Below are 115,663 nucleotides of genomic sequence, written 5' to 3'. Positions count from 1 at the left end.
ACCCATAAATAAATAAATAGATACTCTGTCAGTTTTTCAGCACACTGGTAAAAGCAAGTTCATTGTTTGACACAGCACACACGACGTTGTTGTGGCCCCAAATATCAGAGAAGCTTCCAGGTCTCCCATCAATCTATAAAAGGAGAACTCCAGTCTGATCCTACAGCGGACGTTAGAGCGCCACACTGTGGACGCCTCTACACCTGCCTGGTCTTCCATTTTATTTCTCCTGGAGATGTAGATTGCCATTTTCGCCTCCCCCACGATAAAATTCAACAGCTGCCACATTGCCCTATTTTCTTTTCTATATCCCGCCCCATAAATAAACACTGCAGTTGTAAAAGTCAGGGCGGGCCCTGCAGCGTGGACCAAGCTCTGCAGGTCCACCGTCCTGGCCCGGCGCAGCGCCGCCGTCAGCCCAGGCGTAGCTGCACTGGAGATGTCCAGCCTGGCTCCATGAATCAGCGGCTCTTTCAGTAGCCAAAACAGAGAGCTGGAGCTTTCTTTTTCCCTGCTGCTCTTAAAGAAAGCCCACACCTTAAAAATACTGATAAAAAGGAGGAACCCCGTTAAAATTTAGAAATTTAAAATCAGTAAAAAACAGAGCAGCATCCAGTCCCAGACTACTCCCCCCTCTGAAGATGCCGCTGGCCACACCCCTCCACACCAAGTCTGCTGGACGAGGGGCCTCATTTATCAAAGAGGGTGTAAAACTGCTACTAAATATTTGCGTACGGCGGAAAGACGAAAATGGCGTACACCCGAAATATTTACACCTTTTTCAGATCAATCAAACTGTGCGTACGCACAACTCTCCGCAATACATGACACAGGACTCAAGAATGGTGCACACGTGAACACACCTCTTACTCCGCCCCCGGAACGCCTATATACAACTATATATGGTCAGCACGTGCATATTTAATTAGCCATGTGCGCTCTGTGGCGCAGCAACTTTTGTGACAACAAAGTGACAACGGAGACAACGGGCGGAGGGCGGGGGAAAGAAGCGGAACTTCTCCGCTTCTCCGAAAGCAGATAGGGGCAATAAATCAGTCAGAGAAATGGTCTTGCATTTTAATAAGCTACAATAAAAACAAAAACCTCCCAAATCTCAACAAAAGGAAGCAGAAAGAAGAAGAATCTTATGTAATCTGCCCGTTTATCCCAGAAAATCTTTTTTTTTTTTTTTTTAGATGTTAAAACAATGTAGGCAAGGCAAGGCAATGTAGGAAGCAGGACGATAGTTACCATTATTATTAGGGTTATTATTATTTTCACGCCTTTCCACTAAACAGTTACAGCTCTACTGGACTCGGTTTAGGTCATTTTCTATAAAGCTGAGTCCTTCACAGTTCCTCCTCAGAGCCGCGTTGTCTCGCTCTTTATTCTCTCCTCTCGTCAGCTCCAAACACACGTGCACCTCGTTAACTCAGGTGACAGAATAATAACAGTCTAGGCTGCAGATCAGTGGCGCTGCTGCCAATGTGTTTTTAAACTTGGCGAGTTTAATCCTTGTCGGAAGTCACACACACAGCCTAATCAAAAAAGCAAAATCCTCAATCCGCTCTGTTTATCAATTAACATAAAGCCTAATGTTATTATAGAGCGGGTTGGATTGCCAGCATCAACGGTCCACCACTACCACAATTACTTTAAAAAAAATCTTACTGTGCTCTTCTAAATGTAGGCTACTCCGCTCTTCTCTCCCTCTCACACTGCAGTTCTCTGACTCAGCAACGGTGTCGCCAATTCCTCCTGTTCCTCAAAAAAGGTGTAAATCATGGTACGCCAGGGTCAAAATGGGTGTAAATGTCCGCACTTTTCCCCGTCAGGTTTTGGCTTGATAGATCCCAAATTTGGCGGAGAAAAGTGCGTACGCACAAAACGAGGGGAAAATGGCGTAAAAAAAGGTGTATCCACAATGATAAATGAGGCCCCAGCTATGTACCTCTGAAGGAACAGCAGCCTAAACGCTGCCGTCCTGCTGGCCAGGTGGATGAGGCCCTGCCCCCCTCCTCTCTCGGTAAAAACAACACCCCCTGTGGCACCCAATGTAAGCCGTCCCAAAAAAAGTTTACAATTTTCTCCTGGATCTTTGTTAAACGCCCACTGGGCGGGTCCAGGCAGGACAGGCGGTGCCACAGTAGAGATGCACACAGGTTGTTTAAAACCAGGACTCTTCCTCTGTAGGACATCTGTGGCAGTAGCCACTTCCATTTCTTCATCTTGTCACAGATTTTCTCCTCTACTCCCTCCCAATTTTTTTGTTCCATGGCCTTACCTCCAAGGAAGACGCCGAGGTATTTTAAACCCTCCCTCTTCCAGACCAGGTTCTGGGGGAGTGTTGGGAGGCCATTAGGCCACTTCCCAACTGCAACTGCCTCGCTTTTAGACCAGTTTACTTGCAGCAGACAGGTTTCTGTACTTGTCCGTCAACTCGATTAAAATGTTGACATCATCTTGATTTTTAACTGCCACGATAAGGTCATCTGCGTAAGCAGATAAAACAATATTGCTGCTAAAACCTGGTAAAAACAGTCCTTCAACACTGCTGCGTATCCTTGAGAGGAGGGGTTCGAGGGAGAGTGCATAGAGCATCCCGGACAGGGAACAGCCCTGCCGGACACCTCTATGCACCCTGAACGGAGCACACAGACTGCCGTTGAACTTCAGTAGACTCTCAATGTCTGTATACAGCACACGGATCATGGCAATGAAACCAGGGCTGAACCCAAACCTCTCCATCACCCTCCAGAGGAAGTTGTGTTCAACCCGGTCAAAAGCCTTCTCCTGGTCTAGCGAAATGAGCCCAGTATTACAGTCCAATGAGCTGGAGAGCTCCAAAACGTCCCTAATCAGGTAGATGTTATCTACCATAGACCTGCCTGGTACGCAGTAGGTCTGGTCCCGGTGGATGACCTGCTCCATGGCTCCCCTTAGTCTGGAGAATCTTATAATCCACGCACAACGACACAGGGCGCCAATTTTTTATCTCCTGCAGGTTTCCCTTCTTGGGGAGAAGGGTCACCACCGCCCTGCGGCAGGAGAGGGGGAGGGAACCACAGGCCAGACTCTCGTTCAACACGTGCAGCAAATCAGAGCCCAGGATGTCCCAGTACTCTTTGTAGAACTCTACAGTGAGTCCATCAATACCTGGCGCTTTCCTACCCTGCATGCCCTGCAGGGCGGCTGCCAGCTCCTCCAGTTGGAGCGCTGCGCTCAGCTGACCATTAGTGCCCTCCGACACCTGTGGCAGCTCCGCACAAAACTCTCCTTCCAACTCCGTGTTTTCCTCGTACTCTGACGAGTAAAGCGAGGAGAAAAACTGCACGGCCCTGTTCCTGATCTGGCCTGGTTCCCTCAACTCCTGCCCTGTGTCAGAATGAAGTGCGTGGATTATCTTCCTCTGTCCTCGCTTCTTCTCCAGACCAAAAAAGAAGCCAGAGGGAGCATCCATCTCGGTGATGTTCTGAACCCGGGACCGGACCAGCGCACCCTGTACCTTAGCGTCCAGCAGGTTGGCTAAAGCCATCTTTTTGGAAAGGGAGGGAGAAGAAGGAGGAGGAGATGAAGAAGAGAAGGAGGAGAAGACAAAAAAGAGAAGGAGAAGAAAAAGAGAAAAAGAAGGAGGAGGAGAAGATAGAATAAAAACAGTCTTCAGCGCCTGCAGAGCGGTGATTTTAACTGCAGCTCTAAACACATTATCGAGGAGGAGGAGGAGGAGGAGGGGGGGGGGGGGGTCTGATGGGTGAACAATGAGCTGTCACTGAACTGTGAGAACACACACACACACACACACACACTGAAGCTGCTGTGTGTTTAATGAGCAGTTATCACCCACAGCTCAGTGTGTTCACACTCTGATCAACACACACAATGCAGCACTTTCTCTCTCTCTCAGTGTGTCGTCGGGTCAAGCGGTCACACACACACACACACACACACACACACACACACACACACACACACACACTCTCTCTCTCAGTTTGACTCAGTGAAGTTAAAAAAAACTCTTCAAAATAAAAGTCTTGTTTACTGTTTGTTTATCTGGACGTTGCTGGACAGTCGCCACCTTGGCAGCATCTGACTCCGCCCACTAACTAACTGACAAGGCCAGATTAATTAAAGCTGTACAGAAAAGAAAATTGAATTTGAGCCCACTCTGGGTCTTAACATTAGTGTAATAACCCATCTATCAGACGATGTAGGCCAAACTTTGTGCAAAATTCTATTTTTGAGTAAATCCGGGATGAAAGTGTGTTTTTTTTTTTCCCGCATTGGATAATGCAGGCGCACGGATTATACGTCAGCCTGCTCACGATTTATCAGCCACTGATATTGGATCCGTCATCCGTCATTCTAACGTCTGAGACACACACACACACACGGAGCTCGGTCTCGCTCCAAGCTTTGAATATCCCGCCCGCTCGATAACGACCAATCAAATTCGTTTTCCTTACTCGGGTAAACTCGTGTTGCAGCTCGTGACAACTCGGTGCGACAAACAGGACAAACGGCCATTTCTGTACACCTTTAAAGGCATTTTTATTAACTCAAGAGAGTGCCTTGGAGTTTTTCTTTGTTTTCCACATCCCTTGGAATTGGATCCGTCTCCAAAGAGCCCCTCTAGATTAGAGAAAGGAGTCCACTTAGCGCTCATCGCTTTGAACATTTTTAGACATTTTACCATAGTTTTGTTTTGTAATAATCATTTAGATGACATCACTCTGTGAGTTGGGTTTGTATCTTCTACTTCCTGTGTCAGTGTTTACATCACTTATAGTTGTATTTTATATCATTAGTGTGTGTGCAGAGTTACTGCCTTTGTGCTGCTTTAGATTCTAGAGACAGAGCTGCAAAGTGTGTGTGTGTGTGTGTGTGTGTGTGTGTGTGTGTGTGTGTGTGTGTGTGTGTGTGTGTGGGGCCGAGCTGCCGTTTGTCTTGGTTTGCTGACGTCGGTGTTTGTGTCTGGTGACGAGTGGAAGCAGCAAAGTGTGAAATGAAGTTTTGTTTTCACTGATCAGACTCTGTTCACCACTTTGACTTCTGTTGCTCATTTAGTTTTATTTGTTTAGTTTCATCTCAGAGCACCGGAGGATAGCTACAAATATAAACTAATGAATCAACACTTCAGGTAAAACACAGGAGATCTAAAGGGTTTTATTCCTTATGTGGAGAAACACTGAGTCTGAACTCTGTGTGTGTGATGGTTTTTATTATTGTAAATGTGTGAAGACGGCTCGACATTCTCTGTGAAGGTCACTTCATATTAATCATTTAGTGGCTCATTATCTCACATTAAGTCTGTAGGTCGTTGTTTAAAGTGAAGGTGAAGAAAAGTTTCATTAAAGGGATAGTTCAACATTTTGGCACCTTTAATTGTCGGTGCAAGCTATTTTTAGAACGGCGGAGCAGAGCCGTGAGCTGCTCAGAGCTACGCTACGGAGGTTCATTATGGGATTTCTTGGTTTCCCTCATCAAACTCATCAAATACACAATCCAACAACTCCACAACAAAACGCTCTGGTGGACAAGTTGTGACCTGCACATTCACCACGCTATGAGATAATAACACAACGTTACCAGACAGAGTTGTTTTAGAGGGAAATTCATGCAAAACCACTGATGCGCGTTGCCTTCAGGGACAGTTTTTCATCATCAGTCTCTGTATTTCCCTCTAAAACAACTCTGTCTGGTAACGTTGTGTTATTATCTCATAGCGTGGTGAATGTGCAGGTCACAACTTGTCCACCAGAGCGTTGTGGAGTTGTTGGATTGTGTATTTGATGAGTTTGATGAGGGAAACCAAGAAATCCCATAATGAGCCTCCGTAGCGTAGTTCTGAGCAGCTCACGGCTCTGCTCCGCCGTTCTAAAAATAGCTTGCACCGACAATTAAAGGTAACGAACCTACTGCTATGACTATAGGGATTATGGAAATGGGCCAGTTTGCCAAAATGTTGAACTATCCCGTTAAGTACATTTTTCATTTCCTCTGTTTTCCTGAGATAACGAGGGAACTTTCTCAAAATGAAACGGTTTTAATGACATAATTAATTGGAGATAAACAAACCAAACACCCATATATGGGCTCGTGTTCACTGAAGGAAACATATTGAGTCTAGATACTGATCAGTGCATCATCAATCAAGACCAGAAATCTATAATTAATTATGTCGTTATCTCAGGGGAAAAAAAGATTAACTTTCAAGATCTAAAGAGATGTATTCCCCTCTCTCAGGAAAATGGTGGGGAAAAAAACCCAAAACCATATGAATGTTTGGCCGCTCAGGGCTTCCATACTTGTGTCATGCACATATTAAAGGGATAGTTCACCCAAAATTGAAATTTCACTCATCATCTCCTCCCCCTCATGTGGACTAAGGGCTGGGAGAAGTTTCAGAGTCCTCCGTGGCTTCTCTGAGTTACAGGGGGTATCGGCGTAGCAGTGCATGTCCATATGACGGTTGCAAATGGATACCAACTGTCTTCGTAACAAAAAGACACACCAAAAAACATCCAAATACCTCCATGCTGCTCGTATGTAATGTCCGTCTTGTATTGAAGCCCCGAAATGCGAAATTGTCCCGAAAAAAATGAAGTACGTCTATATTTCAAGCTTGTTTTGTAGCAGAAGCTTCGAGAAACAAGCTTGAAATATAGACTTATTTAATTTTTTCTGTGTAACTCAGAGAAGCCACGGAGGACTCTGAAACTTCTCCCAGCCCTTAGTCCACATGAGGGTGAGTAGATAATGAGTGAAATTTCAATTTTGGGTGAACTATCCCTTTAATATCTCAACAATGAGTCAACGACAGGTTTTTAATTAAAAAATTGTTTAATGAAGATTTTTAAAAAAGCAGATTTTCCTCATAATGTTTCAACGACACTGAATCAGTTCCAACGTTTTCTCTTGATGTGAGTGAGTCTTTTGTCCCGATGACCCTGAACGTCACTTCCTCTCCGTTCCTGCAGCTGATTGGTCGACCCAGTCCCACAGGTGAACCGAGCCGTCCGTCGCCGCCGACAGCAGCGTCCTCGGTCGCTCCGGGTGCCACAGGTGAGAGGTGACGAGGAGAGGGAGGCGGTCGTCATCGTGGTCTCCGGCCGGTCGGGATGAGACGGCGTGACCTCGGTGCTCGAACAGCGGCCGAGCCTCCTGAAGCTCCGCCCCCCAGGACGAGACGCCGTAGATCTGGACCGCTGCACCGAAACCTGTCAGAGGTCAGAGGTCATATCAGTGAAGGTTTTTATTCTTTTATCAGATGTCAGATGTAGAACCACCTGTAGACCACTTGAAAACTACCTGTAGACCACATGTAGATCACTTTAAACTACCTATAGACCTGTAAACGACCTATAGACCACTTGTAAACTACCTGTAGACCACTTGTAAACTACCTGTAGACCTGTAAACCACCTGTAGACCACTTGTAAACCACCTGTAGACCACTTGTAAACTACCTGTAGACCACTTGTAAACTACCTGTAGACTTGTAAACTACCTGTAGACTTGTAGACCACTTGTAAACTACATGTAGACCACTTGTAGACTACCTGTAGACCACTTGTAAACTACCTGTAGACTTGTAGACCACCTGTAAACTACCTGTAGACCAGTTGTAAACTACCTGTAGACTTGTAGACCACTTGTAAACCACCTGTAGACTTGTAGACCACTTGTAAACTACCTTGTAGACCACCTGTAAACTACCTGTAGACTTGTAGACCACCTGTAAACCACTTGTAAACTACCTGTAGACTTGTAGACCACCTTTAGACCACTTGTAAACTACCTGTAGACTTGTAGACCACCTTTACCACTTGTAAACTACCTGTAGACTTGTAAACCACTTGTAAACTACCTGTAGACTTGTAGACCACCTGTAAACCACTTGTAAACGACCTATAGACCACTTGTAAACTACCTGTAGACCACTTGTAAACTACCTGTAGACTTGTAAACTACCTGTAGACTTGTAGACCACTTGTAAACTACATGTAGACCACTTGTAGACTACCTGTAGACCACTTGTAAACTATCTGTAGACCACCTGTAGACTACCTGTAGACCACTTGTTAACTACCTGTAGACTTGTAGACCACCTGTAAACTACCTGTAGACCAGTTGTAAACTACCTGTAGACTTGTAGACCACTTGTAAACCACCTGTAGACTTGTAGACCACTTGTAAACTACCTTGTAGACCACCTGTAAACTACCTGTAGACTTGTAGACCACCTGTAAACCACTTGTAAACTACCTGTAGACTTGTAGACCACCTTTAGACCACTTGTAAACTACCTGTAGACTTGTAGACCACCTTTACCACTTGTAAACTACCTGTAGACTTGTAAACCACTTGTAAACTACCTGTAGACTTGTAGACCACTTGTAAACTACCTGTAGACTACCTGTAAACCACTTGTAAACTACCTATAGACCTGTAGACTACCTTTAGACTTGTAAACCACCTGTTTCCTATCTGCACACCACCTGTAAACTACCTGTAGACCACTTGTAAACTACCTGTAGACTTGTAGACCACCTGTAGACCACTTGTAAACTACCTGTAGACCACTTGTAAACTACCTGTGGACTTGTAGACCACCTGTATCCTATCTGCACACCACCTGTAAACTACCTGTAGACTTGTAGACCACCTGTAAACCACTTGTAAACTACCTGTAGACTTGTAAACCACCTGTAGACTTGTAAACCACCTGTAGACTTGTAGACCACTTGTAAACTACCTGTAGACTTGTAGACCACCTGGAAACCACTTGTAAACTACCTGTAGACTTGTAGACCACTTGTAAACTACCTGTAGACTTGTAGACCACCTGGAAACCACTTGTAAACTACCTGTAGACTTGTAGACCACTTGTAAACTACCTGTAGACTTGTAGACCACCTGTAGACCACTTGTAAACTACCTATAGACCTGTAGACTACCTTTAGACTTGTAGACCACCTGTATCCTATCTGCACACCACCTGTAAACTACCTGTAGACCACTTGTAAACTACCTGTAGACTTGTAGACCACTTGTAGACCACCTGTAGACCACTTGTAAACCACCTGTAGACCTGTAAACTACCTGTAGACCATTTGTAAACTACCTGCAGACCACTTGTAAACCACCTGTAGACTTGTAACCCCTTGTAGACCACCTGTAAACCACTTGTAAACCACCTGTAGACCACTTGTAAACCACTTTAAACTACCTATAGACCTGAAGACTACATGTAGACCACCTCTCCAATTAAATTTTTTAGTTTTAATTGATGAAGTATTGATTGTTCTTCTCACCTGACACGGCGACACACTGGTCCAGCGCCGGAGCCCACGACACTTTGACCCGGTCCAGGTCCTGGTCCAGGTCTTGGCGGTCTTGGGTCTGCAGGTCCAGCTGAGCCCGACTCACAGCCCCTCCTCCCGGGCTCCTCAGGTCTGAGACCAGCGCCTGTCCAGAGGAGGACAGTCTGAAGACCCTGCAGCCGGACGGGTCTGGACCTGAGGAGGCGTCGGCCCACCAGAGGACGGACTCTCCTAGACCAGGACCAGGACCTGGACCAGGACCTGGAGGCGGAGCCAAGAGCTGAGGAGGAGACGACGACGGCGTCCGAGTGTCTGCGAGGAGGACGTTCCCGTTGGAGCAGCCGGCGAGGAAAACGCTGTCACTGATGAACTGTAGTGAAGTCAGAGCGTCAGAGGAGGAGGGGGCGGAGTCTGTGGAGAGAAAGGGGGCGGAGTCAGAGAGAGAAAGGGGGCGGAGTTAGAGGATGTGTCTGAAATCACTCCCTCATTCCCTCCTCCCTACTCACTATATAGTGAATTCAATATAGTGACTCACTGGTCGAATAAAAAAACCCTTTCGGACACTACTCCGCCGCACAGTTAATGACGTATTACGTCGCGTAATTAAAACGTTCCGACCGCGATCGTAACAGCCGGTGCCGGTACCATGGATACAACCATGGTAGGTACCAACATAAAAAGAGGAGTAAAGCAATATATTAAGCGGTCAAAGATGTTCAATCAAACCCACATAGTTTGAAACAACATTCAAAAAACACACAGCCAGTGTCACAACTAAGCATATAAAGTCTGCTAGCTTAATGCGAAATTAGCCTCGCTATCCAGAGTCTGTGGTCAGTTTATAACAGTTGTTAGGAAATTTGCTCCAACGTTTGTTTAGGGAGTCTGTGGAAGCTGCGACCGGACAACTCTGGCAGCCTGGACACATTTATTGAGGCTGCTGCACTAGCATTTATTTGGCAGCTACACCGGTCACTACTGCATTTATTTGGTAGCTACACCGGTCACTACTGCATTTATTTGGTAGCTACACCGGTCACTACTTCGCTACTGCATTTATTTGGTAGCTACACCGGTCACTACTGCATTTATTTGGTAGCTACACCGGTCGCTACTTGTATTTATTTGGTAGCTACACCGGTCGCTCTGGGCCGGTGTGTTAACGGCGTCGATCCGTGACCGCAATGCATGATGGGATATCTTTCTCCGGTTAGTGACCATCGGATGTTCACTACATTTCGCGGTGAATTGTGGGATAGATTCAGTCACTATATAGTGAACATTAATAATGACTAAACATTCAGACACCACTACAAAATGGCGTGGTCACTATATAGTGAGTAGGGGGGGATTTCGGACACAGCCAGAGAGAGAGAGAGAGAAAGGGGGCGGAGTCAGAGAGAGACGGGTAAAAAGGAAAGGAATGAAGCTGTGAAGTGAAGTTGTGAGTGTTGTTACCCAGGGTGAACAGCGTCTGTCCTGAGGTCAGCTCCGTCAGCTCCACGTCGTCGCTCTGAGCTCCGTGAAGAATCTGAGGCTGCGACGAGAGACGAGCGGCGAGACGACGACGACGACGAAGACTTCCTCCTCCTCCTCCTGACAAGCCCCGCCCCCTGACCGCCACACTTCCTGTTCTCTTGATCACATCTGACGGCAAAACGACACACACACACTAGAATAAAACACTCAGAGAAACTAAAAATCCTGCAAAGTTGTTGTTGGATGGTGGTGAGTCCAGGTGGTGAGGGGGCGGGGCTTAGTTGTGACATCACAAAGTGACAGGAAGTCCTGACGGCTGGTTTCAAGGCTCAGTTTCTGAATACAGGCTGTGTGCATTTCTCTGTGGACTGAGGCTTTGATACTTTCACAGTATTAATATAGAACCTAGAGCTGCTTTATAATCACACTACACATGGACATCTACCTTTATACTGTATGGAGCTTTAACACAAACATCTACCTTTATACTGTATGGAGCTTTAACACAAACATCTACCTTTATACTGTATGGAGCTTTAATACAAACATCTACCTTTATACTGTATGGAGCTTTAACACAAACATCTACCTTTATACTGTATGGAGCTTTAACACAAACATCTACCTTTATACTGTATGGAGCTTTAATACAAACATCTACCTTTATACTGTATGGAGCTTTAACACAAACATCTACCTTTATTTTGAAGGAGCTTCAACACAAACATCTACCTTTATTTTGAAGGAGCTTTAATACAAACATCTACCTTTATTTTGAAGGAGCTTTAACACAAACATCTACCTTTATTTTGAAGGAGCTTTAATATAAAACCTCCTCTATCTCTTTCTCTCTGTATAAACTCACCACTGTCGTCTCCTCCCAGGTTCCACACCTGCAGGTCAGCGCTCCGTCCTTCACTGGTCACAACAAACCTCCAGAAACAAAGATATTAAAATACGATTATTGATTGTCAACCACAAAAATATTCAGGTTTTAATGACGTAAAACTGAAAAAAAAAAAACCCCAACAACCATGAAATCAATGTTAGAACCAGAGATCAGTCGGTGTTTGAGCTTGAAAGTGAAATTGATCGTCCTTTTCATCTTTTCTTTGCACTGTCACTGTCTTTTTCAAAATAAAGAGATCGATCTAAGTATTGATCTCCTCTGGTCTCAGATGCATGAACCAGAGTCACAGCAGAAACAGCAGCAGAACAATGACAGTGAAAAAAAAGCAACAACACAAATATAATAACAACAGGAAAAAATTAATTTAATCTGATTTGTTTTGCACAAATCAAATCAACTGAAGATGAAAATAAAAGTTTATTTGAATGAAAATAATATGAAAATGTTCTGATTGAAAACTGTTTCAATGTTGCTTTGATCAGAACAAACTGAACTTTGCAAAATTATAATTTGTCACATTTTTAAAACAAAAACAAAAAAAAAGTTTAATTATCTGAGAGTTTTGTTGCAAAAATAATTAATCGCTGTGACTTTTTCATCTGTTTAAATATTCACTGAAAACTGAACCACAGTTTTTCTCCATCGTCAGCTCACCTGGTTCCCGGGACGTGTGCGAGGCTGCGGACCGGAGTGTCAGTGAACCCACCGTGGACAACTTTAAAGTCCCGCTCTGCACAGAGACCCTGAACACATCATAGTAACACACTTTTATTATTATTATAAACATAAACATAAACAACAAACTTCAGATATACTATATTTGATTTGTTTTTGTTTAATCACCTTATTTTCATCTGCGAAGAGCTTCGGAGGAAGACGAAGCTCCAGGATTTCATTTCTAGACGAAGTGTTTCCTGCAACACAGACGGCTGCAAAACACAGAGGGAAAAAAAAGATTGATTATTGACTTAAATTCAATAAAAACAGATGAAATAAAGTCAACTATCAACATTTAAAGCAAAACATACAACAGAAACTACATTTTATCTATAATAATATAATGACTCATTTATTTCTAATAAAAACATGAATGGACTCACTCTTCCCTGACGTCCACTCGATGACCTGAGTGGGATGTTCCAGCTGATACACGTGAAGATCTGTGTAGCTGAGGAACCAGACGACAGGTGTTATTACATTATCATCATCATCATCATCATCATCATCATCATTTCATTTTATAAACAGGTGAGTCTCTTTACACAAACCTTCAGACTTTCAGCCACATTAATTTATCTCCTTTGCTTTTCCACAAATAATGTAAAATCATAACATGAGGTGTTCACGTTCACATTATGTGTAGGATTTTTTAGCTTCTTTCTGTCTTTTAGACTGAAACCAGTCTCCGTAAATATAATGATGATGATGATGAGCTTTATTTCAGACACAATTAAGTCTATATAAAACAATAAAACAAATACAGACAGACTAAAAAACAAACTGGGGCTCTCACACCAAAGATTAAAAAACATATCAACTTTGGCTTATTCCCTAACCCTTTATACAGTCTATGGAAAAACCTTACATATATGTAATATAAATATGATATGATTCATTCTTTTTATTGAATATAAGTTTAATATCAGATCTTAAACTCTGTTTCATTAGGCTAATAGTTCAGTTTGTGGCGTTCAATGTTTTTCAGTGAGTTCTGTTTGATTATCGCGTCTAAAACTTATAATTTTAGTATTTTAGCGGTTGTTTGGTGTCACAAGAGAGAAGCCGAATTAAAAACAGGTTTAATCTGGTACAGAAAATTATTTACAATATTACATTTAACACATATAACCCTGTGTGTGAGTAAGAGAAGATAAAACTGCAGGTTTTTAAGCTGATTTCTCCTCACAGTGTTTAAACCGCCTCCTTCTCTGAATGAATGAATGAAACTTGTGATAAAATAAAATAAAATAAACTTTTAAACTGTTACAACAAAAAGTAGAAATAAAGTTTCCTCACGCTGTCAGAGACTCGATGAACCAGTCGTCTAAAACATCCTCCAGCTCTTCGTGCTCCATCATCTCTCCACCACCTGGCTCCGCTCTGTTGTTGATGTTTCACTTCCGCATCGTCTCACTCGCGCGCCTCTCTGTGGTTGGTTCAGAGGACGGTGACGTCACAGCGCCCCCTGCAGGACTCCACAGGAACAGGCGGTGGGAAAGTTTACTTTTTATTTATTTATTTAGCAAAAACTTTAAATTGTATTGATTTTTTTTCTTTAATATATATTTCTTTATACGTTTTTTGTTCTTTTCAAATTACAATAATTTAACTGACAGACATCTGTGTAGGAGAAAATAATAGTCTTATTTCTTGAGGTATACATAAACAGGTAGAATCTGCACTCCATTAATTATTAATTAATCATTCCTATAATTTCAATACAAAATAAATATATTCATAGAGTTAGGACATTTAGAAAACTTTGCTTCATACATTTTATTTTCTGACTATTATTTTTGAAAGTAGCCTACTCATAGCATGTGTGCATATTGATGAGACTAAGAAAGAAAGAAAGACAGACAAAAAAGGCAAATTGTGTTTTCCTCAGGTTGATTTATAGATTTATTTTTTATTTAAAATGTCTCTAAACAGTGTTCTCTGTGTGTTTCAGGCGAGAAAAGATGTGACAAAAAAAGTATTTATATTTTTATCTGCCATTATGTAAAATACAGTAACCAATCTGACTTAATTTCCATATAAATCAATCACAAAATCACTAATACTAATACTAAAACAAAAAGTTACTACTTGAGAAAAAATACAATTTATGATTTTTTTAAATTTAAATATTAATGCAGCATGAAAATGTATCAAAGAAACAAGTGAGAGGCCGTGTGTGTTGCCTTCACTGTCTAAATATTGTTGCACATACAGTTAAATTAATGAAATGAACAGATGAACGTGTTGCTTCAGTTTAACGTGTGTGTCACAGGTCAATCGTTCACAGGTGTGTTCCTGTCTCTTCCTGTGTTTTTTAAACAGCAGGTGACAACAGCCCACACACACACACACACACACTCCATCCTCTCCGTCTGTTGTTTTCTTCCTCCTCCTCCTCCTCTGTCGTTCTGCTCTGACAGCAGAGACTCTGACTCACTCGTCTGTCGTCTTCCCTCCGTCCGTCACTCCTCTCTTCTCCTCAGAGTCCCAGCTGAGTCAGTTCAGAGTCGCACAACAAAACACACACAAGTGCTGACTACTGTCCATTAAACCAACACACAACACACAGCTACAGGACACACATACTCAGTGGCGTGCACAGACTTTTTGAAGGGCAGGGGCGATTGGGAAAAAAAGGGCACATAGCGCTTTCTCGCCACTGAAGAGGACACTTTAGCACACGTTTTGGCTCCAAGAGGACACTTTAGCACACGTTTTGACTCCTAGAGGACACTTTAGCACACGTTTTGGCTTCCAAGAGGGCACTTTAGCACACGTTTTGGCTCCTAGAGGGCACTTTAGCACACGTTTTGGCTCCTAGAGGGCACTTTAGCACACGTTTTGGCTCCAAGAGGGCACTTTAGCACACGTTTTGGCTCCTAGAGGACACTTTAGCACACGTTTTGGCTCCTAGAGGGCACTTTAGCACACGTTTTGGCTCCTAGAGGGCACTTTAGCACACGTTTTGGCTCCTAGAGGACACTTTAGCACACGTTTTGGCTCCAAGAGGGCACTTTAGCACACGTTTTGGCTCCAAGAGGACACTTTAGCACACGTTTTAGCTCCTAGAGGGCACTTTAGCACACGTTTTGGCTCCTAGAGGGCACTTTAGCACACGTTTTGGCTCCTAGAGGACACTTTAGCACACGTTTTAGCTCCTTTAGCACACGTTTTGGCTTCCAAGAGGACACTTTAGCACACGTTTTGGCTCCAAGAGGGCACTTTAGCACACGTTTTGGCTCCTAGAGGACACTTTAGCACACGTTTTGGCTCCTTTAGCACACGTTTTGGCTGCTAGAGGACACTTTAGCACACGTTTTGGCTGCTAGAGGACACTTTAGCACACATTTTGGCTCCTAGAGGGCACTTTAGCACACGTTTTGGCTTCCAAGAGGACACTTTAGCACACATTTTGGCTCCAAGAGGGCACTTTAGCACACGTTTTGGCTCCTAGAGGGCACTTTAGCACACGTTTTGGCTTCCAAGAGGGCACTTTAGCACACGTTTTGGCTCCTAGAGGGCACTTTAGCACACGTTTTGGCTCCTAGAGGGCACTTTAGCACACGTTTTGGCTTCCAAGAGGGCACTTTAGCACACGTTTTGGCTCCTAGAGGGCACTTTAGCACACGTTTTGGCTCCTAGAGGGCACTTTAGCACACGTTTTGGCTTCCAAGAGGACACTTTAGCACACGTTTTGGCTCCAAGAGGGCACTTTAGCACACGTTTTGGCTCCTAGAGGACACTTTAGCACACGTTTTGGCTCCTAGAGGGCACTTTAGCACACGTTTTGGCTCCAAGAGGGCACTTTAGCACACGTTTTGGCTCCAAGAGGCCACTTTAGCACACGTTTTGGCTCCTAGAGGACACTTTAGCACACGTTTTGGCTCCAAGAGAGCACTTTAGCACACGTTTTGGCTCCTAGAGGACACTTTAGCACACGTTTTGGCTCCAAGAGGGCACTTTAGCACACGTTTTGGCTCCTAGAGGCCACTTTAGCACACGTTTTGGCTCCAAGAGGGCACTTTAGCACATCCTAGAGGGCACTTTAGCACACGTTTTGGCTCCTAGAGGGCACTTTAGCACACGTTTTGGCTCCTAGAGGGCACTTTAGCACACGTTTTGGCTCCAAGAGGACACTTTAGCACACGTTTTGGCTCCAAGAGGGCACTTTAGCACACGTTTTGGCTCCTAGAGGGCACTTTAGCACACGTTTTGGCCCCTAGAGGACACTTTAGCACACGTTTTGGCTCCTAGAGGGCACTTTAGCACACATTTTGGCTCCAAGAGGGCACTTTAGCACACGTTTTGGCTCCAAGAGGGCACTTTAGCACACATTTTGGCCCCTAGAGGACACTTTAGCACACGTTTTGGCTCCAAGAGGGCACTTTAGCACGCGTTTCGGCTCCAAGAGGGCACTTTAGCACACGTTTTGGCCCCTAGAGGACACTTTAGCACACGTTTTGGCTCCTAGAGGACACTTTAGCACACATTTTGGCCCCTAGAGGACACTTTAGCACACGTTTTGGCTCCAAGAGGGCACTTTAGCACACGTTTTGGCTCCAAGAGGGCACTTTAGCACACGTTTTGGCTCCTAGAGGACACTTTAGCACACGTTTTGGCCCCCATGAGGTCACTTTAGCACGCATTTTGGCTTCCAAGAGGGCACTTTAAGGCGTGTTTTGGCTCCCAGGGGCACTTTAGGGGGGGCGACTGCCCCCCTTGCCCCCCCCCAGTGCACGCCACTGCACATACTGTATATATAAAAGACTTTTTGCATCTGTTGGGAGCAGATTTTAGTTTAGACAGAGACAGAATCTGCAGATAATACAAAAATAAGTTGTGTAGTTCATGGTCATAAAACTGGTAAATCAACAAAACACAAGCAGCTTCTGACCAGTTAAATCATCTCTCTTAGTTAAAAACCCTCCGATTTAGGAAAGTATGGTGGCCCTGAAGGCTCAACTCACAACATAACATAGCCTAAGTGTTTGGAGGAAACAATAAAGTGACAGACGTAGGGATGTCACGATTATAGAGTTTCTTAGTACGATTTTTGATTTATTTTTAAATTACGGTATTACAAATATATCACGATTATTATGCATTAATTTCACAACACTTTGAATGTTTAAATCCAAATATAGTCAAAATATAATTACATTACTGATCTCTAAATATAGGACCAGATATTAATCCCCCGGGGGAAGTGTTTGAAATATTTAAGTCATTAATTAATCTATACCAAATGTTTAAGTTTAATTTAATCATTTTTTAAATTACAAATGACACGCTAACATTTAAACTCCTACCAATTCAGTGTTTCGTTAGATATCTTCCTTTACTTTGGCGCCACATCTGCAGATACGGTTCTGACATAATTTCTTTTGGAAAGTGACGGTATTTAGGAATCTTTACGATTAATTAATTGTGGCGTTTAATACCGCGAGTGATTGTGAAACCAAGTAATCGTGACATCCCTAACAAACATATACTGTATATATGAGTAAAAACACACAATGAAGCTGTTAGAAACTGGAACACTTCCATGTATTGACACATAAATATGTCTCATCCATACACATATATTATCACATACGTTACATAATATACTATATATCAATAGAATTGAGTTTTTATATGTTTGCTGTTTTAAAAAACTTGAAAACATTAATTAAATATATATTCAACATATTAAAAAATCATAATATATATATTTTTTGTTCAATAAATGTACATAGACACATTCTACTTCTGTTTCTTTTGTATCTGTTATGAACTTAAATCTTCATATATGCAGAGGTTTTTATTCTATATTTTCATTTCTGCCACAAAAATAAAAATTCAGTTTGTTCTCATGTTACATTTGTGTGTGTGTGGGGGCGTAATAGTAAAACAACCGAAACAATCAGTGAGGATAAATGAATCTTGTTGCCGTGGTTTCTTGGAGTCGTCACTCGGGCTCAGTCAGAGCTTTAGAAAGGAGCAGCAGGATGAAAATGAGCAGCGATGTGTGATGATGTGTGAGGGGGTTTTTCAGTCGACTGCAGCTCGTTGACCCTCAGAGTCAGAAAGCTCGTCTCTCTCCGTCTCCCTCCTCACTTAGTGAATAATCACACAGCTGCTGCTTCTTTCTTTCTCTCTCTGTCTGTGTGTTTGTGTGTGAACAGCAGGTTTTTAATCTCACTCCACTTCTCACAGCTCAGACAGATTAACATCAACCACACAACATCACAAACAACGCAGTGACGACGAGCCTGTTCAACAGAAACTCTGTCTGCTGCACCGACGACATGAACCGCTCCTCTAGTCTGAGTTTAGACAGGACAAACCTACACGTTTATGTTCATTTAAAGGTACATTGTGTAACTTCTCCTGTTGTCTATTCACGAAAATTGATTATTTGGTTCAAAAGTCTGTTTTTCATTCATCAATAATCCCCTTCATCAACAAAGTGAAGTGTTCCTTTCAGCTCTGAATGAGCCGTTCAATATCATTCATATCTACATGGAGCGGGTAAGCTCGGTGCTGCTGCCATGTGGTGTCGCCATGTTTTTACGTTCAATGGCAGCGTGACGGTAGGAAACCACGGAAACTCAGCGGAGACACGATATATTTATCAAAAGTGGCCCCATTAACAAGTGTGTAACGTACTGTAGATTCATCCACATTAATATGAGACTCTTTTAGATCCAGAAGCAAACTCATCGGGGAATCTTTAACATAGTTCCCAGGTTCTTAAAGAAAGGTCTGTGACCTGCTTCGGTCCAAACCCCCCAAGGATCAAACATCACAGCTCTCTCTGCTCAGAACGACTGGTTTGTGTGTCTGTCCCTTTAAATGTAAATGAGCCACTGCTCTCCAGGCCCCGCCCACTTCTACAGGTACCTGTACTTAAGGGGGTGGATCGGACTACATGCAGGCGTGGCTCACAGTCGGCCATATTTGAACGGGCAAATTGCAGTGCAGTAGATAGGTGATCCAGTCATCTTCACTAAAAAAAACGATTCATAACTCTGTGAAAAATAAATCAGTATGTAGCTATTACTTTAACTATTTGCATAATGTCACTGTAATGTTACTTTAAAAAAAAAAGAAGTACATGATTAAACTGATCTGTGATTTTAAGTATGCTGCATCATAACTGTATAAACGTTCATAAAAAATCAAACCGTTTTGAAATCGGACAAAAACTGAGCAAGTTGTGGCAGAACATGCACCATAGGCTTAATGCTCTGAGGGAGAGAGTTGCCCCTCCCAAGATGGCCGCCGTACTGGCTACACCGTGTCATTGGGCAGCAGCGGTGGGTGAGTCATCTAGTCTTCTTATATATATCTATGCCTGTACTCACAGGTAGGGGTGGGATTATGCAAATTTGTAAACTAACGACATTATTGTCAGACAACTGAGGGAACAGCTGGTAAAACCACATGGATTTCAACCTCAGGAGCCTGAAAAATACTGATTTATTTTGTCAATTCTCACATTTTGGGGGCTGGAAAGCAAGAAAAAACACCTAGATAAATGTTAAAGAGCCTTCAAAAAGTGATATTTCAATAATACGTCCCCTTTAAGAGTTTGTGAGTGAGCATCGTGTGATTCGTACGTTCTATACAAACTCCTCCTGTGTCTTAGATCCACTAGACGAGCTGAAGGGCAGCGATCATGGTGAGCTGCAGAGAGTCAGACTTTGCAGCAGTCGTGTTTTGGCAGCAGCAGCAGCAGTGAGGATGAGGATGAGGATGAGGGTGAAGAGTCCCCGTCAGTCCTGGTGTTTCCCACAGACCCAGTGGAGCTGCGTCCGGTCCCTGAGGTCCACGGGCTCCGAGGAGGACGAGGAGGAGGAGAACCAGCTGCACTGGCAGCCGTAGGCCCTGAAGCCGCGCCTCCTCTTCAGCCGGGCTCGCAGCTTCTGACGGTCCGGCATGTTGTTCCTGCACAGAGACACGAAAACACACATCATGACCTCATCGTTTGTCTGTTCAAAGGATAGTCCAACATTTTGTGCAAATTGGCCCATTGCCATAATCCCTATAGTCATAGCAGTAGGTTTGTTACCTTTAATTGTCGGTGTAAGCTATTTTTAGAACGGCGGAGCAGAGCCACGAGCTGCTCAGAGCTACGCTACGGAGGCTCATTATGGGATTTCTTGGTTTCCCTCATCATCAAACTCATCAAATACACAATCCAACAACTCCAAAACGCTCTGGTGGACAAGTTGTGACCTGCACATTCACCACGCTATGAGATAATAACACAACGTTACCACACAGAGTTGTTTTAGAGGGAAATTCATGCAAAACCACTGATGCGCGTTGCCTTCAGGGACAGTTTTTCATCATCAGTCTCTGTATTTCCCTCTAAAACAACTCTGTCTGGTAACGTTGTGTTATTATCTCATAGCGTGGTGAATGTGCAGGTCACAACTTGTCCACCAGAGCGTTGTGGAGTTGTTGGATTGTGTATTTGATGAGTTTGATGAGGGAAACCATCGCCGTTCTAAAAATAGCTTGCACTGACAATTAAAGGTAACGAACCTACTGCTATGACTATAGGGAGTATGGCAATGGGCCCAATTTGCCAAAAATGTTGAACAATCCCTTTAGTAACTCGTTCGACTCAATTTGATTTAAATCCAGAGTTTAATGAGGCTGATGTGAGCTGAGCAGCAGCAGCAGCAGCGTCTGGTCTCTCTGAGCTTCACCTCCTGCAGTAGAAACTCTCCGGACGTGAAGTCGATGACTCTGATGTGAGACTTTTAAAGGCCAAACTCATCAAACTGAGAGATCCTGAGTGGTTTTTTTTAGGAAAAGTGCTCGGAAAAAAACCTTGACTGGACTGAAACACCGACTGCTGTGTTAGTGCTGTCAGAACAAACTTCACTATTTGAACAGAATTCAAATTATTTTAAAGGGAAACTCTCTCCTCTGTGTCTCTAACCCTAATGTAAATATCAATCATTAGTTATTGTGAATTAAAAGATTTGATTCATTAAAATCCTTTTTCATAGAGATGGTTTTGTTTCTCTGAACCAGTGATTAGTCAACACACCGTTCTGCTCTTCATCTGTCGTCTGACACTGACACTGACACATCGTCTGTGCTGCAGCTCAACACTTTTACACTATCGAATCATTATTATTATTATTATTATTATTATAATAATATTTCCACAGACTCGCTCCAGTCTGTCAGATCTGATCTGTTACATCAACACCCAGAGATTATTTCCTGGGAACTTGTCAGAAATGTAACAGGACGCAGAGCTGAAGACTTTAAATATCATTAAATAACGACGGAGCTGCGGTTTAATGTGTCACAGACGACCCGGCCTGAAAACTCTGACTGAAGACAACACACAAATTACTTTAATGAAATCTGTAGAGGAAGATGGAAACTGGAATATTTTATAAAAACGCTTGATATTAAAAGCATCTTTCTTCTATCTTCCGTCTTTTCTTTCTGTAAATGTTTAATTTTCCTGTTTGTGCCTTTACATCATATGCACGGACTCTAGGGATGTCACGATTACTTGTTTTCACAATTAATCGCACAATTATTTAATCGTAAAGGTTCCTAAATACCGTCACTTTCCAAAAAATATTATTTCGAAACCATGATCAGCGCACCACGCACGGAACGAAAACAAAGTTATACAACAACCACGTGTGAACTGAATTGGTAGGAATTTAAATGTTAGAGCATCATTTGTAAGAATTAAAAAAAAAAACGATTAAATTTTTTTTTGAATATTTCAAACGTTTCCTCTGAAGTATTAATAATTGGTCCAGATACTTACGTATATATTATGTTATACAATTACAGTAGTAGCTAATGTGACTATACTTGATTTTACACATTCATAGTTTTGTAAAATTATTGTTATAAATTATAATTATTATGGTAATAATCGTGATAATAATGAATATTTCTCTGATAATAATCGTACCAAGAAAATCTATAATCCTGACATCCCGCATGGACTCATATGGAGTTTTATAGAAGTGATAAACTTTAAACTGCTGATGTTTCTGACTCATTATTTATTGTTTAACAGTGAAATATTAAACCTCTAGTATTTGACAGATCATGTTGATGTAAACATGAGGAATATCAGCTGATCGATCAGTTGTCAGGAAGTTTTTACTCCGAGTCAGGTCCTATTCACATCTGTGGCTGTGTGCTGTGTGATATTAATATTTAAGTGTAATCAATTTAAAGCCCCAGTGTGTAACTTATTTGGCTTTTTATCAGCAAAAATCAAACATGTCTTTCATGAATCTGTATTTCACTGAAGGTGAATCACAGCTGCATACAAAGTAAAGCTTTCTGGTTCCTTAGAATGAGTTGTTACAAGTCGTTACAAATACATAAGTGGGCGACGCACCGAACCGAGGCGGCCATGTTGCATCGTGACCGTAGGTAACCACGGAAACTGAGCGGAGCTGTGGGCTCGGCCCGTTAAAACTGTCACCACTGTGTAGTGTGAGGAAGGACGGAGGCACCGGTGTTGCATTCAGGTGCAGTCAGGCAGACGGCCGTCGGCAAACCAACCGGATGTCATTTTACTCCACCAGAGAAAGACGGTAAAACAATACCACATCACCATGACAACATATTGTCAGACCTGTATTGTTTTGCCTCGTGCTGCAGCGTCTGTTGTCTGTCTGACGTCTGCCCGATTTTACGTGAATGCAACATCAAGAATACGTTCAGATATGCAACCGCACCGCTAGATGGGAGGAATTCCTACATACTATACCTTTAAAACCCACAGACATTCACCTGAACTGCTCTACTCTTTGTTTTATTTTCTATTATTTTAAACTCTACTCCAATTTTAAATTATTTTACTTCAGTCTGTCCTTATTGTGGTTTCATGTTCTGTTTTTACTGGTTTGTCTTTTGGTTGTTTTTATCTTGTCTTTTGGTACGTTGACCTTCAGTGTCCTGAAAGACGCCTACAAATAAAATATATTATTAATATTGTTGTTATTGGGGAGTCAAAGACAATTTTCCACCTCGATGGACAATAAAGATTTATTCCATTCTCCTCTAAAAGAAATCTAAAATAAGATTTGCTGTACATGGTTCAGTCTGATCTGAGGGTCGGGACCAGTTTGGTGTTTTTTTTTTCTTGCGTGATCCTGCTAATTAATTAACAAACACAAACAGAAAAGAAACAGAAGAGTCTGGAGTCATTAACTGCAGCTGTCCAAACGCCACTGGTCCCGCCCACTCTGTTTGATTGACAGGTGGCTGATGAATGACGACGGCTGCTGAGCAACAAAGGACGGAGGAGCACGTGTCCACATCTGTCACATCTGTATGTCCACGGTGAAGGACAGACGTGAGTCAGACTGAAGCTCCAGATGTTGATGAAACAAGGTCAAATGTTGGAGAGAGAAATTACAAATTAACACCTGAAGAATGAGACTGTGAATATGTTTCTACAGGTCTGTGTTTCTCTTCTGAGGAGCTTTATTCATTTATTTATTTATTTAAGGCGTTTCATGCACTGATCAATTTTGAGATTTGGGGCTATTTTTCTTCCTGAACACGTCTTCTTTCAGAAAAGTCGAAATAAATGGTAGAAAATCCACATTAAGGTTTTTATTTGACTTCATTTTGTCTCTTTCGTCTGTAGATTTCTCCTAAATTTAATAAAAGTAAGCAGCTATTGTGGCTCTCTCTCTCCTGAACAATGATGTAGGCTCCAAAAATTGTTGTTTCCTCTGTATCTGCAACCAATCGTAAAAGTACGATTTACATTAACAATCTATGTAATTTTACAGTCCAAGTCTTTAAAGGCCGTTTTCTCAGAAAGAGTTTTTCAGACTCAGACTCTGAACTAGAAATCTCCACTTCAGCAGCACTTACAGACACCAAACCTTCCACTTTGATCCCTTTAGGGGATTGTTGATATATCATTCACAGCCTCATTTATACAACATTTTATTACTAAAAACATGGCGATATTAGATTTTTTAGGGCTGGTAACAGTAGGCTACTTTCTCATTTACAGAGTGATAAAAATAGTTGTCCAAAATCCTCCTCTGTAAAAACTTCTGACTCTAATATGTCAACAAAATAAAACAAGAATTTTGAAAGTAGCTTTATCCATTGTTCAGATTTTGGTTCTGGAAATGTATGCAAATTAGCGCATATTTCATTAGATATTGGCTCATTTACATATTTAAACATAAAATTTGACAAAACTTGTAATACAAAAAATATTTGTCTTACAGTTTTTCTCAATTGCTAAAACACTAAACCCTGTTGTCTGAACCAAATTCTCAGTTGTCTGAACCCACTGATTGAATCAGTCACTCTCTTTTGGCAAAACCATCAGCACTTTTCACCTGTTTAGACACAACTTACCAACACATTTTCATTGTGATGCACCTGTGTTGCAAAATGCTGAGCACAGGTGGCAAAAGTCAAACAACTAAAGCACAAGTTTCACCGGTTGAACACAACAACTCAAAATGGATAACAATTGTGTCCAATGATGTGAGGGAACATATACTGTAAGCCAGTTCAGGATGAAGTCCTGTGGCCTGATCCAGTACAGAGAAATTACGCTGTGGCTGAGTTGTGCACTTCTCATTTCTATATTTTTGTACTTTATTTTTACGTAGGCCTACTGCATACAAGTGCTAAATGCACAAGATTTCTGTTTGTTTTTGTACTGTACAAGTGCTACGTGTAAATGCACAAGATTTCTGGTTTTTGTACTCCTTTTTTTTTCACTATGTACAAGTGCTAAATGCACAGGTTTTTTGTTTTGCAAGAGGAGAAGATGAGAGGCGACAGGGTGAAGAAAGAAAGGATGAGGGAGGGAGGGAGGGAGGGATGAACTGGGCAGAAAAAAAGAAGGAAGGAAAAGGGGATGAAATGGATGTGGAGAGGGAGGGAGGAGGGTGAAAGAAAGGGAAGGAGAGAAGTGCTACAGTGTAAATGCACAGGTTTTTTTGTTTTGCAACATGCATTTAGCTACAGTGAACGATAAACATGTATTTCTACAGCTTCATGTGCTGAGCATTGTGTTTTCTATTTGTCTATGTAGTGTTTAGTGAAGCTCAGTAGTGTTTTTAATTTTGATTGACTCGGGGCACGATTTGGCAACAAAGTTCAGTTTTGGGCACAGATTGAACTGTTTTGAGGTGAAAGTTTGGTTTTGCAAGAAGAGTCTGAGGTTTTGTGAATGTAGCTTGAAAATTGGGGTTTGTGTTCACAGTTTAGAGAAAATGAGAGAAGCTTTCGAGAAATGTGTCTTAGCAATCGAGAAAAACTGTAATGTAAGTGATAAACTTGGGAAGTTTCATGGTGAAATCTGTTTTTTTCCCCCCTATTCACCTGTAGTGCTTTAATCTCAGCAGGTTTTATTTTAATGGTTCATAAACATCTGGACAGAAACGTTTTCTGTTGGTTGCAGCTTCTCAGACTCAGGAGGAGTTTTCTGTTCGCATGAGGAGTAAAGACGTGACCATGTGAGCAGAGCAGATAATAACAGAGATGGGGGGGTAAAAAAAACAGAAAATAAATCAAAAACCAATCACAGAGAGGTCAGAGGTCGCCGGTGTGTCAAAATCAACAGATGGGAAGTTTCTGGAAAAGCACGTGTTGATGGGAAACGAGCAGAGACGAAGGGAGGATCGGAAAAAAAACCCATTTACTGTACTGTATGGTTTCAAATGAACGGTACTTCCTGGTGTTTTCTAGAGAAGAAGACTTCAGAGGGTTCACAACCCGGTGAGATGAGAAAAGAAAAAACCCGTTGGTAAACCTCAACAACAGGAAGAGCTGGTTTCTGTTCACATCAACAGATTAAAGAGATATGGAGAAGATCTGGCCTCATGAACCAAGAACCAAAGGGGAACTCCTCATCTGGAGATCGTGGAGCGTCTTAGAGCGCCATTTTAGTCTTAAGTTCTGAGAATTTGGGGAATTTAGTAGTCCTACTCAAAAGCTATTCAAGCAGCGTGAGGCTTACCATATATAATCGTGTTCACGTTGCCTTTCTTAAAAAACAGTGTGAGTTCTATGGATTTGGGATGGATTTACTATGTGATCAGACTTGGCTTTCATTGATATGCATGCACCATTCTCCTCAATTTACCTTTAGATAATACACTGATGTTACCAGACTGTTGCTGGATAAATGTTACCAAGAGAAAAGAGGGCTGAGAAGATGTGCAAGTGCGAGTCACAACAACTTAAGTGCAAAAGTAAAAACAAATCACAGTTCACATTATTCACTTCAGCTCTTTGGCTTTTGAGAGTTTGCAGACTATAATCCCAATAAATCTCAAATGTGTTCATATCTGTGACAAACTACCACAGAAATGGCTAGACAGTAACACCTGAACCAACAAGTGTACAGATTAGTAGATTGAGGAAAGAAGGATACGCTGAAAGAGAAACGCCTGATGGTGAAGTTCACTACACCCTGAGGAGACGAGAAGAAACTGGAAGTTATGATGATAGAAAAAGGTCAGAAAAGGAAGAGGGAGGTGTACTTTGAAAAGATGCTTGAGCCTGTGTTGGATGGGAATGGTATGGATTGGACTGATCAGTCAGAAAAGTGCATCCCTCAAATCAGCTTGTTTCAAAAAAACTTGTGCAACAGATGCCTCGTACTGTTTATGCCATGCTGCTGTTAAAGCCAGAGGAAGAAAGCAAAGTCTTTAAAGGGATAGTTCACCCTAGAATGATATTTCGCTCATTATCTACTCACCCTCATGTTGACTAAGGGCTGGAAGAATTTTCGGAGTCCACCGTCCCTTCTCTGAGTTACAGGGGGTCTTGGCGTAGCAGTGCATGTCCATATAACGGTAGCAAAGGGACACCGGAGCTCTTCGTAAAAAAACACACACAAAAAAACATCCAAATACCTCCATGATGCTCGTATGTAATGTCCGTCTTGTGCTGAAGCCCCAAATTGCGTAATTGTCCCGAAAAAAATTAAATAAGTCCACATTCCAAGCATGTTTGTAGCATTAGCTCCTAGTGTTGTTGTCCGGTCTTCCGCTGCCAGCGCGCATGCGCAAGGTTCGCACTGATACTGAGACCGACTGAGACTCAAGTCGGTCTCAGTGCGAACCTTGCGCATGTGCGCTGGCAGCGGAGGAGCGACAACAGACACAGAGCTAATGCTACAAACATGCTTGGAATGTGGACTTATTTAATTTTTTTCGGGACAATTACGCAATTTGGGGCTTCAGCACAAGACGGACATTACATACGAGCATCATGGAGGTATTTGGATGTTTTTTTGTGTGTGTTTTTTTACGAAGAGCTCTGGTGTCCCTTTGCTACCGTGGCATTGAAATGCACTGCTACACCAAGACCCCCTGTAACTCAGAGAAGGGACGGTGGGCTCCGAAAATTCTTCCAGCCCTTAGTCAACATGAGGGTGAGTAGATAATGAGCGAAATATCATTCTAGGGTGAACTATCCCTTTAAGCAAGTTCACCTGATAATACTGTGTGTGTTTATCCTGAGAAGCTGCAACCAATGAAACTAGCATCTTTTTTGTACAAATCTGATCTTGCTTCCAAACATTCGGCCTGTAGTTTATATAGAAACATGATGATTTTAACTTGGTGTGTCACTTGTATCCTGGACGACGGTCTCAGTGTGAGATCTGCAGTGCACACCTCCACACTGCCACCTGCTGACCACACTGAGAACAGCACAACGTCCACAACTAAAAACAACTGAGGAAACTCAGAGACAGAAACAAAAACAAACGACAGAATATTAAAAATTGGCCTAATGAGTTTGTTTATTCATTTTGTTCTTTTGTTTCTTTTATTGTGTTTTATATATTTTGATCAGTTATCTCTTTGTGCAGTTTCCCTATGAACATTTTTCTCTTATTATCATCATTCATATATTTCTGATTATTCATTTGTGTGTTCTGCTTTCTTTTTTGTAAGACATTATATTTCATTGTCAACTAAAGGTGGAGGCGTCTAAGAAGCTCTTTGAGTTTTGGCCTCTTCCAGCTCTGCAAATTGTCCAATTCTTCCTTTTACTTGTGTATTCTTAACTGTGCAAATCAATCTAAATCTAGATCTAAGGTGTTGGAAGGAGCCTCAGGTCCCCGTGCTAGTACAGTTTTTTTTTTACCTCCATTCTGTTTGTTCTGTCTGTTAAATATGTTTTTTCTGTTTGCAGTAATGAAAATATGATTTTAAAAAAACTTTAAATTAAAAAAAATGAAGTGAAAGGAGCTTCTGTGAATGTAGAGACAGAGACTGATAGACAAAATGATAAGATAACACTGAAACTTCGTGTAAAGACTGATTTCTGGTCCTGTAATTACTTATTAATGATGAAATGAATTGTGTGATACACATCTACACTGAGTTCATGTATGTTAACATACTGTGTTATTATTTATCTATTACTATTTCTGTTTACTTTCCCCTCTGTCTGTGTCTGTGTGTGAGAACAAAAGGTCAGGATTAATAGATTAACTTGTTGTTGCCAACCTGACGTCAGACATGTTGGATTCCTTCTGTGTTTCCTGTTTCTTTTGTAAACAACAAAAGCAAAGATGTAAATGTGCAGATTTAAAAGAGCAGAGTCATAAGAGTCGGTCAATATTTAGAAAGTTTGTTCTCTGTGTCACTGATCCTTAAAATAACAAACACTCACCACAGAAATATGACTCAGGAAATTCCTCTGCACGGATTTATAAATAAGAGTTTCATAACAACAAACTACTTTACTTTGTTGTTTAAGTTTTGTTATGATAAATGTGATCCAGAGTTCACAGCAGGAAGTTATGAAGTTTCTCCAACAGGAACTAATGTTGTCAGATCAGACTCAGCTATGTGAAGCATTTTCCTTTATACGTCATTATAGCATCACATGATGTGGTCACATGTCACTGAGTGTTGAGTCGTCTGTCTGAACAATGTGGAGGCTGTGGTCGGAAAATAGATTTTGACCATCGCTATTGTTTAAGGACTTTAAGTTACTCATTTCTCTAATTCAATGGTATTTTCATTATTTTGAGGGACAACGAGGAGTTTTGTTTGGTTATAAAAGAGTCTCATATTAATGTGGATGAATCTACGTTACCACTTGTTAATGGTCCCATTTTAGATAAACATATTGTTTTGTCTTTAACGTTATTTTGATTAGGGCTGCCACAAACGATTATTTTGATAGTCGACTAGTCACCGACTATTTTTTTCGATTAGTCGACTAATCGGATCATACGTAAATTGAATGTAAAACATACAGCTTATCGCACCAGCATGCAGCTGCTCTTATAGAACCATCATTAGCTTTCAGCTTGAAGTGTTTAAGGTATATGCTAACTAAAAATAAAGACAATTAAGATGATAGTTCATTAAACTTTTAATGAAATATGCAGCTTTAACTGTAGCATAAAGTGTAAACAGCTGAGTAAAATAAAGATAAGGCACTGGCCTAAACAACACCAAAATAAATACTTAAAGGTTTTTTAGGTTTTTCTTTCCTTCATTTGTCTCTGGCATTTAACATAGCTACATTTAAATAAAATGAGGTAGACACCTGAAACTAAGGAATTATTCACAATAATAAAGTTTTGGTAGGCCTATATTCAAATATAACTTGTGCTCATTGTAAATAATATGAGTCGTTCTGTTAAAAAAAAAATAGAATAGTTTATAAGACAATCGTCTTGTCTGAAGAAATGTAAATGTGCCTTTTTACTGTCACAGAAGGAGAAACATGGAAAGACTCAACAGAAAGTTCTGTGTGAAACTGTCAAATGAAAACAAGTGAAACTGAGGTGCAGCTCAAACTCTGCAAGGTGTGGACTGTGATGAGAAGCTACCGGAAAATATTGACGTAGATTTACGCCGGGAGAGAAGACTTGCTCGTTAAGATGAGCGCTCATTACGTGACCAGGACGCTGTGACCAGACGCGGTAACGTTCTAGTTCTCCAACACCGACTCTCAAAGTCCGCGATTTTATTTTTAAATGAGGAACGGCTGTTTTTCAGTCCGTGATTTAAAACGATGGAGCGGCGGTACCGCTCCTAGTAGCGCTTCTCATTTAAAACGACAGAGAGAGAGAGAGAGAGGGAGAGGGAGAGGAGCGGTGGTGGTGGCGGCGGCGGCGGCGGCGGCGGAGCGGGGTTACACCGGTGCCGCTTGATGAGGGACAGAGAGAGAAAAGAGAGAGAACACCTGTAAACTCGCCTTGAATGAGTGAGTGCACGTGTGTGTGATGCGCGGCTGCAGCGGTGGGTGCGTGTGTGGACGGTGCTGCAGCAGTTTTGAGAGAAAAACAAAGTAAAAAAAAAAACAATAACGACGCATCGACTATTAAATTAGTTGTCGACGATTTTAATAGTCGACGTAGTCGTGACTAGTCGACTAATCGTGGCAGCCCTAATTTTGATATTATTATTTAGTGGTCGACTCGCCCAGCATTTCCTAGTTTCAGTTTCACGGACGCTGCCTGGCAGGTCATGGGAATAATGCCGCCGAATCACCGTTTATGGTCGGAACTACGACGGTATCTTATCGTCTTCCAACCTTCACTTTCATTCTCGATCAATGAAAACATTCTTGGCAAATTTTCGCTTTTGTCCATCTTGTGCCAATCCAAGAATTTCACCGTGTGCGCGGAGGCTCATGGGAAATGTAGTGTAAAAACACTTTGCTTTCCAAAACTCCTGGTTGTCCCTTTAATAATATTGAACTAGGTTTTGTCATCGTTTTTGACTGATTTTGGAAATGAAAATCAGTTACAGAAAATCTTGTTATAGAGTTCAGTTTTTCCCCTTTTTTTTCTACAACGTGCTTTAGGGGACTACAAAACAAGCTATGAAACAAGATTGAAATATAGACTTATTACATTTTTTTCGGGACAATTTCGCATTTCGGGGCTTCAATACAAGACGGACATTACATACCAGCAGCATGGAGGTATTTGGATGTTTTTTGGTGTGTCTTTTTGTTACGAAGACAGTTGGTATCCATTTGCAACCGTCATATGGACATGCACTGCTACGCCGAGACCCCCTGTAACTCAGAGAAGCCACGGAGGACTCTGAAACTTCTCCCAGCCCTTAGTCCACATGAGGGGGAGTAGATAATGAGTTTGAAATTTGAATTTTGGGTGAACTATCCCTTTCAGCACTCACCTGAGGAACAGGTAATCACAGGAAGCGTCCCACTCACAGTCGTCGAACATCAGCACCCTGAAGTCACAGGACACACACCTGAGCTGGTCGCAGCACCTGAGGACGAGACGAGACGAGTCGATCCACAGCGTCAGTGTTTCTGAGATATAATCTACACCGGTTTCCTGTCTCATCACAGACAGACAGGACACGACAGACCATCACAGCAGGCAGGACTTTCATTTTTTATTTATTTTTTTCATTTTTTCACACCTCTTGGATGTGGCTGTTCCAACGCCATTTGCGACGGAGCTGCCGCCAACGAACACGGGACAGCACCTGGAGGAAGAACACGTCCAGACAGACACACACAGGGAAACACAGGACAGATTCAGAGCAGTCAGAGGAACAAGATGGAGAAACTGTAATAAAAACAGATTTTCTTTTCATCGCAGAACTTGAGAAAAATGATTACAAACTGAACAAACCCAGCTCTTATTATCACACGTACACACCGAGGAGACGAGCCTCTTTTCCTTTTCGATGGCACTTTAAGAATTTTTACATTTCTTTTCTTGATTGTACTTTAAGATCCCCTTTATTGGTACTTCAACATCCCCTTTTTTTGATAGTACTTTAAGATGTTACTTTGATGGTACTGTATATGTCCCTTTCGATGGTACCTTAGGATTTCACTTAATATTTCCCTTTCGATGGTACTTTAAGATTTCACTTTGATGGTACTTAATATTTCCCTTTCGATGGTACTTTAAGATGTCACTTTGATGGTACTTAAAATTAAGATTTTTCTTTTTGATTTAATATTTTCTTTCTTTAATGGTACCTTAATATTTCCCCCTGTGGGTATTCAAGGATTTCCCTTTGATGGTATTTGAAATTCTCCCATTGATGGCACTTTGTAAGATTATTCATATTCATAGAATGTAATTTTATTCGTGTTCTTCTAAGATGGTCTTCTTTCCCTTTGATGGTACTTTAAGAAATTTATTAACTTTAGTGGTTGGCCAACCATAGTCTTTTAATGCACATTTTTTCCATGCAGTGTGTGTATTTCTATGTGTTTTTGTATTTACAATGGTGTAGGGTAAAGTGGTCCCTTCAAGAAAATCCACTGTCACATGATTGGTTAAATACACCCACCTGTGTACCTTGTGCTTCACACCCCTGATGAAGACAGCGTCGAAATGCGTTGGGTCCTTTTTTATTTATTATTAAAAAATCTCTGCTAAGCCACGAGTGCCTTGGGAAGCTCCTTTTTTTGACTGCATCACCATCCTTAGACAGTCTGTTTTTTCCTCAGTTTATTGTCACTTATTTTCCCTTGAAGATCACCTTGAGCTATTCTACACATTTTTTTCCACCTTTTTTCCTTTGGCCTCTGCAGCACTCACCCTCCCCCTCATTTTTCTTTTATTTGCTGCTCTAGATTCAACAATGAGACAGTGGATGTAATTTTTTTTCCCCTGAACACAAAGATCCACCAAAATAAAAGTGAATATTTAGGTCAGTAATGAATCAACCTGTAGATGCTGATTGAGGTAAAATGTGTCTGGACGTCACACTGGGTTCATTTAGAAACAAAACTTCTTCACCAAACTGTAAGAAAAGCTTTGTAAAAAAAGGACTGAAGCGCCTGTATCCCTGTAATTATGAATCACAGCTGCACGTTTAATTCAGGTGTAAACTACTTGACCTACTTCCTGCCTCCAGGCTGAGACGACGCCGGCTTCCGCTCCACTTGTTGTTGCTGTTGTTCTTTAGAGAACGGTTGAGTCTGAAGTGAAAAGAAATGACAAGAAAAAAGGTAAAGAGAGCAGATTGACAGACAGGCTGTTCAGGCACTTTAACAAACCCAGGTGTCGGCGACGGCTCTCATTATTCATCCTTTTTAATGACACAGCAGGCGCCGACGAGGAGATGAGGCAGCTGCGTGATTATAGTGTTTGGCAGAAGAAGTAGAAGACGAAGAAGATGAAGAGGTGAGAAGTAAATAGGCTGAAGTACAACTCTGAAAAGCTCGTACTTTACAGAAGGAGAGTAGGAGGAATTTACAGATCCACCAAGTGATGATAATCTCAATGCTATACTTCACATACTGCACTTGTAGCTGCAACATTTCATCGATTCTTCACTGTTTTAATGTAAATAAACTTTATAAAGGGGGCGACTGTCAGGTGCAGTTCGGGAAAACCACATTTGCACAGAAAGTTTTATCAATTATTTATGTTTGAACACACTACCGCTGGTCATAGGAGAAAGAACAACATATGTTGCATTTAGGGAACAGCTAAAAACACAGGTCACTCCGTGCACTGTAGGAACAAAACGTTATGACAGATGCTGCCTGACAACAACGCACTTTAGAGCATCCCTAATATAATAGCACTTTATGACATTTACTGTCTGATACATGCACTTTAATTCTTCACCACTTTGTGTTTCCTTCTACTGATGCAACCACTGTGTAATGTATTGTACTTAAAGCAGAAGTAAGTGATATATTTGTGTTAATATAAGTCTTAAATAGTTATATCTTCCGACAGCAATCACTTCTATAGAGTGTTTGGTCTGAAACACGGGTCTGTCAGTCACTCTGCTCTGCTCTGAGCCCAGGAGAAAACATTTATCGTATCCTACAGTTTTTATCCAATGAGGAGAGAGAACGGCATGCAGGGCTGTGTGTGCAGCCAAGGGACGCCGTGAATGTGGTGACGTAGCGACGAGGACTGTTATGGTGCGTTCAAGGAAACTCGTAACTCGTGTTTTTCTGACCCGTGAACTCGTACCAGTTCAATCTGGTACGAGTTCACGGGTCAGAAGTTACGAGTGGCCGTTATAGTGACTTTCACAGGTAAAACAGGTCGGAGAAACACAAGTGGGTTGCCTGGAACGCTACAAAGTCGTAAGTTGTGACTTGAAGCTGTAATTTACGGTTTCAAAAGCCTGCCTGGAACGCAGCATTAGCCAAAACGACCGGATCGCTTACTTCTGCTTTAATATTTGTTTTACTTTTATTTGTGGAGCATAGGACTACAGATGTAAATTAGCTCCAGAGCTAAATCTGGCACATTTACAACAAGGTTTGTTTTGTATGTTCATGAATATGCAGGGTCCCGTTACAAATAAATGAATAAATGGATATAGAAATGGATGTTTTTAGTTCAGTACTTTTCCCTGCACTCGTGTACGTATCTAACATGATGTCTCAGGTCCATGTTTACCTTTGGTTGAGGGAAATCTTCGTGGTCTTCCTCCAGCAGTTCCTCCAGAAGGTCATCGATATCCTTTGAGATGCTGCTTATTATGGGCTCCTCAGGTTTTATGGCCCTAAATAGATGATCAAGATGGGACAAAAACACAATGAACGGCTTTACAATGTGACATATATCATTAAAAAATATCAATACATTTTGGAGCATGGTTGCCTTTAACCTCTCTAAAAGTTGTTTAAAATCAAGTTGCTCTACTCACCTGCCACACTCATTTATTTTGGATGATTTATCAGACCTGGATCTGGGTGGGTTATATTTGGGATGCTTTGCTTTGATTTTATTATATCTTATCTTACGTCCGTTTTGTGAATATGCAGATGTGTGTATGTGAAATATAGCCTATCTTGTGCTCTATGTGTAATATGTGCATATACCTGCTTTTTTCTTCTCCTTCTTCTACTTTTTTAAATGTTTTTTCTTTTCTTTTCTTAAAATATTTCATCACCCACAAAAAAAAATCAATCAATGTATACTTCTAGCAGTACTTCCTCTGCCTTGTTCATTCATAAGCTGAATTCTCATACAAGTCAAGGATCATTATAAACACAAGGCGTTGACACTTTTATTTAGATAAATAAATTATACAAAGTCAAAATAATAAGAAAACACACGAAGATCTTAAATAACCAGCAGTCCTCTGCTATAACTACTGCTACAAGCCCCAACATTGTGCATTAATAAACATTTTAATGCATAGCTACAGCTTTCTACATGTCTAAATGCAGAAATATATAGAAATATAATCATGATATCTTTTAATATGACTCTGACAGATTATACTAACGCAGCTGTTGAACCATTTAAGGCTTTAAACACGTTGTAAACACAGACAGCAGCTTGGAGTTATTAGCCATGTATATCTATGGGAGTTAGCCAGTTAGCCACATTAGCTCCGTTTGTTTACCTCTGTTTTCCCGCTACGTCGCTCTCTTTTCCGTGTTTTCCGGCCTCGCGCGAGTCTCCACGAGCTGAGCACGCGACAGAAACGTTGCGACAAAACTTTTTCTCCACTTCGTCCAACAGTTCGTCCAGGTCGTCGTCTTCTTCCATCGTGTTTTCTGTCTGACCCCCGTTAGCTTAGCTCCGTTAGCTTAGCTCCAGCACCGCTCATCAGTCAGAGCGTTCGGCGTTGCCTGGTAACAAGAGCGGAAGTGATGCTGCCTTCAAAATAAACGTCGTGATGATAATTTATCGCCCCCCTCTGGGAGAATGTGTTAAGAGCATAGACTGTAAAGGTTAAGAGCACACATTTTATATGAAATTGTATTTTATTTCTTATTTGTATGGCTTGAAGACGTGATTTAATTAATGTAAAATAACTGTTTAAATTCTGTTTTCCATGCTGTTTGTAGTTGTTGCTTATTTAAAAAAAAAACTAAATGCTGGTTAGGTTACTCCCGATACCCCCAACACAACGATACAGGGATGGATCCATAGTATAGAGTAGTTAATGTCATTTATATTATGGAAAAGATTAGCTTTTCTCTCTGGTTGAAGAAATGTTATGTGTGTAGCTACTGTTATGGCAATAAACCTACTTCCACCCTGCATACAAAAGCTGTTCTCAACTAGAGAGTCCCAGTATGACCTCAGGGGGACCTGCATTTTAAACAAACCAAAAGCAAGGACAAATACTAAAGCCAAATGCATTTCTGTTATTGGAGTAAAATTATGGAATAGCCTTGACAATGAATTAAAATCATGTACAACTATTACCCAATTTAAAAGGATGTTTAAAATCAATGTAGTCCTATTGAATATACATATTTAACACTAGGATAAAGTAAGTTAATTATTATTACTAAATGGTGGTTCTGCTTGTTTTGTTTTGATACTATTCACTTTACTTACTCTACTCTTCGAGTGTAATCTTCCTACAAATTTTGTTTTGTTTTGTTATTGTAATTTTTTCTTCCTGTAAATAGGGTAGGCAGCTTTGCTTCTGCCTTCACCCTTTCATCCATATTGATCATGAAATTTTGACTTGTTTGTGTATGTTTATGTTTTGTGGAATGGACGAATAAATCAAATCAGTCAATCAAAGAATTTTAATATAATTGACAGGGAGACAGGCAGGCCACATCTTTATTTTTTATATTTTGAAAATGGGTAGTTATATGTTTATATTTTTATTTTTAATGCATTTACATATGAAATGGAGCACTACAAAGAATCTCGCAGGAGATTAATAAGGAATCTGATTCTGATACCAGTTTATAGCCTGTTGCCAGAGCCATAGAGATAGTTGGGTTTTATTTTGAAAAATAGGACAGGAAGTAGGTCCGCTGGTGTTTGGCTTTACGATAGCGCGAGGTAACGAGTAAACTGCAAAGATAAACATGTCGAGAAAAAAAAGGAACAAGCTTCAGGATTCAGTGGAGATAAAACCAAACTTTTAATTTAGTTTCAAGAAAAACGAAAACGAATCGTTGTCGGCAGGATTCGAACCTGCGCGGGGAGACCCCAATGGATTTCTAGTCCATCGCCTTAACCACTCGGCCACGACAACCGGATGGTACTGTACGGGTGTATCGTTCCAATTTAACTAAAAAAAAATGTGAATATGACTCGTTATTACGTTGTAGTTACCTGTATAAAGTGAAAAAGCCACATCTATTACATAAGTGTAAATGAAAAGTGTACTTAATATATAACATATGAAGAGTTCATTTGCAAAAGCAGATAACTCCGTTTTTATAAAAATTTTAGAATCTTAATTTTTTATTTACATAAGGTGATATCAGTCAAACCAAAGTTGAGTGACTTTGAGATGTAACAAAACAGACATATCTCAAAAAAATAAAGTTTTATTGAAAAGAATAATAAGCAAAGAATAATTACAAAGCCTCAGCTCATTTTTTTTCAAAATGGCACTTATCTGCTGAATGAATGAATGAATGAATAAATGAATGAATTTATATTTATTTACGTGTCGTGCACCAATTAAGGCGCCCATGCAGCCTATAAGGGCTTACAAGACACATACATTATCATCATACTTAGACACCAAACTAAATAATCAGAGCACAGACAAAACCAAACAAAAACAGAAACCACATGGAATTCACATAAATGATTCACTTTTTCTTTTTGACCAGGCACTTTTTTATGAAAGTAGCTATAGTAAAAACTTCTTTTCTGAAGAACCATTCCAACTTTACCTCATCATCATCAGCCCAAAACAACTCAGGTCAGGTTTCACATTTTGCATTTTCTGAAACAAAAACTGCCTGGCTTCGTCATATAACGGACAATGAAACACAAAATGCAGTTCATCCTCAATTGAATTTGCAAATGAACTCTTCATATATAACAGTACAGTGTATTATTTTTGCACCACTGCCTTTGTTTTTTCACACCTGCAGTTATGTATATGAAGTGAAACTACTAATCTACATATTTTAATCAGAAACCGAGTCCTCCTACATGTGTGTGCATTGACACATGAAGCTTGACTTCACAGGTTTTGTTAATTTTCATGGTTTCATTACTAAGAAATCTGAAACAAAGCCCTAGGGGAGAATATGACTGGAAAAAGACGCTTATTTTCCTGGAGCAAAATGAGCTGATGAAGTGAGTTAGTCATTTGTCATTTTTTCAGTCTATAAACATCCTGTGTGTTGGTTTCTCCCACACTTTGCTTTGCAGAAAAACAGGTATTCAATTATATTTTATGTTGAATTATAACGTGCTGAGCGCTGCTGCATAACCCCTGACCCCAATTTAACATAATGATTTAATTGCCAGAGTAAACCTGCAAAGATAATAATATGCAAAGTTGTTTTTATTTGGTACAAAGGTTTATTGTTACACATAAAGAGTTGTGATCAGAATAACATGATAAGTCTGAACCTCTTTTTTTACAGTCTATGGTCTGAACAGGAGAAACAAACATTAGCATTAACAAGATTAGTGTTCTCTGCTATAGTGCATCACCATAACAAGATCTGTTTTACATTTTACACACCGATTAATGAGAACATTTAAAATGTATTATGATCAAAACACAGTACAGCCTAAGAGAACATTTTAAATCACAGAAAACATCCAGATTTGTGTTTTTAATCTGAATTTACAACGTGAGATAAAACCACTTGTATGATTAAGTAGCAATAAATGAATAGATTGCTGTATTTCTTCTTTCTTTGTAAACAAAAGTGTTGCCAATAAAGTTTGTTATGATCGTTATCATCATGCTCTTTGCCTCCAAACAGTCGACAACAGGTGAACAGGTGAACTCTGAGGCTGTCATGTCATTAAACTAAAAGGTGAATACAGGTCATAACACACAACACATAACACATATCAATAAAACAGGAAATAAAAGTATCATGGGAAATCCCAGCGTGGCTTCAAAGTGGGTTATTATGGTCTGTAGGTGGGTGTCATGTTGGTGCAGGTGGAACAGGTGAAGCTCTGACTCAAACAGTCGCTGTATTGTACAATTTGAATTATTATTATTATTTTCTAATGTTTGTTCACTATGATGATGTTAAAACCTTTTCATGTTTTTAAAGCTGGAAACTAATTCACCCTCATCCTGCAAATAAAACACTATTCAATAGAGATGTTATTCATGTTTTTATTAACAATACAGTGTTCAAAATATGTTGGCACATGGTTATGGCTCTTTCTGTCTCTGTCACATACAGTAAATGCAAAAAACACACAAAAAATATCTTTCAAAAAAGACAAAACAAACAAAAAACCACACTGGTGTTAACAGTTGTCCATCTCTAACTCAAGTGCACCGAGGTAGGCTAGCTATAGTGGAAAAATACAGTATAAGCAAAACTCAATTGTGACTAAAACTCTGTCATCAAAACCTTTTTTTGAAGCCGCAGACTTTCAGAGTTAAACCTCAGACAAACAAAAGCAACTAAATACAATACAAGAACAAAATCGATTCTACCATCAAACATAGTTCATCATGTTCCAGATGTTATTCAGCCTATAGATATGTCAGGGGTTTCCCTAAAGTCTACTCTAGAAAGTCCAACAATACAATAGACCTTCACTCCAGACTTCTTCTTTCTAAAGGGAAATTCAAAAGGTCTTAAACTTCCACTCCACCTACACACACACCTACACACACACAAACACATGTGGTGTCGAACTTTACACCTACACAAACACAAACACATGCTGTTGGTCTGAACTTTACACCTACACCAACAACATCAACATCACACAGGTCAAAACACAGGCTGCAGTTCTGTTGGAGCCACTTTAACTAATGCTGCGGTTTAAATTCCTAGTACAAGATTCATTTCACATAAAACTAGATACAGATTCTCCTCTATCTCACGGTGTATACACAAAGAAAAGTATTACAATGTTTTCATCTTTTCTTCCTTTTTTACATTCATAAGATCCTGCTACATGAATGATTGGTTGCGTTGGTTGTCATGTGGTCTTTTCACAGTTGTCCGTGACGCTTGTCGAGATTTCTGGTTCGATCATCTACATTATACAACTAGTCGTCACTTTTAGTACCTTTTAAGTGTATAAAAAAACATAGTATATGGTCCGACTAACTATTTATAAGTATTAGCCCTGGAGCTAACTTACAGAGATTGGTAGTTTGTTGTTGTTATTGCTGCATACGGCCACATGGGGCAGCGCTGGTGCAAGACAGGAGTTTGTACAAAGGACTGAAATATCCTAGGCTACTTTTAAATCCCTGTTTAGTTTAGCTTAGCTTTTAAAAATGATAAGGACAGGATAAGGACTTTATCACACAGTACATCTGAGGATTGGTTCAATAATGAAAAGTTCAATCATTTGCACCACACTGTATGAAGATATAACTTCATATAGATGTAGCCTACAGTATATATTCATATCATTAGGCTAGATATATATTAATATAAAATATGTATGTCTTATAAAGAAACATACGGTACATATTTGTATGGGAAACACAAGACATTCCTGCTTTTCCAATTAGCTTCTTGTTTAGTCAATATATAATAATATAGATGGATTACATTTGTGTATGGGTATGGTTAAAAAACACACATTGATATAACCAACTGGTCATCAACTGATGTTCACCGTCAGGAGATGACACACACACACACACACACAACTGGTCCCCGTTTCAGAGAGCAGGTTTAACAAACTCAATAAATCCTCAGATGCACTGTGTGAAAATGTGTCAATTAAAAAAACTAAACTAAACTAAACAGGAATTTAATAGTAGGCCTAAGGATACCTTTGGTGCACTGAACACTGAACTGTCAAACTTAGTTCAATCAACTCTGAACTGACTTTGTGAAACCTGAAAACTCAGAGTTTCCTCTAAACCTGCTCTCTGAACCAGGGCCCGGGAGGGAGGATGGATGGATGGAAGATCTCGCTCTCTCTTTCTCTCTGTGTTGTTAACTTCCTGAGTGGTTTCCTCCAGGTGCTTCAGGATGAAAGTGAAGACTCCTCCTCTTCCTCCTGATTCTCCAATTTCTCATTTTGTAATCCTCAGTGTCCTCAAAGAGCCACAGGAGTCGGAGCTCAGGTCCGGGTTCAGGTCCGAGCTCTGGTAAATCCGTTTTAATCCGATGGAGTTTTGCAGCTTCTGCCTTCAGACACAGACATGTTTCAGAGTCTGAGGCTTCGGCCCCAGCGTGTAGATCAGCTCCAACTCCTTCTTCTCCAGAGGCTTCGCTGCTGCGTTCAGTAAAACCTCTTTATGCAGCGGCGTCTTGTTTTTTTTCCCTTTGACCACGTTCTTCAGACTCGCCTGCAGGGGGAGACACAGGAGGAACTTTATTTACTTTTATTTATTTTATTTTAATGTTTATTTACAGTAACAGGGACAATACATGCAACACTGCCACAAAAAAATGGAAAATGCGATGCATACAAGACGTCTAGCTTCAGCTAATTTGCAGTCTTTAATGTTACACTGCAAAAACTCAAAATCTTACCAAGAATATTTGTCTTATTTCTAGTTAAAATGTCATTTCTAGTCGAAACAAATCTCATTATGCTTAAAATAAGACTCATCACATTAAAAAGTAGCTTGTTTTTACTTTTTAGACACTTTTTACTTTTTTCAAGCAGATTTTCACTTGAAATAAGTAGAAAAATCTGATAGTGGAGCAAGTTTTTCTTTCTTATTACAAACACCAAAAACTTGCTTTCACTGGCAGATTTTTCTACTTATTTCAATTGAAAATGAGTTTGAAACAAGTGAAAATGATCTAAAAACAAGTTAATTTTTAGATAATGAGTCTTATTTTAAGTGGAAAGAGATTAGTTTTGACTAGAAATGAGACATTTTGACAAGAAATAAGACAAATATTCTTGGAAAGATTTTGAGTTTTTGCAGTGTAATATTAATGTTTTATATGTTTGATGTTTTAATAAACCTGCAAAACATAATAATTTGTAAACATTTTTTTTTTTTTTACCATGTATCTCTCTATTTCCAGATCAGGATGTTATATGTCATGTTCATAAAGATGACATCACTCTAGGGAAACTCTATATTTGTTATACACATTATATTTCTATGTAGGTTGAGGTTTTATCTTCTGCTTCCTGTGACAGTTTTTATTTCATTTTGTGCTTTTAACGTGATGTGTGTGTATTTTATTACCTGTGTGCGTGTGTGTTTCTGTGTCTGTGCTGCAAATGTGATGATTAAGTCAAGCTGAGTAAACCACATTAATGCTGCTTTCGTGCTTTTAAACGATGAGTCGGCTCCACTCAGCTTGTGGTCTGTGTGTGTGTGTGTGTGTGTGATTGTGTGTGTGTTACTCACGTAGCTGACGAGGAAGATCATCAGTGCCAAGGCCATCACCACTATGGCGAAGATGACCAGGTAGTGGTCTGTTGTCTCTCTGAGCGTGGGACAGTCTGAAGGAAACAGAGAGAAAAGAAAAAAAAACCTTGAGTCACAGTTTAATTTGTGTTTTGTGAGTTTTTTCCAGATTAAAGTCTAGACAACAGCCTCCTACAGTGATAAAGCAGATTATTCTCACTTGTTTAAACCAGTTACAACTTCCTGTTTCCACTCTGACAACGTCAAAAAAGAGGACGTGTATTTTTTACAGTGTCGCCTGCTGCTGTCAAACCACCGAGCGTATTGCACCGTGAAATGGAAATGTGACTGACGCACTGATGCAAATAAGTAATGCAAATAAGACATAGGCCTACATAGATAATAACACAATGTTACAAGAACTGGAACAATTCAGCTACTCCATATAAATCTGTATGTTTATGTTCATGTATGTGGATATTCTAATTTTTGAGATACTGAACTATGGGTTTTCATTATAAAATGTAAGACAGAATCATTACATGTACAATTAAAAGAAATAAGGACATGAAATATAACTGATTCTATTATAATGTGCCTATTTGGTACTTATAGTTATAGTTATAAAAGGTTGTCTTTATATAACTCTTCTTGTTTTTTTTGGTTTATCTCATGATTGAAACTGTGAAGTCAGCATTGACGCGCGTGGAACCACTTCCTTATTAAACTAATAGTTCATCTGATAAAAGGTCGAGGACCGAAACGTCACAAATAATAAATGTTTTCCTTTTCCCCACGTGGAGACAGAGTGGGAAGTTCTCACAGACACGTGGGAACTTCTGTGTGGGAAGACTAACATAAGTTTGTCCCCTGTCTGTTTTTAGAAAAGATGTGTTTTTTTCTTTCAAGTTTGATAGTATATAAGTAGAAATGATGTTTTATATGTATGATATTTTCATGTATAATAAAATATATTGTTGATATGCTTTTTTTGTATATGTTATTATACTACTACTAAATAACACTTTTCTAAACACAAAGTGCTCACAATTGAGGATTTGATAAATGTAAAACAATGAAAACATAAAACTAATACATTCAATCCTTATAAAACCAGAGGATGTTTGTTTTGTGTGTGATAATAATAAGTAACATCACTATAGGAACATATATATATATAGTTATATAGAGAACATATCATTATATATATATGTGAGCTTCCTTTCTTTTCTTCCTCCTTCCTTCTTGTGCTGAGAGTAAAAAGTCCCCTGATGTAATTTCACACCTGAGACGATGACATCACAGCATCACCAGGTGCTCTGTCTGTCTGTGTGTGTGTGTGTGTGTGTGTGTGTGTGTGTGTGTGTGTGTTACAGTGTGTGCACTGCAAAAACTCAAAATCTTACCAAGAATATTTGTCTTATTTCTTGTCAAAATGTCTCATTTCTAGTCAAAACTAATCTCTTTTCACTTTAAAGCAGATAACAGCGGCACGGCCGTTTCGGCTAATGCTGTGTTCAAGGCAGGCTTTTGAAACCGTAAGTTACAGCTTCAAGTCACAACTACGACTTGGTAGCGTTCCAGGTAACCCGTAGCTCGTGTTTTTACCGTCCTGTTGTCTGTGAAAGTTCCCTATAACGGCCACTCGTAACTTCCGACCCGTGAACTCGTACCAGATCGAACTGGTATGACTTCACAGGAAGGAAAAACACAAAGTACGAGTTTCCTTGAACGCACCATGAGTTAGCAGCCCCCGCCCTTGTCAGGCATCAATTGGTCCTCGTGCTACGTCACCACATTCACGCGCATCCCTTGGCTGCACACACAGCCCTTCATGCCGTTCTCTCCCCTCATTGGATAACACTTGTATCCCACAAGGAAAATTTTCTCCTCGGGTTACAGCAGAGCAGAGTGACGGAGAGACTCGTGTTTAGGCTGAAATACTTCATGTAAGTGATTGCTGACGGAAAATAGGACTATTTAGGACTTATATTAACAAAAACATTCCACTGATATCTGCTTTAAGATAAGAATCATCACCTAAAAATTAACTTGTTTTTAGATCATTTTCACTTGTTTCAAACACATTTTCACTTGAAATAAGTAGAAAAATCTGCCAGTGAAAGCAAGTTTTTTTTGTGCTTGTAATAAGAAAGAAAAACTTGCTCCACTATCAGATTATTTCAAGTGAAAATCTGCTTGAAAGAAGTAAAAAGTGTCTAAAAACAAGCTACTTTTCAATGTGATGAGTCTAGATTTGTTTTGACTAGAAATAAGACACATATTCTTGGTAAGATTTTGAGTTTTTGCAGCAACAATTAACTTGTTTTTAGATCATTTTCACTTGTTTCAAACACAATTTAACTTGAAATAAGTAGAAAAATCTGCCAGTGAAAGCAAGTTTTTTTTGCGCTTGTAATAAGAAAGAAAAACTTGCTCCACTATCAGATTATTTTACTGTAAGTGAAAATCTGCTTGAAAGAAGTAAAAAGTGTCTAAAAAAACCAGCTACTTTTAAATGTGATGAGTCTTATTTTAAGTAGAATGAGATCTGTTTTGACTAGAAATTACATTTTTGACTGGAAATGAGACAAATATTCTTGGTAAGATTTTGAGTTTTTGCAGTGTGTTACAGTGTGTGTTACAGTGTGTGTGTGTACCTGTGACGATGAGGACGACCGCTCCGTCCCGGTTCTGCTGGCCGACCGGAGCGTCGAGGTGACACATGTACCAGCCGTCGTCGCTGCAGGCGGCCCGGGGCAGGAAGATGCTGTTGCCCCCGCTGCCCCCCTCCCCCAGCAGCGTCACCTCACGCTCCACGCCCTCGTAGTAGCGCGTCGTCCCGTTGGGCAGATCTCTGGTCAGCAGGCCGCTCAGCTGGGACTCAGGAGGCTGCACCACCTTTAAATCAATAATAATCAATAATCAATAAACTGTCAATCAACCAACCAGAACACTCCAGACATCAATAATATCAATTATTCAGTAAAACTCACAGAAATAAACTGAATTAAGTCATTTAGAAAGTAGATTTTGTTATTTTTTGTATTAATTATCATATTATTACAGTTATGACTCATACAAATAACATGAAACACATATTTACATTTAAATATATTTAAACTTTATTGATTGTTTTTCATCTTGTCTCTTGTACGGTGGCCTTGAGTGTCCTTTAAAGGCGCCTACATATACATTTTTTTTATTTTAATCATTATATTCTATTTTATGTCATATTTTATAGTATAAAAACATATTTTCATTCATCATTCATCTTTATTTCTCATCATATTCTGTATCATGATGTTATTGATTCAATAAAACATCTGATTTGGACTCGTCACATGACAACATGGACGTCATCATGTGATGATGCCAATTTGTTGCCAGGGCAACGGCACAGCTTCCTCCCACTGATGGATGAAGATCAGCCAGATGATGTTGTTTTTACAAATATTGATTTATATCAACCATTTAAACAAACAGTGTCAGCGTGTAAAGATCAATAACCTACAATTACAGTGGTTTTAAAGACGCTGGTTCTAATATTTTCATGTTTTTCTTTGTATATAAGTTAATTTATTTTATTTTCTACGTTTAACAGATTCACTCTAACTGTTTTTTCATGTAAAATGGCATTTTGCTACAGATTTTTTATTCTTTTTTCAATAAACTTTCCTCTGATATTTTAATTATGATATTTTCTTATAATAACTTATAAAAACAGATAGGCTACATCTGAAAACTTTGTTGCTTTGTTGTTTTTCTTCAAATTAATAATTAATAACAGCTGCTAATTCAGCTCATGTTCAATAAATGGTATCGTTTATTACTCATCGAAAGTGAAAGTAAAGATTGAGGTTTTATTTAAAAGAGCCAATCAGACTGAGCCACCAGTGCAGTGTCTGAAGTAGGCTACAGTGTGTGTGTGTGTGTGTGTGTGTGTGTGTGTGTGTGTGTGTGTGTGTGTGTGTGTGTGTGTGTGTGTGTGTGTGTTTACCTGGTACCACCTCTCAGCCAGGTATTGGACCCCTGGTTCTCTGACCGCGGTGCAGGGCAGAATCACGTCCTCTCCGGACTGAACCTTCACCTCATGCACAGTCACAGTTTGCACTGCAGCACCGTGCACAGCAGAGTCACACACACCTACAGTAACAACAATCAATCAATCAGTCAATCAGGCTTTATTTGTATAGCACTTTTCATGCCCATGGCAGCTCAAAGTGCTTTACATGTTAACAACAACCACAACAACATGAATATACTGTATAAAATGCATGCACATAGAACAGGAGCGAGCTCAGATGTTGATATAAAGACGGAAGCTATAGTCTCACTTCACTAGAGCTGCACGGTTTAAAAAGAGTAAAAACACAGAGAAATTTGGTTTAAACATGTTACAATAATGTGATTTATAATATCATTTGTGTCTTAGAGGTGAAACATCGTAAAATGCGCTGCGATTTCTAACAGTGCAGAGGTTAAACAGTTTATTGTAGGCTACTTACACAGAACGAGCAGCAGGATGATAGTTGTCATCATTTTGCCAGTGATGGTTGTTCAGATAGTCTCGGTGAGTAATAACGCCCACGCCAACGGACACAGACACAGACACACAGTCAAGTACGATTTCCCCTTGAGTTGCTTTCTGCGCTGCAGATCTGGGTATATATACTGTAGCCTACTGCTGTTTCCGTTTCTCTTTTAGCTGCTCCAATGACAAGAAGTGGGCGGAGTTTGTGATGTGTTTTCCAGTGTTGTCCAGTGTTTTCTCACTTCTATATTTGAAAGAATGATAATAATAAGAATAATTAATCCCCAAAAGGTAAATTCATTTGAATAAACTTTATGTAGATTATTATAGCCTAGGCTATAATTTAATATGTTAACTTATTACAATACACTTCCAAGTTTTAGATATACTGGTCTGAACAACGTTTTTAGCTTGTGTGTGGACAGACTGTATGCTGTCTATATTGTTTGTCTATGTTTCTTTGTTTATCTGTTTATTTGTCTGTCTGCCTGTCAATTATTGGACTTGGAGTCTGTAAAATAAAGCTATATTTAATACGTAGTCTTGATGTATATGAACAACAATAATGTATGAACAAAAACACATTTTTACTGTACTTATAGCCAGAAGGATTTTTATGCTATGTAATAAAAATATAGGGTAGTATCCATAATATAGGCCTATTATAGGTATTTCAGTGGGTGGGAAGGACTGGGTGAATTTTAATGTGTCTTATATAAAATATGATATTGATGAGGTGAAATCATTCAGAACAAGAAAACACCATGAAGGCAGGTCGTTTTTTGTGTATTTGGTGTGTTGTTAGGGTTAGTGTGTGGTGTGTGAACGCCCCATGTAGCCTACAACTCTTAATTACAGACTTCTCACATTTTAATTATCAAATCATTTATGTGTATGTAATAGTTTATTATCAATAAAAAAGCACCAATAATTGTGTATGTTCTACTTTCAAAGACGTTGGAGGGGACTTCAACTAGAGCACATGGACAAATAAAATAATTATAAATGATAAGGATCATCTCTTTATTGTATGTATACAACCTGACCCATAAAATAGATAGATATAAATCATGTTTATCATAGTTTCATTTTCAAAGTATGGACAGGCCTATTATTATAGTGTTATAATTATGTAACTATGTCTTTTACATATAAGCCAATTTAATATTTCTGATATTTATGTATTTTTACGTGTGTATTGTATTTGTATTAGTGTGGCTGATGGGTGGTTCATCTCTAAGATGGGTGGGCACACGTCGGTCACGCAGGCTACGTCTCTACATCATTTCATCACGGAGGTTATGATGTGATGCCATTATTGCCATTCACACCCGCAGCTTCACCGGAGGGAAGAACAATGCCGCCTCTCATCTTCGTCGCTGTAGTAACGTATTTCGGTGAGTTTAGCAACAAGTCAATTCTCTAACCTGCTACTTTACTAACAGTTACCGCCTGCATTATTAATGTGCAATGCACGTGTTACCCGGCAAACTCCATTAAAAGAGAAAGAAAAAAAGTTGCAACTCAGCGAAAATCAGTCACGCGCGTGTCACTGTGGACGATCTGAACAAGCCGAATAGTAGATAAGGTGTCGCAGATTTATAAAATACCATCAAATGTTGACTTTGCTCTCTGAAGACAGGTGCAGCCAGGTCGACAAGATTAAATCGATCGAGATTCCAATGAGGTTTCGTTTTTCATTTTGTATATACGTATATAACCTGCGTCTTTACACTAACAGGCTTTTTAGGCGTTTGCGGTTCTGCAAGGTAATTATATATCTTATTATATGTAACTGTGTAACTTTATATAATTCGGATCTTATTATGGCCCAAAGTGAAAGTAACTTGGGAGTCCCCGATGTTTCCAGAAACTGTGTCGTAGTTAAGTTTACACTCTCACCGGGGGAGGAAGTGGTCATAAGGGAAATTCCCACATGAATAGACGACATACACACACACACACACACACACACACACACACACACACACACACACACACACACACACACACACACACTAGAGTTCAAAACCAACAATGAATTTACACAACTAAACACAGTCTATTGTCTGTGAAGTGCAAACATGACGTCGTTTATATATTTATTGTAGAAGTAAAGCTCTCAGGTCAAGGTGCTGTCCCCTCCCTCCCTCACTCATCATGGTCAAATATGATAGATATGGATCCCCTTGGGTCTGAAATAAAGAAATGAATGAATGAATGAATGAATGAAAAATACTGACCTGAGATCTGTGAGTTGACACTGATCATGAAGATAAATAAACGTATTTTTCCTTTTTCTCCTCCAGTTATTTTACAGTCCATCAGCAGCAGCTCAGAGGACACAACGTCCTCCTACTCGTGCTGTCCAACGCCACAAATCAGATTCAACCAAAGATGTGAGCACCAATGGATCATCGATGGCATGGTAATAATAATAATATCGATAATAATAACTATAATAATGATAACTGCAGTGCAAACCTGAAATGATGTCACAACTAAAGCACCAAACCAGTGTACGGTGGCCCTGAAGGCTCAACACACAGCAGCTTATAAGTCACAAACATCCTACAACACATGAGCTGCAAAACCTCCCAACACAACAGGGCCACAGGGTCACAGGGTCATTACGGCCTTCACCTAGGATGCTCAAAATCTAATTGGTTCATCCAGGTCTGTCCCTTTTTTGTCACATGGAAACACAACGGTCTATTATGACTTCTGATCTACTATGATTCTCACTGTATTACTATTGTATTCTTATTCTATCTATCTATCTATCTATCTATCTATCTATCTATCTATCTATCTATCTATCTATCTATCTATCTATCTATCTATCTATCTATCTATCTATCTATCTATCTATCTATCTATCTACCTACCTACCTCTATCTATCTATCTATCTACCTCTATCTATCTATCTATCTATCTATCTATCTATCTATCTATCTATCTATCTATCTATCTATCTATCTATCTATCTATCTATCTATCTACCTGTATCTATCTATCTATCTATCTATCTATCTATCTATCTATCTATCTATCTATCTACCTACCTACCTGTATCTATCTATCTATCTATCTATCTATCTATCTATCTATCTATCTATCTATCTATCTATCTATCTATCTACCTATCTATCTATCTATCTATCTATCTATCTATCTATCTATCTATCTATCTATCTATCTATCTATCTATCTATCTATATTCTTCATTTTCAATATCAGATTTACTTTTGGCCCTAACTCTCTGTCTTGAGACTGGAACACTTCAAAAACTATCAGAGTAGAGCTCCATTTTTTTTTTGGCTTCTTTTCTTTGTGTATGAGTGAATTAATTCTCAGTGGTGGTTTGTTTTCTTACAGACCATCGCCCGGGTCCAGGGAGAGAAGAAGGAGTTCATGCCTCCATGCAAGGATGTCAAAGACGACCTGATGCTGTTGGAGCAGTGTGTGGACGTGAACGTCACCGTCACCTGTATGAACGTATGTCGCCTGCTGTTTTACACATTTAGATAAACGTTGTCAGTTGTAGTTCATCTCTCAGTACATCTGTCAGTCATTCAGTTTCCGATAGCGTCCAGGCCCCACATGTGCTAACATGCTAACCCCATGCTAACTCCTTCTTGTTTTAGTAGGTGTTTATTAAAGGGATAGTTCACCCAAAATTGAAATTGCACCGTGCTCCATGGCTTCTCTGAGTTACAGGGGGTCTCGGCGTAGCAGTGCATGTCCACATAACGGTAATGTTGCAAATGGATACGTAACAAAAAGACACACCAAAAAACATCCAAATACCTCCATGCTGCTCGTATGTAATGTCCGTCTTGTATTGAAGCCCCGAAATGCGAAATTGTCCCGAAAAAAATTAAACAAGTCTATATTTCAAGCTTGTTTTGTAGTGGAAGCTTCTCGAAGCTCCTCTTCCCGGTTCGTCAAATTTGACGGACCAGGAAGAGGAGCTTCGAGAAGCTTCCGCTTGAAATATAGACTCATTTAATTTTTTTCGGGACAATTTCGCATTTCGGGGCTTCAATACAAGACGGACATTACATACGAGCAGCATGGAGGTATCTTGATGTTTTTTGGTGTGTCTTTCTGTTACGAAGACAGTTGGTATCCATTTGCAACCGTTATATGGACATGCACTGCTACGCCGAGACCCCCTGTAACGAGTAATGTCAGTGCAATTTCAATTTTGGGTGAACTATCCCTTTGAGCTGCAGCTTGAGCCTTCAGGGCCACCGTGCAAACCCCCTAAGTGTAATAACTTTGAGTGAGCTCACTGTATTTTGTAAATCCTGTCCATGCAGAACGGCCTGGCAGCGGAGGAGAGGATCCGTTACCGTGGTGACCCGTGTCCTAACGGGAGCACAGGCAACAACCAGGGTGAGTCCTTCAGCCTGACGCACTAACGCACCATCAGAGCATCAAGTGAAGTGAAGTTTGAAATGAATGTTAACACTTTACTTGAATAGGTATTCATAAGATTGACATAACACTGTCATAACCATCAATGAATACTTCTGACAGCTGTGGTTAAGTGTCATTCGGTAAGTTATGTCACTTTTGATGCAAAGTTGACACTAGGTGCGTTTCCATCAGCTGTTTAGATGCATCTAGATGTATCGCATCGGAAAATGATGATGGAAACGCCGTGATTCGCATTAAAATCCCCTGATTCGCACAAACTGAAATACGCTCGCTATAGGGCCGGGTTTTGGTTGATTCGAATGGGATGGAAACAGCTGTATGCAAATCAAGTGTGACGTAGCGCACTTTCACCCCATCTGCTCCCGTGTTTGCAGTTCACTCACAAGACAACATCAGGGTTTCCGCTGTCACACAACAATTAATTAATTAATTGTGGCACCGCCACGGCAAAATAAAAGCCCCCACACACCTTCATAATGATGTTACTGCACTTCTTCATAGTTCCTCCTCAGTAAAAACGAAACGCCTATCAACCAGCGCGTCAAGAGTTTATCATTAATAAAGTCTGTGGCAGCCGCGACTCTCTCTCTCTCCCACACACACACACACACACACACACACAGATCGCGTTATGAAGGTAATAAACATATGCGCTAAATCGCGCTAATGTGTTCAAATCAGACCGTCAGTCCGTCAGTCCGTCCGGGGGGGGCAAAGTCCGTAGATGGAAACACACACCATTCGAATTTCTTTTAATGCGCATTGCCCAGTAATGCGAATCACTTTGGATGGAAACATGGCTTGTGTTTGAGATGTTCCTTGTTATGAGAACTTGACATAATTTTTGAAAGTTTGTCCATTAGGTCTGCTATGACAGTTTAAATTGTCTTTATGTCAAGTTGTCAGAACAAAAACATCTCAAACAATGTCAACTTTGCATCAAAAGTGACATAACTTACCAAATGACACTTAACGACAGCTGTCAGAAGTATTCATTGATGTTTATGACAGCTGTTATGTCAATCTTATGAATACCTATTCAAGTAAAGTGTTACGAAATGAAGGTATTATGGTCCAGCAGCAGAGTGATTGTATACTTTAAAGGTCCAGTGTGTAAAATGGGGGGAAATCGTGTCATCTAGCGTTCAGATTCTAGTTTGCAGCGCTGACTCGCTCGCTTGGCGACCTCCAGCCAGTTCTCCTGCAGCTCCACAGAGGAGCTGTCTGAGGAGCCTCTGCTGCTCCTCTCTCTTCAGCCTGGTGCTTGGCTGCACTTTGTATAAAAACAGTTCAACATTGGAAGATCTAGCCGCTAATGTTGCTCAGCTGCAGAGCCATGTGTGTGTTTTATGAAGGCAAAAAAACCCCAACATCGATTGTCCTCTGATAGCGGAACGGGTTGCTGATCGGCACAAGCCTATAGTTACATACACTCAATAGAGCGTTTGAACCGAGTTTGTCCCCTTTCAGCTGCCGTATTCAAAGATGGCGATGCAGCATGGCAGCTTCAGTCGGTGCACCGTCACCTATGTATTTGTAAACAACTCGAGAAAGCTTTCATTTGTATACAATTGTGATTAGACCTATTTATGAAAGCAATATTTGATTTTTGCTAATAAAATGCCAAATTAATTACACACTATACCTTTAAAGAGCAACTAATCAGGATTTCTCCCGTGGCTATGCTACATTTTTACCTAAATTAAAAAGCTCCGGGGTAATTGTGATAGTTAACTACATGACTTGTGACTTGTTACAAGTGAGAACGGCATCTCACAGCTGAAAACCAAACTTGTAACATCTGTGTAGTACCTGGCCGTTTTTTTGTTTATGACAGATAAGACTACACAAATACACGTTGTAACACTGCATTATGTTATATACCGTTATCCACCGCTCCATGGATTTCAGATTCAAGATTCAAATATTGTATTTATGTAGGCCTACTTTTTTTTTTAACTTACTTTTATTTCTGTTTTTACTCACATTCAATTCATTCATTTTCTGCCTCTTTTAGCATTTTCTTATTTTTCCTGTCATTTTTGTTGATTTTTAAAATCCTTCCTTCTATTTATGGCTTTACTCTTCTTATTGTAATTCCTCTATTTGACCATTTTATTTATCCTTACCATTATTTTCTTATCTTTGATCTCAGAGTCCTGCATTTCCTCTTCTATTGTTTTCATTTTTCACTTGGTCATCAATTGCACTTTGTGTTGCATTGAAAAGCAAAGTTGTAGCCTACAAATAAGTTCAGATTGATTGATTGTGTGTGACCTGTAGGTGATGATGATGTTGTGATTCCTCTGCAGGATGTGTTCCTCTGCTGCTGCTGCAGGCTGCTCTGGTCCTGATGCTGGTCAGATAAACCTCCTACCTCAGAGTCTCCATCATCTGTGGACCAACTTTTTTATTCTTTCTTTTCGCTTCCTCAGCACTTTATATCATTTAGACTTTAAGTGCCTTGCTTAGGTGTAAAAATAGGCAGAAGCACAGTTTCTCTCTAGTGGGAGCCACAAGAATCGAGCTCAGTACGAGCCAAAGAGAATGTGAAGGAAAAACTGAGGAACACTCTGAGAAAAACAAAAGAAAATACACCAGCTTTAATAGAAAACTAGATCAACTATATTTTCGTAGCCTAGCTTTTAGTTTAGCTATCCCAGTACCGCCGAATGTAAGAGTTTACAGATGATTTTTTTAGTGTTTCCAGTTTTTGAATGTTTTTCATGTTTTTGTCTGTTTAGCTTTGTACTGTACTGATTTGCACTGACACTTGCTACTACCAGCACATACAGCAATATAAGCACAGAAAAAAAATACATAGCAATAGATTAGGGTTTCCATTAAATCGTATTAAGTAACAGTAAACACTGTAAAAGTAAGTATCAGTAAACCTACGTGAATGTGTTTGTGCCACATGTTGAGATTACTGAACGCACACACCTGCCAACAGAACAAAACTGTGCCAATAATAGCAAAAAACAAATGCACCTGACCAGTATTTAGTGGGGTTTTTTGTTTTGTTTTACAGTTTTATAGAAATCCCCTTTTTTTAACGAGTTAGTTACAATTTTTTTTCCTCTAGATTCTTAAAGGGATAGTTCACCCAAAATTCAAATTTCACTCATTATCTACTCCCCCTCATGTCGACTAAGAGCTGTGAGAAGTTTCAGAGTCCTCCGTGCCTTCTCTGAGTTACGGGGGGTTCCGCACAGCAGTATTTGTCCATATAATTGTTACAGACGAGCACTATGGAGGTATTTGGATGTTTTTTGGTGTGTCTTTTTGTTACGAAGAAAGTTGGTATCCATTGACAACCATTATATGGACAAATACTGCTGCAAAGACCCCCCTCTCTTAGCTCTTAGTTCTTAGTTGACATGAGGGGGTGAGTAGATAATGAGTGAAATTTGAATTTTGGGTCAACTATCCCTTTAAGGGGTGCTTGTTTTTTAGGATGTAGTTTTGTTATTACTGTAAATTGTAGCATGAAATCTTTGTTCCATGTGGATTTTAAGCAATATTTTTTTAATCAACTAACCCTTTAATAGGAATGAGAAGAAGGGATTTTTAGTGTCATAGGAACAAGTTTTACGGGTAAAAATTGTAAAAGGAACGCGTTTACAGTGTTAGCTCCAAAATTACAGACACACTCCAGTTTACATTCCCGAAGTGTGGAAGGTCTCATTTCTCAGGTTTAGGCTTTGTCCACACACTGCATCCACACATAAGCTTCTTGTTCTCCATCCACGCTTACACACCTAAAAACTTTTTTTTTTTTAAATCACACATAGCTTAATTTTTCCACTAAAAAATGTCCCAGTCACTACACACAAGGTCAAAGGTCATTTCTACTTGAAGGAAGGTCAAAGGGCTTCGCAGCAGGAAAGCGCATCGTTTATAACTCAAGATGGGAGAGTTCTCAGCTTTGGTACGACAGGAAAAAAAAAAACACATTTCAACAGTATTCAATCAGGTAGTCGCCCAAAATATTCCACAGCCCAAAGATGTTAAATTTTTTTTCATGTTTTTGTTTTGTTTTTTAACTTATTTAAAACCACTGCTAATTTATTATCTATTTATATATGTTTTGTAATCAGCAACAATTTAAAAAATAATAACAAAAAGGGAAACCGTGGCACTTCTTTAATGCTAAAACTGAACATCTCTTGCACTTTAAATCTCAAGTCAGACCATGTTACATGATTGAAATAAAAACGAATAAATGAAGGTTTCTAACCATCTAACACAAATTCTACTTGCTGCTCCATACCAACACTTGACTCACAGAAGGCCACGGCATAAATAGGCTTAAACTAGAATGTGTTCAGTTTTACATTTTAGTTTTTCTCTACTTCTTTCTACCTCCATTTGTGCTGTCTGTTTGCCAAAAATTCATCTCCCAATTTTTCTTTTTTTTTTTTGCTTTTCTGAGCTCTCCAATGTGAGTTACAATTTTATGTAAATTAATGACTGACATTAAGCTGGACTCGGAGGGTATATGAAATAACAAATGAACAATACTAACAACAAATACTGGTTCAATAGGTAAACCCTAACCCTTTACTTACGAACCAATATTTGCAATTTCATAATAATAATAATTTCAAACCCTTTCCTAGCCCCTGACCCTGAATAAGCTTTAACGATGCGCTTTCCTGCTTCTGACTAAAATCACATCTGAAGTATCATCTGACCTGTTTTTCTAATAGAATAATTTGCATTTCGTTGCCTTATTGGTTTTAACATATCACAACAGTAATATATATACTATATATATTACAAACACTCAAAGGGGCATTTAGTAAAAAAAAAAAAAAGCCAAGTAACAACACATATCCTCGGTGCTTCCATCTACTAACTTGATGACGGTGCTTATAGTTTGACCTTAAGAATTAAGCATCATTTTTCATGTCATTTCTGCTGAATAAAAACTGTGAAACACTGAAGAACAGCGCTGTATCTCTGTGCGCATCTCAAACTATAGCTTTTAGTGTGTATGTAATAATGACAAATGTGAAATGATTTGCACAATCACATACTGTAATCTGATGCAATAAACGCTTTTGCTAAGCTGCCTTTTGAATCTGTTTCTTTATTGTCTAAAGTGAAGGGTTGTTTGCAGGTGGATTTGAGTAACCATTATTATACTTTTTTAGTGAAAGTAGTAAAAAAAAAAAAAAAAAACACACAAAGAGCCAAGCAGGTGAGTTTATCCAAGAATATTCAAATGCCATTAGTTTTTTTTTAATTTTTACAATTTATTTTTTTCTTTTTACGGTGGCATATTTCCTCCTAAGGGTTTCTTTTAGGCAAAACCTTTTTAGTTTCCTCTGAGATGTTTTAAACGTATTAAAATTAAGAGTTCAGGGGCCGTATTCACAAAGAATCTTAAGGTTAAAAGTAGCTCCTAAGGGCCGAATTTAGGAGCAACTCCTAAAAAAAAGTGGGCGTGTCAGTCTTAAATTTAGGACTCCTAGTTTTTTAAAATAAGAGTAATTCACAAAGTATTTTATGCCTAAAAGTAGCTCCTAAGTCTGGGAGAGCTTAAAAGTCCTCGTGAGGACTCCTAACTCAGTAAGACCTATTCACAAAGAATCGCAAATGGCTGCAGCCAGGCAAATGTATGGAGGACTGCAAATTGCTGCAGAGGGGGGAGCTGGAGCACCTGCCCCTTTGCCCTTTGATGCCCAACGTGCCTTTTTGTCGGTGTTTTTTTTTTTTTTTTTGTCATCACCAACATTTTCGCTATAAAACGGGAGTAGTGACGGTGACCGAATGTCCAATATAGGCATCACAACGGTCGGACCGAGGTAAATGCGACCACTGCGATGCAGTCATGCTGATGTGAGCCAAAAATATTTTTAAAAAGTTTGTGGGTGCTAGACACATACATCTTTTAGTAGTAGCCTAATAGCTCACGTGATAGGGCAGCTCCTCCAATAAACTAAACTTATTGTCAGTGTGGGTTCAAATCCTGCTATAGGCCACAAATGTGGGTAATGCATTTTCTTTTCTCATCATTATTATGATCACCATATAATATTAGGGCTGTCAACGAATGTGAAAATTAATATTAAAATGTGGGAAGAAAAAAAAACCAGCGGCTGCTTTGCGAGTGGACGCACTGACCCTCATTGCATTTGCACAGCGTCACACTGCAGAAAGTGAGACGCGACAAAAACTGTAGCAGATGCAGATGGCAGAGAGAAAGACAGAAAGTTCAGAGCCCAACTCGGCAGCAGAGACAGTGGTTTGGACTCGAAGCTGTCTGAAAAGCCCCGTCGGACCTGACGGCAAAAAAAAAAAAAAAGTGGAGCGGAGCGGCCGGCGGGGAGGAGGAGGAGGAGGAGGAGGAGGAGGAGAAGGAGGAGGAGGGGAGGGGGAGGGGGGCGCCGCCGGCACTCAACAACCAATCACCGTGTTGAGCGCCTCGAATTCGTGCACGAGAATTGACGTAATCCATAGCAACGGGGCGTCACCAGGGCGTCACTCTTACTTTGCTCTTAGTGATTTATCCTTATAGTCCATGAGCCAGACCACCAATCGCAATCGAAAGGGTGGGCAAATTCTTGTTGCTATTTTATTATTCCTATATATGTCCAGATTATTAATTGGTATGATAACCTTCGCACAAGAGTAGCTTAACAATATTTATCATGCATTCACTATTTTGACCATAAAAATGCCATATACACCAATTATGGCCATTCTCCGATGTTGCACATTTCATAATTTGTGTGCCACTACTGATGATTTAGAGCGCCTTTGCAGTTGCAGAAAGGCCCTGCAGATAATATTTGTTTGCACCACTAGTTGGCGCTAATTCCACTGGGTGCATGAGGGAGCGAGGGGGAAAATCGGCTTTAATACTGCTGTTGGCAGGAAGTAGCAGAGGACTTTTGTGAAATCACATTATACAGGGAACATTTTTAATGGTTTATATATACATCCAAGGTTAAGAAGGCTAAGATGTAGTGAGTAAAGATGACATTAACATTATAGCATATTACATCCATAGGTTTAGGGTTATTTAGGGGGAACTGGGGCATTGTTCATTAGGCTGACTGCAGAGAGGAAGAAACTGTTCTTGTGGCGTGAGGTCCTGGTCCGGATGGACCGGAGCCTTTTGCCAGAGGGGAGGGGCTTGAAGAGTTTGTGTCCAGGGTAAGAGGGGTCAGCAGCTATTCTGGCTCTGGTCCTGGAGATGTACAGCTCTTGAAGAGATGGGAGGCTGCAGCCGATCACCCTCTGGGCAGAGTGAATGACACGCTGCAGTTTGGCCTTGTCTCTGGCTGTAGCTGCAGCACACCAGACTGACATGGAGGATGTGAGGATGGATTCAGTGGTGGCAGTGTAGAAGTTCACCAGCATCTTCACAGGGAGGTGAAACTTCTTCAGCTGCAGCAGGAAGTATAGCCTATCCTCTGCTGAGGCTTCTTGGTGAGGGAGCTGATGTTCTGCTCCCATTGGAGCTCCTGGGAGATGGTGGTGCCCAGGAAGAAGAAGGACTCAACCAGGGTCACTGTAGAGTCACAGAGGATGACAGGGGGGAGGGCAGCTTGGTCCTTTCTGAAGTCCACTATCATCTCCACTGTCTTCAGAGCGTTCAGCTCCAGGTTGTTCATGTTGCACCATGACACCAGAGGGTCCGTCTCGCTGCTGTAGGCCGACACGTCCCCATCAGAGATGAGGCAGATGAGGGTGGTGTCAGCAAATTTCAGGAGCTTGACAGACTGGTGTCCAGATGTGCAGCTGATGGTGTACAGGGAGAACAGCAGAGGAGAAAGGACGCAACCTTGGGGGGATCCAGTGCTGATGGTCTGGGTGTCAGAGACATGCTTCCCCAGCCTCACGAACTACCGTCTGTCAGTCAGGAAGTCCGTAATCCACCTGCACATGGAGTCAGGCACATTAAGCTGGGAGAGCTTGTCACGGAGCAGAGCTGGGATGATCGTATTGAAGGCAGAGCTGAAGTCCACAAACAGTATCCTGGCGTAGGATCCAGTCCAGGTGCTAGTGGAGGGCCATGTTTACAGCATCATCTACAGATCTGTTGGCTCTGTAGGTGAACTGTAATGTCCTTAAGGTGGGACAAGACGAGGCACTCAAAAGTCTTCATGACCACAGAAGTCAGAGCAACAGGTCTGTAGTCATTAAGGCCAGTGATCCTTGTCTTTTTGGGAACTGGAACAATGGCTGAGGCCTTGAAGCAAGCTGGCACATGACAGTTCTCCAGTGAGGTGTTAAAAATGTGTGTGAACACCGGAGACAGCTGATTGGCTCAGTGCTTCAGGGTGGAGGGGGAGACTTATACCCCTTTCCCACTGGCCAAAAAACCCTTTTAAACCCATAAACGCACCGACCCGCGTCAACCCGGCACGTCTGTCTGACTACCCATTTCTCCGACCATACATTTCTTTATTTTTGAGTCCATTAGTCCGACCTCCCATTTCTCCGACTTAAGTAGCCCTAACTCTCAACCTTACCCTAAACCTAACCTTAACACTGTAGAATGGGTAGTCGGAGAAATGAGCTGTCGGACTTTTCAATCGGACTGATGTATGCCCCCCCGTCGACCCGCGTCAAATGACTCGGCAAGCGACGCGGGTTAAAATCGCCTTCAATCGGCTCGACTCTGATCGGCTTGCAGTGGGAACACCAGACCCGGCTCAACCCGCTAATTTATGTGATGACATTGGGCGTTACGTGATGCCACATCATCGTACCAGTCGCGTCTCACGTAGGCTACCAAAACAAAGCTCTGCTTGCATTCAAGACTGGGATTTAAAGATCAAAGAACACTGACCAAAAAAGATTGAAAAAAAAGAAGCGACAGTCTGTTTAACTGACATGTTGTGCCGCGGACGTCCATCATAAGGCGGCCGCGGCAGACTCGCTGTCCTCCGTGGCGGGCGGCTGGGGCATGACACGGTGTTTCTCGCACTGCGAATGAAAGCGGGGCGACTGTTTTATGCGGGGGTTAGACAGACAGACCCGGCTCATTTTGGTCAATGGGAAAGAAGCCAAATGCCGATTGTTAGCGGGTCGACCCGCATTTAAAAAACCTGCGTCGACCCGCTGATGTTAGTAGGAAAACGGCTAGAGTTTGGGCCTGCAGCTTTGCACGGGTTCAGCCGTTTAAACAGTCTCCTCACCTCTCCTTCTTTGATTTGATTTGATTTCTACGATGGAGAGAGGTGTGAGAGGTGTGGGGGAGGGTGGCACTTGGGTGTGGGGCTGTGTAGGTGATCCAGGTTTGGAGGAGCTGTTGCTGATCGATGGCTGGTGGTTGGAGGTGTGGGGGATATCAGGTCTGTCCCATTGTCTTTCAAAGCGGCAGTAGAACTCGTTCAGGCTGTTGGCCAGGCGTAGGTCATTGACAGAGGGACACTTGAAATACTGTACTGGCAGTATGCTCCACATTATTTGTGACAGAAGGAGCAAGCTCTTTAGTTGATTTTAATTGTGTAAAAAAATATTTGTTTGTTCTTGTTATTGCATGAAAAGTAAAACACTCTAAAAACGTTGGCTATTTCATGTGTAGGCCTATGTTCTAATTTTTATCACATTTTCATTCACATATTTCTGAGGTGAGTCTATTATTATTACAGTAGGGTCTTGATAAAAGGGAAAAACATCCTTGAAGTGATTTAGGCACTGAGTGGTCAACAAACAGCATAATACCGAACAAGCACTATACACAGTTTTCAAGTTTCCACTCTACCGGTCCACCTATTCAACACATGATAACCACCACTAAGCTACCTGTTTGCAATGGTTATCATGCCAAACTGTTCACTAGAGATGTCTACCAAGTCAAAAAAACAAATTAGAAATTGCCCACCCGTTCGATTGCGGGAGGCCAATTTTGGGGTCTTGGCTCATGGACTATTAGTAAGAGTAGGTCTCAGCGGCTTTGTGAATAGCTTTTAAGAAAAAACTCCTACGTAAAAACTTTTAGTGCGAGTTAGGAGCACTCCTAGCGGTAAGATAAAATGCTTTGTGAATACGGCCCCTGGACTGTAAAACATGAATGTAAAGGCCGCCTCAGTGAGGTTTTTAGCTTTTGAAGACTTAATTATCATAATGAAGCAAAGAACCAGTTGGAAAAATGTGACGACTGACAAACTGAAGACTCAGCTTTAAAAAAAGAAAACATAAGTTTATCTGAAACATATTTCAGAGTACAGTACATGTATTTGAGATACTTTACAAAATATTTACATTGCATCTGTTGTTTATTTTTATAGTGAATCAAAAGAAAAAAAAACTTAACTGTAAGACTCAATGGTAAAACTTTTACTTTTTTTGTTTTATCAAGTTACATTTGACCTGGAAAAAAAAAAACGTAGTAGGGTTTAAAACATTTTTTGAATATAAAACCTTTAAAATGTTGGATGTTCACTGGTAGCTTTGTGTGGCTCAGAGGGAAAAGTCTTTGCTGGTCTGAGTACGAAGTCTCTTGGTGGCGGAGTTCCCCATGGTTTTATACTGGGCCCACTGACGTTTTCAGTCACAGCTCTATAGACCTTCATATTAAAAACAGTTTCTGGTAAAAGCTGGATTACTGAAACTTTAAAATCGCCACCAAGTGAATCTCAGACCGTCTATAATCTCGCAGCGCTCTCTATAGCGCTCAGGTTCAGGTTCAGATTCAGATGTTGGAGCTGCCGGGTCCTTTGACCAGACCTTGTTCTTTGCGCATCACCGGCGCGTGAATGCTGCAGTCCCGTGCCTCGCAAATCCCCGGCACGCCAGCGTTCCCCACCGTGCCGGGAATACCCACCGCGCCGGGGAAACCACGAGCACCACGGGGACCCTCCATGCCGTCTTTGGGCTCGGCCGCGTGACCGGGAAAACCTGCAGAGAGGAGATTATAAGTTTATATCATGCATACAATCTTTCAGTCACGTCATAAATTGTAATAATTACAAGTTTTTATATAAAATCAAAATGTTATTATTATATTTTAACATAATTGTGCACTGATTTTCATTGGAAATCATCACCTCTCAAGACCTGCACTTTTCTTGTTACACAGATTAAATATACTGTCCTCAGACTTTTAAAGGGACAACGAGGAGTTTTGGAAAGCGAAGTGTTTTCATACTACATTTACCATGAGACGGTAAGACGGACGTCTTCCCAAGAATGTTTTCATTCATCAAGAATTAAAGTCAGAGGTTGGAAGACGATCACATACCGTCGTAGTTCCCACCATAAACGGCGATTCGGTGGCGTTATTGTCATGACTCGCCACGAAACCGAAAGTAGGGAAACGCTGGTCGGCTCGACCAGCATTTCCACCACCACTAATTAAAATAACAAAATAACGATAGAGACAAAACGATATATTTATCGAAAATGGGCCCATTAACAAGTGTGGGTAGCGGAGATTCAGCCACATTAACATGAGACTTTTTTATAACCAAATAGAAACTCCTCATTGTCCCTTTAATTAATCATCTCAGGTCATAAAACCCTGAAGACTTTCGTACCTCTGAAGCCTTGTGGTCCGTCGGGTCCCGGCAGACCTTTACCTGGAGCACCTGCGACGCCTTTAGCTCCCTTTTGACCTGACGGGGAAAGCACAAAGAGAAAGTTCTTTATCATCCTTTGAGATGTTCTGATTGTTTGAATCTATTTTGTTTGTAATACATTGATTTTACTAATTCTATATTTCTGCTGCTGTGAAGCACTTTGTAACCAAATCCCATAAATAAAGAATTATTATTATATGATTACTATGAAAAAAGCTGGTATTTGTTTTTAACTTGACTGACGTTAAGGTTGAAACTTGGAAATTTTGAATAAATCCAGTCAGATCACAGATAATCTTAGATTCTTATTTCCCTCAAATGTAATTTTTTTTCTTCTTTTCTTGAGTTATTGAGTTTAAATTCCTAATTTTTGTTCTGGATGACTTCAGACTCCTTCTCTCTGTGTTTGTGGTGTACAGTTGCATCAATATATACATATATATATATATATATATATTATATATATATATATATATATATATATATATATATTATAATGTAAAAGTAAATCAAGTCAAATAGCCCCAAACAAGTATTGAGTGCATATATGGACATACTTTTCAGAAGGCCAACATCTCAATACTGTATTAACCCTAACCCTAATACTGACATAAATAAACATTTCCGTGCATGTAATTTATTGAGATGCACCTGTATGTATCTGAATCTTGTATCTGAAGCCAAAATAAATAATATAAACTTTTGAATAATTAAAAGTGTAATGAGCCTTTTGAGAAAATGTTGTTTTGGTCTTACCTCGGTCACCTGGCGCTCCTTCTTGTCCATCAAGGCCTCTGTCACCTTGAACACCTCTCGGTCCTTTAGCTCCAGCTTTTCCTGCTTTACCCTGAGAGATGATGAGATATTGTAAGAATTTATTTGTGCTGTGAGACTGTTATTCTGGTTTTTTATCAGATCTCTTAGAAAGCAGGACGTCATGTATTCTGTTTTGCAGTGTTTCGGTGAAGCTTACAGTTTTGCCTGTTGGTCCTGACTGTCCCGGGGCTCCTGGGGGCCCGATGAGGGTGCGGTTGTTGACGGGGCAGCCCTGGGAGCACTTGGCCCGGATAGAGGAGGCGTACTGGGAGATCTGGGCCGTCACTACACCTTTACAGAGCTGCAGGACCTGCTCATCAGTCAGACCTGGACCCTGGAAATGAGGTCAAATCAGACGATAAGAGATAAGCGTGTCTCTACAATGATCAACATATTTACAGCTTCAGATAACATTTACTTTCATTATCAGTTCATCTATTGATTATCTGGTTCATAAAACATCAGAAAACTGTGTCAGTGAGTCACATGACAATGTCAACAACTGTCTAATGTCCAAAAACAAAAGATATTCAGGGGGTAAATCAGTTTTTACAAACGACAAAGACAAACAATATTTCATCAAATGTTTGGGGGAAAAAATCACTTTGACTTGTTGGTTAATTTTGCTTAAATGAACCTTGGATTTCACCCAAAAAATTCAATATGGCCGCCATTTGCAAGATGGCTGACTTTTTTTTTTTTTGGTGGTGGTGGTGGTGGTGGGGGGGTTGTTGTTGTTTTCCACAATAAATTTACTCACAGCCTCTATAAATAATCAACAAATATGTGAAAAACAAAAACACTGTAAAAAATGAAACCTGCAAAAATGTAAACTGTTAACTACAATTTTTTTTCAAATTAAAAGCCCTGCTGAAACAGAACAATCAAAGTGGGGAACAAGTCAAAAACTTTGTCACTGTCAGGTTGAAATACTATAAAGTTAAAATTAAATTATTTGAAATAATATTGATTATTGACTATAGCTTTTCATATCAAAGAAACAAAACAAAAAAAACAAGATTGCTTTGCAAAATCAACATCAATCCTATGGTGGAAACGGTGGCCATCTTGGAAAATGGTGGCTCTTTAAAATGTCAAGTGGGAATTGATGACCACTAAGGGAAAAAAAACACACCAATGATCCTTATTAGATCAATACATTTATCTGCTGCATAATTAATCAGCTGATTGTTACAGTACCACGTTAAACTGTCCATCTGATTAACCTAGATGTTTTCAGATCTCTGTCGGCCATCTTTAAAGGTGAACTATAATAGTTCTGCAGATGATTGAGCGGCCGTCAGACTCACAGAGGGACCTGAGGCTCCTTTAGGTCCTGGTCGACCTTTGACGCCCGCGTCTCCGATCGGACCGCGCTCTCCTCTGGTCCCCGGGAGGCCGGGCGAACCCACGGGACCGGCGACGCCGTCTCGGCCGAGTCCACCTTTGGGTCCACGCTGGCGGGGGGAGGAAGACGAGTGTGAACATGATCCATGAGGAAATAAACTGATGTTTATTTCGTTAAATCCACAAATTCATCTTTATTTTACAGCTTAAAGGTACACTGTGTAAGAATTCCTCCCATCTAGCGTTGCGGTTGTATATCTCAAGCAACTCAACCGTATTTTTCATGCTGCATTCACGTGAAATTGGGCAGACGGCAGACGGATGACAGACACTGCTGCACGTAACGGCATAAACAAGCCTCTATGTTTACAAGTGGTCCGTCAGCACGAGGCAAAACAATACACGTGACAATATGTTGTCATGGCGATGTGGTATTGTTTTCTTTCTCTGGACTTCTGTGAATATCAACATGTGGCCAAATGCAAAACGAAATGTAATATATTAACATTAGTGGTCATGTGAGCGATTAATTGATAAGTCTACAGAGGACTATTCAGATACTTTAACAATTGATTAAAGGTAGCCTACATTGTGTAAGAATTACTCCCATCTAGCGTTGCGGTTGTATATCGCAAGCAACTCAATCGTATTTTTCATGCTGCATTCACCTGAAATTGGGCAGACGGCAGACGGACGACAGCCGCTGCACGTAACGGTATAAACAAGCCTCTATGCAAACGATGTGGTATTGTTTTACCGGCTTTCTCTGGACTTCTGTGACTAAAATGACATCTGGTTTGTTAGCGACGGCCGTCTGCCTGACTGCAGGTGAATGCAGCCAGCCACACTTCAGTTTGTTGATGGGGGGGATTACTGATTAATGAAAAACAGACTGAAGAACCAAATAGAATAGATAACAGGAGAAGTTACACAATGTCCCTTTGAATCTGAACCTGAAGTTTGATATACTCAACAAAAATGATTGTGAATGTGGATTTCTGTCACGTCAGGGTGGGAAAAATGTAAATAAATACCTGTCCTTTGTCTCCACGATCGCCGAAGCCGCCCTGATAAAAACAACGACAAAAAGAAAAAGGAAGAAGGAGAAAAAGAGGAAGGAATAACCCGTGTGTAAGTCCCAACAGAATTGAAAGAGGAAATGATGGAAATCACAGTTTCGTTGCACTTTTGTTTGTAAACATGTGAATTTACCTTTTGCCCTTTTCCTCCCTTCGTGCCAGTCTTCCCTGTCGCCCCCTGCAGAGAGAGAAAAACAAAACAAAAACCCAGACATGTGATGAGGGAGGAACCTGCGGTCTCTGAGTCACTGTTATTCACCACAATAATAACAGGTGATGGAGCTCAAGTTGTGTTGCGTGACTCCAGAGTTTTTGTAAATAAACGCCTTGATGCCTTCTAATAAACAAATCACTGAACTGGACAAACTAGAAGATTAAAGGAAGTCTTGGCTGTAAAAACAGGAAACTCCCATTCAGGGGTTAATGTCGGTCAGATGTTGTTTTGAATGTTGGATGTTAACAGAAAAACAACAACAACAGAACAGAACAGAAGGTTATTGAATTACAAGAAGCAGCAATAATCAACAGACATTAAAGGGATAGTTCACCCAAAATTCCGTGCAGCACTGCATGTCCATATGACGGTTGTGAACAGAGCTCACTTTTCTTCGTAACAAAAAGACACACCAAAAAACATCCAAATACCTCCATAGTGCTCGTCTGTAATGTCCGTCTTGTATTGAAGCCCCGACATGAGAAATTGTTCCGCAAAAATTTAAATAAGTCTATATTTTAAGCTTGTTTGTAGCGGAAGCTCCCAGTGTCTCAGTTCACTGCTTTGCCGGTGTCAGTGCAAATCTCGCGGGATTTGCATTGACACCCAGTTCATGGCTCCGCAAATCACGCAAGATTTCGGCAGAGCAACACTGGGAGCTTCCGCTACAAACAAGCTTAAAATATAGACTTCCTTAATTTTTTTCGGAACAATTTCTCATGTCGGGGCTTCAATACAAGAGGGACATTACAGACGAGCACTATGGAGGTATTTGGATGTTTTTTGGTGTGTCTTTTTGGACGAAGAAAAGTGAGCTCCGTCCGAAGCCACGGAGGACTCTGAAACTTCTCACAGCCCTTAGTCCACATGAGGGGGAGTAGATAATGAAATTTGAATTTTGGGTGAACTATCCCTTTAAGTTTATAAAGTGGGACTCAGTGATAATAATATTATTATTATACTGTTATCTTTATTATTACGTTACAGCACAGAGATGAAGGGAAACCATCAGTGTAATGTTTGATATCTGACACTGTCTGGTATGTGACTGACTGAACACAGACAGAGCTGCTGCATTCATTATGGTTTTATATCTATAATATTCATCAGTTTACAGTGTCTGCTCTCAGCTAATAAATAACAAATTAAAAGCTGAATTAAATCCAATCTAATCTAATCCAATCAGGAGCCTGTGGATCAAGATATGGATGAATGGTAACGTCAACACTCAGCTCTGTTGGACAGAATTAGTTTGAATATTACGGTAAATGTTAATGCTTTGCAGTTTGCACACATTGATACTTTGTGAGTATGTAAGTGTGGGTGTAGTAGTACTGTATCTGTCTGCTGCAAACTCATTATAGTTGTTTTTGTTTTTTTGTGGTTGAACGACTCAACCAGTCGTCTCATTAGTCATCTCTCCTGTTTCTCTGAATTGGAGGTTGTTGCAGTAAAATGGTGAAATCTGCAGCTTCAATCAGTCTGGGTTCAAATGAATCACTGGGTTTCTCAGTTGTTTGGGTTTTGTTTTGTTAATGAACTCACCTTGTCTCCGTCAGGTCCTGTCTCACCTTTGGCCCCCTGGAGATAAAAAACAAAACATCAACATTACATCATAAGGATGAATCAATGAATCTAGACTTTCATTACACACCAAGTCCGATTTTTTCGTAGGCGTTTTTCTAATCCATGCATCACCCAACAGAAGTAGTTACGCACACAGACTCCTTACACACTGAGTCTGATGCGTTTTATCACCACGCTTCAAACCAAACTTCAGAAAAAGGAGGAGACAAAAGTCGTCATGCAGGACGAAGACGATTGTGTTTCTCCTCTCTCATCAAAAAATACAAAGTGAAAAAGGACATATTGTGTCCATCCAGTCCTGAGAGGACGTCTGGGGAGAGCGAGGGACTTATGGGAGCAGCACATTAAAAAGAAAACAACGAAGAATTCCCATGATGCGGAACAAATGGCCGGCAGGAAGTCCAGGACACACACTGATGTGAGTGGTTGGTCAGACTCGGATGCAAAAGAAAAAATTGAACCTCTTCCGAAAACAGTGTACAATTATTATATTTATCCTTTATTTATCTAGGTAAAACTCATTGAGATTTTAAAAAAACTCTTTTATAAGAGCGACCTGGCTAAGAAAGCAGTGCACAAAACAACACCACATAGAATTATACAAATTACAGAGGGAAAACATATAAAAAAAGATATAAATATGATCGACTCAACATGAGGTCAAATTTATTTCTAAACGTGCTGCAATTACGGATGGAAAAAAAAAACGGACTTGGTGTCCAACGGTCTTTAAAACTTTACTGACTTTACTGTCTCAGGGCTGTTTGGACTCTTTTTTTTTCAATAGAATTTAGTCTTATTATTGCACCTATTTGACCAATTTCTTTTATTTATTTTTATTTTATTTTGACATGCTGTATTTACATAATATAATTTAATATAAGATTTGCGGGAGATGATGATAAATCTAGTCTTCCCCTTTAAAAAATGTTTTTAAATAAAAATGCCCTATTTGACCCTTTAAATAGGCTACTTAATATTTAATATTCTTCTCTGTTGGTGCGATGTGAATAAAATTGATATTTATTAATTATAAACTCAATTATTAAGATTTCCAGAAGTGGAAATGAAGAGAAGAAATGTAAAAATTGTATCATTCAGACAATTATTCAGTATTCAAATTCTTTGCACTTTAAAAAATACCCTCATGTTTCTCACATATTGAACCTTTTACAATAAATGGGAAATAAAAATGAATCATATTTGACTAAGAAAGAAAGAGAGGAAGTCACATCTTACACTGAGTCAGACTTTTACTTCTGACTAAGAGCAGATTAACACTTATTCATTTTCATCACTTAGGGACCGTTCGTTATTTATGGAATGGGCCACCGGAGGAAAATGGGGGGGGGTCATGTCATAATATTCTTTGTTGAGGGGTGGGTCCACTAAAAAAAAAAGGTCAGCGAGGGGGGGTCATTCAACATTTTGTCTGGAGGACACTGCAATGCTCGCAAAAAACAAAAACAAAACAAAAACGGGACATTTAAAAGCTGCAAGCACTGACGGCAATGAGAGCAACGGCCCCTAAATCACAACGTAATTTTATATTGTTCTGATCTGCCCTAAGTGGGGTTCGAACCCGCGTCTCCCGCACCGCAGGCGACGATGCTAACCGCTTCGCCAAGAAGTCAGTAAGGATTCGCCGGCAGCTTAGCACGTCTTTTATGGGTGAGTGAGTTTAACTTCACTACCGTACAGAGGCTACGCTGCCTGCCTGCCTCATTGCGTAACTCTACATAGTCTGAGCAGCACGTACGTTCACGTTGCTTTTGTGAATTGTAAACAAACAGACGCCCCCCTCGGTTTTAGCGTCCAGCAGTTTAGCGGCGAATTCAACTGCAGTGATGGATAACTGTACCGGAGAGGCTCAACAACTTCATGAGCTTCATTTGAGGAATAAACAGCAGCTTTTACCTGACGGGAGACCGACGCCTGAGCTACGGTAGCTAACAGCTAGCAGGTTTTACCTACTTTCTCTCTCTCTCTCTCTCTCTTTCTTACACACGCAGGCGCAGGCACACACACACACACACACACACACACACACACACACAGTTGTCTGTCATATCTGTCGTAAACCTTGCAATAATACGTTGTTGAGTGCAGTTCACATTACTGTTGCTTCGGTTTGAGTGTGGATTAATTGTTAATGTCTTGTTGTGTAATGTGAGCTGGTCCAAAATCGCGATTCTGTTATTGATGAGTTGGGTCTTAATAACAGCTGATAAATGGCATGGATTGATGAGAAGGTGTTGCACACATGGTTGTCAAAATGAAATAATGTAGTGTCACGCGCTACGTGATGCGATGTCACGTGTCGATGGCTGGGGGGGGGGGGGGTCATGTATCTTTTGATAAGGCTTAATGCAGGGTCATGTTAAAATTTACTGACTCCGACAGGGGGGTCATGTAAAAAAAAAAAAAAGTCCCGTGAATCCCTCCGGTGGCACTGATGATAAATAACGAACAGTCCCTTATTTAATTTTAATAATGATGTCTCCATGAAAACATTGATACTCTGTTTTTTCAGTTCCTTCTCAGTTGAACAAAGTGTTATTTATGTATTTCTCTCTATCTCTTCAGGGCCGTCCCCTCGTGTTAAAGAAGAGGAACTGATCTGACCACAAAAATGTCAAATAACAAAACAACGACTGACATTTCAACAGGGGAAATTTCTAATTATTCGTTAAACTAAAAACAGTCTGAGTTACATAATAATATGTTACACATTGACGACCTGCACAGAAATAAATCGATAAATGTGAATGTTTTACTGCTGGCAGCTCAGTGTTGCCAGGTTGGACCGGATCGATCAATCAGAGGTATTGATTGATAACTTCATATTGTGCACAAACCTTTGAGGCCTGCAGACCCTTCACTCCCGGTTTCCCCGGCACTCCAGCGTCGCCTTGCTCTCCTTCTCCGCCCTGTGGAGCAAACAGACGGAAAATCACTATTTCGATTTATTTATAAATGTTCATATAAAATCATTATTTACTAATGTAATTCTTTTTTTTACATATATAAAAATAAGAAATTTCACCTGTTAGAAACTGTAACAATTCAATATATTAACATATATTATTTAACTTAAATAGAGACTGATGATGACTAAACACATGTTACTATTTGAAATGAAAATGCATGTTTTTTAGAATATTTCATGTCATAACTAATGTTGTCAGGTGGTGCAACCAATTTAAACCAAAAAATGATAGGTTAAATTAACCAAATGGTTTCTATATGTAATGTGTGTAGTTATTATACTGAATATATGAATTTGTGTATTTGTGTTATTATTTTCCTGTCTTTAAATGTAAAATTGGATGTTAACGATACTTAAAACCTGACCTACAGAATGCAAAAATCTTAAATTATTGTAAAAAAAAAAAACAAAAAAAACACAATGATAAAATAACAATGTGTTTATAGACACCCTAAGGGATAGATACCAAAGAAATAACCTTAAAATAAAGATTAGGAATGTATATATATTTTTATAAATATTTGGTTGCGCCACCTGACATTTTTTTTTGCCATGGAGTTAAAAATACTGATAAAAAATTAGTTAAAACAGTTAGAAAAGTTGTTCAATAAATGAGACTTATTCAAACACATTGTTCTGGACTCAAAAATTACATCTATACTGAAAATACTTTAAAAAAATACCTTTTTAGAAGCTTTATTTGTCATTGACCCATATAGTCGATGTAAATCTGCATGTTTCTGTTTATGCAGGTCTATATTACATAAATATATCTCCATATCAAAAACATACAGAGTTTCTTGTTAAAATTGTAAACAAACTAAATATAACACATGTGTATTTAATTTAATGTATCATTAATATATATGGTCCCAACATCTTAAATCATAAGAAAAATCACACAAACATGTAACCCATGCACAATTTTTCTTTTTGATTATTTTTGTGTATTATTTCTAAGAGTCTGAGATCTGTTTCTTTTTCTATCCACAGTTTATGTATTTTAAAAGAGCAGACAGATTGTCAGGTCAATTTCAGAGATGGTGTCTTATAATAAAAGTTTGCAAAGACACAGAAAAAAACTCTGTGTCAGTTCAACAGTTAATAATATGGGTGAAAACCAGTTGTTAATCAGTTAAACCACAGCGGCAGGTTTGGGGAGTAACCGTGCTTCTCCTCCTTCTCATCATCATCATCATCATCATTCTGCTGCTGCTGCTGCAGTAAAAACACGTTTGCATGATGAGACTTACAAAAACAAAATGATGACTCTGCACAACTCGCATATTTGTCAGGAAACGGAAAAAGAAAGAGCGGAAACCGTCAACAGTCAGTTTCACCGATGAAACGAGGACAACCCCGAGAAAAATATTCTTTGATTCATTTCAGACTCTTTATGCTGTGGAATATTTAACAATCATTTTTTTTCAGTGTGAATGAGAGGACAGCAGTCATGAATCTCTCATTTTGTTGATGATTCATATTCAGGGTCTGATCAGATCCCCTGCAGCCCAGAACTGAGCTTTTAATTTCATGCTGAGACAAGAAGGTTATTATTTATATTTAATACGTTATTCATTGTTCTTTTGCCCTGCTTTGTCAACACTAAAATCTTATTGAGCGTTTTCCACTGAAACCACACACCTGCCTCTTTGTTTAAACTGTGAAATGAACCTTGTTCCATTTTTTTTTTTCACTCATGCTTTTATTACCGTATTGGATTACCGGGGATTCCCTCTTAACCAGACTTTGTTCTTGATAAAAAGCGGTGATTTACTGTCTGGTCAATTTTACTACTATGTGTCGCACCACATGAAAAAAACCCCCATGTGCAGATGCAAAGCCTCATGGGACTTTCCAGAGACTGTTTAAGAAGCTAACATCAACATCTGGAATGATGCAGCTCCTCTAGAGTGTGGAAGAGACGTTACAAAAACAGGAAAAACTCGCATTTATTCATCCAAACCGTTTAGTTTCTATTTTTACACACCTCAGGAATCTGATTCATAATTTGTTTCCTGTTTCCTGTCTGAAGTTTGTTTGTTTTTTTCAGGGAAGATACCGATAGTTATTAGTAACTAATCGAGGAAACAGATATTCATTTGCAATAAAAATGAACATTTTGGTGTAAAAATGTAAAAATAACACCTGAGATTATACACTAGATACTGTTGAGTTGTTTTTTGTACACTGTAAAAAATCTGTGATTAAAAATACCTCACATTTATTTTATTGGATAAAAACCTCTGATGCTGATTATCGTAAAAAATGCAAAATATCATCGGCCATGCTGATAATCAGTTGATCATGAGATAAAATTAGAAAGAATAATATATAATTTACAGAGAGAATGTTTTGAGTGTTCCTAATCGATCCTGCAGCCTCCCAGATTAAAGGGATAGTGGCATTTTTTTTAAAAGTGGGGTTGTATGATCTACAAATAGCCCCTAAGTACATTAATTGCAGTAGAAGACTCTCTGCACTCCTCCCGTTAGCAACGCCAGCCCATAATAGCCCTGCCCAGAGATTTACAACATACAGTGTTGTGAATGGACCCAAAGAAACGGCATATTTTCACGGCCTAAAAGAGGTTTTACCTGAAAAAAAATACACAGTTCCATTGTTCGCTATAATATAATTTTTTCCAGCCCTTCAAAGTGCAGGAAAAACACAGATTTTATTTGGACCTAACCAACTCACGTATCCCTCCGCCCAGGGTTAGCGCCCGCCGATCAGCAGTTGGTTAGGTCCAAATAAAAACTGTTTTTCCTGCACTTTGAGGGGCTGGAAAAAATTATATGATAGTGAACAATGGAACTGTGTATATTTTTTTCAGGTAAAACCTCTTTTAGGCCGTGAAAATAGGCCGTTTCTTTGGGCTATTTGTAGATCATACAACCCCACTTTAAAAAAAATGCTACTATCCTTTTAAGGCTAAGAACCACTGGACCGGTTTGGTGAATCCTGTGAGGCAGCAGGACGTCTGTCAGAATGATTCAATAAAAACTTTCATAGAGTTTCGTCATCACATCTTCAGCCAATCAGCTTTTCCCTATTATACTCCTACGCTTTCTCAGGAATCAAACCTGTGATTAAACATGATGAAACACTCACCACAGCGCCCACTCTGCCCCGAGGGCCTTTTACGCCACGGTCGCCTTTGCTGCCCTGCAGAAATAAAATAAAAAACAGATGTCACACACATGTGATACAGATGTTTCAGTGGCTGTGGTAGACGAGGTAGAGCAGGAGGTCGGTGGTTGAACCCCGAATGAACTGTCACGTTTTAATTCATAATAAAAGCTTTTTCGATATTGCACCTTTAAATCTTAGATTATAAAGTAAATAGGACTGGAAAAAAAAAAAGCCTTTACAATAAAAGCAGCAAAAGGACAAGAAAAAGGCAACATCACACTGTAAAAAAAATTGTGTAAAAAAAAACAAACAACAACTGTAATTTTCTGGCTGCAGGAATACTGGAAAATGTTGATTAAAAAAGTGAAAAATCCTGTAAAATTATAAACTGATTATTATTATCATTTTTGTTTTTTGCAGGTTTTCTTTGTTAAAATTAAACGGCTCTGTCGCCTTATTTTTTTGGCAATTTTAATACAATAATAAGTTATCTTAAAATACAGAGGAAACACTATTAAGTAAAAGTTAAAAGTTTTTTCGTTTTTTAAAAATGTGTAGTGTATTAAAATGTAAAGAATGTTTTTAATCTTAGAAGAGTTTTTAATTTTTTTAACAAACATTTAATGTTTTTAATGATATTTTTTTTTACAGTGTAGTCGTCCAGTCTGAGAAGATGAATGTACGTATTTATATTCACAGCAAGGGCAAAAATAAAACTAAACTGATGTTTGCTCACTGTCTGTTTGATAGGGAGGCAGTGATTTATTTAAAGGTGCAGTTCGTTTATTATGAATTAGTTTCAATATTCCTGGACCTTGAACCCGGAAATTTATAGTTTTTATAGTTTTATAGATCTAAACGTCGGCAGAGATGTTAAGCCATTGTATGGGGAAAAAAACGGCTTGCAACAGTTGTTAGACAGTTGTAAAACATTTATGTGCAGTAGGGCCTACTTCCCCATGAGTCACATCCAGATTACTAAACAGAACCAGGATAAACAGAAAATCAACGGCCGCGTCTTTCCACAGAAACATTTTTATCTTTGTTTGGACTACAATCAATGTCTATAATTGACTCATTTCCCATGATTCATTTCATTTCCCAGGAGTATACAATGTTCACAAGAAGCACAACTGTCAGTGAAGTGGGTGGGGTGTGTTATCAGATGAAGAAAAAGTCCCAGAACGGGGCGGTGCGTGGTGCAGTGGTTAAAGCGGCCGCCCCATGTAGAGGCTACAGTCCTCAACACAGGCGTCCCCGGTTCGAATCCCGCGTCGGGCAGACCATTCCTGCATGTCATTCCCCCTCTCTCTGCCTCCCCCTTTCCTGTCTATCTCACTATGTGCTATCAAATAATACAATTTTTTTAAAAAGCCTAAAAAGTATAGATATATACAGAACTAAACGTACAATCAGGGAGCTCTGAATTTGTTTTATTTTGAAATCTGACTTTGGATCTGATGCAACAGTGAAATATGCAGAGATGGACAGAGTACTCGACCCCAGTACTTGAGTAAGAGTACAAATACTACTGGTCAAAATTTACCCCCTTACAAGTAAAAGTAGCTCAGTCGACATGTTACTCGAGTAAGAGTAGTACTTGCTTTTAAAGGAACTTAAAGGGATAGTTCACCCTAGAATGATATTTCGCTCATTATCTACTCACCCTCATGTTGACTAAGGGCTGGAAGAAGTTTCAGATTCCTCCGTGGCTTCTCTGAGTTACAGGGGGTCTCGGCATAGCAGTGCATGTCCATACAACGGTTGCAAAGGGACACCGGAGCTCTTCGTAAAAAAACACACACAAAAAAACATCCAAATACCTCCATGATGCTCGTATGTAATGTCCGTCTTGTGCTGAAGCCCCAAATTGCGTAATTGTCCCGAAAAAAATTAAATAAGTCTATATTTTAAGCTTGTTTGTAGCGGAAGCTTCTCGAAGCTCCTCTTCCTGGTCCGTCCAAATCTCGCGTGATTCGCAGTAACCGCACTGACGCATGCTGACGCCGGCGCAAATCACGCGAGATTTGGACGGACCAGGAAGAGGAGCTTCGAGAAGCTTCCGCTACAAACAAGCTTAAAATATAGACTTATTTAATTTTTTTCGGGACAATTACGCAATTTGGGGCTTCAGCACAAGACGGACATTACATACGAGCAGCATGGAGGTATTTGGATGTTTTTTTGTGTGTGTTTTTTTACGAAGAGCTCCGGTGTCCCTTTGCAACCGTTATATGGACATGCACTGCTATGCCGAGACCCCCTGTAACTCAGAGAAGCCACGGAGGACTCTGAAACTTCTCCCAGCCCTTAGTCCACATGAGGGTGAGTAGATAATGAGCGAAATATCATTCTAGGGTGAACTATCCCTTTAAGTATCCAAAAGTACTTGCTTTTAAATCTACTTTAAGTAGAAGTAAGAGTAAGAGTGCATTTCTTATTTTTCACATCAATGACGTACTATAATTTTTTTTTTTTTAAGTATATTTTTCGGCTTTTTTTGCCTTTATATGATAGTGATGACAGTAGAGATAGACAGAAAAGGGGGAGGCAGAGAGAGGGGGAATGACATGCAGGAGATGTCCGCCGGTTCGGGATTCGAACCGGGGACGCCTGCGGTGAGGACTGTAGCCTCTACATGGGGCAGCCGCTTTAACCACTGCGCCACGCACCACCCCAGCTCCTATAATTTTTTCTAAATGAATTTAAGGACCTTTTAACTCTTGTTTCTGAGAATTATCTCAGATGAGGCCAAGGATTTTCTGAAAGTTCCTCCGGATCATCATCAGATTCAGACTGAAACTCAGCGGATTCTTTTCAGCCTTCCTAGAAATTAACTCGAGTAAAAGTAAAAATATTTGTCTTGGAAATGTATATAAGTAAGAGTAATAAGTACCAAAGAAATATAATACTCTGTAAATTTACTCTGTTACTGTCCACCACTGGAAATATGTAATCAATGCAGCAGCTGAGGCTCATGGGTAATGTAGTATTCAGTGCTATTCCACAGACATCAGGCATTAAAACTGAACTATAATATTCAACAAACCTTTGTTTAATACTAATAAATGTTTTATCTACACATCTGTTTGTGTTACCTTGGGTCCAAACAGCCCCGGTTCTCCCATGAGCCCCGGGACTCCGATAGGACCCTGAGGAGACGAACAGCGAAGACACATAGGGACGGTTAAATACAGATAATCACTGAGTTTGTTGTATAATAATAAATCTATAGGCTAAATCAGTTTACATCTTCTCCGGGGTCGCCATCGCTGCCGGGCACGCCGTCGAATCCTTTACCGCCCTGAGAGAGACAGAAACACACACACACACGCACACACAAAGAAAGGGCATTAGGAAGTTCACTATAATAAAGTCATCATGTGTTGTGTGTGTTTTTCTTGTGATCTCTTGTGAAAATGTGAAATGTGTGATATTTTCCTCCTGATCGGCACCGTCATGTTAGTCTGAGTCACAGTCACTCAATGTTTCAGTAAAAACTAATCAAACATCTGTCAACACATCTGCTAAATAACTGGTTTGTAATTGATAATACTTCATTTATAAATGCTAAATCCATAATTACTTGTCTGCAACGTGGGAATGAAAACACATTATAGATTATTGTATTAATCTAAAAATTGTGCTTTTATTGTGATATGGATCCCCTTGGGTCTGAAATAAAGAAATGAATGAATGAAAACTACAGACTAATTCATATCAATGTAGGGTGAATACTTTATAAATGATGAATCGAGGGGAATAATAATAATAATAGCTACTGTAGTTGCTACCATTTTGATTTATTTAGCCTATTAGTTATTGGATTGGTTCGTTATAGGACAAGACCATACAGATTTTAATGTGGGACAATGTGAGCAGAAATTGGGTAACCCTTTAATTTACAGGTAGTTTATTATGTAATAATGTCAAGAAATAGCCTAGAAATAACAATTAATTACAATAGTATTAATGTAAAGAAATGGCCTAGAAATAACAATTAATTACATAGTATTAATGTAAAGAAATAACAGTAAATTTCATAGTAATGTCATGATTTTTCATAAAAGCAACAGATTACACATGCTTTTCATGCTTTGAATTTTTTGGGAAAGACCAGAATTTTTCTCCACCAAGTCATTGTACTGTAATTGACCGTTATTTCTGGGCTATTTCGACAATTCTTTGGCTATATTTCTCAACATTACTACGAAATTGACCGTTATTTCTAGGCTATTTCTATTTATTAAGACACAATTAATTGTTATTTCGAGGCTATTTCTATTTATTAAGACACAATCAATTGTTATTTCTAGGCTATTTCTTGACATTATCACATAATGAACGGCCTGTAAATTAATTACCAGAAATGGTTATATGTCATTGTAAATCATGTCATCTGTGCTTTTTGTGCTCAACATGGTCAGAGTTGATTAAACTACATGTGATCAGCTGTTCTGAAACGGGATTTGGCTCTGAGTTTGTTGAGCCTGCTTTCTGAAACAGAGCCAAGGATCCCTGAAAATGAAAGAATTCACACAAAACAAACATAAATTGCACGCAAACTAATTGTTTCCCGTGAGATAAAATCTATCCGCCTCTTGTTTTTGTGGTTTCCTTGGTTTACTTTTCACTAGTCACTTCCACCCTCTTTATGCTGACTCATAATTTTCATGCTACTGTTGGTGGGGTGTGTCACGTTCTGAGTCAGTTCTAAATAAGAATGACTTGACTTGACTTGCATGTTTTAAGGAAGGCTTTCACATTATTGCACCAACCTCGTCTGTTCTTTAGTTTGTAGCTTTAACAAACAAGTAGTTAAGCATTAGTGTTGACATATCGTAAATTCTCGAAAAAAGCTGAGTCTCAAACAGACTCCAGTCTCCTGTACTGGGCCGGGTCTGGCTACAGGTTTGAGCAAATAAAAGCTCAAGAGTCTCAATTAGAAGCTTCTTTCTATTTTCTGCAAAGTTATTGTGAATGTACAAAACCCTAACCCTACTCTTTTAAACAGTAACAACAGAACCATTGGAGAGAATTTCCCATCTTTGCTGAGCATAAGATTTGTTCTAAATGAAATAAAAGCCTGTCCCATAAAGACGCATGTGCTTAATATAAGCTGGGTCAGTTTGGCAGGTGAAGCAAATAAAAGCCCAGGCTTCTGTTGGAGAATTATGGTACTGAGATGATTGCTTGGTGATTTGGTCCAGTAGCTATATCAAGAAGTTACCTGACCAGGCTACAGGTAGCTCAGAATAAAGCAACTTGCTTAGTTCCACATGTCCATACACACTAAAAACAGTTGGGTTAAAAAATAACCCAATTTTAACCCAACTGCTGGTTCAAATAAGGACAAACCCCTTTTTTGGGTTAATTTTAACCCAACGCGTTGGGTTATTCTTTTTTTTTTCTTTTTCTCTTAACCCATTGGGTTAAAATAACCCAAAAAAGGGGTTTGTGCTTCTTCAAACCAGCGGTTGGGTTAAAATTGGGGTTGTTTTTATTTTAACCCAACAGTTTGGTTGTTAAAAACTACAGAGTGCGCTCCAAAGCTTTCTACCAAGTGACACCACTGTCACAGAAATAAATGGCAGTGGTGTCACTGGTTAACAAGTTTGGAGCGCTCCCTGCAGACCTAGATTGAAAAGTGGTAAAATGGTCCTTCAAGTACAATTACTTATCATTAGTACCTCTTCAAAAGAGAAAGAAAACTTTCTTGATTGATTATCTTATGTTTTAATACAAACCTATTAAAAGTAAACTCTTGTAAAAAAAAAAAAAAAAAAAAAAAATCCAATTACTTGAACAACCCAGGAATTGGGTTAAATGCATAGCCTCTAACCCTGAAAATGGGTTACACTCTGGAAAAATAACCAAAAAATTTAACCCAACACCAATAATTCAGAAATTGGGTTACAGAGATAACCCAACATTTTTTAGTGTGTACCAGACTAGCAATGAATAAAATAAAAACACCTAAAAAAAATGTATAATAGGGTGCTGGATCTAAAAGAGCTCCCATTTAAAATATTTATTAAACAGTGTGTAACATTTCAAGCTTCTTCTCCGTTTCAAGCCGGGGCTCTTCCTCTGTGGAAGAGATTGAAACATTACACTATACTAACGAAACGTTCGAACGCTCGAAACGTTACTCTATAAAAACTCTGGGGTGGCGTTTTGAGATTTACCCACCCTGGGACCAAAATGTAGCCTCCCTTAAAGGACTGCATTTGTGTACATTTTATTTAGAAGAATACAATTATTTATTTCAACTTGATACACATTTACTGATGATCCAATTTTATATGTTATTTAACAACAAAAGACTGTGTTCAATGGAAAAGTTCAAAACAACACATTTTAGAGATGTAATTGCAATACCGTGAGAATGTCATACCGGCCCATGCCTAGTCTCAACAATAAAGAAAATAGTAATGACTAAAAAACAAGAAATATTGTACAGAAGATTATCATGTTTTTCAGATATACGAGACAGACGTCAGAAGGTCGATTTGCAGAACCAACTTAAAACAGACAATGGTGGAACATGGAACAAATGACCACTTTTTGTTTTCGATGAGGAAGCTTATAAAGTAAAAATCCAAATCAGTATATAATATAACTAATGAGGCGTGACAATAAGAAGTATCAGTGGTGTAACTGGGGGTGTGTCAGATCTTTGAGAAGAAGTGGAAACATCAATGCACATATGATACCTAGAATCTAGATTCTAGTTTTCTATGATTCAAAATGAATGCAAAACTCCTAAAAATTGATTTTTTCTTTTAAACGTGTTTTTTTCTTGTCCCAGCCATCAGGTCTTTGTTGATTGGTTCATACTGAATGTGCTTATTTTTTTATTTATTTTATATTTTAGCCAAATGCTAAGCTAATGTATATAAAGCCTTATTTGTTTTATTCTTTTTTTATTGCACTTAGTCGAATCAGTTTTGAATACATTTGATCAGATGTGCAAATCAAGTGGGATTTTGCTTAATTTTATTGGACTAAAGATCCAAAGTAGATTCTTGATCTTAAAGTGTTGTAATCTGTTATTTTTTTTATATTTTGGGGATCCTAATACAATTTTGTGTCACAATACAACATAGTTTATTACTTTATTGATAATAACAGACAAAAATGTTGGGTTTAAATTAGGTTACAGACAAATCAGATCAAATCTATTTCAAATTAAGAATCCTTTTGAATCAATTTCTACTCCAAAAAATAAGTGAATTTGTGCACCTGTATCACAGGATTATCAGGATTTTTTCATGCAGCAGCTTTAGACCCGGGTGATGCAACAGATAATTCATTCTGCATCAGACTTTGAATGTTTAAATATCTACATTGTCTAAAAGTGTGCAAAGAATGACAGTGTTGGTGTAAGAGTGAAACCATGCTCTGCTCTATCTACTTTCATTGTATTGCGCTTCTGTCACTTATTAACTCAGTATATTTATCTCAGATCTTTGATTTGAGACATAACATAACTGGGCCATAAACTAAACATGTCTGAACTTTAACATACATTTACAGTAAGAAGAAAAGAAAGAAAAGAAATGTGAGTTACTGTAAGATAAGTAAGACATTTCTGAAAAGTAAAACTCAGATGACTATACTACATATTTTCCCACAGACCTAAATGAGACAGAAAACTTCAGAAACTTTCAGAAACTAATCCTTGTACTTCATCATTCAGTCAGTCATCTGTGTTGTGCATCATTTGAATTCACTCGCAACCAGACTCACACTCTGCTCTATCACTTTCACTTCCTGGCTGTGGCAACAGTGGTGCACGTGTGAATGATCTTTAGGTGTTTTTCTTTCTTTGAACTGAAAGTTACGGGGAAATTGGGGAATTCTTAATTGTGAAAGTTAAAATTAAGAAATCATGTGGTGAATGTTGATAAAGAAAAAAAAAGTCTTACAACTTTAAAACTGCACCGTGAATCAGTGACATATGACACTCAGTGACTCTTCCTGTTGATATGGAAGGTCAGATGTGTCATGTTTTTATAAGAGTCACAGGTTCATCTGCTGATCAAAACTCAAACTCAAAACCAAGTGATGTGTATAATCAACTATTATTGACATAAACTGTAAAAATCTCAATTTCATTTCACAATGATCATTGTTCTGTCCGGATCTGAAACTGGTTTTCTTCTTATCACAAAGGGCGGGGGACGAACAAATAAAATAACATGCTTTTCCTGTCTGGGCTTCCGTACCATGACGAGGTCCAGCATAGAAAAATTCCTAGACACAATTCCAAAATAAAAGCATGAGCTCAGGGCCGGTGGCCGCTGGCATAAACACTCTATGCAGTTGTTTAGGGCCACAGCCGTTAGGTGGGGGGCCACATGATCAGAAAGGTACCGGGGTTCATCAAGTCATTTAAACATCCTGAGGTCTGCTCTGCACGCTATGAGCTTTATATGTAATGTGAAGTCAATATTCAGCTTCTTTTATCTCACATTTGAGACATTTGGTGAAAATAGAACGGCAGAATGACAACATTTGTGCTCAAAAAGCAATCTTACAAAATGTCATTTTAGACTTGTTTTCTACACTTATCTATTACTGTATTCATATCCTATTTCAAGCACCAAAACAGTTCATTCTCATGACTGAAGGTGTGTTTTCACAAGGGATTTGACATTTTTCAAAAAGCAGACCTCAAATTTCCAGAATTTGGCCTAAATTATTTCTTCATACAGTGTTCTAGGACAAACTGGCCTCAGTGTGCTTACAGCGGAGGTTCTAATATTTAGACATAAAACACTTGAGTGTTGTTACATCTGCAAGTATCTTAAAAAGATACATTTAAGAAAATATGTAAAAGTTGAGAAAATGGCCTCAAACCTCAGAGGGCATAAACACGCCTGTATTCAGTTTTAACCAGTGATTTGGTGTTTGCGCTTAGAGTGCAGGGCCACAAACAAAAAATCTTGTTTAGGGGGCCACCAAAATCCTAGGACCGGCCCTGATTGAGCTTTTTTTAACTAAAAACTTTACTTGAGACCTCGCTACAGTTGTGTGTCGTGTGTTGATGTTCTGTACTAATGAACATCTGAGATCTGGATTTCAGATCCAGCTGCCTCCACAACACACTTGAGAATTATTTGGACCAACTATTATTAGCGACACGCCTCAAATCAACAACTAAGCTCACACTGCAACAATAAACGTGCATGTGTTTGGACTGAAGGAGGAAGCTGGAGAAGCTGCAGAGGTTCATGAAATACCCAAACTAGAACAAACTCTGTGGTGTAAACACAGACCAGAAAACTTCATGGTAACCCACTTGGTAGATTTTGGTTTTTCCTGTGTACGAGGGAGTGTTTTTATCTGTTTGTGGCACAACAACAAATATGTGTCACAGCCACAGGACTGTTTTAAAATCCACCACCACCATCTCCCTCATGTGGAGTGTGAGCTCATCCTGTCATACCTCACTGTTAGTTAATAGTTAATAATTATAAAGCTGTTGTATGTCCAGTGGATTCATGTCTTTGTGTGAAAAAGGGCTTTGACAATAACCTTTACGATCAATTTACTGATGTGTAGCATTTGGTGAATATATGTTAATTCCCAATCAGTGGAGAATGGGGGAGAATTAAATAAGTTTATGCTTCTTCCTTCTCCTTTGTTATTGATATTATTTTCTGTTGTCTTAACTGTTTTGATGTGACTTTTCTTTTTTTATTGTATTGTTTACATACCATTCTTTCATTCATAGGCTCGTTGTGTGATGCAACCCACATTAAGGACTTTCTGACTTTCTGTCTAATCTCATTTCCAGAGAAACCATAGAGCTGTGATGACTGTGTTACACTGACTCATACAACATTCCCAAGTACTTCACTGGAGATCACTGGAACGTAAAACCTCTATTTATAGGAGTGTGTGTGTGTGTGTGTGAATTGAAATGTAACGGTACAAATTTCCCCTTTTGGGGACAATAAAGTCTATCTATCTATCTATCTATCTATCTATCTACTATCTATCTATCTATCTATCTATCTATCTATCTATCTATCTATCTATCTATCTATCTATCTATCTATCCATCTATCCATCCATCCATCCATCCATCCATCCATCCATCCATCCATCCATCCATCCATCCATCCATCCATCCATCCATCCATCCATCCATCCATCTATCCATCCCCCTCTCTGTCTTTCTTTCTTTCTTTCTTTCTCTTTCTTTCTTTCTTTCTTTCTCTTTCTTTCTTTCTTTCTTTCTATCTATCTATCTATCTATCTATCTATCTATCTATCTATCTATCTATCTATCCCCCTCTCTGTCTTTCTTTCTCTCTACCCCTTTCTCTGTCTTTTTTCTTCCTTCCTTCCTTCTTTCTTTCTTTCTTTCTTTCCTTCTTTCTTTCTTTCTTTCTTTCTTTCTACCCCTCTCTCTATCTATCTATCTATCTATCTATCTATCTATCTATCTATCTATCTATCTATCTATCTATCTATCTATCTATCTATCTATCTATCTATCTATCCCCCTCTCTGTCTTTCTTTCTCTCTACCCCTTTCTCTGTCTTTTTTCTTCCTTCCTTCCTTCTTTCTTTCTTTCTTTCTTTCCTTCTTTCTTTCTTTCTTTCTTTCTACCCCTCTCTCTCTCTATCTATCTATCTATCTATCTATCTATCTATCTATCTATCACCCTAACCCATTATAAAAAGTGTCACATTTTAGGATAAATGAGCAAGTGTGTGTGTGTGTGTGTGTGTGTGTGTGTGTGCGTGCGTGCGGGGTGTTCATCATTGGGAAACTAAAGTGATACTCATACACCCACACACATTGTTAGACACACACCCACACACCCACTCATACACTGAGGTATGTGAACTGAGAACTCCCCCACACTCCCCCCATGAAGGATCATCATCAGTACCTTTCCACCGGTTGGTCCGAAGCCTCCCTGTTGTCCTGGATAACCCTGCACGAGACAAAAACAGAAAAACAGAGATTATAGTCTGGTCAGATTATTATCAGAGGGAAACAAAACAACCCCAACATGTCTCTGGGAAAATTTGTTGAAGCAGCAACTTTGGAAACTGCACGAGTTATTATTGTAATCCCAGAGTAAAAGTACAGAGGAAGGAAGTGACACTCCTTTCACTTCCTCATACTGAAGCTTTCAGTTCACTATGGGACAAGTTCAGAGTGATGTCATCCACTGATACGTAGATGGAACAAAAATGATAAAATAACGTCACTGAATAGTTCTGCTAATGTCATGGTTTGTCTTGTAACATAGGTAGGTGGGCAGATTGGTAAATAGGTCATGTCAGGTTGATGGGTAACCAGGTAGATTGGTTGGTTGGTATGTAGGAAGCTAAGTAGGTAAGTAGCCATAGGTAGATAGATAAGTAGGTAGGTCATTGGGTTGGTGGATGGGTAGGCAGTTATCTAAGTAGGTTAGTAGCAAGGTAGTTAGGTAAACAAGGGAGTGGCCAGGTAGGTAGGTAAGTGAGTAAATTGGTAGTTAGGTAGATAGGTATGTTGCTAGGCAGGTAGGTGTAGGTAGATAGGTATGCAAGGGATGGCAAGTTTATTTGTATAGCCCATTTTAAAGAATCAGTTTGTCTCAAAGGGCTTTACATTGCATCATATCTAAGTAGGTAAGTAGGTAAATTGGCAGATAGGTAGGCTGCTCTGTAGTCACTGTAGGTAAGACAGGGTAGACAGGTAGGTGGGTAGCTAGATGGGTAAGGGGCAGGTAGTTAAAGCAGAAGTAAGCGATCCGGTGGTTTTGGCTAACTTCTTGTCAGCGGATGGAGTTAGCAGTCCCCGCCCTCGTCCCTACGTCACCACATTCACCACATGCCTTGGCTGCATGGGCGTCGCACCCGTGGGGGATGGGGGTGTTTCGACACCCCCACTTTTATAGCAAAATAATTTCATCCCCCCCACATTTTCCAATGGTAAACCCGTGTGCCCACCCCTCGCTGTGCACCAGCATACAAAAATGGAGCGCACCTCAGCCTCAGCCTCCTTACGCTGCATGAAAAGGCAGTGGTCGAATTGAACGGGCATTCACCCAATCACAGACCGCTGTCCGCGACGCGGCCGCCGGGCCGGGAAATTTGAAGTCACAGAGACGGACTTTGGTTACGTGCCAGTCGGAGCTTCTCTCACTCACCGGTGACTGAAAGTGAACAATATTGAGAAGAGACGAGAAAGAAGGAGGAGGCAGAGATGCTAAAAAGGAAGAGGCATCTTTTTCAACTCAAGTTTGTACCGGTGAGTGAATGCAGAGGAAACCGGCTCTACGCCCCCTCAAATCAACACTCTGTCAGCGGAGGTAAAAAAAAAAAAAAATGCTCTCATTGCTTATAGGGCAGTGATCAGCTCCGGTGACCGCGGCGCTGACTGTTTATCCCCGTATTAATTAAAACCAGACGCGACCCGACACACGGTGCTGAAGCACGGACCAGCGCGGTCCAACTTTTAATTCTCGGTCCAGACTCCGAACCCGCGCGTGTGATTGGGTTGGTTAGACACACGTCAATCGCTCTGGTCGAACCTCACCGCTCACAACATGTGTGCGCGCGCCTGTTTGTTTGTGTGAGAGAGAGAATCAACACATTACCCCCCACACACACACACACACACTCTCTTTGAGAGCAGACAGGAAAGACAGCAGTGTTTTTCAACCTTGGGATCAGGACCCCATGTGGGGTCGCCTGGAACTCAGATGGGGTCGCCTTAAATGTCTAGTAATTGAAAAAAAGAAATTACTGATAAAAATATTTTTTAAACTAATTATCATATATATATATAAAAATATGATTAAAAAATATGATTAAAAACACCACACACAATCCTAAACAACTGTAAGAGAGAGAGATTTTTTGAAGTAGCCTAATGATAGTTCATTTGTTTATATTCTGTCTGTTCAGCAGGTGGTGGTGGGATTCATAATGGATTAGAATTAGAAGTGTATCTAAAAAAAAAAGGATTTTTACTCCCCTCAACAAATACAAATTCCGGATGCTTTGCACACCCCTAATTGCTAGTATTAGTGCGTACTACTAAAATATTGATTGAGAATCGCATATAAGACCCAAATGACACGTTAAATAATAGGCCTACTGATAGCAATATACAGCACTTAAATGCAATTTTTACTTGCTTGGCTGGTAAATTATCTGCCTGGCTGGTAAAAAAAATTCACTTACCAGCCTGAAAAAGTTAGTTTTGGACCCTGATTGGAAGCTTACTCTTTTGGCGATCTAAGGTGGGCTCAGGGCAATGCCTATATCTTTTCGAGAGAGTTTTCAATCCAGCCATGAAGTGCAGAGTTTTTTTCAGGAACGTCGTAGCATAGGTAAATCCACCGTGATAACTACGTGATAGTGATTAAAAATTGCATTTTGTGATTCAAATTGAAATTCAATTTCCGTTCTTTGGAACACCCCCACATTTAAAATCACTGCTCCACCCCTGCTTGGCTGCACACACAGAGAGGACTGCCCCTTTATGCCATTCTCTCTCCTCATTGGATAAAGGTTGTAGGATACGATAAATGTTTTCTCCTCGGCACAGAGCAGAGCAGAGTGACTGACAGACCCGTGTTTCGGTCCAAACACTCTATGTAAGTGATTGCTGTCGGAAGATAGAACTATTTAAGACTTATATTAACACAAATATATCACTTACTTCTGCTCTAAGTAGGTGGGTCGGTCAGTAAGTAGATAGTCATTGGGTAGGTTGGTAGGTAGGTAGATAAGTAGTTAGGTAGCTAAGTAGATGAGTAATAGGTAGGTCATTGGGTAAGTGGGCAGCTAGGAAGGTTGGTAGGTAGGTAGGTTGCTAGGTAGCTACTAAAGTGTGTGGGAGGCAGGGGCGATTGCTCTAAGACTGCAAGAAAAGCTGCTTCCACTAAAACATCCAAAAATAAATTGAATATGAACTGTTGTGTTTACATTTCATTGACTAAAAATGCGTTAAAGACGAGTTTGTTCAGAATCAGCTCCTTACTGCAGGCCGACTGACTGAGTTTCTTCTCATACATTCCTTATAGTGTCTCAGTGCATTAAACCCGTTGAAGCTCAATGTCCATGGGCTTCAATGGGTCAGCAGACAAACTAGACAGTCATTGGATTAACGCTGCGATGTTGTCAGCGTCTCTTGGAGGGAATGGAGCAGTGGACGCTGGGCTTCTGCATGATGATTGGAGAATCCATCTAAAGGCTGAATCCCCTTTTTGATTGACAGTGGCTTTGAAACATTACACCGGCACCAAAGGATTGTCGAGTTCAGCCCCATTGCGAATTTTGTGAGTGAAGGTCGAGAGAACTGCAACTAATTTCATGGTATTAGCTTGGCGATATAGAACATTTCCATTGTACATATCATACATTGTAAATAAACACAATCATAGCATTTCTTTGTTTCAGTTTAGCATAATTCTCACATGTCCTTGTTCGAGTTTAATGTAGTTTCGTTAGATCGCATTCTTTCATACTGCAGGATAGGTCGTGGGATGGGGTATAAATAAATGGGCCAATTTTGGGCTTCCCTAGCCTCGTAAACCAGCTGCTCCTGGAAATGCAATTCATTTCATTTCTGAGGGAGAGTCTGGCCTCATCCCCGTTGTAAGCGTTTGGCCTGAACCCCTCAGAGGGCCGAGCCAATCAGCGTCGATGCTGTGATTGACACAGCACGTTGGCCAATCAGGGACCGACATGGTGCAAAGCCCCGTCACTACACCAACTTGCTGATTGGCTGAATGGGGTTGTCTGTCAACGCTACTACTCCCGCCCAGCCCAAACGCTTACAGGCTCTCCCGAGAAATGAAATGAAATGCATTTCCGCGAGAGGCTGGTTTACGAGGCTAGGGCTTCCCCTCTTTGAAAGATCATCAGTCGCCACTGGTGGGAGGGTTTCGTTTTTCGGAATATCAGCCTGTGCATATTCTCATTTGTCCAGGTCATAGTATCTCAAAGGAATTTTCAATCGAAAGCAACTGGACTTGGTTATTTGTCTAGGAAGACGTTAAACCTCTCGGGGAGCATACGTCAGTCCGACTGCCCACAAGTCCGACGGCTCATTTCTCCGACTACCCATTCTACAGTGTTGAGGTTAGGTTTAGGGTAAGGTTAAGGGTTAGGGCTACTTAAGTCGGAGAAGTGGGAGGTCGGACTGATGGACGCAAAAATAAAGAAATGTATGGTCGGAGTCGGAGAAATGGGTAGTCGGACAGACGTCATGCGCCCAAACCTCTCATCAGTTCATGCTCGCATCTGACCAGGCTGGGACTAGTCCAACTCAAATGCAGCGATTTCCTCTACTACCTCTTATCAGAAGGAAAGCGGTAGAAGGACAATAGCGAGGTTTGATTGATTGATTGATCATATTAATTTCAAACTAAACAAAATTTATATCTCACATAGAACAAGAAAAACGTCCTTTTGAACTTGGATCTGTTAATACAGCGAAGGACACAGCACTGCCACTGCAGCATGTTTGAAAGTCTTGTTTGATTTTTTTTGCCAGCGCAGTTCGTTAGTGCCCTATGTTGTTTTAACGACAGTCGTTGGAGTCACTTGCCACTTGTGAACAGTAGTTGTTCTTTGAGGCTAGATTGTTGAGATTGAGATTGAGATTGAGATTACTTTATTTATCCCATAGGGCAATTCTGTTTCTACAACTGACCGCCACACCATAATCACATACACAGGCATACATACAATTGAGGAGGAAGTGCAAGGACAGTGCAAATTTGCAAGTTTGAGATCAAGTAAGATAAAATACAAAAATGTAATAAATACATGAAAGAGCAAATATACGTAAAAAACACATTGTCAACAACAGTACTAAAAACTAAAAACTACAGCTTCAAGCCAGCTGAGCATTCAACAAACTAATGGCCGAGGGCACAAAAGACCTTGAATAGCGATTGGTCTTCCTAAGAGGCTGCATGTAGCGTCGCCCTGACGGCATCAAGATGAACTCACAGGCCAGAACATGATTCTGATTATTAATGATGCATGCTGCCATTTGTGAGACCCGTCTTTCCCAAAGGGAGTTCAAGTCAGTAAGTTGGGTGCCAGTAATTTTCGAGCAGACTTTCACAATGTTATTTAAACAGTTCCTGTCCTTCACTGCCAGACTGTTAAACCAGCAGACGAAAGAGAAAGTGAGGAGGCTCTCAATATATGAAGAGTACACAGTACATAAAATAGAATTTGAGACCCCGAAGGAACTGATTCTCCTCAATAAATGAATCCTCTGTTGAGCCCTTTTGACCACTGAATTGGTGTTGATGTCAAATTTAAGCTGGGAGTCAAACAGAGTACCCAGATATTTGTATGAATCAACAATTTCTACATCCTCCCCATGGATCGTGCTTACAGTGGTGTTTGCCTTGTGTTTCCTGAAATCAATAACTAATTCCTTAGTTTTTGAAACATTAAGGTCAAGAAAGCTGTCGTCACACCACTTAACAAAATCAGGAAGAGCGCAACCGTGATCTGACTCTGTGCCTTGAAGAAGTGACAACAGAGCCGTATCATCTGAAAATTTAACAAGGAAGCTGTCTGCTTTAAGGCACCTACAGCTATCAGTGTATAGAATAAAAAGTAATGGGGAAAGGACACATCCTTGTGGTGAGCCAGTGTTAGAGATCAGAGTTTTGGACAGGACCCCGTTGACTAAAACCCGCTGTGTCCTGTTAGTTAAAAAATTTAAAAGCAAGGTTAAAAGATGATCAGGCAAATTAAAATAAGACGCTAGTCTCTCGATTAAAATATGTGGTAGCATCTTATTAAAAGCCGAAGAAAAGTCGGCAAATAAAAGCCTGACATGGGATTTGGGTTTCTCCAGGTGTTTGTATATGTTATCGAGAATAAAAAGCTTAGCATCGTCCACTCCCTTATTTCTTAGGTAGGCAAACTGAAAAGGATCAAGTCTGTCTACCACAAGAGAAAGAACCTCATTTTTCTAAATTTTCTCAAAATTTTTCACCACGAGAGAAGTGAGGGCCACAGGTCTGAATGCTTGTAATTCCCGGGGGTTTTTAACTTTGGGAATGGGAATAATTGTGGAACATTTCCAAATTGAAGGGAGAGTGCATGTGTCAACACACTTCTGAAAAAGATGAGTAAAAACACCACTAAGTTGCTCTGCGCAGTGGTGCAGTGTGCGACCGCAAATATTGTCAGGACCTGGAGCTTTACTCTTTTTGGTTTTCTTAAATAGAACCATGACTTCATCTTGAGATATCATTATATCATTTTGAGGTATCAGGGAGTTCCTTAACCTGGAAAGATCGGGAGTTAGGTCAGACCTTTCAAAACGTGAAAAGAAAGCATTGAAAGTATCAGACAGACTGTCATTATCAATTCCATTTATTCTTATAGACTGCTTGCTCTCATTACAATGATTAATTGCTGCCATGGATTTGATGCCCTGCCAGGCTGACCTAAGATCACCGTTTACATATTGGTTCTCTATTTTATTCCTGTATTTCCTTTTGGCCTTGGCTATTTCAGTCCTTACATCTCTGGATGCAGCCTTTCTGTCCTGAGGGTCACCTGAAAAGAAGATCTTTTTCTTCCTATTAATTGTTGTTTTTAAGTCTTTGGTTACCCAGGGTTTGTTATTTGGAAAAACAACAACAGTTTTCCTTGGAATATGTGTGTCCTCACAAAAAGTGACATAGGAAGAAACTGTATCAATGAGTTCATCAATATTGTCACCACATCCATCAGTAAAGCATTGCCAGTCAGTACATTCAAAACAAGCTTGGAGGGAGGAGATGCTGTCCTCTGACCACATTTTCACAGTCTTAGTCACTCTCTCCAGACGTCTGATGCATGGCTCATAAACTGGAATTAAGAAAATACTGTTATGGTAAGAGGCCCCCAACCCAGGCATGAGAATGGATTTATAGCCATTTTTAACATTCCCATAGCACAGGTCAAGTGTGGTGTTCTTCTGAGTGGTTGGACAGGTCACGTATTGTTCATATGACCTCAAGGGCCTATCTAGACGGACATGATTTAAATCCCCTAAAAAGAATTTGGGAGCCTCACTGCAGATGGAATCCAGCTTGTGTGACAGGTCCGAAATCACCTGGATGGCTGCAGTGGCATTGGCACGGGGATGAATATAGATCAGTGTGAAGAACAGTTGAGGGAACTCACGTGGGAGATAGAAGGGGCGTAGAGAAATAGAGAGTAACTCGATGTCGGGGGTGCATATTCTCTCCCGCACATGTATCGTTTTACAGAACCTCTCATTAACATAAAAGCAGACGCCCCCTCCGCGGCTCTTCCCGGTCACGTCCTTGGAGCGGTCCAGTCTGATGGGACAGCCGAAGCCGGTGAGCGCCAGCTCACTGTCCAGGTCGCTCTCGTTCAGCCACGTCTCCGTGACTCCAAGCAGGCAACATTCCCTCATTTCCCGTCTGTATTTTACCAGACTTTCCAACTCATCAATATTCCGCCTCAGGGACTGTGCGTTCGATAAGAAGATAGAGGGTAGGGGGGGCAGCCGGCGTCTGTCATCCAGGCAGAGCTTTTTTACTCTGCGCTTAATTCCACCTCTTCTCCCTCTTTTCCTCCGCTGTGGCCGCACTGGCTGGTGCGTACGAGGGGCAAAAATCTCCGGCGGGATGGTAGTCGGGATCTCACCCTTCCCTGCAGCTCGGAGTGACAGGAGAAGCTCCCTGTTGATAGCAATCCGGCTACCATGCTGGACAGCAAGTTTCCCCCCGTGACAGACGCTACAGACAAGCGTCAAAATAGAAGCGAGTGCAAAAAGATGCACTAACGATCCCATAATCCACATCTTGATCCCGCACTTGAATCCTCTCACGCACAACACTGAAGCACACTATAACAACACTTAAAACATAGTAAAACAAAAAATCTGCGGTGCAGCTGTAGTGGGTCGCACGCCACGGAGCGCCCCGCTGAATGTTGAATCTCCTGGGAAGGGATGAAAGGGCAGCATTGTAAATTGGAGATAGGTGGTGTCTCAGACCTCCTCCCCTGTTGAGGGATGGTTTCTCTGCTTTTACATAGATGGCTTCTTTTACTCCTCTTTCAAACCATCTGTCCTCTCTGTTTAGGATGCGGACATTGCTGTCCTCAAAGGAGTGGGCTTTCTCCTTGAGATGTAAATGGACAGCAGAGTCCAGGCCTCCTGTGTTGGGCCATGCGTTTCTGCAGTGGTTGTTTTGTTTCTCCAATGTAGAGGTCTTTGCATTCCTCGTTGCACTGGACTGCATACACCAGATTGCTTTTGTGGGTGTGTGGTGTTCTGTCCTTGGGATGTACCAGTCTCTGTCTGAGTGTGTTGCTGGGTTTGAAATACACAGGGATACGGTGTTTGTTAAAGATCCTCCTGAGTTTTTCTGATACTCCAGACACATATGGAATGACTATGTTGGTCCGTCCAAATCTTGGACATTTGGACAGACCAGGAAGAGGAGCTTCCGCTGCAAACAAGCTTGAAATATAGACTTGTTTAATTTTTTTGTAACAATTTCACATTTCGGTGCTTCAATACAAGACGGACATTACATACGAGCAGCATGGAGGTATTTGGATGTTTTTTGGTGTGTCTTTTTGTTACGAAGACAGTTGGTATCCATTTGCAACCGTTATATGGACATGCACTGCTACGCCGAGACCCCCTGTAACTCAGAGAAGCCACGGAGGACTCTGAAACTTCTCCCAGCCCTTAGTCCAAATTTCAATTTTGAGTGAACTATTCCTTTAAGAAGGAAGGTTGTGGTGATGATGATGATGAGTGGAGACCTTCCTTACCATGTATCCCATCTCGCCAACGTCACCTGGAAACCCAGGCGCTCCGATCTGTCCCTGTGGGAGAAGAGGAGGAGGTTAGAGAGTCGACCCCTGCTGGTCAGGAGAGGGAACTGCAACAACAGCCAGACTGAGACGGTTTAGATCTCTGATGATTTCTGTACCTTCAGTCCTTCTCGACCCTCTGGACCCTCTTTACCTTCATCACCACGAGAGCCCTGAACAGAAAAACAGCATCGGCAGAGTCAGAAAAATGAAGCAAAGAGTCAAAACTAATGATTTAAACAAAAACGGAAACAAAACAAAACGTCTTTTACACATTGAAGAAAATAAAAATCTAATTATGCTAAATTATATTCAAATATTTTGTTAAAGGGACAACAAGGAGTTTCTCCATCGGCAGAACGAAAAATTCCACGACAATAAAAAAGTCTCACATTAATGTGGATGAATCTCCGCTACCCACACTTGTTAATGGGCCCATTTTAGATAAATATATCATTTTGTCTCTATCGTTATTTTGTTATTATTAGTGGTGGTGGAAATGCTGGTTGAGCCGACCAGCGTTTCCTTACTTTTGGTTTCATGGTGAGTCATGAGAATAACGCCGCCGAATCGCCTTTTATGGTCGGAACTACGACGGTATGTGATCGTCTTCGAACTTCCGACTTTAATTCTTGATGAATGAAAACATGAGTCTGTCTTGCGCCGGTCAAAGAATTTCACGGTGCGCGGAGGCTCATAAATGTAGTGTGAAAACACTTCGCTTTTCCAAAACTCCTCGTTGTCCCTTTAATATGTTGTGTCCAAAGATTTGTTTTGTTTTTATACTGTATATCAAGTGTAAATAATTGTGTGTATATTTCATTTTTTTCATTACCTTGATACCTTTACCTCCTCGTTTGCCTGCGGTGCCCACATCACCTCGAGGGCCCTGAAATAAAACATTTTTTTATTAAAAAAACTGATAGAAACATGATAAAAAAACACACAGGGGCCTAAAACAGACAATCATTAGATAATCACTGTAGAAATGTAGTGCTGCGTTTGAGGTCCGAACACGAAACTGGAATTGTCAAATGCTTTTAACGGGAAACAGAACTATATGAAAACAAACGGTTGCAGTTTAATCCAGTGGTTCCCATGTTTTTCTAACAGCATTCAACAGGTGGTCTTTTGGTAAACCCCCAAAATCACCACAAGCTTTTGTTTCCCGCCTCCTCCTCCTCCTCATCGCTCGATCCATCCGTCTGCTGGCTGGCGATTGGACGTTGGAGACGGAGAAACAGAAACTCTGGGTGATTTCCATCCGTGTGAAGCGACAACACCTGGATCAAAGGCTAAAGAGTTAAGCTGACAGACGAGACGAACTCCACCTGCATCCTCCCTCCTCCCCAACGGGATCGGTTTCCTGTCGCTAAGAGCTTGGCAACCAATGGTTTCTATAAACACAGTTCTTCACATGACAACGTCTCTGTTATCTGGAGACGAGGAGATAATTTAATACTGGAAAAATAATATAATATCATCACAACCACACCCTCGCCTCCACCCCTCCCTCTGCAACCGGCTTCAAGTGGTTTCTTCTGGGTGGTTTCCATGTTTTGCATCAACAACAGTGAAACTCTGTATTAGGAAAATATGACTGCGGGCGGCCTTCTAAAAATATTGTGATTAATATTGCACCATATTTTCATCATGGTAGGGGATATTATTCTTTTGGTTTTCTTTTAGCTTGTTCTCTTGCTGAAATGTTAAAGGGATAGTTCACCCAAAATTCAAATTTCTGAGTTACAGGGGGTCTCGGCGTAGCAGTGCATGTCCATATAACGGTTGCAAATGGATACCAACTGTCTTCGTAACAGAAAGACACACCAAAAAACATCCAAATACCTCCATGCTGCTCGTATGTAATGTCCGTCTTGTATTGAAGCCCCGAAATGCGAAATTGTCCCGAAAAAAATTAAATAAGTCTATATTTCAAGCTCGTGTAGCGGAAGCTTCTCGAAGCTCCTCTTCCCAGTTCGTCCAAATCTCGCGAGACAAGCTTGAAATATAGACTTATTTAATTTTTTTCGGGACAATTTCGCATTTCGGGGCTTCAATACAAGACGGACATTACATACGAGCAGCATGGAGGTATTTGGATGTTTTTCGGTGTGTCTTTTTGTTACGAAGACAGTTGGTATCCATTTGAAACCGTTACATGGACATGCACTGCTACGCCGAGACCCCCTGTAACTCAGAGAAGCCACGGAGGAAATTTCAATTTTGGGTGAACTATCCCTTTAAAGACATGTCGTTGATTTTTTTTTTTCTGCAGTAAATGACTGAAGTATCAGTTTGGATATGAAACGAAAGAGATGTTGAGAGTTTCCTGTTTCCTGTTTCCTGTTTCCTTACAGTTTCACCAGTACCCCCGACCCCCCCACGGGGCCCCTCCATCCCGATGTCGCCCTGTACACAGAGACAAAGACAGAGAGAGAGAGAACGTGTTGAAAAATCATGTCTTTTATTATTATACAGAAAACAAAATAACGTCATCGATTATCTGGAAAATTTTAAAAAAAGAAAAGAAAAGAAAAAGAGGAAAAAGTGACAAGGGAAGCAGAAGTAAAACTGAAATTAAGCAAAACTATAAAAAGTCTCACATTCTAGGAAAATTTGCTAATTATCCAGATACAGAAATAAATAGTTAAACAGTTTAAAGATTTGCAGATACAACACAATACTTAAGCTTATGAAAAAAAAGCAAAACAAAACTAAAAATGTCAGACACTATTATCTCCTTACGACGAAGTATTAGGGCCACATTGACAAATAAAAAAATCACAAACTTGTCTCGTAAATTTACGACTTTATTTTCGTAATGTTATGACTTTTTTCTCGTGGGAAATGTACGACTTTATTCTCGAAGTCTGTGTTTTTTTTCTCAATGTGGCCCTAATCCGTTGTATCTTTCTAAAAACACATTTTTAAATGTATTTTTTAAACATCTGTGTGTGTGTGTGTACCTTCAGTCCCAGCTCTCCAGACACTCCCGGGTCTCCAGGAAGTCCAGGTTCTCCCTGTTCACCACAAAACAAATATTTATGTTACAGTAACGGTCATATTGTGCTTTTATTTTACCGACCTTCAAAATAAAATGCCTAAGCACTGCAGAGTCAGTGGATCCTCGACCTCTGAACCTGTTGAAGGTTGAAGGATGGAAGAAGGTTTTCAACTCACCATGGCGCCAGAGAAACCAGACCCTCCGTCGTCGCCTTCAGACCCAACGTCACCCTGCAAGACAAACAGATATGAGTTTTGATGTTTTTTTATTTCTATACGTTAGATTTAGTAGCTTTTTGCAGCAGTTTTATTTGGTCGTTTTTTTCAGGGCTGATGATATTCATAACTTCATGTGTTGGTCACTGGTGAAATCATTGAAATTCTGAGTTTTAGCGTGAATTCCAATTCCTATTTTAACCCTCAATCTCAAAAATGCTCATTCCCGCGTAGTGCTGGTGCTGCCCCGATTCTGAGGATGTTAAAGGGAAAACGAGGAGTTTTGGAAAAGCGAAGCGTTTTCACACTACATTTATGAGCCTCCGCACCGTGAAATTCTTTGACCGGCGCAAGACAGACTCATGTTTTCATTCATCAAGAATTAAAGTCAGAGGTTGGAAGACGATCACATACCGTCGTAGTTCCCACCATAAACGGCGATTCAGCGGCGTTATTCTCATGACTCGCCGCGAAACCGAAAGTAAAGAAACGCTGGTCGGCTCGCCCAGCATTTCCACCACCACTAATAATAACAAAATAACAATAGAGACAAAACGATATATTTATCGAAAATGGGCCCATTAACAAGTGTGGGTAACGTAGATTCATCCACATTAACGTGAGACTTTTTTATAACCAAATAGAAACTCCTCGTTGTCCCTTTAAGTTGAGGGACAAGTTTAAGGACTGTACAGCCTCAATATTATTGAGATTCTCCGACACCACCCTTGGGAGCAAGGGCTACCCAGAATGCAGTGTTTTCTTTGTTAATAGAGATATGAATATTAGGAAAACCATTTTAGTTCAGGCCCATTTATGGATTATTTACCTCATTGTTGCATAACATTTATTTTTTATTCTACGATCTTTTGCGGACAAGCCATGTTGCTGTTGTTTAGTTACAAAATGGTCATTTTGCTCAGTGGTAGGCCTTATGTAGTCGTTAAGTTGTTTTATCAAGATGCAGCCTATGTAAAATGTTTGCGCCCATAATATTTTAAGCAGAGTTATCTACCGATAGTTACAGCTGGTGTTTATCTTTCAATAAGCCGTAGTATGCGGTGATGTATGTAATGTTTGTGGCTTATGATTAAACTGAGAGGGTTAACAGTGCAAATATATAAAAATAATAAACTAATGCCCATGTCTGAAGACGTATCTGCATTTAAGGGGTGTCCCATTTCTAAGTCATAAAATAGCCCTTAACACTTGGTTTTGAGGGTTACTAAGGTTAAGGGTTGAGCTTGAGGGTTAAAATAGGAGTTGGAATTCACCCTCATTCCTGTTCCACATATCCTGTCTGAACTTTCACTTTCTCTTATCTGATCTTGTTTAAATTTAGACATCATTAACACAAACATACCTTTTTACTACTATTACTTTCATTTTCATTTCACTTTTACTTTCACGTTTGAGTTTATTGCATATTTACTATACAACATTGCACAGCCATATGGGGGCATGTTGTGGCATGTTTTACTCTTGCACAATTTAACTTTCACTTTCACTTATGTTCACTGACTATAATAGTGATTAACTCACCACAGGCCCGGTGTCTCCTCCTCTTCCCCGAACTCCTTTGGTTCCTTTGTATCCCTGAGGGTTTGGACATGTGGCTTCTGTTACAATCTGATTTCATTCAGGTTTTCCTCATTATAAATGAAGATGCAGCAGGTTCAGACTCTCACCTCTCTGCCCTGAGCCCCTGGTTCACCGCCTTTACCCTGCAGACCTCTGAAACCCTGAAAATACAAGAGGTTTACGTGAAGGAAAAGACAAACAGACATCTACAGTGTTTATTATTCAGCACCACAGCTGTGAATGTGCAGCAAACATCAGTTTCTTTTTTTACAAGCTTTAGATTTACTGAAACTGACAATCATCTGATAGAATAAGAGGATTTTAAAGTGATCTTGCAGGTGATTCTGCAGCATCATCAATGTGAAAACAGTGTGTGAGACCAACAAGTGCCATCGCAAATGTGTGTATTGTCTTACAACTGTATATTTATTAATATGTCTTTGGTATTTTACCTCATTGTTGCTTCTTTTTTTTTTAAAGGTTGCCTTTTATCATCAGGCAGAGGGACTGGCGATGAAAACTAGCTTTTTTTTTAGCTAACTCGGGTGCATTTACGTTTGTTTTTTACAATGTTTTATTAATGTACATTGTCCCTTGTCAAATAAATTAAACTGAAACTAAACTGAAGTATAGTATTTAAATAACACAATGCATGTTGTAACATTATAAATCATTAGAAAAACAACAACATATCTGCATAAGTTGTGGCAACATCATGAAATCTCGTGTCATGGGCATAGTCTGGTGATGTTTGCTCATTATATGAATGATGTGTCATACAAGTGTTTGTTCACCAGATGTTTTCAACAAATACAGAGTGTAATTAAAACCAGAGTTCACACACTGAGGCTGATTAACACTTGAAAATGACTCATGACTGACAACAAAACTGCTTTTATTTCTTAATCATGACAATCCATCTCCAACAAAACTGCCCTAAACAACATTTATCTCCAGGAGAAATTCTGCCCACATGTTTCTAAGAGACTGTGTGCTGAATGACAGCGCCCCCATCAGGCCAGAAACCAGAGAACCACTTTCACTCTTCTGTTGTAATATCACTGTCAGTGACTCATAATGTTCAGGGCTCCAGACTGCCTCTAAAATCTGAGACAGTGCAAGTAAATTTTTCATCTACTTGCACATGTGGAACCAGTGAATTTGCTGTGTTTTTTTTTGTTTTTTTTAGGGGAGCCCGGGGATGGTTGTAACACTTTTTGTCTCAGCTCCTATAACTTGCAGAGTGTTCATGGTAGGGCTCTCAAATTATGACACAAATTCCCCTCATTTGTCCACTACAAATAGTAATGCCTTAACCTTCTTTAAAGGTGTACAGAAATGGCTGTTTGTCCTGAGTTGTCACAAGTTGCCGCACGAGTTTACCCGAGTAAGGAAAACGAATTTGATTGGTCGTTATCAAGCGGGCGGGATATTCAATGTTTGGGGCGAGCCTGAGTTCGGTGTGTGTGTGTGTGTGTGTGTGTGTCTCAGACGTTTGATTGACGGATGACGGATCCAATATCAGTGGCTGATGAATCGTGCGCAGGCTGACGTATAATCCGTGCGCCTGCATTATCCAATGCGGGAAAAAAACGACCACGCTTTCATCCCGGATTTACTCGAAAATAGAATTTTGCACAAAGTTTGGGCCACATCGTCTGATAGATGAGTTATTACACTAATTTTATGACCCAGAGTGGGCTTAAATTCAGTTTTCTTTTCTGTACAGCTTTAAATATACAACAGAATTCATTATCTGATGTCACATGCAAGGAGTGCCACTGTGACAACCTATACCCCACTACCACAGCAGGTTGTAACAGTGAGATTGAAAACTAAAACAAGAGACCGCACCACAAAACATGCATCTACAGTATGTAAGTTTATTATTGTGCATGTTCCAACACTAAAGCATCTTCCTGTGGTTCTGTATGAACAAAAATAACTCATCACTGACGGTTTAATGAAGAACAGTGACAGTGGTGTGGATCCTAACGTCAGAAGATCGAGTTTTGTTATAGAACATCTTGTGATAATACCGATGAATGGTGAACATGTATGAATGGAGGTTGGAAGACACTCATAGTTCATGTAATATTCCAGGAAAGATGTTTGACAGTTAATAAAAATAACGGTTAAAGGTGTGACAACCATCTCCACCCCTGTCAGCCATTGTTTGATTAGCTGTACCAGCATGGGGGTTTGAAATGACTCACATTTTACCTAAGTAACAACAAGTTACCTCATTCAAACTTCAACGATATCGATATTAATCAAAATGATATAGACTCGGCCCATTCTTACTAAAAAAAATGTTTTTTGGCTGTAAAACCTACACACTTCTTCACACAGCCATGCAATTTCACATGCACTATCAGGGAGTGAGTGGGTACACATGATATTGATCACTTAAAGGACAATTCTGGGCAAATTCAACTCGGGGCTGTATGTTCCTATCATTTTAGGTCTAAAAGAAGCAATATGAAGATTTTCAGTTCAATGTCTCCTGTTTTGCGGTAGTTGTGTCTGTCCCCGCATCGCCACGGCAGCAATGAATGGGAGCGGATGCAAGTTCCGCTGCTTAGGCTGTTTCCAGCCCTCAAAGCCGCAATTTCTTTCCACAGACAGCGTCAGATGGCGACTCAAACATGCACCGAGAAGTTTATTTACTTCAAGCAAGCCGACATGATTCCTTCTTTTAGACCTAAACTGTTAGGAAAATACACCCCCGAGTTGAATTTGCCCGGAATTGTCCTTTAACTCTAATGTTATCTCTTATTGGGGAAAGTGATGCTGTTACAGCCATACACTGGTGGTGAAACATGGAAGGGACGACTCAAAGGATCTGTAATCTGTTAGTCTGGAGCCTTGTAGTGTTGATGTTGATGTTGATGTTGACGTGTCGGTACCTTCGGTCCGGCGAAGCCTGCGAAGCCGGGTTCTCCAGGTTCACAGTTACAGTCCGTGGGCGCCTCCTCCCCCAGTGCAGCGTCGCCTCCAGACTCCTCCGAGGAGCCGGCGTCGTACGGCAGCTGAAACATGCACAAGAAGATGATGTTTTTAGTAGGTGAACAACGACTAACTAAGAGGGTTTTTCCCCCTTTATTTTGGCAATAGTTATTGTTTAGGGTTCAATAAAAGGCAAAATCAAAAGGGAAAGAGCGGAAACAGAAAGAATGACTAAAAAAACTGCAGGAAGTTTGACAAGTCTGATCGTGTTTGTCCGTTTTTTGAAGGAACTGGCTTGAGACGCTGCAGAGCTGCAACAACAAGATTCAGATAAAATCCTGCAGAGTAAAGTCAATGAGTTTGTTGAACTTGTTTGTGACTCATAAGGATGATGAGTTTCGTTTAACCAGAAGCCTGAAGAAAAAAAATTAGGAAATTAAAGATTATGATCAGTGATGCAGGTAAGTTTCTGGGCAGCTCCCAAATGAAATGTTCATTTCTTGAGAAAGTGAGGCGTTAAACTCCTATTTGTCTCGTGTTGGTTTGATTAACTGACTACGACATTCATGTTTGTTCAAAATGTAAACAGTTAAAATAAAGAAAAAACTGTCACATCTGAATGACAAACAAAATCCAAATAGAATACAGTATATATTCTATATAGTGATAATATAACAGAAATAACAGTTACAGTATATATCTTCATCAGCTGAGTTTAATGTACTTTGTTGAAATAACTCTTTAGTTTTTTTTTTCCTGCTACAACTCTGACTAAGAAGGATAATTAAAAACAAAAATGTTGTAGTTAATTTTTATGTTTATGATTTTCAAGATAAAGTTTTCTTTATTTAAACCGGTTTTTTGTTTCGTTTTAGTTCAGGGGTCACATTCAGCACAATTTGATCTCAAGTCGGCCAGACCAGTCAAATAAAAGCATAATAAATAAAGAGAACTCTAAACTTTTCTAGATAAGTACATTATTAAGATGTTTACATTAAATGAGCTATCCTTTTTACCTAATATGTTTCTTCTTTCTTGAGAAAAATACGTGCAATTTATGCCTCTTCTGTATAAATCCCCAAATCCATTTGTGAATTTTGAGACTGTTTTAGCTCCATAGTTTTAAACCATAAACTGTAAATAAAGATGGAGCTGAAGAACAGGGATCTGAACAACAACTTCTGTGCTAAAGATGAAGCTCATGTGATGTGGTGAAAAGCTCCTTCCACCTCCATGGTCTCCTGGTCCTCCTTGGCGTAGTGCGCCTCGCTGGTGGTGGCGTAGGGATACGACTCCTCTGTGAGCATGGTGACCTGTGTGGGGCCGTAGTAGTCCTCCTCCCCCTCCTCCCCCTCCGGGTGGGGGAGGCGCTGCTCCTGGTCGTAGCTGTGAGTCGGCTCAGGTGGATACTCTGAGGTCACACACACACACACACACACACACACACACACACACACACTCACAGTTTGTGTTTTGTGTTGACATGAACAGGTGAGAGTGAGGAGTATAGGGTTGGAGAAAGAAAAGAGTGAAACTGTCCTTTAAACAACTGAAACCAGCAAATGACTGAAAGTGCTTACTCATATTAAATGATTACAGCTGACCTTGAAATTGCTTTTTTATTTTATTTTATGTCGAGTCATTTTGACTTTTGTGTGACTGAGAGACGCTGTGATTTGGTTTGTGGTTTGTTTTTTCTTTTGTGTCAATCGTCCTTTTACACTGGGCTTTTATTTTGTTTTTAGGCTCCATTCATGTCTGTAGTTTAGTTTTATAAATAGATTTACAATTTACATAAACAGGATGAGGAATAAACGTTTGTATTGAATATGGTCAGGATTATTCTTGCTTCCTTCCTGCATTGATTGGCATCGTGTGTGGTATTAAAAAGGTTTGACACCGTCTTTAGGATTTTTACATCCAATCCAAAATTTACAAAATTGAAGGTTGGCTCTTAACAGGGAATTTAAATACAGTTGGGAAAAATATATTGTAGCATAATCTTGGCTAAAACAACCAGATTTAATGCAAGTACACTTGAATATCTATGCTATTCCTCCATCACATGCACACAGCACACTGCTAACTGCAGGGCTACTGAGGCCACGCCCCCCCATGTGTGTGTGTGTGTGTGTGTGTGTGTGTGTGTGTGACATTCATTCATGTTTTTGTTGTTCAGTAAAAGAATTGATTGTTCATACAAGAATTAAAACTTAATAAAGTTCTACTCACAAATAAATATGTTGAAATGTCATGTTTTTTAATTGTATTATTTTGCATGGATGTGATGACAAAACAATATATTTTTACATTCATGTTTGGATATGATACAGTTTGTTTAAATTAGCCCCAATTTCCAGTTAATTCCCAATAAATTTCCATAAATTCCCAATAATTCCCATCAGTGTGAGTCTCACCTGGATGCGGGGCGGCCAGGGGGTCGTAGGGGTCGATGACTGAGCCCTCGGAGGTGTGGTCTTCACCTGAACACACACACATAGACACACACACACACATAGACACACACTCAGGGTGGAGGCTTCGCATGGGCGGCTCGTTGGTCTAGGGGTATGATTCTCGCTTCGGGTGCGAGAGGTCCCGGGTTCAAATCCCGGACGAGCCCAAAATTTGAGACGGTGAATCTCAGTGATAAATATTACAGAATGTAAACATGGAGTCAAATTAACATTAAAACTGTTATAATACGTAACTCTGGCTTTGTTGTACAACGACAAAAACATGTAACTGTGTGTCAGTCAACAGGAAACTCACTTACTATATATGTCAAATATAAAGCACAAAAACATCTGTATAATACAAATTTTGCAATAAAGCAGCTAATTTTTTAGATCTATTATGAAGTTAAAACACCAAACATGTCAGATTAAGTGATTTATAATTGTTTTTTTATTCATGACAAATCTGACAAAGAAAGTTGTTTTTTTTTTTTGTTTTTTTTTTATAAATCCACAAATTCTCTTTAATTTTGATGGATATTTGTCAATTATTTTGAGTCATTTAAACCATAAAATGTAAATATAGATGTTTTTTTTTATTAGAATATAGTTTCACATACATAAGAAGCTTACAAATCAATATGCATTTCACAAATGTGTTCTGCGCCAGGGGGTAAAAGAGCTTACAGAAGTATATTTAATTGTTCACATATTAACAGTTTTAATTGTCTTTTGGTTTTCAGAAAACGTAATTGGCTGAGCTCACTGTGAAAAGCAACAAAAGATGGTTTTCTTTGTGTAAATTTACATGTATGAATAGTAAATATGGTTGTTGCTGCTGCTGCTGCTGCTGCACGGTCGCCATCTTGGCAGCAACTGACTCCGCCCCCTAATTCTCAGCTTATCCAAATATGGTAAAAGGGGCGTGGCCTGCTCTGAGCTGAGACTTCAGTGCTGCATGTTGATTTGTGACAGCAAGTATATGTTCACCCACCTGTCACTCAAAGAGGCCACGACCCCAGTTTAAGCCTTGATAAAAACGTAAACAGGTGAGTTAGACTCACTCTAGTGGTCAGGAGGGGAACTGCAGCTGCCCCTTTGATTTTTAAAAACATATTTTTATTCAGATTTCTCTTTGATATTTGACAGTTTTTCCCTCAATTGGGACAAATTCTGATCGATCAAATCATTTAAAATATTTTTTTGCAAGTTGTGCGACACATTATTTGTGTAATTGTTAGTGCTGGGCATAGATTAATTTTTTTAATCTAGATTAATCTCACTGCAATCTTGGAGTTAATCTAGATTAATCTAGATTAAAATGGCTCATTTGAATTCTGATGAAGGCATTCAAGTGATGCACGATATGAAAAATTTCTACCAATAACCCATAATTTCCTGGTTCTCATTGCCGATACCGATAAATTCATATTTGTATATATAACATAATAGGCTCTAACCCAGGGGTTTTCAAAGTGTGAGAGAGTGAGCCCCCCTTATTGAAAAATAAACAGCTGGGCGCCCCGCCCCCCCCCCCCCTCCAAACCTAAACATTGATACAGAACTCTGTAACACACTCATCACACAAGCAGCTTCATGATCTCCCTGTGTGATCATCTGGGAAGCAGACAGTCTGAGGTTGAAGTTTATATCAATGCACAGGTGACACTGTGACAGGTCTCTGTACGTCTTGACCACATGTCAGCTGTTCATCTGGGAAGCAGACAGTCTGAGACGTGCATCTTTTTTAAATTTTTTTTATAGGAGCGGTATATTGCGGCTTTATGCGGGAGGACACGCAGTGCTACAGCTGATCCAATGTATTTATCTGAGCTTGGTCACCGCGAGAGGCACCGGGTCGCTTTGAGCTGCGTTCATATGAAGTTATAGGCTACCTGACGCTGTGCAGCACCTGACGCTCTTCTTTTTCCAACATGCGCGGATGTAACGACTGTACTAGGCTACTGTACATGTGTGATTCGCTCCAAGCGACAGTGGTAAAGCAGCTGTTTTAATTCCCGCTGTGGAGCTGTTAATATGTCACTTTATTACGTTTTAATATTTTTTCAGAGGGAATCTAACCGTGTAGATCCCCACTTTGTGGTTAGTTTATCCAAATAACGCCTGTTTGCTCCGACGTTGTGAGAGCAGCCGACCGGGAGCAGCAGCAGCAGCAGCAGCTCGTCACAGACGCAGCTGCCTCCGGTGACACCGGTCAGCTGACGTGGCGGTCAGCCTGCGTCGCCGTCGGCATCCCTCGGGGAGAAAACGAGCAGAGTAACTTACCCGCAGGTTTTTAGAGGTTTTCCGCCGGTGGTTTAATTCTTTTTAAATATATAAATGTTGGTCTCATTGATGAAACCTAACAACTGTGGAAGCCGCAGTTTGAATGAAAGGTGAAACTTACTGGACAGAAGAGCAGCGCAGCCCCAGGGCTCTGTACAGAAATCACCACGTTACGTCAATAAATTAATGTTTTACAATGAACCGAGCGGTCTACCTGTCATTTAATTGAAATAAAAAATACAGCAGAGGGAAATTCGGTGTGACTCTTGTTTTTTTCGTGCACGTCCACGGTGCACAGCTCCACGACCTGCTTTGTACAAGGTGCATGTTGACCCAGCCCCCAGACAATTTTGAGAATAGATTAACGGCTATAATTTTCTTATCGCGCGATAAGAGTCTCACGTTAACGCAGCACGTTAACGCCGTTAACGGCCCAGCACTAGTAATTGTGTAATCAGTGTGACTCTGACCTGAGTGGTATCCAGAGTATTGATCCTGACAGAGAGAGAAGACGACACACAGCGTGAACACCAGCAGCCCTGAGAGCAGAGACACCTGCAAGAGGAAACAGTTCATTTAATGATCAATATTACTATTATTATTATTATTAACAGGTGATCAGACAAGAGTTCAAATTAAATCCTAAAGACGGTGTTAAACCTTCTTAATACCACACACGATGCCAATTGATGCAGGAAGCAAGAATAATCCTTCCTGACCATATTCAATACAAACGTTTATTCCTCATCCTGTTTATGTAAATTGCAAATATATTTATAAAACTAAACTACAGACATGAATGGAGCCTAAAAACAAAATAAAAGCCCAGTGTAAAAGGACAATTAACACAAAAGAAAAAAACAAACCACAAACCAAATCACAGCGTCTTTCAGTCACAAAAGTCAGAATGACTCGACACAAAATCAAAAAAAGCTATTTCAAGGTCAGCTATAATCATTTAATATGAGTAAGCACTTTCAGTCATTTGCTGGTTTCAGTTGTTTAGCTAAAGGACAGTTTCACTCTTTCCTTTCTCATCTCATCCCGACCTGAACTAAACTGTGCAGTGAGATCGGTCACTGCGGTTTGTTACTGAACAAACTAAAACCACAGAGTCGTTTCGTCGGCTTTGTTCGTTCAGAATAAAAACACTTGAACTTGTGTTTGTCAGAATCAGGACTTTTGAACTCCAGCAGAAGTGAAACTACCTGGATGAATCTGTTTCTTTCTTTATTTCACTGAAAAAATATAAGAACTTATCTGCAGGAGAATTAACATCTGTAAGAGCCATAATTTATAGATGTTGAGATTTTGAATTTCATTATTTCATAGTTTGTATTTTTGGTCTTTGTGTGTATTAGAGCTTTAATTAGACATTAGAGCTCTGAGGGAGCACATATAGTTTTTCTACGGAGTGATGGATGTAAATTGATTTTTCTTTTAGTAAACTTTTGTTTTTGAAAACGGATACATCTCGTTATTCATTCTTGTAAGAAACCCAACCTCTCATGCCTCACATGTGGCTTTGACACCACGAAGGAAAGCCACAACAACTTCAGTTCAAAATGTTCACAACACAATTTAATAATTCATTTTTGGTCTTTTTTTGTCTCTTTGTTGACATTTTATCACAGGGTCTCTGCAGGTTTCACCAGCTCAAATTTAAGACTTTTAAAGACATTTTTAAGACCATTATGGATGAAATTTAAGACATATCATGACAAATAAAAAACGTACAAAAGAAATGCGGAGTCACAAAATAAAAAATTGATTGCAATATATAAGTTGCGTGTTAGGCTTGTTTGTAGTTGAGAATACATTCAATAAAGCACAATGAAGTGTCGCAGGAGCATTTTATTGAGCATTTGCAGTAGCGAAGGCTCTACCATAACATTTTTCCCAAGGAGCACGCCTAAAGTGAACTATTTGGGGGCACAAAAAGAAATTGGGGAGCGAAATTAAAAATGTTTATGGAACATATTATTTATTTAATTGACTGGCAACCAACAGGCAGATGGTTTTAAGCCTTGAATAATGTTAAGGGTCAAACGTGACCCATTTTTACATTGGAGAACAGTAAAAACACCAACACTTCACCTTTGGCCTGAAATGTGATGACTTCTAATGTGACCCAGAATAGACAAACATGGAAATATTTCAACTTCTTTAACCAACAGACACGAGCCACAACCTGTTCTGTATTATGACCAACACAATATTTGACACATGAAGTAAATACATTGGCCTTTGGTCACCCCTATATATTATGGTATTAAACTACATCTTTTTATTTAACTAGGCTAGTTAAATCACAGTAGCACATCGGTTCCCAATCTTTTTTGTCTTGCGTACCCCCTGAGCCGTTTTGCCATACCACAAGTCTACCCCCTCCCTCATATGTGTTGATGATTCTCCAAAAGTGGTCATAACGTAACACAACTGATTAAGTAACGAAAATCATTTCAATTTCTCTCTTCAATTTGTACAAAGACATTTTACACCATTCTCCTGCATTTTAGTTGTTTCTGGCTGTTGTGGTGTTTGTTGTGGACAAATGTGTCTTCACAGAGTTGTGGGATTGTCACAATACTAAAATTTCGAACTCAATGCCAATACCCAGGAAAATATTGAATATGACATCATATTCAGTACAGCAGCAGTGCCTCCCTGCTTATTATTGTTCCATTATTTTATTTTTTATTATAATTAAAAGGACTTATAACAGATGTGTTTTGTTTTTTTTATTAAATGAAAAGCTAACTAAGAGTTATGCAATTCCAGCCTGTTGCTATTGTTTCATTACATTCATTACAATGCATCTCCTCTCCTCTGACGGGCGGAGCTCCCCCCTCCCTCCTCTCTCACAACACACACACGTGCACGCAGACAGCGGAGAAAAAGAGAGGAGTGTTGTCGTTAATTTAATTTTGTCTTTAATATAAATTTTATTTATAAATTTATCTGCAGACTGTATCGATCAAAAATGGAATTATAATGTCTCTGACTGACCCAACACGAGTGACACGAAATACACTTCCATGTTTTGGAAATACTGGTCTAAACAACTGTACTGTTTTTAGTTTGTGTGTGGACAGAATGTGTGCTGTCTATGTTGTTTGTCTATGTTTTCTTGTTTGTGTCAATGGTTGGACCTGGAGTCTGTGAAATAAAGTTATATATACGGTATGTTAATATCGCCGTTTGACGGCTAAATTCACCCTACGTGCGTCTAGTTCTGTGTAACTCTGTTACTCACTCAGGCCCTCAGACGTGTCTCGGACTTCCAGAGCAGGTTACAGCGCAGCGTTGTGACCTCAACCATGGTGGATGAGAGCAGAAATTGTTGTTGTAGTGAAAATGGGCGAGCTCGTGAAGACGCGAATTTACGCTCGAGTCAAAACGAGCGTTAAATCGCGTATCTCGCGTTTGGTCGCGCGTCACAACTCGAGCGAAAAAAAAGCGTTCCTCGTGTTTGGTGGGAAGCCCCTTGTGGGTCTTCCCACCAAACACGATGAAATAGACGAAGACGCGATGGTCCCGTCGCCGAAAAAAAATCGCGTGTATTGCGTCGAAAAAAAAAAAGTCGCGTCTACCGCGTCTCGCGCCTAATCGCGTCTCGCGCCTAATCGCGTCTTTGCGTCACGGCCTTTTACACCGCGGACGTAACGAATAAACGGTGACGGTGTGAACAAACAACATAGAACAGGACCAGACGTGGCGTTGTTTCCTCTTTTCACCGACAGCTCCACTCTCCCTTACTTACACTAACTACTGTTATTGTTGAGGCCAGAGAATTGTGGGATTTGTAGTTTTTGACCAATCGCAAGTTTTGTGATTTTCCCGGTTCACACATTTTTAGGGGCAAATGCAAGTGAAATGCTCGCCCATGGTAGACATAAGAAAATTTAAGACCTGTCTAAAATTATTTAAGACTTGAACACAATAATTCAACAAATTTTAGACATTTTAAGGCCTAAAATTTAGATTTTCAAATTTTAGACTTTAAAGCAGAAGTAAGCAATATTTTTGTGTTAATATAAGTCTTAAATAGTTCTATCTTCCGGCAGCAATCACTTACATAGAGTGTTTGGACCGAAACACGGTCTGTCAGTCCCTCTGCTCTGCTCTGAGCCGAGGAGAAAACTTTTCTCGTATCCTACAATTTTTATCCAATGAGGAGAGAGAACGGCATGCAGGGCTGTGTGTGCAGCCAAGGGATGCGCCTGAATGTGGTGACGTAGGGACGAGGACTGTTATGGTGCGTTCAAGGCAACTCGTAACTCGTGTGTTTTTCTGACCTGTGAAGTCGTACCAGTTCGATCTGAGTTCACGGGTCGGAAGTTACGAGTGGCCGTTATAGTGACTTTCACAGGTAAAACAGGTCGGAAAAACACGAGTGGGTTGCCTGAAACGCTACAAAGTCGTAAGTTGTGACTTGAAGCTGTAATTTACGGTTTCAAAAGCCTGCCTGGAACGCAGCATTAGGCTATAGCTATAGCTATATTGGCTATAGCCAAAACGACCGGATCGCTTACTTCTGCTTTAAGACCCCTCGGATACCCTGTTATTTCATATAAAAGTTTAAGTGCATACATATTTTATGATGCTGTGTATTTCAGGTGTAGGTTAATATACACACACCTCAGGAGGCCTGTCATTGATTGGTTAAAACAAGGTAATCAGTAGATGGGAATTAACGTCAGATTTAGTCACGGGGATCACCTTCAAACTCTCCTTGTCATGATATTTGAATTAATTATACATCAACACCAGCATCTATACTAAAGATGAAAGTTCTTTTTTTATTTTTATTTAGGTATTTTAAGTTAAATGTTATTGTAGTATGGAGTATTTTACTCATTTATTTTTTATCAATGTCATCCACCCTGTTATTGTCTCATGTGATTTACTTCCACTACATGTATGAGAGAAGGTACAGTATGTGTATAGGGTGACTGATGCCACACCTGAGGGAGGCGGTGGGACTCCTTTTCTTCTTTTTTTTTCTCTTTTCTTTTCTGATGTCTTTTTTACTTTTTGTGGTAAAAAAAACAGTCGTGAGCTACGTCATTTTGGTTTGGATGGTGGTTTGTTTTCTTTCCTGTTTTGATAACTTTGTGAATACAGAGAGCAAATTGTGACTCTTTGTCAGCGTCCGATGCATCGCGAGTTTCCTTCACCACAGTAAACAGTAGATCTCCCTTCATGAACAGAAAAGAAGTTAATGCTATCCCACAATTCTTTGCTGCAGAAACTTGCAAAAAATGTATTAAAAAGGCGAAACGCAGCAATGTCAGGAGGGTTCATGGTGAATCAGAGCAGATCATTAACAAACTTCTGTAATGAGATGTGTTATTATTATTATCCATCACAGCTCCTGACCCCTGACCTCTGACCTCTCTCAGACCGCTGCTGTGTGACTCAGACTCAGAAGTTTCTTTGTCCGGCATCAGGATGAAAACCGCCGAGCTTTTCTCAGACTCCTCTCACATTCCTGAGGCTGAACACCGACCGACGCAGGAAAAACCTGAGCAACTTACTGACCCACTGAGGTCCAGAGACTCTGAGCTGAGCGGATAAAAACTCACCATCACCATGACGTCCTGCAGTGACTTATTTCTGATTCAGGCGGAGTAGGACCAGTCTGACAACTTTAGAAATCCCCAAAATCCAAATGGGGTGTTCTCATGTATTCCCCTCTAGTGCTGAAATAGGTAACTCTTAAATTTACAGGCCATTAATGATGTGATAATGTCTAGAAATAGCCTAGAAATAACGGTCAATTTCATAGTAATGTCATGTTTTTAGGTAGAAGATAAAGGTAAAAGATCACACATGCTTTTCATGCTTTGAATTTTTTTGGGAAAAGTCAGAATTTATCTCCACCAAGCTGCAATTGACTGTTATTTCTGGGCTGTTTCTAGGCAATAAATCGTTATTTCTCAACATTATTATGAAACTGACCGTTATTTCTTTTTGCCATTTCTAGACATTATGACGCAATTAACGGCCTGTAACTTAAAAGGGTTACCAAATATTCTGATTCTTGTTTCCTGTCTTTGTGGATTTCTAATTATTACCAATAATAAACTGGCTAAAATGAGATGAGTGTGTGAATGTGTGTGTGAATGGGTGAATGTGATGTACTGTAAAGCGCTTTGGGTATCGTTCAGGTATAGTAAAAGCGCTATATAAATACAGACCATTTACCATTTACCATGATAATTGATGTAATTAAGTCTCACTACAGACTGTAAATGCAAAGATCTGGGTGCAGGGAGCATGAAGCAGTGATGTCGACCTGCAGGACCTCTGGGCCAGAGAGGTGACACACACACACACACACACACACTCATTCACTTCAGCTTCACTAACCTGGATATCTGTGTTTTCAACATCAAACAACTCTAAGTTTTGCATTGTGCAGCGTTGATAAATAAATAAACACCTCAGGTGAGGTCACATGATCTGGAGAGAAAACAAACCGATCACTTTCAAGAAATAAACTCCTGTACACAACACATGCTTTGTTACAGTTTCAAGAAAAAAGAAAACAACTAAATAAAATCTGTTTTATGCTGAATATCTCAGAAATGTTCAGCTTTTAACACGACCGATCAGCTTGTCCAACATTTCCCAGCACACCTGAAGGTATCACATGAAAATTCAAGTGTCATTGCATTTCCAGGATCTACACAGACGACACAATATCATATCAACTACTGTGTATAACATGTTTAAAATGATGAGACTAGTTGTTTTCATCTGGATCCTCCCTGCAGGTCGTTACAGATTCGATTAAACAGTTTGATTCATCAGAGACAGAGTTTTACGACATGTTTAACAAGATATGAACCCCCTGATCCTGTGGCAACAACTAGAAAATACTGTAAATATGGAAATGAACAAAAAACTGTTTTCACATCATAATGAATTTGAAGATTTTTGGATTACTCTGATGAAGGTTTTTAGACCAAAAGTTTGGTCTATTAAAGATACTTAGACTAAAGACTTGCAACTGATCCAAGTGTGCAGATAAATCTCCTTTTTTCTATCACTTATTTGTGGTTTCCATGGCACCTTGGCACACACTGGTCATGAAGAATTTTGGATTAAAAATTCAACCAAAAACGTTGCATTTATCAATTTTACTTTCCATCTGCAGTCAGTTCTGTTTAACATACTGTAACTTATAATGAATTTGATCATTAATCGGGACCGATCGTGTGCAGACATTGCACACAGCAGCTGTTTTTACGTGACCTTTTTGCCACCACCTGAACGCAGCACAAACAAACCAAATCCAGGATTATCACAGTTTATCTGAATCAATAAAATTTCACATCTGTCCCGTCAGCTTCTCCTGAACCTAAACCTGCAGAGGCCCCCCCACCCTCCACCCTGGACCAAACTCCTTTACCTGATGGCTGGAGGCTCCCATGGTTCTGCAGATCCAGATCCAGATCCTGAGAGACCGGGATGCGTTCAGGAAACAGACGAGGACACAAACAGCCGGATTATAACTTTATCTTTTCTTTCCCTGAGCAGCTCCTCACAGCTTCATCACACCGACGGTCGTCTCTCTATCTCTCTGTCCCTGCCTCGGTCGAGGATCCCTCAGGTTCCCAGGCTCTGACGGCGTCTCGCCCTCAAACTCTGACTCTCAACAGGGTGAGAAATACCTGAACCAGCGCCCAGCAGCATCATCATCATCATCACAGAGAGAGAAGGAGATAGAGAGGGTGAGACACACAGATGCATGGATTCCTGCAGAAGTTTCACAATTAAAATGTATTTACAGTGGCATCATGCAAAAGTTTGGCCACCCCCCGGTTTAAAAATGTCTGTTAATGTGGACTATTACATCACAATGTGTTCAGCAAGTGGAAGATGAAATGATCTCCAAAAGACACAAAGTTAAAGGGATAGTAGCATTTTTTGGGGGTTTTATGATCTACAAATAGCCCCTAAGTGCAGGAAAAACGCAATTTTCATTTGGACCTAACCAACTGCGGAGGGATATGTGAGTTGGTTAGGTCCAAATAAAAACTGTGTTTTTCCTGCACTTTGAGGGGCTGGAAAAAAATATATTATAGTGAACAATGGAACTGTGTAATTTTTTCTCAGGTAAAACCTCTTTTAGGCCGCGAAAATAGGCCGTTTCTTTGGGTCCATTCACAACAATGTATGTTGTAAATCTCTGGGCAGGGCTATTATGGGCTGGCGTTGCTAACGGGAGGAGTGCAGAGAGTCTTCTACTGCAATTAAAGTACTTAGGGGCTATTTGGAGATCATACAACCCCACTTAAAAAAAAAATGCTACTATCCCTTTAAACATGAAACGCTGTTTTTACAATATTTTGAATCAATATCAGTGTATTATTTTAGTTTCAGAGTGAAAAGGGGAAACAAAGCAGCAGCCTGCAAAAGAATGGGAAACCCAGGAGATTTGAGCTCTCAGATAACTTTGACCAAGGTGTCAGACAAGATATTTACTATTTACACACTGTGATAGTTTCAAAGGGGAGGATAGCTACTAACTATGCAGGGGGCCCAAACCTTTTCTGTCAGTTTGAAAATGTAAAAGATGAAAAAAAAATTTGTTTTAAAAATTGTTTAAAATGTAAAAGGGATGTGTCATCTGTAACTTTATGCCTTTTGGAGATCATTTAGTCTTCCACTTGCTGCCAAACTAACTTTTGCATGACACTGTATCTGTATCTGTATCTGTGCCTTTAAGAAAACCACTTTCCACATGACAGATCTGACCGCACAACGACAGACTGAAAACTTTACAATATGACTGAACTTTGATTTCAATGGTGAATGAGCGGTTTTTCTAGATGAGTAACAACTTTCATTTGGTTAAAATTCATTTCCGGAGTCGCTCTTTCGCTCTTGTTTTAATTGAAGTGGGATTCACGACCGGAAATGAAAACACATGTGTGAAACTGATGAGATTTCATTGAAGGGTCAGTGACGAATAAAAAAATGTTTGAAATAAATGA

General features: G+C 40.0%; 4 protein-coding genes and 2 non-coding genes across 6 annotated transcripts; 1 reads left to right on the top strand and 5 right to left on the bottom strand.

Moving 5' to 3' along the window:
• Nucleotides 1–6,867: 6,867 nt before the first annotated feature.
• On the bottom strand, nt 6,868–13,856 carry wdr73 (WD repeat domain 73). The gene is made up of 8 exons (XM_085803426.1): nt 13,729–13,856; nt 12,813–12,880; nt 12,556–12,641; nt 12,367–12,455; nt 11,668–11,735; nt 10,782–10,970; nt 9,315–9,734; nt 6,868–7,217 (listed from the first exon to the last, which is right to left on the bottom strand). The coding sequence occupies exons 1-8, from the start codon at nt 13,788–13,790 to the stop codon at nt 6,955–6,957; spliced, it is 1,245 nt and encodes a 414-aa protein (XP_085659552.1). The 5' UTR covers nt 13,791–13,856; the 3' UTR covers nt 6,868–6,954.
• Nucleotides 13,857–20,077: 6,221 nt separating this feature from the next.
• On the bottom strand, nt 20,078–35,969 carry cfap418 (cilia and flagella associated protein 418). Its single transcript, XM_085803425.1, has 6 exons — nt 35,766–35,969; nt 34,811–34,916; nt 33,287–33,363; nt 31,842–31,907; nt 31,590–31,685; nt 20,078–20,364 (listed from the first exon to the last, which is right to left on the bottom strand). The coding sequence occupies exons 1-6, from the start codon at nt 35,909–35,911 to the stop codon at nt 20,193–20,195; spliced, it is 663 nt and encodes a 220-aa protein (XP_085659551.1). The 5' UTR covers nt 35,912–35,969; the 3' UTR covers nt 20,078–20,192.
• A 1,319-nt stretch (nt 35,970–37,288) lies between these two features.
• Nucleotides 37,289–37,370, bottom strand: trnas-aga (transfer RNA serine (anticodon AGA)). The gene has a single exon. It is a non-coding gene; the product is annotated as a tRNA-Ser (tRNA).
• Nucleotides 37,371–41,076: 3,706 nt separating this feature from the next.
• cd83 (CD83 molecule) lies at nt 41,077–47,245 on the bottom strand. The gene is made up of 5 exons (XM_085803424.1): nt 47,135–47,245; nt 46,627–46,772; nt 45,287–45,527; nt 42,627–42,721; nt 41,077–41,600 (listed from the first exon to the last, which is right to left on the bottom strand). Exons 1-5 carry the CDS (start codon nt 47,166–47,168, stop codon nt 41,442–41,444), a joined length of 675 nt encoding a protein of 224 aa, XP_085659550.1. The 5' UTR covers nt 47,169–47,245; the 3' UTR covers nt 41,077–41,441.
• A 14,511-nt stretch (nt 47,246–61,756) lies between these two features.
• Nucleotides 61,757–114,206, bottom strand: LOC146972690 (uncharacterized). Its single transcript, XM_085803090.1, has 26 exons — nt 114,076–114,206; nt 107,124–107,210; nt 104,331–104,379; nt 103,143–103,324; nt 101,874–101,996; nt 99,072–99,125; nt 98,926–98,979; nt 97,345–97,398; nt 97,131–97,184; nt 96,520–96,573; nt 94,997–95,050; nt 94,281–94,334; nt 94,120–94,173; nt 85,230–85,274; nt 77,568–77,621; nt 77,416–77,469; nt 74,297–74,350; nt 71,052–71,123; nt 68,152–68,187; nt 66,526–66,570; nt 66,348–66,380; nt 65,277–65,423; nt 64,124–64,300; nt 63,907–63,997; nt 63,109–63,186; nt 61,757–62,470 (listed from the first exon to the last, which is right to left on the bottom strand). The coding sequence occupies exons 1-26, from the start codon at nt 114,094–114,096 to the stop codon at nt 62,265–62,267; spliced, it is 1,986 nt and encodes a 661-aa protein (XP_085659216.1). The 5' UTR covers nt 114,097–114,206; the 3' UTR covers nt 61,757–62,264.
• Nucleotides 104,465–104,536, top strand: trnap-cgg (transfer RNA proline (anticodon CGG)). Its single transcript has one exon. It is a non-coding gene; the product is annotated as a tRNA-Pro (tRNA).
• Nucleotides 114,207–115,663: the final 1,457 nt, after the last annotated feature.

Source organism: Trachurus japonicus, chromosome 16 (genome assembly GCF_045865225.1).
Source record: "Trachurus japonicus isolate A0001 chromosome 16, Traja_1.0".
NCBI lineage: Eukaryota > Metazoa > Chordata > Actinopteri > Carangiformes > Carangidae > Trachurus > Trachurus japonicus.
This window is presented reverse-complemented; position numbering and strand designations above follow the sequence as displayed.

Excerpts from the sequence above, each read along its gene's own strand:
- LOC146972690 (XM_085803090.1), bottom strand. The coding sequence starts at position 114,096 with ATGGGAGCCTCCAGCCATCAG. Across the intron at positions 77,622-85,229 it reads TCGGACCAACCGGTGGAAAG|GGCGGTAAAGGATTCGACGG; the intron begins GTACTGATGATG and ends TGTCTCTCTCAG. Across the intron at positions 71,124-74,296 it reads GGGGCAGAGTGGGCGCTGTG|GGCGGAGAAGGAGAGCAAGG; the intron begins GTGAGTGTTTCA and ends TTTGCTCCACAG.
- cd83 (XM_085803424.1), bottom strand. The coding sequence starts at position 47,168 with ATGATGACAACTATCATCCTGCTGCTCGTTCTGT. Across the intron at positions 45,528-46,626 it reads TGGCTGAGAGGTGGTACCAG|GTGGTGCAGCCTCCTGAGTC; the intron begins GTAAACACACAC and ends ATTGATTTAAAG. Across the intron at positions 41,601-42,626 it reads TGATCTTCCTCGTCAGCTAC|GCGAGTCTGAAGAACGTGGT; the intron begins GTGAGTAACACA and ends CTCCCCCTGCAG.
- wdr73 (XM_085803426.1), bottom strand. The coding sequence starts at position 13,790 with ATGATGGAGCACGAAGAGCTGGAGGATGTTTTAGACGACTGGTTCATC. Across the intron at positions 12,881-13,728 it reads TTCATCGAGTCTCTGACAGC|CTACACAGATCTTCACGTGT; the intron begins GTGAGGAAACTT and ends CTGGTTCCTCAG. Across the intron at positions 12,456-12,555 it reads TCTTCGCAGATGAAAATAAG|GGTCTCTGTGCAGAGCGGGA; the intron begins GTGATTAAACAA and ends TGATGTGTTCAG.
- cfap418 (XM_085803425.1), bottom strand. The coding sequence starts at position 35,911 with ATGGAAGAAGACGACGACCTGGACGAACTGTTGGACGAAGTGGAGAAA. Across the intron at positions 34,917-35,765 it reads GACGTAGCGGGAAAACAGAG|GGCCATAAAACCTGAGGAGC; the intron begins GTAAACAAACGG and ends TCATCTATTTAG. Across the intron at positions 31,908-33,286 it reads TCTCAGCCTGGAGGCAGGAA|GTGCTGTCCCGTGTTCGTTG; the intron begins GTAGGTCAAGTA and ends TTCTTCCTCCAG.